Genomic DNA, 112,199 nt, shown 5'->3' with positions numbered 1-112,199 from the left:
GAGTCCCAGCTAGCTAGCAGCTTTCCTGAGTCCCAGCTAGCTAGCATCCTTCTGAAGCCCTCATCGGCGGTTCGGCCTCAGCTCGGAAGCCCTCATTGCCGTAGAAGCCCGGCTCAAAGCCCTCATTGCCTGTCCTGGACATGATCCCGGGGAGCCTCCCCAAGAAAATTTGGGGGCAGTACGCCTCCTCCAAAGGGGACCTGTGGAGGGCTTCGCTCACAATGTCCGCTGGACGCCATGGCCACTAGAGGGGTCTCTCCGCCATGGCCGGCCTGAGGGGGTCAGCTAGCTGCTGCCAGCACGTCCACCGCTCCCGCCCAGGTCTTGGGGACAGCCTGGAGTCCATCCGCATTCGCCCTGTCCCATTCCTGTCCCGGACTCTAGAGGCCCGCCCCCCCTGCCTGCTTGCCTCTAATGCCGTGGTCACTTCTTGTGGGAGGGGGTATGTCAGGTTTTGATTTAGTTGTGTCAGGTTTTCATGGACTTTCAGTTGGTGTTTCCCATTCACATTCCCCAGCACTCACTCCTCTCAGCCGTTCACTACTGATTACACGCACCTGCACTGCATTACGCTTCATCAGTTCACCACCTGCATCTCATCAGTGACCACCTTCTTAAGCAGCACAGGCACACTCACTCTTGGTCGAGTCTTACGTTTGTTCACGACACTCTGACTTGCTCTTGCATTCCTAGTTTATTCCAAGTACTTACTTACCTGTTGTTTAGCATTCTGTTGTCTGCTGCTGCTCTGAGCATTACCTCGTCTCCTGCCGGTATCCTGCCTGTTCATACTACTCCCTGTTGGATCTTTGTGAATAAAGCTCACTGCACTTACTCCAATCTGACTCCTGCTCCTTCCGTGCGTGACAGCACGAAGGAAACGGCTGCAAAACACTCAAATAACTGTGGATGGTGGTGAGACAGCTCCTGCAAAATCTTACAAAACAAAAGATTACATCTTTGGAAATACATTTGGCTTTCTCTTGTGAGGTATTTTAAGTTTGGCCTGTCATTGCACATATTACATAATATCATGTAAGTACAAAGTGATAAAAGCACATACATTTTTAACTTCAAAAACAGCACTGCACTACAAAGTTTAGGTTTAGTGTTGGTCCACAGAAGCTACAGCACACATCTAATTGTTGTGGAGCCATGGCTAAGTTTTGCTTTACCTGACTAGGTAGGGCAACATTATTAATAATTGAGAAGCAGTTAAAGCTGGAATCTGTAATATGTTTTAATTAACATAGTGTTAGTCATCTGTGGTAGTTTATGGTAAAACACTGCACCTGCTTATTCACCATAGGTGGAGATGTGTCTTCATACTCTTAACTGATCACACCCATCCTGGTTGACAATGGCACTTTTAGTCTGTTCACAATGGACCATAATTGTTGCAACGCATTTCACACCATGTCTGCATCGTCAAACATTGGAATCAACAACATATGCCACTTGTCCAATAACTGGCGGCTGCAGGCCGTCCATAAAGGCAGCACATCTGTTTGACGCGACAGTGACGTCAAGTGATTTCAACACTTTCTTGCAGCGGTTGCCACACAGCCTTGTCCATGCAATGCTGTGGAACCGGCTCCTCGGATTGCATAATCTCCGTGAGCACCATCTTGTACTGGTTCTGTTAGGTCTTTCCAGAGTACCCAGAGGCACCCTACAAACATTTATTGCACTTCCAGGTTAACAGCACCTTTGGTCTCCTATAAATAGCTTCATGCATTATCATAGTTAACAGGCACTTCCTTGAAGCTGTTCTTGTCCATAGATGCTGATGTGAAAAGCATATATTTTGTGTGTGTCTGTCTGTGGGTTTTACATATATTTGAACAGTGACAAGATTATTTTGTCTGACTTTGTCTAAAAGAAATAGCTAAAAATGATTTGATTTCAAATAAAGCCTTTTTTCATTTTCTGAAAAGATACAGTTTTGGAAATACAAGGTTTTCTCCCACCAGCGACGATATGTGACCCTAAAATGAGGCTTTGTTACTTTTTGAAAGAAGAAATATTCCATTCTTCCTCTCAAAAGTTATGTTCATAAAGAATAAAACACACCCTTGCCCAATTTCAATACAAGCATGGGGTTTTCTGCTACAGCATTACTTACTACTACAGTAGCTTATGGTGGCTAATGTTAGCTGTGGTAAGCAAAGCTGATATAGATGATGCTGTAGCTGACATTACTGAGGCAGTTCACTGACTTTATGATTCTACTCTACTGTTACAGTACATTATTATGGCTACATTTGACTACAATTAGGGCTATGATCGGGCCCAAAAAAATCTGTCCCGGCCCTACATGAACCTGCATCGTTTCTGTCTGAGCTTGACCCGAGGCCAAACCATCACAGTTATTTTGGTCCCAAGCCTGGATAAAAAGACGAGAATTTCCTCTGTAAAATAAATAAGATGTATTTTTTTTAATATTAACACATTTATTACAAGCTAAAGTATTTTCAGTGCACTAACAGTCATGACCGAAAGAACGAGATCCAGGGTACAAGCGGCCGAAATGGGTTTCCTCAGGAGGGTGGCTGGCGTCTCCCTTAGAGATAGGGTGAGAAGCTCAGTCATCCGTGAGGAGCTCGGAGTAGAGCCGCTGCTCCTTTGCGTCGAAAGGAGCCAGTTGAGGTGGTTCTGGCATCTGGTAAGGATGCCCCCTGGGCGCCTCCCTAGGGAGGTGTTCCAGGCACGTCCAGCTGGGAGGAGGCCTCGGGGAAGACCCAGGACTAGGTGGAGGGATTATATCTCCAACCTGGCCTGGGAACGCCTCGGGATCCCCCAGTCGGAGCTGGTTAATGTGGCTCGGGAAAGGGAAGTTTGGGGTCCCCTGCTGGAGCTGGTCCCCCCGCGACCCGACACCGGATAAGCGGACGAAGATGGATGGATGGATGGATAACAGACTTTGTGACACAATCTCCGACATGTGCCTTCTGGAATGTTCAGCGCAGCCCACAAACTGTCATATTAAATAGAGATTGTATAACATGTCTCCTCATTATTGAGAGGCGGGAGTCAGGATACATCATTCATGACATTACACAGGCCTTAAGGTCTGCATAAAGAAAAACACACACAAAAACCGGAAGTTTGCACGAACCTGACCTGATCCAAGCCCAAAGGTATTTTGAGAAATTACAGCATGGCCAAACACAGCAGTTGGGTGGGTCAGACCTTATTAGATTTGGACAGAGAATAAAAGCTGTAGCTAGAATGGCTGCTGTTCAGCAAAACGTTTAATAGTCTCACTTTCAGGAGCTAATCCAATAACACGCTCCATTATGCAGAAAAGCTTTGTGAGTATTTACACTGCAAGTGCTTGTTGAGCATTTACTGTTAGTGTTAAGTTGTCTTTTGTACTTTCAAGGAATGCCTGTATTGATTTTTTAAACAAATCACTTTGTTATGGACTGTGGGAAACTGTCCCTTCCCTTCCATCTTTCTCAGTCACACTTCAGTCAGAGTCTCTTCTGGAAAAGGCTTTGGTGTTCATGAAATGTATACTTATAAGTTTTAGTACTTTAGAAAGAGAGTTAATAAATGTGGCGGATAACCTTTCAGTGTATTTATTTTAATTTCTGACTTAAAGCACAATATGTAGGAATGTAGCGCATGCATTTTTTTCAGTATATAAGTTCTGCTGTTCCGCCCGTTCATTTTTTATTACTGCTTTATTTTCCCTGTATATGATAATACGTGTGCTATGGGCTTTAGTTGTCCTGACTACTGTATATGAAATGATAAGAGGGAGAAAAGCGGACATTGTACTGTTGTGTTGACTGAGGCTGGTCAGGTTACAGACTACTGTATCGGGGGTGAAAGGATCGTCCATTTGTTTGCATACAGTACAGTAAACAGTAAGTTCTGTCAGTAAGATAGGTTACATTATGAAAAAAAGCCCTTGCCCTTGCGCTGACGACCCATGTCAGCTACGCCTCCAACCCTGATTTCCTTCCTCAACGGAGGACTTTGCACTGCAGAGCTCAGTGTTCCTGTCAGCGGAGGTCGGGTATGTGTGTTTACTGTGATGATTAGGAATTATTAATGCGAACTGGCATGTCGTCTACCATTTCTGTGTTAGAACACGTGTGGGTCTGTGAGAGGTTTTGTTCATTTTTCCCATAACCACAGCCTATGGTTTATGAGGTTTGTGATGTGATTAGATGTTGAATTAGCTGTTGAAAGCAAACACAGGTTAGAAAGCTACCAAGAGTAGGAATGAATGACATGTGTGTGGCGCATGGAGTGTGTGTGTGTGTGTGTGTGTGTGTGTGTGTGTGTGTGTGTGTGTGTGTGTGTTTGTGTTTCCCTGCTGTTGCGCGTACTGTAGCTTTGCACTGGTCTTACGGTTTTTGGTCCTATCGATTTTTTGACTCTTCTTCCAGTCAGCCTGCTATTCTGTCTGCTTCCAGGAATGAGCCTATGTCTTTGCAGTTAAGGGTGTGTGTGTGTTCGCTTCGTTTGCTCTAGCCGTGGCCATCATCTCAGCTGCAGGCAACCGTCTCTCTATCAAACACACATAACACTCAGGATGGCAGGGGAGTGTTTTCCTGAGGGTCCAGACCTGGGAGACATGAGCGAGGAGGAACTGTGGGAACTGATCAACGACAACCGCCACCGGATCTCCTTGGGGGTGCGGCCGTGCATCTTGATCCCGTACCTGAGGCAGGCCAGGGTGCTTGCTGAGATGGACGAGGATGAGATCGTCTCCAGCCACAACCTCACCAACCGCAGCATGAGAACCAGTGAGATTTCTGACTTGGCTTTTTGCTTCTTGGATCTTAAACAATGTTAAAAGCCTGTCCGTGGGCTTATGGAGGATGTAGCGTGCCTCGTGGATTGTGCTCCGTCCTCTTTTACTGCACCTGATTGGTTTACACTGATTGTTGAGGGTATTGCCAAGACACAAAAGGAATTCCAGCCACACAATATTTATTAGTAAAACAAAAATTATGTTACGGTGCCTGACAGAGTTTAAGAGTGTATTGGCCTGCTTATTATATTTATTTTCTAATCTTGATTGTGGTTATTGTAGAGAACAATTGTTAGCTTGCTTTCTCTGAAGATAAATGAAAATGCTGTGCTTTTACTAGATACTAGATTAAGACATTCATAGAGGAATCACTTATTTTGAGATTGAGTCTGCTGATTCAAGGGTTAGGGTTGGAGTTTTAGACAACATTATGTTATCCTCTACCATTCCCAGGCTATATGCTGGACTTGCTGAGGACCCAGGGGAGGAATGGGGCTGTGGCTTTGCTGGAGAGCCTGATGATCCACTACCCAACCCTGTACACCCAAGTCACTGGACGCAAACCCAGCACTGAGCCTTCAAGATTCAGTGGTCAGTGGCTTTAAGTGCTCTTAATTTTAAGGGGATATTTGTTTTTGTTTACCTTGCTTTATGTCTGACTTGCGTTGCTCTCCTCGCAGGCCTGATAAAGTACTCGGAGCTGACAGAGTATCTGGTCAGAGCCGTGACGGGGATGCAGAAGGAGCTCCAGGAGGCGCGCTGCGAGGCTAGTAAAAAGAGTGCTCGCTGTGCCTCCCTGGAGTTGGAGGTTAGGCAGATAATGGACCTGGAGGAGAAGTCCAGAGGCCTTCAGACTGAAAACGAACGCATGCGGAGACACTTGTGTTCTTTGCAGCGTGACGTCACCAAGCTGAAGGATGAAAAGTGTGACGTGTATATGCGCTACACAGCAGCCATCGAAGAGAAATCAGCTGTAAACACGCGCCTCCATGACCTCAACCTGCAGGTCAGTGATCCTCTGATCTGACTGAAGTTTCTCACCTTAAAATAACTCATAAATGCAAAGAATGAGTTTCTCCTCCCTGAAACACAAGCTGTGATCTCAGTGGAAAGTCATAAAAAATGTAGGGTTAAAGAACTGAAATCTGAGCAGTGTAGCTTGATATAAATTCCGAAGCTTACTGTATGCCTCGGTAGCCACTGTTAACAGCCTGTGAAAACAGTTGTATATTGTCTTTTGGGTCTCTGGGGAGGCTTTGCATGAGAAAATTACTTGAATGGCTTGGGCTTGGAGAGTACGAGTTTTTAGCAGAAGGCCTAGGGTCCTATCAGTGCAGTGCAAAGCCCGACGCAAGTGTCTTTGCTAGTTTAAGACCGACGCAGTTGTCAATTTCCCGTCTAGCGCCTGCGTTGTTTAAATAGCAAATGCACCTGCGTCCATCTTTGCGCCCATGCTGGTCTTACAGGGAGGTGTGTCTAAAGTCATTTCTTTGTTATTTTAACAGCAAATTAGTAAAATGTGCCTAGGCTCGTGCACAGTGCACGCATACTATGCTTGTTACACACACAGGGAAGCGCAGCAGCACACACACATGCAAAAGATTACAAATAAAAATATTACGGTGCAAATCCGCCATCATAATAGCAATGCACCAAGGTCCAAACGCACCTGGCTTTTAAAGGGGAGATGAGACTCTGATTGGTTTATTGCAGTTTACGCCCAAAACACACCAATTATTAATGAACACACAAAGTACTACTCTTTTGAACCATGCGCCCGACGCACGGACCCTTTTTTCCGCCGTCAAACTAGCAAAAGTGGATTTGGACACACCCTAAAAGCACCTGCACCAGGCGCTTCACACCGTGCACTTAGATCGTTAAAATAGGGCCCCTAGAGTTACAAACTGGGATTGTGGAGTTTGTATCTGTCACAGGAATCACAATAATATAATACAAAAAATAATAAAGTTTATTTGTATAGCACCTTTAAAAACAAAAGTTTACAAAGTGCTTTGACAGAAGCACACACACACACACACACATGAGTACACATCATTGTAATCATTAAACTTGAAGATGGGACACCTTTAAAGGGCAGTAAAAACGACAATGAATAAATAAAATAAAATGAAATGAACAGATGATGGGATAAATAGACAATAAAAGAGACAACATCACATAAAAGCAAGTCTATAAAAATGAGTTTTAAGAAGTGATTTAAAAGAAGTCACTGATGCACAAAGCCTCTTCTCCTCTGGCATAACCCTTTAGTCATAGCTCGGTATGATGAGTGCCATAAAAGAGCAGAGACCCTTTTGATACACTTATCGCAGTTGATACTAAACATGGTAGCTGTGTGTTTCAGTCTTGGCTGAATCAATTATTTGATTAATCATTTTAAATTTATTTAAAATTTATTTATTAAACGATTAATTGAACAAAATCGATAGTGGAAATTAGAGCTGGGGGATATGAAGAAAATGAAACATCACGATGTACTTGACCAAATACATTGATGTCGATACTGCGTCAATATTTTAGGGTTGACTATTGGTGCTTTCACAAAATATTTACACAATGAGATGCGGATACAATGACTAAGAGGGTAAAGGCAAATAAGTTCAGAAAATCACATCACTTTACTGTAATGCAGCCTTTGAAACCAGGAAAAGACAACACTTGTGTCATATATTGCGATATCCAAAATTTAGGACGATATCTAGCCTCATATATTGATGTCGATATAATATTGATAAATCGCCCAGCCCTAGCGGAAATAGTCGTAGTTGCAGCCCCTTCAGCAGTGTTGTTCTTGTTTGGTGTCAGATATATCAGCTGCAGACTGAGCTGCAGAAGGCCCAAACGGAGAATGAGTTCCAGAAGAAATGCTCGCTCAGGTGTGCCTCCCCTGCTGACACTCCGCGACTGCAAGAAGAAGTCAGGAGTCTGCGCTGCCAGCTGGTGAAAGTGGAAAAACTGGACCCAGTGAGAATAATCATTTAATCATTCTGTGTTATCAGCTGGTTTATGTGGCGTACTGTACTATACTGTTGGCACATATTCAATCGTAAGACAGTGAAAGTAAAATAGCCGCTTGTGTCGTCATGTTTGTATCTCTGTTGCTGTGTACCTCTCTGGCAGGCCCGTGAGGACATCCTGGCCCAGGACCTGGCGGAGGCCATAGACAGCCAGGTGGAGCTCGCAGAGCAGCTCAGGTGTTACAGAGAGGAGAACGAACAGCTGCTCACAGACAAGCAAGGGGTGGGTGTGTGGGTGTTTAACTGTGGCATCATGGATCAGGAAATGTCATGCAAATACAGTAAAACATCTACTACACTGAAAAGAGCCATTTTGATTATGCAACTGCTACCATGACGTACACAAGCCTTTGGCCAGAGGAAAACTTCTAATTATAGCTATTTTCTGACTCATCATGGAATGGAATTTCCAAATCTCATTTTCCAGGCCTAGAAAAATCATGGAATTTTGTTGTGTTACTGTCATTACAGTGATCCTCCGTGGATAACCTTCCACGTATTTATTTTCTGTAGATATTGACGTAACCTAGGCCTATAATATGCGTCGACGCGTGATGTTTTGTTTACTATTGCGTGCGTTTCTTCATTTTCCGTCTCTCCCTCTGTGCATGCCAGCTAGTTGAAAATAGAGTTGGAATCTGGTATGTTTGAATAATGCCGGGTAAGTGTGCATTCATCATTTCATGGTTCTCTAATGGCCGATACAATTTGTATCGGTCAATAGAGAAGACATGAAATAGTTTAGAAATGTTGTCAATGAACATTTTTGGGAACCCTGTACTATATACACCATCATTATCTATTTCAGAGAACACAGAAGTTTCCGTGTGGCTTAGTAGCGTTGACTCGCTCATCATATCCTGTACACCTATAACATAGCCCTAAAACACTTGAGGCCACATTGGAGTAACGTGTGTCTATTTGCGTTCAGCTCTTGGATCAGAAGGAGTGCCTGAGCCTCCAGGTGCAGCAGCTGACCCTGGACTGTAAAATGCACCAGCAGAAGAGCACAGTGATTCAGAACCAGATGAAAGAGCTGAAGGCAGAGAGAGACCAAGTAAGGAACTTTTAACAACCTTGCCACTCAAATTGTCCTGTCTCCCGTAAAGATGAATTCACTTTTCCAAGCAGTATTTTCTGTTTTACATCATAGACTGTTTGAATAGAGCAAGTAGCAGCCGTGACGTTACTCATTGGCATACTAGTTTGGCAAAATGGCCTTTGCCGTCTTGGTTTTTTGAAACCGGATGTGATAACTTTTGATGACAGGGTGGAGCTGTGTAGGATGACGTGGACAAGCCAGTGTTATGGTTACAATGGGGCTACGCTAAGCTAAATGCTAAAGAGGGATAGTTGAACCCTTCTGAAGCGAGTCATCCAGTGGAGATTTACCGGTGGGCCGTGTACCTTCAGGTACTGATGCCATTCATCTGCGTGTATGGCAGTACACAGAAACCTTCCCTTAAGTTACCAGCTAAAGCTAGTGGAGGATAGCTAGCTTGGTTAGACTAGAGTTTTAGGCGACCAAAATGTTATAACTAACTTTGATGAAGTGACAACACACAGTGAGAGGGTCTAAGTTTAAGATGAAAACATGGACAACACCCAAAGAAGAGTTTTCAGCTATTTAAATAGTTCACTGATGCTGATGATATTTAATCCTTAGGTACTGAAATTGGGTATTGAATGACAAGGCATTTTTCGATACTTGATACTATAGAGGAAATTCAGTCGGTGCCTAAAAGTATTGAATTCGGTGCCCAGCCCTACTTGTTGTGGAGAGTATCAAATATCAACACCTCTCATTTAGATCTTACTGTCTGGAACGCCCTGTTGTGTGTGTGTGGGTGTGTAATTATTTATGTCTCTTTGAAATGGGACATGAATTAAGTTATCATTAACGGTCATTACTATTCTACAAATTGAGCATTATTAAAGTCAAAGTACAAAAATTTTTAAGCATACATAAATGTAGTGTTTAGCTATTACACCAGTCGATGCCATGCAGGAATGATTCATCTTAAAGGGTTTCTTACTTGTCTTCCAGTAGCTCTTTTAAACATCATTGGGCTTGAAATGAACAATCCAGCCACACCATAACAGCTGCCAGGTGGCCACATAGCTGCAAGCTGCTCCACTTGAGCTGTGCACAACACAAGACTATAATATGATAATAGTTGACAGATCCGGGGTATAAATAGTCAATCATGCATTTAGTTTATTTATTTATCCTTTATTTAGCCAGATATCAACCCGCCCACTCCGCTCTGCATCAGCCAACCTGCTTGCTGCCCCCCTCAGCGAAATCCCGACTGTTTGCTATCCTGGCTCCCAAATGGTGGAATGAGCTCCCCATTGACATCAGGATGGCCGAAAGCCTACGCAACTTCCTCCGAAGGCTAAAAACACACTTGAAACAAAAAAAAAAAAAAAAAAAAAAAAAAAAAAAAAAAAAAAAAAAAAAAAAAAAAAATAAATCTTGAAGCTGCACTTTCACATGGCTCTTTGTGTTTTGTTTTAGCAATGTACTTGCACTACTACTTGTTGTCTGAGTGCGACTTCAGGGTGGCGAAAGCACTTAGCTTCCTCGAAGGCTAAAAACATCTTGGATAAACATGAAGAAAAAATAAATAAATATATATATATATATATATATATATATATACGAGACGTCAGCATAAGCAGTTTCACAAAACAAAACAAACTATTTCACACGTTAGAAGATATACATCAAAGCAACACAATGGAAATAGTAAAGAAAAGAGGCATACGGGTCATACTGTACCAGCGGAATCCATAACACATTACACTTAAGTCAATAGATATGTTAAACAGCAACATGTTTTCTTCAGGGCAGTTTGTAAAAGACCTTTAAATGTGTTCAAAGATGGGAGGACTTCTAAGGAAATTATGTTTTGCAGCTTTTCTTCCATGCCAGGGGTGCATCAAAAGAAAAAGCAGTTTTTTCATGCTCTGAGTGCACTCTGGGACATTTAAAAAAGTCTGATTTGTAGATCTAGTAATGCTGGTATATAAAAGGATAAAAGGTTAGACATATAAGTAAGTAGTTCACCTACCAATGTCTTGGCAATAAATAGCAGCATGTGCATTTTTCTCCTCCGGTACAGAGAGGACCATTCAAAGATTCATATAAAATGCAATAGCGAGTGCTTAAGCCTGAATTTGTCACAAAATGTGATGCAGCGTGATATGCAGAATCCATTTTTTATAGTAGTTGCATCTACATGTGACTGAGGGGTTGGCATACCTTGTGTTTCATGCCTCTCGCTCTTTCATTAAAAAAATTAAAAAGCTGGCAGAAAATTCCAGTACTTCACAGGAAAATCTGACTTCCTAAATTTTAAAACAAGGCAACTGTCATTTGAATTCCCCGATGTTCTATTATATCCATCATGTTGTTGGATCAAATAATTAAGATATATTGTAGCTTTAAACACAAACACACCAAAAAGGCCCCTTGTCTTACAAGATATACTATCCTGCAATTTTGCTTCAAAATCTGATTGCATCATTAAGTGTAAGGTGTTTTTTTGTAACATGCATTATAAACAGTGAGGTAGGCATATGATTCAAACATGGGTGCTTCTCCAAGTGTCTGTCATGTGTTGTTCCTGAGTTGTTGTGTTCTATTTCAAAAAATAGAAAGCTACTAACCACAGATCCCACTTTGACAACATTCTCAACAATCCCTGACTCAGACAGGTGCATATCATCGGGTTTGAGTTACAGGTGGCGCGTGACGGGTTAGACCATTGTGCTTATTCTGATTTTGTGATTTCTACATGAGGCATGAACTCAGCCTGATTGTGTTGTGTTTGCTTGCATGAACAAAAAACAAGGTGTGTCCATTTTGAGTAAAATAGCTACGTAAAGTAAATTTGAACGATTCCCGTTCCTATAGGCGTACCTGTCCAGAGATGAGGCCCAGGCCATGATCGCCCGCATCCTGGCTGAGAAGGACACCCTGAGATGTCAGCTGGTGGAGCTCCAAGAGCAGGTCTTCAGCCTGCAGGCCAAACGCAGCGACAGAGGACAACGGCAAAGTTGTGATGTAATTTCTCACACAAGCACACATCAGCACACCCATAAACACAACACATACTGACATAATAATGCTAATCTCTGTGTCTTTGTCGAAGGAGACGGAGATGGACTGGGAGAGCCTGAGATCCAGCTGTGAAGAATCCCTACTATGCCCACTCAGAACCCCTACCAGGCGTTTACTCTGCCGCATGGACGCAATCAATCCCATGTCACTGAGTTCAGAGGTGAGTGTGTGTAAATGAATGAATGAATAATTTTAATTATTGTGTCATGCATAAAAAACAGCATGCTGAGCCCAAACGGGCTTACAAGACACCAAGACACACAGTACGTGCATGCGTGCGTGCTCAGCCACAATTACTTTATTAGGGCTGGGTATTGACATTTTTGAACACTGACCAATGACTGATCAAGTGTTTGATTTTCTATGTTTTTATTTAGTTAAAGTCCTTGTACAGCTGCTTGTGTTAAAGAATAAGGCTGACAATAGTCTATATTTTCAGTAATTGTCAACAAATACCATGAAGAGCAAAACTCCAGATGAATTGATCTTAGCAACAAGTATTTATACTTAAGTATATATTTTTTACCTACCTAATATAAATGTTTATAGTAGGAACCAATGGGTTTGAGGCTGCATGCCACAGGCAGGGTAAGGAAGGTATTGAGAGACGGACAAACACATCGTTGGCTTTGGACTATTTTTGGGATTTGTTGACAATAAGAAAAATATAGAATAAAGCCAGCCATATCCTTAAAAGCATTAAACAGTAATATTTTTTTAAAAGTTGGACATATTTAGCAAAATTAAAAAAATAGTTTTTCGTATTGAAAATTTGTTCAAATAATAGCCAGGCCTAGATTTGATTTCTGCTTTTAAAGTCCGTACATTTTTTTACTGATCATTTTTGCAAGATTTAAAGCAAAATCTTGATTATTGCAGTTTTCGCAGAGTAAATAATTAATATGTGTCTGTACATGTATGCCATGTGTATGTGTACAGTGTGAAGATTCTACGGCAAGTTTCCGATCCCGAAACCCAGAGCCCCCCAGTCCAGAGTCTTTCCGCAGAAGAGAGGAAGCTCTATACGCAGACAGCAGGTGTGTGTGTGTGTGTGTGTGTGTGTGTGTGTGTGTGTGTGTGTGTGTGTGTGTGTGTGTGTGTGTGTGTGTCACCTACAGTACCGACCTCACTGTGTGTTTGTGCTCATGCTTTTTTTGGAAAGTATATCATTAGTTCCAGCTTATAACGGAGTTGGCATTACACCCAGCAGGAAGGTGGACCTCTGCATTCCTTTCTGCTAACATGTCGACATCCAGTTTCAAGTGGATTATTCATTTACAGATAAGAGGAGCTTAACTAGGATCTAATGCTAACTAGAGATATTCAAAAAAGTGTGATTAAGACGAAAATACAAAAAACATGAAAGCTGCAAGAGAGCAGAGGGGGTTGGGAGCACAGTGAGAGCACGCTGTCAATAGACTCCATAGGTTTTTGTACAGACCCACATTCCTCCATTCCTGTATTCTGCTCAGAGGCATGTTTGTACTTTTGTATTATTATTATGTTCAGAGGGCTGACAAGAGATTTTGCTTTGTCATCATTAGCTTAAAATGTTAGGCTATACCTACCCAGTCTAATATAAAGTACTTGATAGTAATACTTGTGTAGAAGTACAAGTATCTTACTAGAAAATTATTTTTGTAGAAGTTAAAGTCACCTTTTAGAATATTACTTGAGTAAAAGTCTTAAAGTATCTGATATTTACTGTACTTAAGTACCAATAGTAGTTTTTTTCACATTATATGTACTTAATTATTAGAAGTAAAAGTAAAAAAAAACTTTTGTTATGACTTGTATTGTGGCTTGTGTGTGTGTGTGTGTGTGGGGGGGCAAATGCTTTCATTCCACCATAAGTTAGTATGCTTCCTCCGCCTCTCCGCCCATGCCTTTGGCACTTGGCAACAAACAAAAAAAGGCATTATGTCACCAACTGGAATGGAGCATGCCAAACTGCTTATTTCGTCATCTAACAAATTTCTTCTGACTTTATTTTGTAGCAACGAGTAACAAAGATGCTTAGGGGAAATGTATCAGAGTAAAAGTATACATTTTATTTAGGAAATGTAGTAGAGTAAAAGTTAAGCTTTCCAGAAATATAAATAATAAAGGAAAGTATACAAATGTGAAAATTCTACCTAAGTACAATAACAAAGTATTTGTTCTTCGTTACATTACAACACTATACCCACGAACCAGTCTGTGTGTTGTAATTATAGATGATTATCTCACACTTAGCATTAAAGTAAGCTTTTTATCGCAAGATTAACGTTCTTTTTGGCCTAGCAAACTTTGTAGTTTTTTTCACATGCTGTTGCAACAACTAGTAACGTTAGAAAAACTACAACACTAGCTAGACCGGAAACAAAACAGGCACGCCGCACACACTTTGTTTGGGCTTGCGAGCCGGCGAGAGTAGCAGGCTAACGTTAACTTTTGAGTGGATGGCGAGCGTGAGACACCGAAATGGATGCCAATGAGATTCTGAGTTTACTTTTAAAAAGTTGCCAAATGGTTCCATTGACAAGACCAAAGTGATCTGTGTGTTTTGTCGTTGTGAACTGAGCTATCATCGCAGCACATCCAGTCTGAAATACCACTTTGATGGCCAAGCACACAGCTGATGGCCACGCACACAGCTGATGGTCAGGCACACAGCTGATGGCCAAGCGCACACAGCTGATGGCCAGGCACACAGCTGATGGCCAAGCGCACACAGCTGATGGTCAGGCACACAGCTGATGGCCAAGCGCACACAGCTGATGCCAATTCTCCGCCCCCTTGTCAAAGCCAGGAGAAAAAAGCACAAAGCAAGCCGATCCACTTTTCCATGTTGATAAGAGCATTAAAATGAGAAAAGATAATGGGACAAAAAGAAATCAAAGGACATTTAGAATAGATAAAAATGTGTGAGTTAACTATGACATTAATGCGATTAATCGCGATTAAATATTTTAATCGTTTGACAGCACTACTATAAAGTAAATAACTCAGCATTATCAGTGTATGTGTACATGTTTGTATGTGCAAGAAAAGTGACCGAGACAAATCTTTTTTCTCATTTTCTCATCTTTTTCTCTCTTGCAGCTTGGACACAGTGGATACTGAATCTCTATTTGAAGACTTTGTGTTTATCCCCGATGGTATGTATAGAAAACATACAAACTTTCTTTGTTTAAGTAAATGTGTTTTTGGGTGGATGGTTTGGTGGTTTGGTGTCGTTTCACAGGACTTTAATTAGCCATTGTTCAATGTTGAACCTGTGCCAGGGCTGTAAAGTGACACAGTAACTCACACGCACATTATTTCCTGGGAAACATCCTTGATGCCAAATGATTAAACAGCCTCTCTTTTGTTTAGTGGGGAGTGAAGACAAGCAGACACCCAGGCTTTTCTCGTCTAAAGGCTCCAGCACTGATGGGTGAGGCAGTCCACTGGGCACAACATTGCTATTAATAAAGAGTTTCATATTAGTAAGCATTTTTGTGTAAAACAGATGCCAGTCTACCTGAATGCGTTCAATAGACTGTAAATTTAAGGCAGTGCATACAGTAGGTAGTAATAAATGATGGAAATAAAGTTAGTGGAGATAATAATAAATAATCAGCACTGGTTAATTTAACACAACATACCCACCTTTAGCCCATTTACTAACTTAGATTTAAAAGTGAGCTATACTGTGAGAGCTCTGGGCATATGTAGCAGAAAGTCTGGACTTTTTTCATGTTTTATGTCTCATCCAGCACACTGGGTTTTACATAAATGAAAAAATGTGTGAGTACTGACTCACATTTTAAAGAGTATTCCAAAAACATAGTTAAAATCCACTGTGCAGAGCCACTCACTACAAAAAATAAGGGGTGGGAATCACCAGAGGCCAATAATGCGATATCATACCAATACTTATGTCACAATACGATATTATTGCTTTTTTAAACATATTGCGATATCTTACAATTTATTACCTTTTTTCCAACTTCAAATGATGTACCCAAAGCAAAACTTTGTCAAAAGATTAATTTTGTTCTAGTGGACTGAAAAAGCAAATGATTATATCATTCTGGTACCAAAAAGTTACATTCTCATGTGCAGTTTGTATAGTAAAAGATCGATACTTGGCGTCTGTGTATCCATACAGTATTGCCACGAAAAATATTACTATACTAGGTTATATTGATTTCCCCCTCCCCGCCCATACTAAAAATGTACATACTACACTGGGTATGGCTGTATAAACTGTAGAGTATGAAAGGATTGGCTCTGTGCTCAGTGAAAAGTAAAATATTTCCTTTCCACAAAAGTTAACGATGATCCTTAAAATAATCTAAATGTTTGATGAAGCATTCTATCCTCATTGCTCTCTCACCAGCGTGTCAAGAACTTCTTACCCTCCCTTCCTGATGCGTTCGCGTCCGAAAGCGATTCGCGTCAATGGCCGCGTTCTAAGCATCTCCCTGCAGGGGGAGGCGCTGCTCAGTCAGCTGGCCGTGGTGGGAGGCAATAAGACCGGCGTATTTGTGCACCAGGTGACAGAAGGGACCCCTGCCCATACTGTTGGCATCAGCCGCGGGGCACAGATAGTGGAGGTGGGTTTAAGTGTGTTTCTGAACAATTCTAATCGTACTGCCTAAAGTGAAGGCGTTTCTCATAATAATGTTGCTCTGCAGGTCAGGTACGAGCAGAACCAGAAGGCTCTGAGGATGGTGCTGGAAGATTCCACTTTAGAGGAAGCTATGTGGGCTCTTGGCCAAGTCACAGGCCTCTGTCACCTCTCCCTCCGGCCAAGGCAAGATGGTATGTCCCACAGCACATGCACATAAAACACTTTTTGCCCTTGTAACCAAGATGGTATGACTCATCATAAATCATTTTCATACATTTTACTGAAGATGTTGCATCCCACTCTGAAACATATATCCATTCTTGAAGCCAAAGTAGTACTTTTTTATTATAACAATACTAATTCACAGTACACACAGTAGAGAAAATCAGGTTTTGTACACACACACATAACACACAAATGTATAAACACGTACAAACATGCAAGAGACTGTATTCTAACAAATCACAGTGACTGTATCTCAGCCTTAGTTGGAAATAAAGGCTTATGGCTTCAGCTGTTATAAGGAAGCAGATTGTTTCTCTTGAGATTAAAGCCATGTGGCCAGCTGCCACATGAGATAACTTATGTCACTGCTACTTGTTCAAATAGCAACAGGATATGATGTTGATCAAGCTGCTGTATTTATGAGGGTGTTTTTGTTTTGCATCGTTCAAAGAATTCAACATTCTTCGAGGTACACAAGACGAGCTACTGAGACAGAGTACAACGTGATAGCGTCATTTAATGTATCCATAGGGCATCACATAAAGACAGCACAAAACAGTGTAAAAAGCACAAAACCTTAAGTTCTTTTTTGAACTTGAAACCCAACTGTTAATGGGTTATCTCATGCTTTCATACGGACTGCAGATAAGTGATGTGTGCTGTGCCAAATCCATTTTGTCACTCAAGTTTGTTTGTTGTGTTTAATGGAATATTAAGCCCCTATATCAAGAGAGGATAGCATTGTTTGTCAGCCAGTTGCTTGGTTCAAACCACTACAGGAACATAAGAGGGGGTTTTAACTTTGGGCAGGTAGTTACAGCATGGTTAATGTTAAACCTTAAATGGACAGTGGAGCTTAAATGACCACACCTGAAATCACGGTGTACAGCAAGTGAAGACTATGTAAATAATGTATAAGAGACAAACATACATTGGCTTTAGTTGAAGTGTGTTCCTCTGCCTGTTCAGACTATGAGGCGCTGCTGCAGCAGCTGCAGAGCAGCGAGACAATATCTGGAGACTCCTTCTACGTACGTGTCAACATGTCTCTCTCTGCCGGCCCCAACGGAACCCTGGCCGTGTCCTGCAACGACATCCTTCATGTAACCAACACTCGGCCCGCTGGCACTGAGGACTCATGGCGCGCCAGCCAAGTTCACCCCTGCCAGCTACTGGACCTCCAGACTGGAAACGTACCCAACTATTACAGGTTGGTACACCGATGTGGAATATAGAAATGTGGGGTATACATACAGTAGGTAGGGAGTCAGAATCATCTGCATACTTGTGCAAGGAAAAGGTGAAAGGAAATCCCCACTCACAGTGCTTTAAACTGAAAATTTTAACCATTGTCTGACGGCACAGGGCACAGCGGCTTCTCATTCGAGCAATTGAAGACATGAGCTTTCAAACAAAGAAGTCTCGTAAGGTAAGAATAATCAGAAAATACTGCCACCCAGTGACTGCATCTGATATTTCACTGTGCTAACTCCTGGTTATATTTATCTCTCACAACAGGCTGGGCGTGTGGTGGACCAGAATAAGCAGAAGGCAGTGAGAATTGTCAGCACCGGACGTCATGGCAGGAACCCACTGTGGGTCAGTGTGGAGGAGGAAAATACCAAGAGCACAGAACCAGGTACAAATGCTTGCTCTTGTCTTGTGTAGACCTAGTCTATCTGTAAAGTGGCCTGAGATAACTTCTGTTGACGATTTGACACTATCAATAAAATTGAATTAAATTGAATAGCCGGCAGCTGCACAGTAACAAAGGCACTGTGTTGCTTCTTGAATCCGCTGTTTGATAAGCGTTTTGAATGTTTTTTGTATGAAAACTTACCTGTCTCACAGTGTATTTTATTTCCTATATAGGGGATACATCCGCACCCAAAAGTTGTCTTACCCTCATGCCCTACAGCCTGGTCACCCCCATCTTCCCACCCATCTGCAGGCCTGTCCTGCTGCTGCCCACCATCCTGGGACACAGCCTGAACAAGAAGCTGGCAGACTGGCAGGGCTTCCAGCTCTGTGAGCCTGGTAGGAAACACAGCGTCATCACATGTTGAAATTTCATAACTGTTTCCGCTGGAGCATATGCCACTGAAGACGCATGTTTAGATACGGAGAGGAGGGAAGCACCTTCCTGTGCTGACAGATAAGTCTGTTTGACTTGACATATCAAATGTTGGCTGTCGCTGCAAACCAGGAAGGAAATAAACTTTGTAAAATACATAGTAATAAAAAAATGATATAGGCTATAAAGACGACAAATGTTTGCCAGTGTTCCCTTCAGTGGTAGAGCCAAATGAAAGTTTAATGATCTCTGTGGGAAGATGTGATTCATTACAAGGATCGGTAGAAGAAAATGATCAATGTTCCAGGTATTGTACCAAATTAATTAAAGATAATGCAACTACTAAAGGTAAATATGGGTTTCCCCCAGTGTATTGTAAGCCCACCAGACCTTAGTTGACCCCTATCAAGCCTAGTCTCTGGTAATAATTTTTGAATGTTATCAAAGCTACAGTTGCATTGGGATGGCTTGAAAACGTACACGTAGTTATCATTTTAAATCTCCAGTTAGCTTTTAGTTTTCTTTCACTTGCTTGGCTTAACAACTTTTCTGGCAGAATCCCTGCGCATATCTTCATATAGAGTTTGAAGTATATTGATGAATATACATCATTTTTGACTTCACATATATCATCACCTCCCTTCTGCTCTACAGAGGTGCTGAGCACTAGCGAGCATGCAGCCCGGCTGCAGAGGTCCGAGATCCTGGAAGAGTCCGAGCAGGGAACAAACTGCTGCTACACCCTGCAGAGTGTCGAGAAAGTTATGAAGAAGGTCAGAACATACACAACTGATATTATATTAAAATACTTACATTGGAGGCTGGTAGCTCAAAAAGCAAAGAATGGGCCTCAGTAAATTGTGGTTTGAAAGAGAATGGAAAGGACACACAGTATGTGGCTCATATTTTCTTAATGCCTCTAGCAGTGGGGCTCTAGGGAAGACGTGTTAGATGGTTGGCTGTTTCACCACGTTAGACCAGACTGCAACCCATGAGCTTTACAAGTCTGCAGCATCCGACCCTTTACCCACAGTCGTCTACAATGTTTAGCTTTAATAAATCAGGCTGCTACAAAGTAACCACACACATCAGCCCGGCTTGTTATAACCCTCTATGCTGATGTTTATGTGGGAGACATCGGATTATTGGAGCTCATTAATCCTGTCCGTCACATCCTACTTTCAAAATCAAAGAAATAATTCAGCAGTGCAGGTTTTCTTCTTGAAATGTGTTGTGAAACAAAACGCTGCTGCGTCACATTTTAAGATATGATGTAACAATTTGCAACGTGATATACAGTAGAATTCTGACCAAAAAAAGTGTCAGATTGATTGAGGGATCATATAAACTATTTTTTTCCCTTATGTGTTTCTATCATCATTGCGCTTATTAACCATTAAAAAAAAGCACACCATCTGCAACAAGACCGACATACCATCTGCATCTGGTGCATGTGGTGCTGTGTTCACATCCTGAATGAATGAATGAATGCATATATTTTTTTCATGTGCTCCTAGAAAACTGCGCTAATGCTTATTTAAAAATAATCTTTCTTTAACCCATATTCCATTTATTCTCCTCCTCCTCCTCCTCCTCCAGGGGATTCACTGTGTGCTGCCGTTGGGGCTGGACTGCGTGCGGCGGCTGCACCGGGCCCAGATCTTCCCTATTATCATCTTCATCGGCCTGTCTGCGCGCAGTGCACGGAAACTTAAGTAAACCCTCCTTCTCCTTCTTCTTCATGCCAATGCTGACAGAGCTCAACTTATTATTTCTCTGCAATCACATTTAGGTAATCACTCTAGGCAAACTTGATGACCTCACTGATATCTGCCATAGTTTCCATGTTTCCATTTTGTCCTTTAATTGACTCCACGTAGAAGTCCCAAAATAGATACTGGACTACAATAGAGCTGTTTGGAGCAGTTTGTGAACAGTGTTTTCTGTTGGAGGTGGTAAGTCCCTTTGGGGGGGACTTTGGGCTTTTTCACTTGCATGTAATAACATGCACAAAAAGATATATATAACACAATAAAGGAAAGGAAAAAGCCAAAAAGCATAATATGAGCACTTTAAAGTAAAGGCTAAACAGTTCAAATGATTAGTTATAAGAACTGAATAAATGGTTGAAATTGTTAGCTAAAAGTACCGTTAGAGGAGAAATGGTCAAATATTCAGCTTCATTTTAAGTAATAGTAGCCTAGTAGGCTAGTATTAGTATGATTGCTGACAAAACTAACATAATATTCAATTGTATGAAAAACTTGGTTGGGAACCACTGCTCTACACCGTTATGATCAAAAGTCCAAAACCAAACCACCAACAAACAAACCAAAAAATAGATTAAAAAAAATAAATGATTTTGACCATATCTTCATTTATCTGGTTCATTTATACACTTCCAGGTCAAAGCTGCAGCGCCACAGCCAGTCGGAGGAGCGTCTGTTGGCTTGTTCGAAAAGCGAGGAGCCGCTGCTGGACAAGCTGCCCTGCCTGTACCACAGCGTGGCTCCGGACTCCTGGAGCGACCAGGCCTCCCTGCTCACCAGCCTGCGCTCCATCATCTGGGAGGAGCAGAAGAAGATCGTCTGGGTGGAGCACGACCAGTGGTGAGGCAGAGGAAAAAGAGAAAAGAATCTTAGCAAACAGAAAATATGAAAAAAAAAAAAAAGATTTCTCAAAGGGCTTTGTGTTAATATGATGTTGAGAATATATTTAGCTTTACAATAAATATTTTTGTAAACACAGGTATGTATCTATGATACTTATGAGTAACTGGGTGAAAGAAGGACTCTCATAAAGTGCTAGGACAGCTTAGACTTGAAAGGGGAGAATGACATGCAGCAGAGGGCCGCAGGTCGGAGTCGAACCGGCGGCTGCTGCATCGTGGATTAAACCTCTATATATGGGCGCCTGCTCTACCAGGTGAGCTAACCAGGTTCCCATCTACTGTACTTTTAAGTGTATAAAGCTGTATCATTATTCACTGTACCCAGAAACAGTTTCTGCTCTGTTGCCTCCCTTTTTGAGGTGTCCACTAAAAACCCAAAGATTTATCATTAAGACACACTGTAATAACTAGTATGCACTTTATCTCTACAATATGTTGTAGATCGTTTCCCACTATGGGGGATTTTCTTTAAATGTTCTGGATCTGTCATCTCTTGTGTTTAATTAGAATGTCTTTATTTGAATTAGTATGAGACGGGATTATTATTAGGAGAAAAAAAAAAAGATGAATTGTAACACACTGTAAATATCAGTCAACTTATCTATTCTTGTACAATAGTTTGCACCATTTTCAGAGGGAAACTCAACCGCAGGGCTTGTGATTATAATCGGTTGAAAGTCTTCATCATGACAGATCCTGTGTGGCGTGTTCATGACATGGATGTTACAGTTGTTGTTCCTTAAATGAGCTCCGCTCTTTGTCCTCATCTTTCTGTGGCGGATTATGTAATGGTTTGTTTTGTCTAATGATTGTTAATGATTAATGATTGTTCCAAATGTGTCTCACAGTACACATTAATAAAAAAAAAATATTTTGATCTTCATTAAAGTGTGAATTGAAGGAAAGTCTGAACATTTCCAGTTTTCATTTGAAGACAATTTCAGGACTTGAAAACCTGCCATCGTCTCTTGACTTAATATGGAAACAATACTAACCATGATGAAGGTTAGTATCAGCTATGTAAGGGATAATATAGAGCAAGCCTTTAGGTCAATGCAGGGGGACCTCCAAATTATTGTTAATTTCTGAAAGTTTTTTCAATGAATCCACTGAGCCACATGTAGGTTTTTAACATAAAAAAATGAATTATAAATCATGGCAACAATTATTAGGCTAATTCAAGTATTCCAAGCAAAAAGGCTACGTACAGTGCCTTGCGAAAGTATTCGGCCCCCTTGAACTTTTCGACCTTTTGCCACATTTCAGGCCTCAACCAAAGATATAAAACTGTAATTTTTTGTGAAGAATCAACAACAAGTGGGACACAATCATGAAGTGGAACGAAATTTATTGGATATTTCAAACCTTTTAAACAAATAAAAAACTGAAATATTGGGCGTGCAAAATTATTCAGCCCCCTTAAGTTAATACTTTGTAGCGGCACCTTTTGCTGCGATTACAGCTGTAAGTCGCTTGGGGTATGTCTCTATCAGTTTTGCACATCGAGAGACTGACATTTTTGCCCATTCCTCCTTGCAAAACAGCTCGAGCTCAGTGAGGTTGGATGGAGAGCGTTTGTGAACAGCAGTTTTCAGTTCTTTCCACAGATTCTCGATTGGATTCAGGTCTGGACTTTGACTTGGCCATTCTAACACCTGGATATGTTTATTTGTGAACCATTCCATTGTAGATTTTGCTTTATGTTTTGGATCATTGTCTTGTTGGAAGACAAATCTCCGTCCCAGTCTCAGGTCTTTTGCAGACTCCATCAGGTTTTCTTCCAGAATGGTCCTGTATTTGGCTCCATCCATCTTCCCATCAATTTTAACCATCTTCCCCTTTCTGTCCCTGCTGAACGAAAAGCAGGCCCAAACCATGATGCTGCCACCACCATGTTTGACAGTGGGGATGGTGTGTTCAGGGTGATGAGCTGTGTTGCTTTTACGCCAAACATAACGTTTTGCATTGTTGCCAAAAGTTTGTTTTTGGTTTCATCTGACCACAGCACCTTCTTCCACATGTTTGGTGTGTCTCCCAGGTGGCTCTTTGGCAAACTTTAAACGACACTTTTATGGATATCTTTAAGAAATGGCGTTCTTCTTGCCACTCTTCCATAAAGGCCAGATTTGTGCAGTATACGACTGATTGTTGTCCTATGGACAGAGTCTCCCACCTCAGCTGTAGATCTCTGCAGTTCATCCAGAGTGATCATGGGCCTCTTGGCTGCATCTCTGATCAGTCTTCTCATTGTATGAGCTGAAAGTTTAGAGGGATGGCCGGGTCTTCGTAGATTTGTAGTGGTCTGATACTCCTTCCATTTCAATATTATCGCTTGCACAGTGCTCCTTGGGATGTTTAAAGCTTGGGAAATCTTTTTGTATCCAAATCCGGCTTTAAACTTCTCGACAACAGTATCTCGGACCTGCCTGGTGTGTTCCTTGTTCTTCATGATGCTCTCTGCGCTTTACACGGACCTCTGAGACTATCACAGAGCAGGTGCATTTATACGGAGACTTGATTACACACAGCTGGATTCTATTTATCATCATTAGTCATTTAGGTCAACATTGGATCATTCAGAGATCCTCACTGAACTTCTGGAGAGAGTTTGCTGCACTGAAAGTAAAGGGGCTGAATAATTTTGCACGCCCACTTTTTCAGTTTTTTATTTGTTAAAAAAGTTTGAAATAGCCAATGAATTTTGTTCCACTTCATAATTGGGACCCACTTGTTGTTGATTCTTCACAAAAAATTACAGTTTTATATCTTTATGTTTGAGGCCTGAAATGTGGCAAAAGGTCGAAACGTTCAAGGGGGCCGAATACTTTCGCAAGGCACTGTATAAAGGCTTTGGGCTGCCCTACACTTTATTGTAGGCCCAGTTTAATATGCAACTTCATTTTATACAATATATGTAGTAGGGCAAGGCAGCTTTATTTATATAGCACATTTCAGCAACAGGGCAATTCAAAGTGCTTTACATAAAAACGTTTAAAATACAAGAATAAAAGTTACAGTGCAGTACAAAAAATGAAACAGTAAAGATCAGTTAAAAACAGTTAAAAATATAAAAGCAGATAAAATACAACAATTTCTCTTTATATGCTTATATCGATTTTCATACAGTTTCAACAATGCAACTTAAACGAAATTATTTAAAGAAAGGCAACATCAAGTGTTCAGCCTTGATTTAAATAAACTGAGAGTTGCAGTTATCTGGAAGTCTTTTCCAGATATGTGGAGCATAAAAACTGAACGCTGCTTCACCCCTGTTTAGTTCTGACTCTGGGGACAACAAGCAGACGTATCCCAGACGACCTGAGAGGTCTAGGTGGGTCATAGTTTACATTTAGTAGGGGTCCTTGGCTTAAAAAACGTTGAAGACTCCTGCTTTAGGCTGATTCGGACCATCACCCTGTCATGGTTGCGTCACCCTGTCGGGATTGTATTCGCTATAATGACCGCCTCGCTCTACATGTGATTGCAAAGCAAATCTGACGGCAACATGTATAAGACAACAACTGTTAATTCAACTTGATATACGGAGTTCATTGAACGAGTTTTCCTTAAATTCACTTAACATAACACAGTTGGTTTTATGATTTCCACAACTGATGAGGTACGTAAAAAAAAACACGCATACGCATGTTGTTGCATGTTTGGCAACATGCATACATTATCATTAAATGAAATCAGTAATGTGATGTGAGTTTGCATGCTTGTTTTAAAGAGAGGATGCCTGTAGAAATGTGCAACTTTTGTATAAATGATGTAGATTCATTAGAGAGCAGAGCCTGTTGGAATTCAAATGTTTGATTCAAGCTATAAGACAAGGTTAAGAGGATATGAGAACATGTGTGCCATGTTTACATTTGTGGTGACAAATGTGACGCCTGCTGGACCTAATAGGAAATGCCTCCAAAACATACAACAATCTAAGACAGTTGGTTTCTGATGAAAGACTTGTCTTTTGAAACCCTGTTTGATAATCCGATACATTTCAATAAGTAATTATATAGGACAGGCCTAAAGGCTCTAGGCTAGAACTAAATGTATTCCTCCACAATCTTCTTACTTGACTTTTCTATCATTAATGCTTCTTCTGCTAATGGGCATATTCAATTAACAGGGTTATCAGCTGTAAGAGGGAGCAAGATAGAACCGGAATATGCGTATGACGAAAAAAAGTGATTCAAAAAGTCATAGTATAGCAAATCGGAAAATTCATAGTATTCAATGTCGAAAAAATTTATTAAAAATCATAGTGTAGTATGTCAAAAGAAGTGATAGAAAAGTTAGTGTAGTATGTTGAAAAAAGTGACAAAAAAGTCATAGTACAGTATGTCCAAAAAAGGTCATAATTTAGGGTTAGGGTAGTAGCAAAGCACAGTATGTTGAAAAAAGTGATAGAAAGTAATTGTATAGTATGTCAAAAAAAGAGATAGTATTGTATGTTGAAAAAAGTGATAAAAAAGTCATAGTATAGTATGTCAAACATAGTCACAGTTTAGTATGTCAAAAAAGTGATAAAAAGTTGAATAAAGTGATAACATGTCATATTATAATATATCGAAAAAAGTCATAGTATAGTATCTCAAAAAAGTGAAAAAATCATGGTATAGTATGTCAAAAAAAGTAATAACAAAGTCATAGTATATTTTGTCGAAAAATAACAAAAAGTCATAGTATAGTATGACAAAAAAGTGATGAAAAGTCATAGTGTAGTACAACAACAAAAAAGTCATAGAAAGTCATATTTTTTATTATTTTACCAGAAATATTCCCATTGAGACGCAGAGTCACTTTTACAAGGGAGTCCTGGCCAAGATGGCAGCATAAAATATATATATATATATATATATATATATATAGTTTCAACATAAAAACAAACGTGGATGGAAATTTAAACTGCAAATGACATCAAACAATCAATGATCAAACAACAATCAAACACAGTATGGATTCAAGGAATGGCATACATAATGTAGTCTGTTTTCAGAGAAGATGAATTTGCATGCATGTATGAAATATCACTATAATCAAATGCTGATAAAAATGTCGCTTGTGAAAAGACTCCTTCCATTCCATTTCCATTTCATTTTCACTCGTTCAATTCACTTCGGGAATGTATGTGTTGATTGACCACTGTCTAGTTGTATTGTTATCTCTTTATCCCTTTAATGCAGCACACAAACATGAATGCAATGAATGCAAAGTAGAGAATCAAAATCACCTTGAAGGATAAGAAAATAAAATCCCACTGGTGTTCTCCCTGCTCTTATTCATCACTCCATATCACTGGACGTCTTCTGACCGAGACGGTTTGCTCACCAAACCCTCCCTCCACCTGAACCGTTTCACATCACCCTACACTTCCTACAGCTTGACTTAGTTTTTTTTCCTTGCACCAAAGAAAAAAAACAGCATTTGTTTGGTAAAAGAAACCAGACTTTAGTTTTTTTCCCAAGACACAGAATATACATCCTCTATAAATGTAGTTAAAGTGCTCATATTATGCTCATTTTCAGGTTCATAATTGTATTTAGAGGTTATATCAGAATAGGTTTACGTGGTTTAATTTTCAAAAAACACCATATATTTGTTGTACTGCACATTGCTGCAGCTCCTCTTTTCATCCTGTGTGTTGAGCTCTCTGTTTTAGCTACAGAGTGAGACATCTCACTTCTGTTCCATCTTTGTTGGGAGTCGACCATGCTCAGTAAGGACTACTAGCCAGTCAGAAGCAGAGTATGAAGGCGTGCCCCGACAGTACCTAGGTAAGGACTACTAGCCAGTCAGAAGCAGAGTATGAGGGCGGGCCCTGACAGTACCTAGGTAAGGACTACTAGCCAGTCAGAAGAGTATGAGTGCGTGCTATGCTAGCAGCTAGGCGAGCATTATAACGTGTGTTACAAAGTGACCCACGTTTGTCTCTGAAGTAAAGGCTGGACTACAATAGAGCTGTTTGGAGCAGTTTGTGAACAGTGTTTTCTGTTGGAGATGGTAAGTCCCTTTGGGGGGGACTTTGGGCTTTTTCACTTTGTAAACCTATTACATGCACAAAAAAAATATAACACAATAAAGGAAAGGGGAAAAGCCAAAAAGCATAATACGAGCACTTTAAAAGTATGGTAGCCCGTTCTGTCAGGTAGAAAATATCTATCAATGCCCTACTTCATCCATAAATGTAGTTAAAAGTATGGTAGCTCATTCCCTCAGGTAGGACATATCTATCAAAATGGACTACTTACTCTATAAATGTATTTTAAAGTAAGGTCGCTCATTATGTCAGCTTTGAAATATCTATCAGCATAGACTACTTACTCTATAAATGTAGTTAGTCTTAACTAGTCTCCTGGGATTTAAAAAAGCTAAAGAATCCTTCTAATCTGTTCCACTTCATTTACTGATTGAGAATTATTTTGTAGCTAAAAGAGCTGCCGTGATCATTAGCGGCCACAGGGGGGAGGCAGAGAGAAGAGAATGTGGGTTGGAGGGAGTGGTTGGGAGAGAGAAAACATGGTTCCCACTGAGAGAGGGAAGAGCACCAGGAGATGGGGGGACGCTGGTTGTCTTTAATCAGACTGTCCTGCTGTTTCATTGGCTGTTTACTAGCCCTTGATGTCCCTGCCTCTGTGTCCTGGCCAGCGGAAAACAAGACTAATCAATGCCCCCACACCCCCCACTACACCCCTTCTCTGCTTTTTTTTTTTTTTTGTATCTGGTGGCGATTATTGACTGGATCTGAAGGATTTTTTTTTTTAAACTTCCACTGAATCAATTTCCTCTCCTGGAAGATGTTTTTGGCTCCATCAGGGTCCAAAACCCTAAACCCTCCCCCCTGTTGCTGGGAAACCACTCCAGTGATTTGTGTGTTGTCAGAGTGCATTATAGACACTGACATGGAAAGAGAGGAAGAGAAATCTTGGCTGGAGAAAGGGGAAAGAAAGAGAGGCTGGAGTTCAAGAATAAAAATGATTACATTTTCACATCTACTCTGGCTCCCTTTTGCTGTACCGCATGCACGCACACACACACACACACACACACACACACACACACACACACACACACACACACACACACACACACACGTGGAGATGTTTTTAAGGAATAGCCTTGCTGCTTTAATTAAGTAAAGTAAATAGCTAAAGTCAGTGTATTCAAATCAAATACACTCCTTTTATCCCTCCCTCTGTCCTATGGACGCACACACACACACACACACACACACACAGCATACTGCACTGTAAGGCTTGATTAACATGCTTTGATACCAATGTCTCTCGCTCTCTCCCCTGACTGCATTGAGTTTCAGCTTTTGGGATGAAAGGAATGAAGAATGTGTTTGGCAGCAAAACTGTTGGAGAGAATATTTGATGTTTAATTGATAGAGGTTGGATGTCAGAGTAGAAAGCTTGTCATTTGCAATTACCCTAAATCACAGCGTGTGTGTGTGTGTGTGTGTGTGTGTGTGTGATGCGTCTGTGTGTGTGATGCGTCTGTGTGTGTGAGATTTACAGCCAGGAGACGTGTCTTAGTGCACTGTAACTGTGAACGATTTCATACTACGGTCAGAAACACCTTTCGCTGCCAAATTCCTCTCTCCTTGATGTGAGAGTAAAACTGTCACATTAATTAAAAACAATAGGGCTCTGCTGTACAGTGCATTGCTCATAACGGTGAAGATTATTCAAAAGTTGAAGAGGGGAAAACTGAATTTTGTAATGTGGATCTGCATTTTTTTTTACTAGTGCAGTATTATAAATCTGTATAATATCTGATGCCTTAATGCCAATAATATATTGTAATTATGTTGGCAATCTTTAGCTGTGAAAACAAATACTGTAACATTTTATTATGTTTGTATGCCAACGGTTGCCATATCCAGCAGACACAGAGCAACATTATGTTTCTGTCCAGTATTCACTCTCGTTTTAGCTCTGTTTTGGTCTCCACCAAAAATCGGGCTCTTTCTTTACCAGCTAGCTGCTTCCTTCTTTTTGTCAGTGGATGCGGGGCACATACTGAGCACGAGCTGGAAAACCTAAACAAGGATTTAAAGGAGGCTAAAAAGAACTAGTAGATCTTAGGGGGACTGCATAGTTGTTTATTAATTTTTTCACTACGAGAGACCTTTACACTAGGGCTGCAGCTATCAGTTATTTTAGTAATCGAGTTTTCTGATTATTTCATCAATTATTCGAGTAATCGGAAACTAAATTATAATGCTTAATTAAGGAGCAATAGGAAATATAGACAGGTCTCTTAAAATGAACTAACCCAAACCAGCTCGGTGTCATCACAGTGTAGGCAGTGTGTGAGCTTTCTTGAATTTTGTCATTGTTAAGGATGATATTCAAAATTGAAAACAACATAAATCTCTCTGTTGCGCTCCCCTTGCAGAGTGCTGACCCTCTGATGACCCAGTAGGGTGTGAAATGTGTCACATAGGAGTGGCTGCAAACCCACGCGTGAGTCCCTCCAGACAATCATCTGTCTCCCACACACACTCAGAGCTCACCTTGAGGGCAGCCCTACCTCTCTGTGTATATAGAAGCATGGATTATAGCTCTCACGGGAACTCTAAATAAACTTATTGCACAACTGAAGTATGAACAGCTAATCCAGCATCTATCATCAGACGTTTCTGTTTCAACCCTGAACACATGCTCGTAGCCTCACAGCACAACCCAGTGTTTTGCCTAAGCTCTCATTTTGTGACACGTTTACCTAGCCTGGTTACACCAGACTCTGGTACACTAGCCTGGTCCTACCAGACTCTGGTACATTACCCTGGTTCTACAGCTTGTAACATTAACTCTGATACATTACCTGGTTTATAGACTCTGTCACTAGTGGTCCTACCAGACTCTGGTACATTACCCTGGTCTCCAGACTTGGTAACCCTGGTACCATACTCTGGTACACTACTGGTCTACCAGACTCTGATACATTACCCTGGTTCTACCAGACTCTGGTACACTAGCCTGGTCCTACCAGACTCTGATACATTACCCTGGTTCTACCAGACTCTGGTACATTACCCTGGTTCTACCATACTCTGGTACACTAGCCTGGTCCTACCAGACTCTGGTACATTACCCTGGTTCTACCATACTCTGGTACACTAGCCTGGTCCTACCAGACTCTGATACATTACCCTGGTTCTACCATACTCTGGTACACTAGCCTGGTCCTACCAGACTCTGATACATTACCCTGGTTCTACCAGACTCTGATACATTACCCTGGTTCTACCAGACTCTGGTACACTAGCCTGGTCCTACCAGACTCTAGTACATTACCCTGGTTCTACCAGACTCTGGTACACTAGCCTGGTCCTACCAGACTCTGGTACATTACCCTGGTTCTACCATACTCTGGTACACTAGCCTGGTCCTACCAGACTCTGGTTCATTATCCTGGTTCTACCAGACTCTGGTCCATTAGCCTGGTCCTACCAGACTCTGGTCCATTAGCCTGGTCCTACCAGACTCTGGTACATTAGCCTGATCCTAACAGACTCTGGTCCATTAGCCTGGTCCTAACAGACTCTGGTCCATTATCCTGGTCCTACCAGACTCTGGTCCATTTCATGTGTACAGAGAGTCTGGCCACTCTCCATTGACAAGTGTTAACTTCCTTGAAGGCGGGTACTCTGTTGAAGTTTAAAACTATTGGATCTGCCCAGAGCCACTCTGGATCTGCCATAACCAATCGCTAACGTTTGCTCGTGACATTGACTTAGCATCGCTAGCGTTCACTTTAGCTAACTCTTTCACCGCTAACGGAGCAAGCTGGAAAATCAAACTGTTCCTGAACCCCGCGGGGAGGAGGGCCACAACATCATGGCCACCAACACAGCTCAGCAAAGATTCTTCTTGCTCGGCCTTTAACCTCTGGATATTCGGCAGCGTTGCCGCAACTGACCAAATGGCTTCGCTCCCTGCTTCGCTCCCTGCTTCGGCCCTGGCTCCTGCTTCGCTCGCATCTTGCTAGCCCACGTCCTCAACGTCATCGTTCTCAGCCACTCCCTCTGTTCTCTGATTGGACAGGTAAAGATTTGGATCATTGTTTATAATTCTCCTCCTGTCATCTTCATCACAGTAATATTTTTCTAGCAATCTTATGTGTGTTAGGAACCATTCACATATAGTATGTATAACATGTATCCGTCTCAGACACATGTAGTATAGTGGCGTCGAAGGACAAAACGCATACAAGAGTGAAAGCATAAACATGCTTGATAATTCAGGACCTTTTGCCCATAATGTATCATTTATGTAAACATAGCCACTGCCAGTGTTTGATGTTTAATATACTCCCATGGTAGCATTCATATCAGAATCAGTTTTATTGGCCAGGTGTACATACACAATGAATTTGAATTTGGTATGTGTTAACTCTCTATACATAGACAAATAGCAATATAGACACATACTGTACAATAGACAACAATATACATATAGGCACATATCAACATAATATACAAAAATACAAATATACAAATAAGACATAATATCAAGACAAGTACACATGGAGTGGGATGTAGAGTGCAGAAAGTAATAGTGTAAAGTAGTGTGCAAGATGGTGTGCATATCTTGCGCTCGATTGTGTTTTAAACCCCCAACTTCTCCAGGCAGCGCTGCCACCGTTGACTTCAAGGCACCTAACCCTGACCTTAACCCTAACCCGAACCCTAACCCTTGTGCCCGTGCCCCAGCGCCCAGGATAGGTGCTGTGTTTTAACCCAAACCTAACCATAACCATTGCCTAATCTTAGATGTTGGGGGCTTAAAATATACCGATAAACATATCTTGCAAGGTGCACAGATCCTCAACGAGAAACATGCACTTTGGATGATGTCTTGTGCCTAGTTTACACTACGCTACTTTGCCCCGAATGTTCTGCGCGCTGGCAGTTTTTGGTGCTCCCCGACAAAAGCCCCAGATCAGTGGCAAATCGGTGCTCTCTGTGTGAACTGTTCCGAGAGGCTCGCTGGTGCCTCGCAGACACATTCCAGATACAGTATCTGCTGCGATCTGGTGTTAATGCAACTATAGGCATAATATCCCATCAAGCAGTCAGGAATACATATTATAGCACATAAAGGATTATGCGGGACGTGCAGTTAATTATTTATTATTCATCTTCACCTTGGACCTGCCATGACAAGTCCATCAGCTTAGTCATTGTACTGCTTTGTTTGGAAGGAACACACATCTCATAAATCAAAAAGGAGATGTCAATAAAATAAAAGAGATAATGACAATTTTTTGCAAACTTTTCTGCACACATCTTTTATTCTGAATTTTATTCATGATCTGATCCTGTCTAAAAATCAAACCGGATGTATTGCAAATACAGGGAAATGCACAAGGATATTTAGAGTTTTCTGTCTGATATCCTCTCAGAATCAGAATTGGGTTGGTTTATTGCCAAGTAGGTGTTGTCTCGGTACTTTGTACAACAATAAACATTGTAAAATAAAATGAAAAGCAGGTAGTACAAACGACAAGAACATAAATATAGAATAGAAACACTTGAAGAATGTTTGAAAAAAATACTATTAAATATATGTTCAATGTCTACGTTTTAAAATGAAAGAGCTGTACAGTTTTTGTGCAATAATGCGCAACATATCGACTTGACTTATCGTGTATGTTTAGACAGACCCACACACACATACTTTCACTCCCTCATCCCCGTCCTCTCCCCCCCCCCATCACCCGCTCTTTTCTCCCCCTCTATTCTCTGACTGACAGTGCGGGTTGAGGCTGGCTGGAAGGCTGTGAGTGGGGCCATTTTGCCCATAGGTCAGAGGGAGTCAGATATACACAATGCCGGGGTCAGAGGCACTGCGGTGATGGCCCGACCACCTGGCAGTCCTACTCATCCAATAAACCACAGTTGGGAAAAGAAGAATTCAGGGAAAGAGAGAGCAAGGAGGAAAGAGGATTGAATTATGGCCAAAAATACATTTCAGTGTAAGTCTCTTCTAAATACGGGAACGAGAGAAGGGGTGCAGAAAGAAGAATGAAGGGTTCATAAAAAAATGTATGTAGCAGTAGGTGGCATATTGGAATAGAGACAGTTGAGAAGAAAGACCTGAAGGTGAGACTATGTAATTAAGACAGCCAAATACTCCTAAAGTTTAAAATTGCAGGGTCAACTGGTCATGTAACACCTGCAAAATGCATGGAATTTGAAAATGGCCATGTGCTTGGCTTAGAAAGGGTTATCAAGGCTGCTTTTGATGGACTAAAATCACAACAAATTTCATAGAGACATTAATGGAGTTTCATGGAGATGTTCAGGCTGTTTCATTTTTGTAGCTATTTAGTTTTTTATGGCATTTATGTAGATGGATATTTTTTTTCTTCATGCTGTTTACCACTTCAGCAGCACCCAGCAGGGACCACAGGAAGGTGAGTTATGTTAGAGTAGCCTGTTTTATTTTACAGAAGGCCCATGATTAAATGGTGTGTGTGTGTGTGTGTGTGTGTGTGTGTGTGTGTGTGTGTGTGTGTGTGTGTGTGTGTGTGTGTGTGTGTGTGTGTGTGTGTGTGTGCGCGCGCAGACTTGTGCATGAGTACAGGTGTGTCTTTGTTTGTGTGCACTTGCAGGCAGTAACTGTTCAGCTCAATTATCTTGAGCACTGTAATGCAGACGGATACGTTTTAATTTTTCAGAAAAGTCTTTATATATAAATACGAGACATGATGTCAATGATATGTTCAATAATCACATTTTGCAATTTACTGCACATCTCCACTGAGCCACTAGCGTGTCGGTCTTAAGCTTTCTCCAGTCTATAAACGTAACCTGGAATAACCAGCATTTATTAGCTGACCTACTGTCACCCCGACCAGAAGACAATCAATACCCTCTGATAATGATGTCACTTACTCACAGTAAACCACAGATAACAATGAGACTGGAGGGCTCCTGCTATTACCTCATTTCATGGGTTTTGTCTCAATGCAGGGACCAGCCGTTACGTGAACGCTCTCATGAACGTGGAGGGGAGGAACCTTTTAAAGACCAGCGTACAGCATGTGGCAGCATCTGATTGATAAATGTTGATAAATTCAATTATCTAAAAACAGCAAGTAGAGGCTTGATAGGATCCAAACTAAGGAGACAAACTAAGGCTGAATACTTTCGTACCGGATGTTTGATATTAAGTAAAAAATAATGTTACAGTTTTATCAGCCATGTTCTTTTTTTGCAATGTACATTTTTTCGCATGTAATATAATATATGTTTATTAATTTGTATTTTGAACAGTTACAGGGAGAATGAGTGGGATTTTTTTGATTGCAGTTTGTAAACACAACATTCAAAATTGGCCCCTCCTCCCCGAGGGTTACATGCTCGCCATCGGGGAGGAGGGGCCGCTTTGCTTTTTCGCCTCGCTGCATTTGCTTTTTATTTTATTTTTTTCATTTATTTTTTTCAGAGCTGTGTCCGCTATTTTCGTAGCTTTTTCTTGGATGCGTGCTTATGATCTGGTACCTGGTCACTACGTTTTTTTAATCAAGGTTGTGCCCATGAATTCAACTAAACAGATTCTTATTAGATATCAAAGCAAAAGGGCCATTTAGTTTAGAATCTTGACTATAGTAACGCTAATATTTGTGAAATGAATAGGCCCTATTAGTCTAGCTCCACATACAAACAATATATAATATAACCTCCACCTATCTATTTGCAGCTGTATGTGCTTGTATTTAAGACTGTCCAGACCTAGTCATGAAGAAATACAGCAGTGTGTGCAAGGGTGGTGTATATAGCATATGTGCGTGTGCAGGTCTATGCATGTGTGTGCATGTGCACGTCTTGTAAATTCATGCTGAGGTGAGGTCTGAGCCTAAGGTTGGTCCACGGTCGATCTGACAAGAAGCACAGGGAGTCAGAATCCGCCTCCAGCCAACTGCCCCTCACACACACACACACACACACACACACACACACACACACACACACACACACACACACACACACACACACACACACACACACACACACACACACACACATTCACCCTTGCTCCTTGGTTTACTACCTGCAGCCTCCATCCATCCCCTCCCCTCCCCTCTCCTCCCTCCAGGATGCGGGTACAGACAGTCAGGCTGAAGTGGATGTCGGGGGGAATTAGATGCTAGCAGACAATTTGATTTCTTCGTCTTCAAGGCCTCCTACTCCTCCTCCACAGACGGAGGAAGCACCGAGGGCTTGATGCTCACCGACTGTAGACAAGCAGGTCTGAGAGGAGAAGGAGACAGATAAAAACAGACAGAGAGAGAAGCAGATCAAGGTAAAGAGTGATAACGACAACAAAAGAACGGGAGCTGCAAGATAGTGGTAGTGGCAGTTTGAAACCTAAGAAATCAATTCATCAATCAATCAAAATTTATTTATACAGCGCTTTACAGCAACCAACAGGTCTCCAAAGTGGGACCAAGAATAAAACAACACACCATAAAAGGATTAAAACAGAGTACAGTGAAATCAGAAAAGGTTGCATAAGAACAGGAGGAAGAAAGGGAAAGTGGCACAGCGCTGCTATGTATTAAAAGCCATTCTAAATAAATAATAGTGCTGTCAAATGATTAAAATATTTAATCGCGATTAATCGCATTAATGTCATAGTTAACTCGCAATTAATCGCAATTAATCACACTTATCTATTCTAAATGTCCCTTGATTTCTTTTTGTCACATAGTTTTTTTCTCATTTTAATGCTCTTATAAACATAGAAAAGTGGATTGGCTTGCTTTGTGCTTTTGTCGCCTGGCTTTGACGAGGGGGGAGAATTGGCATCAGCTGTGTGCTGGGCCATCAGCTGTGTGCTCCGCCATCAAGTGGTATTTCAGACTGGACGTGCCGCGATGATAGCTCAGTTCACAACGACAAAACACACACAGATCACTCTGGTCTTGTCACTGGAACCATTTGGCAACTTTTTAAAAGTAAACTTTCCATTCAGAATTTTATTGGCATCCATTTCGGCGTCTCGCACTCGCCATCCACTCAAAACGTAACGTTAGCCTACTACTCTTTGGCCGGCTCGCGAGCCCAAACAAGTGTGTGCGGCGTGCCTGTTGTTTTGTTTCCGGTCTAGCTAGATCCGGTGTGGTGTTGTAGTTTTTCTAACGTTACTAGTTGTTACAACAGCATGTGAAAAAAACTACAAAGTTTGCTAGGCCAAAAAGAACGTTAATCTTGCGCTAAAAAAATTGATGCCGTTAAAGTGGGTTTGCGTTAACGCCGTTAATAACGCATTTAACTGACAGCGCTAACAAATAACTTTTCAGTTTAGATTTAAAAATAACTACTTGTTCCAAAGTCTTGGGGCAGCAACTGCAAAAACGCAATCACCCCACAGTTTGTACCTTAACCTTGGGACTTCTAAAAGACTTCGATATCTGTAGTGACTGTTCGCAAAGCTTTGCGAAGGGTTAAAATCTCGGCCAAATACGCTGGGGCTAGGACATTTAAGCCCATGAAGACAAACATTAAAATCTCAAAATCGATTCAAAAACGCACTGGGAGCCAACGGAGCGTGTAGAGAATGGCGGTAATGTGTGCACATCTGGAAGAAATGAAGAGGCAGGTAATTACGATTGACGTAATAAAGAAATAACAATGAAAAGAAGAAACCAGGGAGGAAAAAACTGAGCAGGGGAAAGGTTGAGTGTGTCAGTGGATGAGAAACAGAGGAAGACAATAGGAGAGGCCATCCAGCAACCACTTAATAGTCCACCCACTCACTGCTGTTCAAATGGGCAGATTGACGCCTATTAGCTCCTTTAAGAGCTCCTATAATGGACCGCAGTTTAGGTGGGTGGCAGGAAAAGGAGCCATCCTGTCCAAAGTAACTCAATTCCTCGGTTCTGTTCTCCTGTTTCATCCCCTTTCAGCACATCAGGGCGGTTAACAGATAGTGTGCTCTTACCTTGCTGTGATCATGTACACAGATAGATTTACTAACCCACAGAGGACTCTGGCAAGGTGGATTATGGCCAGAGTGGCCGACCTGGTCGTAACGTAATGTCAGTTTAAGTTGTGTGTGTGTCTGTGGGTCCTGTACATTATGTGCATTAAGAACATACTGTGTGTGTTTGTGCGCCATTGTGAAGGTCCATGTGTGTTTGTGTACAGTGAACACATGTCAAAGTGTGAAGAAAAATGCCGGTTGAGCTATAATATTATATTTGTGAACCTTGATAAGTGTACCTATACTGCCACCAGCCTATATTTAAATTATTGTAACGAGCACAAATCCTTAAGCCTCAGTCACTTGTGCAGTGCAGCCAAACATCATTAACACCCACAGAACTTTTAACTAGTTCTAAGTTGTAATTGCAATCCAAATCTTTTTCAATGAATTTAGGAGAAATGTGTTTAAAATGATGCACAACATTCCACGGGGAAAATAGTTTTCAAAGCCTGCACATTTTGTGTCACATGGAAAACGTATACATGCAATGCATTAAAAAAAATAAAACTAGTGGTCATACACTCATGCCCCTACATACTGTATACAACATCCCCCCAAAAATCCACTCAAATTAAAACGACAAACTAAGTTGTTTGTCCATGCCCTGTAGAACCATTTTCTGATCCGAAGCCTTTATCGGCAGGATCATTTGTTATGCCTCCCAAAACCATGACAAATCTCTGAAAAACTGAAAAATAATTAAAAATAATGATAATAATTTAGGGTTTGGTTGGTAACGGTTAGTTTGAGAGAATTTATTTGCTATAGCATGTGTACCGTATACACATTGCCAATGTAATGTTGAGGTAAAGATTTATATAATGTGTTTCAGAGGGCATAAAAGATGGCGTACATATCACCTTGTCATTGTCTTCCAAAGGGTGAGCATTAACTTGCTGATGGGGTCAGCCCAATGATCCCACAGCCCTATGTTCCCACATTTCTAGGAAATTTCAAAATTAGGTCTTTGTTCCTACATTTCCCTTCAATTTAAGGGTTAGGGTTAGGGGGTTAGGGGAAAAAAAATTCTTAGAAATGTGGGAACATAGGGCTGTGGGAACACAGGCACGCTCCCCTTGCTGATAAGAACTAGTAGACCCCTTCAAAGGTTTGCAAGCACCAGGCTTTGTTATACAGACTCTCTGTTAGTCAAAAGAGATTTCACCCTGACCAGTTGTCTGGGTGATGCTTTCCTCCATAGCGCCGTGTTGATAAAGAGTGTTCACATCAGCCAACCTGAGACTAAGGCCAGAGAGTTCATGTCTTTGTTGATCACCTCCAAAATATGTACTCATCGTAAGATTCAGGGAAAGATCAAGATTTCAATTAAAATGAGTACGTCATTAATGTTAGGGGACGTTTATGGCCATGGTTACAGTTATATAAACGTTGCCTGTTAGTAGGGAAAGGCGAAATAAGCAGCGGTGTCCAGTGTTAAAGTCCAACATGTTCATATTTGGCTCTAACATCACCCTAATGTCGTCACTAAACTTCGGTCATAATTAGGACGTCTGCTAGAGGGCTTTGTCACTTGAAACATGTTGGTTTCTGAGACTGTCCTGCTAGCGAGGACAGTCTTCTATCCCCATATACACATGCACACACACACAAATGTATGCACACATCTGTACATTTAGACAGTCCTTTAGGTGTTATAAGCCTGATACTCCAAGTGATAGCCACACTTTTATATGGAGCCTACATCAACATACTGTATTATTCACCTTCTACTGAATTAGTTCTGTATTTTACGGCCTCTTGAATACACAACATGAAATTAAAATATTTTCAAAGAGCAATCAAAACCTGAATTGACTTCCTTATCCAGTCTGCCAGTTATTAAAGTGCTCACATTATGCTCATTTTCAGGTTCATAATAGTATTTAGAGGTTGTACCAGAATAGGTTTATGTGGTTTAATTTTCAAAAAACACCATATATTTGTTGTACTGCTCATTGCTGCAGCTCCTCTTTTCACCCAGTGTGTTGAGCTCTCTGTTTTAGCTACAGAGTGAGACATCACACTTCTGTTCCATCTTTGTTGGGAGTCGCACATGCTCAGTAAGGACTACTAGCCAGTCAGAAGCAGAGTATGAGGGCGTTCCCTGACAGTACCTAGGTAAGGACTACTAGCCAGTCAGAAGCAGAGTATGAGGGCGGGCCCTGACAGTACCTAGGTAAGGACTACTAGCCAGTCAGAAGCAGAGTATGAGGGCGTGCTATGCTGGCAGCTAGGCGAGCATTATAACATGTGTTACAAAGTGACCAAGTTTGTCTCTGAAGTAAAGGCTGGACTATAATAGAGCTGTTTGGAGCAGTTTGTGAACAGTGTTTTCTGTTGGAGATGGTAAGTCCCTTTGGGGGGGGACTTTGGGCTTTTTCACTTTGTAAACCTATTACATGCACAAAAAAGACATATAACACAATAAAGGAAAGGGGAAAAGCCAAAAAGCGTAATATGAGCACTTTAAGATATACTGTATTTTGAAAGCCAAAGCAAGACACACCCTAAATAGGCTAAAATGCTATAAATGTACTGTATGTAGATTGAAAAAACATGAATGCAATATTATCAGTGACAAATATGCATACCTTGAAGAAAACTGACATTGAATGAGTACTGTATATATTGTGACCTGATAATATGTTGATATTTTACATTTTATCTTTGGCTGCGGTGTATGAATGTGCTGCACCATGCCAATCAAGCATTTGGAAATTGAAAATATAGCAAAGCACACAATATACACACAATCCACAAAACCCCAACACACTCCCACAATATGACACACATTCTGCACCCTGGAGCAACAACCCATGTTGTGTTCATTGGAACACTTTGGTTACATGTTGGCTTGCTTAGCGGTGTACAGTCATCGTTGTTTGTAAAGTATCCCCCCCCCAGCTGCAGGAGGTGCTGCTCCCTCAGCTGTACAGCTGCTGAGGTTGTCGGGCTCGTAGCGGGGGAGAAAACTGTAGATCTGCTCCAGTTGTGACCATAAACACCCACAGTAACTTGTTCACCACTGTTGATGCCCAGCAGCTATGCTTTGCATGTCTCCAGCACCTCCACCCCCCCCCAATCCCTCCCAACCCCCTCTCAGGTGTGGGTTGCCAGGTCCTCAGTCCCCCCCCCCCCCAGATACGGGTTGCCAGATCGTAGTAAGCCCATGCAGCGTGGAGGGGGTCTGAGGCGCTGGCTGTGGCCCGGTGCCATGCTGGGCCTGGTTATTATCTCCAGATGACATCAGCATGAGCAGCAGATGCCTTTTTGGCCACAGGGGCTGAACACACACACACACACACACACACACACACACAGAGAGAGAGAGAGAGAGAGAGAGAGAGAGAGAGAGAGAGAGACACAAAAAAAGAGACTCTGTCTGCATGCTGTTCTCGGCGGGATCGGGCTATTTATTACCTCCCCACTTATCAGGCCATCTCCCCCACTCAGCTGGGAAGCAGTGTCTGTTTCATTCCAAAATGACCATTTCTCCTGGTGATGATAATGTAATCATGCAAAGACATTCACACACACACATATATACGGAGATTAACCATTTAATAATAGTAATCGTTATCTATTTGCTGTGGCAGTGATGCTAACGTGAAAAAAAATGACATGATAATTAGCCTTGTGAATAATGATGATACTAATTAATAGTAACAATCAGTAATAACAATGAAAGAAAACAGGTTGAGGTCACTCTGGAATACTCTTTAGATGACAATCATCTCACAAACGGTAAATACATGAATAATGTGATTTACACTGAAGATACTGCAGTTAATGACGGGGATCAGGTTTGTTATGTAGGTCACCTGGTGTGTGTGTGTGTGTGTGTGTGTGTGTGTGTATCCTGCTGAAAGCTGCTGGTTTATTTATGCCTGTGTTTTCTTTGAGGGACAGGCTGAAGAGGCAGGAGATTAAACTCATGGAAGCAAATCAAAGCAGAGGCAGACGATTTAGATTAAAGCGCCCGCACCTCACCAGGTTTAGCAAGTGTGTAGACGTGTGTGTGCACGTATACATGAGCGTGTGTGTGTCTGTTAGCCTGTGTGAAGCAGCGGGCACAGCAGCCATTCCCTGTCTATCACCTCAGTTATTTTACAGTCCTCCTTCCCTGCAGCTTATTATATGCGCTCTATCCCTGCTCAGCTCCGACCAATTTAATGGAGGGGGAAAGACGGGCATCAGGAAATGATATTTCTAATCAGACAACAGCAAAGGGCCCCCTTTTATTAAAGTGGGGGTGCTCTCTCTTTCTGTCTCTCTCTGTCTGTGTTCAGACCGGTCTACAAGGCTGACGGTGTCACCATATGAAAGCACAGATTCCACACACACACACACACACACACACACACACACACACACACACACACACACACACACACACACACACACACACACACACACACACACACACACACACACACACACACACACACACTCCCTCTCTCTCTGACCAACCCTCATATTCATCCTGCTTTGCTCTTTTCTAGTGAAAATGAACACTTTTGTTGTTCTTTCTTTTATTGCTCCACACCGGTGTGTATTATACCTTTGAAAGAATATTGAATTCCCCAGAGTTCTCTGGGCCAAGCAATCGCAGCCTCATGAATGCAGCTGTGGATTTGTAAAGCAGTGGGGGCTGATGATCTCACGCACTATGGCAGTGCTCATGATAGAAACTGAATCTAATTCCATTTTTGATATGGTATTTGTTTTAATATTTTACTTTGTGGGTAAAATGCTGGACATTGAGGCTTTGTGAAGGCATGCTTGTAGTTTTCCCTACACATAATACAAACGAGTCCAAATCATTGAGTTGAAGTCACTTATTTTGTATTTTATGTCTCAACGTATGGTTGCTTTTGTCAGTTATTTTAGTCATGATTGGATGTAAAAAAAAAAAAAGGTGCTTTGTCCCTTTCCATTTTTTTGTGTTTACATAAACAACAAAACTAAGCTTTTGAGGCTGTTACTGATAACAAAGAGCTGCAGGGCCTTTTGGTTACAGGTTTTTTTTTGATTGCTTAAGCATTATGTTGAAAACAGGGACCGGTTTTTCAGAACGCTACACACAATTAGCACGACACACCCAATCAGCAGAACACCTCAGACCCTTGAATGAATGAATTAACTAATTCATAAAAAACATATTTTGTTACCATATGAAACATAAGACTTAATTCATATACACACTGATGTTGCTAACCTAAAACACTTTTAGCAATTCTACTTCTCAGTGAATAGAGTACTGTAAATTACAGGGTTTTTTTTCCAACTGCTTACATACAAAATCTTTTCATGTCACAGGATTTTTGAAACCTCTCACTCAAAGTGCAAAAAACTACACAGCAAATCTCCAAAACCAGAAGCTATTTCTCAGCCTTTCACTCAGTTTTCATTTGCATTAAACCCTTTTTTCAAAACATTACACACAATTCTCTACCTAAGACACAAAAAGCTAACAGGAAGTGACTTGCTTTCCTTTTTTCAAACACAACCAATCAAAATGCTACACCTATTTACCAGGGCACACACACACTCCTCACACGCGCAAACACATTATACTTAAGTGAAGACTAACCAATCACTTCTTTAGTATAGGCCTATACTGTACAGGGGTCAAAGGTCAGGTTACCTGTTTTGATGGATCCCAAAAATAGACAGAGAGCAAGGGGAGGAGGAGGAGGAGGAGGGAAGAAGAGAAAGGAGAGCCATCTCTGAGATAAGGGCCAAATGTAGATATAAGCCTATGAAAGACAAAAGAGCTTTAGATTTAGAACATTATTATTATTATTTTGATGCAAATACTTCATTTTGAGATGTGTTTAAGGTATTTTGAATGCAGTGTTTAATTGTGAAGGAGATGTGTGGCATTTAGCATTTTGTGTGTGCAGTTTTGGGAATTGTGTGTAGAGTTTTGAAAAAAGGAGACATAGTTTTGAAAACCTGTGTAAGCAGTTGGAAAAAACCGTAAGAGAACAGACATATACCACTACACAAGACCAATGCTGCAGACTGAGGAAAAAATTATGTATTTCTCTCCATATACGCAAATCTGTCAACATGTCAACATGGAGAATCACAACAAAACATGTCCCAGTTTCCATGCTACAGCTACTACAGTAGTGTGCATAACACTGTTAGCTCAGCATACAACAGACAAACATAAAATACTGTATCCAGTACAGGTTACAATTAGAGTAATAAAAAAATAAAAATAAAATCTGAAAATACAGTACAGAAAATACTAGACTTACCTGTTGCATTTTTATAGTGCTTACAGTGTTTTTTCCAATTGCTAACACACTAAAATGACACGCATAGCACAATTATTTAGTCTCCAAAACTCTAAACACATTTTCTGCTTTACACACATTTTGCAATTCAAAATGGCCCTTTTTAAATGCACTGAACACGGTTCTCTGCATAAGACACAACAATCTGACATAAAGTCACATGTAAACACTCATTCAAAATGACACTACATGAGCTAATTGGCCAATATATGTTCCACCTGGCCAATCACCTCAGTGGTTCATTGTTACCACTTCAATCAGGAAGTAAGCACTATGAAAAGACCACAGGTGAGCACCTTTTTTTTTCTATATATTTATTCTGCACATTTGTTTCTGCAATTTTCTTTTTCACTTTACCATTTATTGTGAGCATTTTTTTGTTCAGTCCAATGTAAATATATCTGCTGTGCATATGTTGCACTGCCTTGTTTGGTTTCAACAGCATGTGTGTGTGTGTGTGTGTGTGTGTGTGTGTGTGTGTGTGTGTGTGTGTGTGTGTGTGTGTGTGTGTGTGTGTGTGTGTGTGTGTGTGTGTGTGTGTGTGTGTGTGTGTGTGTGTGTATCTGCAAATATTGCTGTGCATGTGAACAATTTGAAGAATATTCTACAATTTGAACTATTTTCATATTATGGCAAAGCATACTAAAGATGAGAGTGCTTTTCATTATGCCTGACAGTGTGTAGTTGGTTAGACACAAATCTCTGTGTGCCATTTGGTGCAAAAGTTTGATTTTGATAATGCTAGATCTAGTTTTGGTTGCAGTGCAGAATATATGAGGTATTTTGCAGTTTGGGTGTGTGGTTTTGTGAATTGTGTTAAATATTTTGATAAAACCAGCCTAGTTTGCAAAATTGTGTTTTAGCAATTGGAAAAAAACTGTAAACCTGATTGGTGTGTCTACAATTAATTTAATCATGTGTTTGCGCACCTGATGGCTGTGTTTCACAGGCTGGCTCATAGGTGTGGTCATTTAACAGCCAGTGCTTTGGAATTACAAGGAAGTGACATCATGATTTACTTCTGTGTCTAATGTATACAAGTGTGTTTAGTGTTTTGCAAATCACTGTGTGTATTGTTTAGCAAAAAGTGTGAGGCTGACATTGTGCTGATAGTGGTGCACATCTGGGCCAATGTTTAGCTCCTTGAGTGTAAGGTTTTGATAAAAGTGTAATACTTTCGATTTCAGTGTGTAAGCAATCGGCAAAAACTGTAAATGTCTATAAAGTTGATCCTATCTGAAAGTGATTAAAATCATAACTCTTCTTCATTACCAGAAAGTGGATTTGCCAAATGAGAAACATTTCTTCTCAGGCCACTAAAGGCAGTCTTAGGCTTCAAGCAAAACTTCCTTAAACCGCTTAAGCTGTTGCTGCTTTGGGGAGAAAGGATTTAATCCAACAACAACGTTGTAATTAGCCTGCTAAGACAAGCCCTTCAAATACATCTTAAAATGTTTCTGCTAACCAAGCAACCTTCAAATGTGCCTAGCGCTGGATTCTACCTTCCCATAGTAGAATCCAAATCCATAGCTTTATCTGTTGTTCATTCTGATCTCATGAGACTAACTGGAGCTCCTCATTATTTTGTTGCTGTCATTTTTAGGCTTTTATTCCTGACACGACACGCTTTTAGACATGAAAGGGGGAATGACATGCAGCAAACGGGCTGTAGGACGGAACCGAACATGCGGTCGCTGGGTCAAGGACTGAGCCTCTGTATATGGCCGTGCGGTCTACCAGGAGCTCCTCATTTTTGAATCATTCTGTGCTGATTTGTGTCTGAGTAATTTCTCCTAAAGGTCCCCTATGAGCAATAAAGAGATGAATAAGTATACTTCTCTGTGTATATATATTACTCTGGTCTCTTTTTGGGAGTGTTGGTGTTTCAGCTCTGCCACGCCCCCTGTGAGTTGCGCAGGTTTGTATCATGTGGACGCGCCGACAGTTTTGTTGTCATTACTTAGAATTCCTCATGGGGGGCGACAGAAACTACACACTATAGCTTTAACACTCGAGTCTTAGCAATTGACTTATTGATGTTTTGTTCCTTTTTACTCAAAGTTTTGGGTAAACACTTTATGTCACTCCCTGAGTTACCCTAGACATAATGCAGCAAAGGGCCACAGGTCAAAGTTAAAGTGGGTTGCTGCTAACGGTAGCTTTCCACACAGCAAAATTTCGCTCTGCTCTAATTGAGGTTGAATAGAGACGAAATTCGCCCTGATTGGGCGAAATAAGAGCGAATTGCCGAGGCAAGCGAAACAAAGGTGACGAAAGTTTAACTTTATTCAAATGAGGACCACTCGAGAACCAATCAGGTCCACGTGTTTGTGTTTGGAGGCGGGAGTTAGAAAAAAAGTCTGACCAAGATGGCGGAGGTTATCAGAGCTGTAGCATGAACATTTGTATGTGATTAAAATGTTTCTACATGAACGTTGGTACTTGTATCAACACAAATTGTGATTTATATGACACAGGAACTTAGTCAGGGAACATACACCACTAAATAGACCACTGTAGATGTTAGTTTAAACACTCAAACTTTTCAGCTAGCCGACAGGTCAACCGCTAGCATGTTCGGACACTGCATTTCATTGTAAGCATAGCAAGGCAGCTAGGCTACATAGCCAGATTACAAGAGCATTTATGAGCTAACATTTTACCGATGGTTTGCTGCTGTGCATTTTTACCGCCCTAGCTACAATAGCAACGATAGCTTGCTAGCAAACTACCTGCTAGCTACCTATGCTACCTAGCTTCAACCCTCTCTGCAGCCGGTGTTCTTTTGTGGTCTTGCATGTTGTTTTCGCTATTTGGTCTCGACTAGTGCTCATTTTTGTCTAGGAGATGTAAATGTAAGATAAAGGCGATTTTTAGTTATTTTTTTTTCCCTTTTGTATGGATGGGTAGATATCACATAAGTCCTCTTTATTCCAAATTACTACAGACAATTCTTCATTAGTGGAGTCCGACTGCAGTCTCTGAAACAAAGCTCCAGTCCAGCCAGCACACCAGCAGTTTTTGTGACAGCTGACAAGGTCCAAAGGTTTCATTTTTAGTCCAGTCTCACAGTGATAGCCCTATGTTTGTTTAAAGCTAGTAATAAAACTGGGATTTCCATAGTGCATGTGTACTTTGCTCTTCTGACAGCGATGCTGATACACAGGGTAAGCTCTTCAGATGGACTGATGGCCTTGCCCTGATGCTGTAATCACACAGTAACACCCTGTTGTAAAAATGTCAGTATAAACCACAAGTCAGTTTCTTGAGGTATATGTGTGAGAATAGCCTTAATATCAAATGTAAACACTTAGCAATACAACATGTAAACATTTAGCAATAAAACAATGCTTTGAATATACAACAATGTTCCCAATCCAAACATATTTATCCTTGGCTGCCTCTTTTTTTTAATATATATTAATCTCTTTTTTTGTGGTGGTTATTAAAAGGTAAAAGGTAAATCAATAAGGAATAATGGCTTTAAACTTGACTCACCTCCTCTGTGCACTGAATGAAAAGAGTCAGTGTATGAGAGATTCTTTATGCAGTGTAGATGATATTTCAATGGCCATTTACAATAATATTCTATAGGTCAAAAGCCAGTTATCTTATGCTACTTGTAGAGTTATTTTCACCAGTAGATGTACCAGACGTGTGTGTGTGTGTGTGTGTGTGTGTGTGTGTGTGTGTGTGTGTGTGTGTGTGTGTGTGTGTGTGTGTGTGTGTGTGTGTGTGTGTGTGTGTGTGTGTGTGTGTGTGTGTGTGTGTGTGTGTGTGTGACAGACATGTATAAAGTACTAAAGACCCATACTTAAGTAAAAGTAGAAGTGCTCTATCAAAAAGTGACTTGAGTAGAAGTGCTCTTTAAGCACCACACTTAAGTGGAAGTACTATATATAATAAGTATTCAACTTTTTTTTGTACTTAAGTATTGCAAGTAGTTTATTTTAAAATGTACTACTCAAGTACTGAAAGTAAAAGTACAAGTATTGTGTTATGTAGAAAGCAGTCAAAAGTTTGAATATCATATTGTTTATATTATTTCAAATAGTTAGCCTAAAGGACACTCACAATTCCTCTGGCTGTAGCAGCAGTACAAGGAATGATTTGTAACATTTTTTATAATTGTAACTGTTGGGATTTTAACCCTGTGAATGCTGGATAAAGCTGCTCCAGGGCTCCTATCAGAGAGCACGAGTCACCAGGTGGAGTTTAACTTTTTACTTGGTATTAAGACCTGCATTACAGGCAGTCACAAGCTGTACATTGCTGGATATATGAAGGAAGTTTCTGAAATAAACCCAAAAAAGGTACATTAATGTCACAGCTGTTATAACTACTATTATCTGACATAACAGTGGGTTATTAATCACTCATTAACAAATACTGAAATAAAATGTACAATTATCACACTGTGCAAGTAAAATGAACATCAAGCCCCAAAAAACGTAGCACACACTAGCTAGTAACATGTGTGATGAACAGTGGAAAGTTAGAAAGCTAGCAAAATACAGATAAACTAGCAGCTTCACGTTAGAGTCCGGATCGGGCCGAATTTTCCTGTCCGAGCCCGGCCCGCGTCCGACAGAGCCGTGTCCGAACCCGGCCCGAGCCCGACAGGCATTAAGAAATTTATGTCCGAGCCCGACCCGAGCCCGACACAGTTAAAATCTCATTTTTTTCTCATACTAATGACACATGTAGGCTACGTTTTTGTGTGGAAAGCTTTTATTAAGCAACTGTAGGAAGGCATTCGGAAATGTCAACAGATGAGCGCATCAGCGCACACGGGGCAACAAGCGCACGTTAATAAGCTGTTAAAATGTTCAACGTGCCCGGCCCGTCGGGTACCGTTGGGACCTGTCAGGCTCAGTTTGGGTATTCATGCCTTACTTCACATCACAGGCTCAAACGGTTAACATTCAGTACTCATCGCAGAATGTAACAACTCAGGAATATCTTAATCTGCTGCAACAATAGCTAAATAGAAAGAGTACAAACTTACATCGTCTCTGACTTCTGAATTAGCGTACGTAACTAACGTAGCCCTAACTACACACACTGTGACCTCCCCAGTCTCCGTAGCGTGAGGAATTCACAACAGTAACGAGTAACGATGCAGCACATAAAAAATGTATCGGAGTTAAAGTATTAAACTCATCGAAAATATGTACTCGAGTAAAAGTGGAAGTAGGAGAAAAAAATAATACTCTAGTAGAGTAGGCCTACAGATACAGCCTTTTAGTACTTAAGTACAGTAGTGAAGTAGTTCTACTTCGTTACTATACATCTCTGGTATGTATGTATGTATGTTCACACACGTGCAGGAGCACACACAGTGTCTGGAGGCATAGATGCTTTCAGCCGTAGCTGAGAAGGCAGATGGTGTCTGAACAGTGGCGGACTAAGCAGTTGCTCTGGGTTGCATCAGTTGTGTATTTCCAACTCTGCGCCATATCATCCCAGTGGAGCTAAATACAACTTAAGTTCTAATTACAGGCCACTGGTGGAGTTGTCCCAGAGGTAATCAGTGGTTAGTATGGAAACAGAGAGGAAAAGGAAAGTGTCCCACAGGTAACAAAGCCTGCTTGTTTGGCTCTGGACCTTATTGACTTTTCCTGACTTTCCCTTTCCTTTTTTTTTTTTTTTATTTGCTTTAGTTACATCAGCTGCAATAAACAGTTCCTGCTTTACAGGATCTACTTATAACGTTTCTGTCTGTCTTTCTGTCAGTATGTTTTCATCCGGAGGCCCCTGTCTGTCCTGGAAGTTGACTGGTGGCCACAGGTGACGGCGCAGCTCTGGAAAACCGCCGGTATGTTGTCACACAAACTCAGACACCACCTCCAGGCTTGAGCTCAAGGTAAATATGAACGTCGCCAACACACACACACACACACACACACACACACACACACACACACACACACACACACACACACACAAAGTCACAAAGTCACGCGCAGTGGATCTGCTGACATGCCCGGTAAGATCATAATTTAAAGCTTCTGACGTGGGCGTTCACATGCACTGACACACACACACACACGTGTAGGTATGTGGAGACAAAGCAAACATGTCATACCAACTTATTACCACTCATCCCCACCCTGACCTATGACACACACACGGACACGCACACACACACAGAGGCAAAGCAGTTTATAGTCGCTGCTGAATACTTGGCCTGTCTCTTGGCGGTGTGTCACTCCATTTTAATCCCTCTGGTATTTCCACACAGCGGCCAGTCACAGTGCGATTCAGCCGGGATTCGCGAGACGCGTGGTTTTTTGCTTTTTTGTTTTCTAAGCCAACATTTATCCTCCATGCATGCGGTTGGGTTACTAATTTTACCGTGTAACATTGCTTTTGTAAGTCCACGTCTTCATTTTGAATTGATGATTGGATTGACTGGTTGTGGAAAATATAGAGGAGTAGGTGGAAGATTAGTGGCATCATAAGTAACAGCAGAATCTTATCTAAATACAAAATAAATAATTAAAAAAAAAACGAATTCTCAATGTGTGTCCGGCACAATAACGGAGTCAATTCCTTATGGCTCTTTAACCGTCTGTAATGAGACCAATGTGTGTTTGTGACACACGCATGAGCAGAAACCTCTGTACAGTTTTGTGTCCAGCTGTTTAACTCACACTGCCCCTCCAGCTATTTGTTGCATTTCATTACAACATTAAGCAGGTTTGAATGTTATAAAAGACAATGGCTGTGAGTCAATGGCCTTGCCTGCGTATCCACAGCTGAGGCGGCCATTTTAATAGGTATTGACTGCAGGTTTTAGCCACGTTCTCACACCACGCTTAAAAGCCCATGTTCCACTGATTAGCTAATTAAAACCTAGAGCGAGGGCGATCGATCCAGGGGAAGGGCAGTCAGGAGGCATCTGTCCCTCAGCTTGACATGGCCCTGGCACCCTCACCCCTCCCAACCCCCCAACACACACACACTCACCTCCTCAGTTAGGGCCTAAAAGCATTACCAAGGCCTTTTACACTTCACTAGATCTATATATTGGCTTTGAGTAGAAGTTATCACTTCTATTTTGAAAACATGTGATTGCCAATTGAGGAGGTGATATTTGTGTGTGTGTGTGTGTGTGTGTGTGTGTGTATTGTACGGAGGGCCACAACTCCAGCCTGTGTTCGATCGCTCTCCTGCCAGCCTCTCAGTAATGGCGAGTATTTTTATGCAGAGCTATCAGACACCTGATGGAGGCAGATTACAGGCTTGGTGGTGGACAGGTAGCTATAGAGGTGTCAGCCCTCACTTTTAAAGAATCAAGACTCTTTCCTTTTTCTTCCACCTCTACAGCTAATACCATGATACTGTATCACCACACTGGTGTGAGGGTAAGGGATAATACTAAATCAATACAGAGTGTTGTGTTAAAGGCAGGCTCAGAGAGATGGAAAATCACAGAAACAATTGGTGTCACACTGCGGGGGGCTTTTGGAAATGAGTCACTGCAGCAACACAGAATACAGACGAAGATTAGTGAGTCAACAGTAAAGTTAGATATGTGAAAGGTTTACAGTGACATTCTTAACACTAATTTAATTCAAAGAAAGAATATTAGTGTGTGTTTCCATGATGGTTTAAATAGACAATTTGGCCCAATCACGGACTGAATCGTTACAGATGTATACATATGTGCAAGTATTTTCTTATGATACTTATGACAATTAAATTTACATATGTAATTAGGGCTGAATATGTTATTTATTGATAATCATTTTTTTTTATGGAAATACATGCAAGCCTGTCAAGTTAGCTTTTAGTCCGTATTCAGTGAATTCTATAAGCCCGTGTTCTACCACCTTCTGTCTTGGGAAAAACTAAAAATACAAAATTCATCATTATAATGTGATCAGGAAGGTTTGCTGGATTGAACGTACTTAGAAACTTTTAATAATAAACCCTTTGGTAAACAAAGCCCTTCGGAGCGAGAACATAAACATAAAAATGAGTATGATGTAGATGTATCCGTTTGTTTGAGTCTTGCCTGCACAGCAGCATGAGATTAGCTGAGGTTGACGGACAGTGAATATTTCATTAGCACAGTTATGCAACTTAAACACACACACACAACACACACACACACACACACACCTGTGTGGAAAGTAGGTCATGTTAGTTCCATAATCACGATCTTTCATAATGAGACTTATCTAACCGCTGAGGTCTAGGTTTTATACAGCAAATAAAGTGTGTGTGTGTGTGTGTGTGTGTGTGTGTGTGTGTGTGTGTGTGTGTGTGTGTGTGTGTGTGTGTGTGTGTGTGTGTGTGTGTGTGTGTGTGTGTGGGTGTCTCTGCACATTCAAGCGTTTCTCCTTACATTGCATTGAAAAGTCATACTGCTGACCAACAGTTGAGCGAACAAAATGCTGTGTGTGTAGTATTAGTGCGGATGTGTTGATAAATTGATGCATCTATCCATACAGTGTGTATGTGTGTATAAAGACGGTGTGCGTTCGATGGCGTGGAGCCCACAGCGCCTTGCAGACTCACATTTTCTCCTCTGTATTCATTAGCCTAGCGCCCGTCTCTCCTGGGATGGAGGATTAGCCCGAGAACGGAAATTAATGCTTTCTGGGTAGACGGCGTTCTCTCTGCCTGCAGCAGGAGGTCCATTGTCTGGTTTGATATCCGCGCAGGGTACGGGACATCTGATCTGGCAGCCCTGACACACATGACACAGCCGTTAGCACAGGGGCACCGGAGAGCAAGCTGAACCCTGTTGACAGGAAGTGCTGCTGTTTCCATCTGGGGATCGGAGGAGCGAAATACGCTTGTGATTGACCTTACTTGGTATAAAAGTGGTGGACAGTAATGAAGACTCAATTGGCTTCCTGTTGACAAGTGGGGACATGTCAACAGGAAGTTGATTTATGCTCGTGGTGTGAATCATCAACTTGCTGGGAATTGATTTGACTTTGTAACAGGAGGAGGAGATTCAGCATTTAAGCCTTTATTGGCTAGCAAGTTAGAGAGTGAACAACAGGAAATAGAGTTTGACTTATAGAATGTGCAGGGAGGAGATTGATTAGCATTAAAAGCATGTGTGTGAGACAAGGCCGCTATGCTGAACCACTCTCGGACAGGAGGGAGAGTTGAAATTTGGATGCAATCAATGGCAGCGCACATAAATGCAAAGAGGTTTTCATAATGCATTAGCAGCGTCTTGTATTATTCTGCTTCATTATTGAAAATCAGGAAAGGTTTTTTTTTTTTTTCCCAACCAATCTTTAAAAATAAAAAAAATCTCTAGGACAAAATTACTCTCTGCAAATGGCAGCATTAAGCTTCAGAGGATAGAGCATTTCTCCCGCCACACTGCCCCCTTCCCCCTTCCCCTCTCTCTTCTGTCCACAAAATCCATCAAGGGAATTTAAGTAGCTGTTAATTACTTCCTCCGTCCCTATTGAAAAGAGAAAGAGAGCGGGAGAGGAATCGAGAGAGAGAGGGAGAAAGACTGAGACTTTAAAAGAGCTAAAGCGTCACTGCGGTGCAAATCCTCTCTGCCTAACAAAACCAAATCAATCTTTACCCCTCAGCCATCTACAAACCGCTCTACACTCACACATACACACACATGGGAAGATGATCCTGTAAATCTGTGGTCTCGAGGGGCTGTTTGAGTGCTACTCCAGGGTTTTAGTTATTGGGAGGGGGTGACAACGGGGGGGGGTTCGGGGATTGAAGGAAGAGCGTAAATATCCCCAAATTGCAGCTAAAATGTAACATTAGGATTGGTAAGCCCCACTTTCGCCCATAATCTTCCACAGCACTAAACACTGCACTAAATGACCTCTATTACAGAGACTGAACCCATTATGTCGATACGGGAGAGATTACCTGTGAAATGGAGGTGACTAGCTGCCTGCTCTGACAGACGTGGCCTCCAAAAAAGCCCAGGGCAAAATTGAATTTGGGGCCGGGCGTGGCGTGTGCCTGTGGGCTAGAATTAGAGGATGTAGTAGCGACCTCCGCTCGCTTGTTAGGAAGGAATGTGTGTATGTGGGAATGAGGGTTGATCACAGTGCAAATGGCAGAGATCAAAACCAGGGCGGTGCTGTGTGATTTAAGATCATGTGAGATCCTAAAAAGGTGAACCTGGAACTGCAGCGTGGGCAGGTGGTTAGTGAAGTCCTGTACTCTGAACGTCACATGTTGGAGTACAGCAACAGTCATCAGTCATGTTTCCATCAGCGGCCACGTGTCCTGATGGAAAACAGTTTTTGGATTCAATCTGCTAAATGCCAATAATATGTAAACAAACCCTGCAAAAAAGTATGTGGTCCTTTGTGACAATAGACTAAAATCCTATTGAAATGAGATTCAAGGATGTCAGCCCAGTCAGTGTAATTTATTGCTGTGAAATGAAAGTATATTGTGAGCGCCATTTTGTTTTTAAACTCAATCAATCGTCAATGTCAAGTTTACATACAGGAAGCGTATTTATCTCACTAACTGATTTAAAAGGAGTAGGTGGCTTAAATAGAGAGAACGATAACATAATAAAAGATGATAAAATTACAAATCGTCTAAAAATTTGTCTTACGCTGTGGCGATAGGCCTCGCTACAGCGCCTGCCTATTCCGGGATAGGAGGAAAAGACGCTCTGGCTTGTTTGTATTTCTTTAAACCAATCTGAACCTTCCTGGGTGGCGCTAAGCCCCGACAGCGGACATGGAGAGAGAAGTGAGGGACATCCGGCGCGTGATGTGAGCGAACACACCCTTTAAGAACACTTTGGTAATTTCAATGGCAGTGGACAATATGTCTGTCTATAGTCCACATCCTCACATGCTATTCCTTTTCTGTCTCTCTCTTCTCTGTGCCACACTTTTTTGTACCAAAAAGCCCAAATTATTTCATCGCACATGCTCGCTATCATGGTGGTGTTGACGCGTTTTTAGATTCATGCATATCTGTGTGAGGACCAAAAGAGTGTATATGTGTATGTGTGTGTGTGTGTGTGTGTGTGTTGTGTTTGATGCCATGGCAGACATCCCGCAGGGAGTAGATAGTGGTGGAGCTGGAGGGAGGACATTTTTAAGCACTTCAAAGTGCCTCATTCCACACAGCTGAGCTCAGGTGTGTGTGTGTGTGTGTGTGTGTGTGTGTGTGTGTGTGTGTGTGTGTGTGTGTGTGTGTGTGTGTGTGTGTGTGTGTGTGTGTGTGCGTGCGTGCGTGCGTGCGAGACTCTGTTTGTCTGTGTGCGTTCCCCCTGTTTAAACCTCCACGTTATTGTCAGTAGGCCTATCTGTCATAAACATGTAAATATGTTTGGATGTGTGCATACAGTACATGTGTGAGTCTCTACATCTTTGTGTGTGTGTGTGTGTGTGTGTGTGTGTGTGTGTGTGTGTGTGTGTGTGTGTGTGTGTGTGTGTGTGTGTGTGTGTGTGTGTGTGTGTGTGTGTGTGTCCGAAGCTGTTTCAAGTGTGTATTAAAAAAGAAGAAGCACACGTCTCACACAAGCAGAGTGAAAGAGCGAGGGAAAGTGGAGAAGGTGAAAAGACAGTGTGTCACAGTGACTGATGAGTTTCTGGTTTCAACCTCTGCCGCAGTGAGAGTGAAATCCACTTGCTATTGCTTTGCCTCCTCTTTCCCCGCAGGAGAAAATGGAAATAGCCAACATCGAACCAACGCAGTCAATAGCACTCTCCAGAAAAGGGCTGAGAGGGACGCTCTCTGCCACCGAGCGAGACCGATGGAGGGAGGAGTGGGCGATAGCCGGAGTACGTCAGATTTCATCTGCCCCGTGTGACACACAGCGCTCTGACAGCTCTGCTACACTCAATCTAGTCTCAAAACTATCTCTGTCGTGCTCACACACACACTTTGTCTCTCCTCTCGTTGTCCTCTCTTTCTGTCATGTGCACACTCTTCTGTCTCTCTGTCTTTCCCTCTCTTTCCAGTTCTCACTCTATCTTCATCAGTCTCTCACCCCCTCTGGGCTGCCATTTTGCAGCATATGGCTCTCCCACACAAACGCTCACACATGCACTGCCATATGCGTTTGCTCAAACACACACACCCTCACACACACTGTCCTCTCCTCTCTTCTCCTGTTTATTTGCTCATCTTTCTTCCCTGTGCGTCTTTATTAAAATAGCACCTAGCCAAGTCATTCGCATTTAAATGAGCTAATTATGAAACGGTAACAAGATGGAGAAGAGGGGTCATGAGAAGAATGGTGGTTTTTGAATCCGTCTGAAAATGTCATCTGTCTTTTGACACTGACCTTTTTGATTGGCTGAAATGGCTGTCAGTCAGGCATCCATAAGCTGTCATTCACTGTGAAATCTCATGTGTCCACACAGGATTTGATTTGATTTGTGCACTTTCTCTGCCCACTTGTGCCTCAAATAAAGTGGAACATTGAGCTACAGGCCCTGGTACAGTTTGGTCATCCAGGTGTTCCAGCAGAGGTGAAACACTGGTTGTGCTGGGCAGCTGTGAATGTGAGTAACCCCTGTGTGTGAGACATGGCAATTGTGTCAGGGCTAAAACATGCTGAAAGTAACATCTTGCACAGCGGGGTTGCCTGGCATGTTTGCTCACCAAGGAGCAGATGTGTGCATTTTATAATGTGAAACACATGTAATGCATATCACCCAGACAGTTAAACGCTGTGCCTGCACACGACCCATACTGACTACGTGTTGAGTCATTACTGATTTAATTAAGGTTAAAGGGGTAGGTAATTGTAATTGTGGTCTGTTTCTCGAATAAGAATATGATTATTAATGTATTTAATCCAGAAAAAGGAGGATTAATAGGGTGAGACCTTGAGAGATGACGTATGGAGCTCACACTTAAATTATACACTTTAACAAATTTAACAATAATAAATAAAGAGTTTAATAAGGGGCAGTAACTACAGCATATGTTTCTTAAAGCTAAGGACTTCATGTACCGGTGCAAGGGGAAGAAATCAAATGTACCTTTTAAACTAAATACTATTTACAATCTGTACAGCATACACCATCCTGAGGGTGAATTAGATTCAACGTTATTGTCATTGCCCAGTGTACAGGCACTGAGACAACAAAATGCAGTTTAGCATCTAATCAGAAGTGCAAAAATCAGTTAAGTGCAGAGTAAAGCACAACTACTATATGAACAGTAATATATAGAATAAATATAGAATGTAGAATAAACAGTAAGGGGAGGATATGAATGTGCTATACACACGCACACAGTATAACAGTATGAAACAAACATGTGCAGCAATTACAGTAGGCAGTGCAGGTATAATTAATTCTATAAAATAGTACAGGTGTGTGTACAAAGAAATGTTAATAAGAAATGATATCCAGAATTTACAGCTGGAGGTATGATATGAATACAGTGAATACACTTCTAAGACAGCTGTTTACACCAGGGAACTAGAGAATACAATGGCTGATCGTTATATAATGCAAATCATGGATCTACCTGCAGCTTCATATTGTGGGCAATTGAAGCTAACCTATCTCCCCGATTAGGCAATATTGTGAATAAAGTCTGCAATAAAGTGCAGGGAAAGCAACTGGATACTGCATATACAGTACACTGAACACAATTGAACCATGTGGACTAAATAATTTACCATGACAATAACGGTTAGTTTTTTTTAAACCATAATGTTTATTTGTGTCAATATACTCCTGTTACGCTGATGATGGCGTGATTTTTGTGGGAGCATTTCTTTCTGCACCTTATCTAAAAGCTTGCATCATAACCATATGCTCAACATCAAATTTTTTTGTCTGTTGTGGCACCAGATAAAAGCTCCAAGTTGGCTGATGTGCGGAGATCCCCCTTACATGAGGTAATATTGATATTGGTTCTCTAAACCTTATACAAAATCCTAAATCACAATAAGAGACTCCGAAAAACAAGCCTAGAAACGCAACAGGAAAAGATACAATCTAAAATTTGTTTTATTTTGCGTTAGACAGAAACTGCACAGTGTTCATAGTGCAGAGGAAATGTCACCTGTGTCTCTCCCACGCAGACACATACAGTACATACATACATAATCATTAGTTCTCCCTCTCTCTCTCTAATCAGTGGAAGCTCTGCCTCGTTCTTTCCTTCTGTAATTACATCCCACGTACCGCATCAGGCGGCAGATTGAATCCTAAGCGCCAGGCTAAGCAAGTTTCAAGGGGAGCAATGGTGAGCGAGACAGACCCTCTTTAATGAATTCTGTCCGTCTCTCGTCCCTGTCCTCTCTCTGTCACTGTGTGTGTGTGTGTGTGTGTGTGTGTGTGTGTGTGTGTGTGTGTGTGTGTGTGTGTGTGTGTGTGTGTGTGTGTGTGTGTGTGTGTGTGTGTGTGTGTGTGTGTGTGTGTGTGTGTGTGTGTGTGTGCGTGGGAGTGACAGAATGGGGCTCTTATATGAAGGCGTGATCAAACAAAAGCCCGACACCAAATGTACACAGACAGTGTGTTTGATCACAGCATCGTTGTGTGTGTGTGTGTTTTTATTACCTTTGACAAAAAAAAAATCCAGTTTGAATGTTTGGTTGTGTCCTGAATGAATGTGAGCAGCCGCTTTAATTAGCAGCAATTGTTGGAGGTATTTGTGGTTCATGAAATATGCTGACTAACGAGATGTTAATTAGTTCTTCACAGGCACTGGCACTGCCGGTGAAAGAGAAAGAGCTCCATTCATAATCAATAGGGCCTCGCTTACAATTCCTATGTATTGATCTGCCTGTGCTGCTAAATTAACACGTGTGTCTCTTTGTTTTCTTTTGTTTTTGCCTCCTCTGCTCCTCGGTGCTCCCCTGCTCCTTTCTCCTCTTCCGTGGGTTCGTGTGTTTGTGTCTGGGTGTGTGATCACAAGTATGGATAAGGCTACCAGGGGTTTGTGGGGGCATGTGTTCATGTTTATTTGCATTTACATGCACACTTGTGCATGCACATTTCATGTGTGTTTCCTTGTGTTTGTGCCAGGAGATGACATATTTGTGTGTGTGTGTGTGTGTGTGTGTGTGTGTGTGTGTGTGTGTGTGTTTCTTTGTATGAGTGTAGACAGTCATCTGTGGGCTAACCGCAAGGATCAATGCAACCTTTTTCTGTGTGTGTGTGTGTGTGTGTGTGTGTGTGTCTGCGTGTTTGTGTGTGTGTGAAGTGGGGGTCTCAGGCGCTCCTGCGGTGAGATTGCATTGACCGCTGTGTTATTGCTCTTTAATTATCAATTACAGCAACCCCCCCACCCCATCCCTGTAGAGTGGGGGGGTGGAGGCGTATGTGGAGGTGATAATGAATACAGAGCTGCCATTAGGACAGTAACCGGGCTCTCCGTCTGGGGCTGGGGAGCCAGCGAGGAGGCGGGGGGGGGAGCTGGCTGGTGTGCTAATGAAACAGGCTGCAGCTCAAGACAAAAGAAAAGCCACCATCCCTCGCTCTCCTTTCCACTTTTCCCATCTCTCCATCTCATCTTGATCCCCTCATCATCTTTTCTTTTTTCATCTCTCTCATGTATTTTCTCGCTCATTTTGCATCCCACACTTTCAAACAAGCACATTCGCAACAACTAGCCCTGTACACATAAGGTACACACAAACACGCACGCGCACACACACACACACACACACACACACACACACACACACACACACACACACACACACACACTTACATGGGGACCTGCGGTCTCACAGGAAAACAGTGTCTGTATTTACTGAGGCGGTCATCTTTGAAGCTGTCAGCTAATCCATTTGAAAGTGTGCCCATTATTTTACAGCACACCATTACTCTGAATATTTCACATCTTTTCTTTTGTGCTGTTCCTTTTTATGGCCACATTTTCACAGCTGTGTGTTAAAACAACTGGTGCAAACGTGGAAAAAAATATTCTGAATCTGAAACAAATAAATACTATATGATTTTAGAGTTAAATTGTGAAAACATCTATTAACCTGGGCTTAACGTATTGGCTCTGTGTGCTCGCCTGTTGGTTATTCCGGGTGCAGTAGTTTGGTGGATGTCCTGTTGATTTCTGCCAAAATTGAAGGTAGCTGTAAATGAGACTGTTGGGCAGTCAGTCCTTACACAGTCCTTCCAGGATACTCCAGCTTTTTAATTTCTTATTTATAATTTATAAAGAGCGACAGTTAAAGAAGTTGTGAAAGAACAGAACAGCAGTGGTCGGATGTTACAGTAATTTTCCAATCCTTGTTAAAAAGCTGCATGCTTTTATAAAAGATACATTTTTAGTGATGGAAAAAAAATCAGCTGTAATTGTTTGGAATATTTTTAGTGGAAATAGCTTCAGAGTGTATAATCCTACATGAAATAAAGATTTAAATGTGCTGCGTCTCAGGACATGCAGTCAATAAATCACTGTGCCTGCCTCCAGTGCCTATAAAGAGATGCCACACGACATCATGTCAGCAGCGCTCACATGTAAATAGCCTGTTTGTTTGGCTGACATGTAAATGCCATCATAGCAGAAGCGTAAAGCACAACGGGACAGAGAGTGAGGGGCTTCCCTTTGTCCTTTCACTGCATGACAGATGAGAGCTGCTCCTAAAATGCAGCCAGCAATCACATCCCATTTTTCCATTTTAGGAGATGAGACCCATTAAATGTCTCCCGGAGGGGAAATGTGAAAACTAAACAGAAAATAAGCGTGGCCTCTGCACCAGCATACAAGTAAATTACTGAATTAGAAAAAAGGCTAGAACAGCCACAGGGCAATGTGATGGCACATTTTCATGTAGAGGCACATTATCAGGGTGACACCATCCAAGAAGTAATGAGCAGACATGGAGAAGCTCTGCTAAATGTTTGTTTTGTCTATCTGCGCAAATTGAAATGCGGTGTAGGAAACGTGACGGCGTTTGTCACTTGCGCCGTCGACCTGAGCAGGCGCCGTGCCAAGCTGCTCCACCTGTTGTCAACGTGCTCAGAAACGGCGATACAGCGGCAGATAGAGAGTAGAGAGTGAACCTTGACCTCCAGTGTGGAAGCTCGTCAGACTAAACCATTGTCTAAAGACAGAAAAGGTTACTTATTTAGATTTGTGCTCGTGTATATCCAAGTCCTTGGGACTTGTTGTATTCACAGTTACAGTCTCTATAGGCTTCGCAGCTCCCACATTGTGAAGCACTAAATGACAAAGACATTCCCCAACGTCAGACTGAGAATAAATTATCTCTGTGGGTAAACTGGGTTAAGGTGCTTTTACCCTTCAATGTGTATTAACTGAATTCATTTCCAGTTATCTTTGTCGGTTTTATATTCAGAATAATAGTTCCTCCTGACAGAGTCAGCCACTTCCCCACAACCTCAGTCTTCATTCAGTGGACAAAAAAAAAAAAAAAAGGGTTCCCGTCCATGACTTTACATCTATTCATGCTTTTCTAACTGGAGATTTGCAAAAGGAAGGGATTAATGCATTTCCAGCTTTGTAGAGGTCAAGTTGATTTTTAGATTGAAGTCACTCAAGGATTCAAGATGAAGAGATAGAAAGCTTATTAAATTACATTACCCATGTGGCCTAAACCTTACAATTTCTTCTTTCTTCTTTTAGTTCAGGTTGCTTTTTCAGGTGTGTAAGTAGACTTGAACCTGTCCAAGTAATTTATTTTTGCAGCTGTAATAGAGCTATGGAACATTTGCATTGAATGGCTGCTGCGAAATGATTTTGCACACTTGTATAAAAGTCTTGAATGATTTGTTTCAGACATTTAATCATGTGAGGATTTATTAGGTATGCATCATGTCAGTTATGAATTAAACCAAAAAAATATGCAAGGTAGCACACCATATACATATCATTTAATATTTTAAGGACATTTTATTCTATGGTTAAAGTCCAATTACTAAAAAATATGTGACTGTGAATGAAGTGTAGGATATAGTTAAGTGGACTGTGTTGGCATAAGGAATCATCTGATCAGCAAATAACTTTTATTATTATTTCTTTTTCTGCTGCACCTTGTGGCAGACTTTTATAGGTTCATAACTGTGAGCGCGATACATTTCCCGCTGAGTCACTGGGACGTGGCAGCATTTGAGGTGTCAGTTGTACACTATTAATGCCATGTACAGAATGATCTCACAGTCTCAAAGAGCAGCGTTTGGCCTCTTATCAAACACAGTTAATGTGGAGAAGAAATGTCTTGTTAAATGTCAGGTAGGTTCTGACTCATGTCGTGCAGGAAAAGCAGGACTGCACTATGAGACTAATAAACAGATACATTATGTTTTGTGTCAAAGAGCTGTAAGATCATTCTCAAATTTCAAGGGACGAAGAAGAAACATGGGGGAAAATGGGACAATAATGCAGCACCTCATGCCATTTTTGGCTTCCTAATTTAGCTCGCAAAAATAGAAACTCTTCAGGCTATATAAAGGTCCTCTGGGCTTTCAGTCTGTGTGTTCTCTGAGAGCAGCAGGAGAGGATGCAGCCACGTTAAAGGGCACATGTTCTTGTCTAAAAGGAAACCTTTCAAACCCCATTAAACAAAGAGTAAGACACATCAGCATTTGTTTGGAAGGGGATCATATCCAGTATATGATGTTTTATTTAGGAGAATCTCTGAATTTGAAAGAAAGTGGTAATAAAAAAGACAAATGCAGGTGTGTGTGTGTGTGTGTGTGTGTGTGTGTGTGTGTGTGTGTGTGTGTGTGTGTGTGTGTGTGTGTGTGTGTGTGTGTGTGTGTGTGTGTGTGTGTGTGTGTGTGTGTGTGTGTGTGTGTTTTTCTGTCAGTGTGGAGTTCATTTCTTCTCACTGGCCCTTCCGTTCCCTCCTTTGAGACCCCCTGCTTCAAAAACACAAAACCATAACCACACTTAGACTCCAGAGGGAGTTCAAATTGCGTTATTGTGGTACTCTGACCACACGGAGGATGTTTGAGCTCTTGTCCCGGCACCTCCTAGATCCCCCGCCAAGGCCCAGACAGACAGACAGACAGACAGGCAGATAGGATGCCCAGAGGGAGAGGACAGCGGCGTCCAGCCAGCCACAGCCAGCTGTGCACAGGGAGGAAGGAGAGGTCGCCCTCCCTGTCCCCATCTGTCAGTATCTGTGCGTCTCCATCTCTGCTCCGCTGTCTGTGTCCCCTCTGTGTCTCTTCTCTATGCTGATTGATTAGCTGTTTACGTCTCTGTCTCCTACAACCACCCCACCACTCTCACATTGCTGCATCGTCTTCCTTTCCCTCCAGCATACCTCCCTCTTTCCCTCTATCCACCCCTCCTCTCTTTTCTCTCCTCCTCCTCCTCCCCTCTCACACGGGCAGACAAAAAAAACACCACCACCACCACCCCCCCTTATCTGAGAAAAATAGACTGGATGCTCATGCTTGCCAAAGTGCCTGCGGAAAGCCTGGCCGGGGCTTTCAGAGAGCTCTACGAGCAGTAATAGGCAGGCAGAGGAGGAAAAAAGCATGGCCCAATTTGATCCATGTGTCTTGTTTCAGGAAATTGCGTTTTAAAGGGCAGCAGGTCTTTTTTTTGCACTCAAGTGAAGGGCGAGAAAAAAACCTTTGCCTACACTTGTTTGTTTGGGAATACCCTGTGTGTCTCTGTACATGTGTGTTATTACAGTACATCCTCGTTTTTTTTTGTTTTTTTTTAAAGCCTATGAAAGGGCCAGTTTCAGACATTCGAAACGATAACATCGCCAGACATCTCCAATACCGAGGGGATGTCACATATACTCGGTGTACAGACACACAGTTCAGTATCTGCTCATCTCTGCCCTTAAGTCATTCTGTAAAACAGATATCTGTTGTTGTTTTTCAGATTATTGCCGTGGTCTTGTATTTTGCAGTTACACCGTCCCGTACTGTTCTTGTTTTTTTGTGTGCGCTGAGCCCCCCCGTAAGGCACGAGGAAAGAAAGAGATGAGGAAAAACAGATTAGCATGCAGCTAATTGTAACGGAAACAACATCTCCCTCACACCATTGTCTCGCCCCCTGTGCTTGTTTGGATGGCGCATAAAGACATAATTCCCCTAATGTGAGGTATTTGTAACGCTGGCTTTGTTGGCAGCGGGTCGGCTGGCATATCGCTCCACTCAGAGGAGCCTCTGCCAGCCTCACGCTATCCATCACCAGCATCGATGCCAGGCGGGCCTCAGCACACATGATCCTGCACCCAGGCACAGGTGGGTGTGTGTGTGTGTGTGTGTGTGTGTGTGCGTGTGCGTGTGCGTGTGTGCGTGCGTGCGTGCAGCTCTGTAACCCTCATCTCATTGTCACTGTAAACAGCACTCTTTTTGTCCTCCCACAAGCCACAGTGGTGTGTGTTTTTACTGGCCAGTAAGTGCTCATTACTGTTGCAACTTAAACCACTGATTTAGGATGTCATCTACACTTTTGTGCCTTCACGCATTCTTCAGTTTTCTTCAATATGTTTAGTAGCCTGACAGTAAAGTTTTCCGAGCTGCCTCGGCCCGTCACAACCCGACATTAAAGTGTATTCGGTGCAGTTTAGCAGCTATTTCAAACAAACCTTTATCAGCAACTTGTGCTTACAGTCTTACAGCCTGCATCAATAGCTAAACCAGTTCATTCCATAGTGAAGAAAACCCTCCTCACTCTCGTAAAACACTACAAAGGAGCGTATTGTGTCAGATCACACTGTGAATAACACTCAGACCTTTAATTTGAATTACCTCCGTCCTCTGAATGACCCATTCCAACCAGCGCTGAGCTCACGGACATTGTTCACATTTTTTTGGCACCCTCCGTCTGCCCCTCGCTCTGCAGAGTTCAGGAAGAGACGGGGTTAAGCCTGAAACACTTTTTTTTTGTCACTCAGCCGCTCTGAAAGCAGCCAAACAATTCTGAGGCTGCTGTTGGCTCTTTGTCTCCGTTAGATCGGCTTTTCGTCTCCTGAGATCTGCCGAGAATCAGAGAGAGATGCAGCTGTCAAGTGAGAGGACTTAAAAAAAATTAAAAAACACACACAAGAGCAATAATCACCATGAACGGGTTGCTGACAAGCGAACATGTTCATGTGCTCGTCCATGTATACGTTTCTTTTGTTTACCGTGTCAACATCAGCTTTACTTTCCCCTCCCGTCCTGCCCTGCCCACTGCTGTCTGCGCCATAAATGCCAGCAGTCAGGAATTCATCTAATTCACAGCGCCAGCCGCAGTATTTCCCATCCCCCTGTCAAAAGCAGTACCCAGCCGCATGCACCTCCTTGTTTACTCTGCTGCTTCATTCTTCCTCCTCGCCACACACATGCAGCCCTGACCACAGCGAAGACAAACAAGAATCTGTGTAGGAACACAGTGTACAAAATAGTAACACCACCTTTTAAATAATGAGCTGAACCTCCTTTAGAATAATGCTTGTATCAAGGATCCTTCTCTTTCTAGACAACAATGAGTTCAAATTAGCCTCCATAACCATCTCTCCTTTTGCGGACAATGGAAGGCCTTTATTTTGTACAGTCGAGTTTAAAGAAACAATAATTAAAGCAAGTACTGCATGTTCCCATGCAACTAAACTGCATTCTCCGTTACATTTTGAGGGAAACTTCCTCATACCAGCGACAGACGCACGTTGTGACACGGTCGCAGTTAGGGTTAGGGTTAGGGTTAACCCTGTGCCATGACAGTGTCATGTGTTATGTGTAGAAGTCAGTTATGTCATAAACGTTTGTGACTTGTTTATAATGTTTATGACACGTTCATGACAGTGTCATGTCACTCTTATGTAGATACCTTCAAGTCAAGTGTTACCAAACGTTGTGATTTGAAACACACTCATCGCGACCTCCTCCTCCCAAACGCAGACTTTGATTAGAAATGTATTTCTCATTTGTCTAAAAGACACGTAATCTGGGAGAAAATATGTTGTTTTCCCCAAAACATAATTGAGAATGCCCTTTAGTTTTATGGGAATATAATTTTTTAGGGACAGAGTTGCAACATTTCAGTTGGATTTCAGTTGAAGAAGCATTTTAATTGAATGTTTCACGCGGTGGCTCATGAGATGTGTTTCACAATTCTACGCGCTGTAAAACACGCCTAATAAAATGTTATCATTGTTAACATTCAAATTGCACAGTCATCAATCGAAAAAAAAAAAATCACAACTGTGATTTGACGTTTTTGTAAATGAACGTTGGATCGAGCGGTAACTGAAATGAAATTCTTTTTTAACCCAAAGGAAACGATATTTGATTTGATTGGACCAAAAGAAGGCGAACGATCAGCGTTAGCGTAGCCAGAGATGTCTCGTCTGAGCCTTCAATTCTGCCTTTTCCCCCAAAGGAAATTAACCGACTGATTCCTCCTGACAGACAGCTGTTCCTCCCACAGTGGGTCTTCTTCATAACCTGCACCTCCCCACGACACACACACACACACACACACACACACACACACACACACACACACACACACACACACACACACACACACACACACTCCATGTAGTTACTCCCTCCCAGGAGAATAAATCTGCAATCAACTGGGCCTATAAATAGCTGTGGCACACTTCACTGCTGCTGAGGCCCCCCTGCCCTTCCCAGAGAGCTGCAAACACACACACACACACACACACACACACACACACACACACACACACACACACACACACACACACACACACACACACACTCTGAGGCTCTCCACCCCTAATCCTTAGCAGGGCACCCAGCCTTTCTTTGCTACTCTGCGTTTCCTCCCGCTGACGTTATGTGCTAATATTTCTGCGAGCAAACACATTAACGGAGGCTAATTAAAGTAATTTGTCTCTCACATATCTGCACATTAGTTCTAATAGCTCTCAGGCAATTAAAAGCCCAAGCCACCAGCCATGTTAGCCATTCCATATGAATCACTGTGCTTAAACCCTTCGAGAGAGCCACTAACGCTACGCTAGGCTAACGCTAGTTATTGGTAGCCGGGGCTAATCACCTCATTAGTCAGCAGGCTTAATGAGATGTGTTATTTAAGTAGATACTGTATCAGGCAGAGGTGGGGGACCTGTTCCTCTGGAGCCAGCACACAACCCAGAGAAAAAAAGAGAGAGAGAGAGAGAGAGAGAGAGAGAGAGATTTTTATCATCATTAATCTCACACTGGCGCACACACTAATGATTTCACAGAAGAAGAAGAAAAATAACTACAGGAAAAAGGTTTAATAACGAACGCCTCCGCAGTGTGAAAGAAATCCATCTATATGTTGAAGCAACAAAAAAGCTCCACCAAGAGACAACGCTGACACAATAAAAGTGTTCATGCCACAGAGAGCAGTGCTTCTTCTGTGGTGATTTTGTAGTGGCGGCCCACCATGGCAAAATTTCTGTCACCACAGTATCAGAAATAGGGCTGTACAAAAAATGTAGTTGCGGTTGCCTTTGAAATTATCCTGCCGTCCAGTTTAACTCCACATCCTGTTGTGTTGATGGAGTTTATTGTCAAAACGTTTCGCTTTCTTCCGAGTCGACTATTAAACGAACAGCTCCACCAAAAACGTCCCCGCGGTGGGTCCGTTCTAAGTGTAGACCTGTTGTAGATGTTAAGTGCCCTATAGTTCCTCCAAAAATACAGTTCAATCACAACTGAAAATATGCCTCATTGTGTGTGAATAGAGGTGAATAAATATATTAGTTTGTGTTGCAGCGAAGTGTCCGTTCCGTTTCATAAGTAAAACATTTGGCAGGGGGGGGGTTGTTGTTCGGACAGACCTGCCCCCACTGCTAAAAATGTTTTTAAAGGAAACACTGGAAAGATAGAAACGTTAGTTGGATGCAAAAAGCAGACGTGACTGGTAGTCATAGAATATTTAATTTCCCATTTCAATGGATTTTATTCGATGGAATTAAAAATCATGATCAGTTTCCAGGCTGCGTCTTCTAAAGCTCCTCTCCCCACTCCTGAACGTCAGGCGCCTGGATCTGGTTTTGTAAAGCGGGCGGAGGGAATGCGACTGCTGAGATGTGAGATACCGTTTTTTACCCACTGGTCCAGACCGTCTCGAAGCTGTGTTTTCCTCTCGACAGGAGCGTGCCGGAGAGGGATTTCCACCGTTTAGGGACAATTCTGGGCTTTTATTAAGAAGCGGAAATCTAAATGACTTCAGTTATGGTGCTCCTCTCTCTTGGTTGACCTTTCCCTTTAAAGAGATTATGGAGAAATAGCCCCCATTTGTGTCTCTCATGTGTTTCCATTACATGCAAGTCACACAGCTAAGCATCTGAACTTTTTGAAAAATCAATACCTGGCAATCTTAGGATAACACATACTGTTGTTCTGAACGTAGTATTTCCAGAATCCTCAAAGACTCCTCGAACAATCTGAATGAAAACATGTTCAATCTGCGGCACACAAACAACAGTTTTTGTTATCACTTTCTCAACTCGCTTATCTGTCAGATCTGTCGGATAGTCGTAAATGACATATGCCTTTACCCAAATTGTACGACAAAAATTAAAAGTTTCATTATCCGTTATGTTCGTATTTTATACTTTGTATTGTCTTTCTCCTTTTTCCACCATCTTGATCTGCCTCCTCATTTCTGTGGATCCATGAATGAATGAATGAATGAATGAAAGTATTTTGGTCATCCATCCAGATGTAAAAGATCTACTGTGCTGCAACACTGGCAGGCAGTTTAGCTGGAACTGTCACACTAATGCAGGTCATATCAATAAACCAATTGAATTGAATTATTGTCTTGTAATTTTATCATGTGTTGGTGCGTTTACATAATGTTCCTAAGAATGCCTCTGAACTCAAATCCTGTCAAAGAGATCATAGAAGATAACTGAGGATATCTGCCGCATGCTAACACAGTGTCAGAGGATCTTTATAAGACAAAAGTTGGACCTAATATTTATATTTATAGTTAACTGCTTCTTTTACTTGCTTTTATATCTGGCATTTTTTGCTGATGCCTCTTGTTTTTGCACTATCCCTGCTGTGGGACTAATAAAGGCTATCTTATTGCATTGCATTTGTATCTTTCTATTATTGTACAAAAATGCGTTGAGTGTAAAATGTTACAATTTAGTTTTTTACTGTGCGTCGGTTGGAATATTGTTTTCATCCACACAGTTGCAAGAGACTGATGTTTCTGGGAATACTTTCAGAACAGTGATACATATTTTTACATAAAAGATTGCTTTACAGTATTTTTCAGAAAAATAGATGCTTAGTTCTGTGACTCAAATGTACTGCTACGACATGCGAGACCCCAGGTACCGCAGGTCTATTATTGGAGACTTGAGCACTGACTTACTATTTGCTTCTTTTCGCTCCAGAGTAATAAAGATCAAACAGAAATTAAAGGAAGACTCATGATTATGTCTCTAGAGATTAGGGTATTTGCATGCAAAAAAAAAAAAAAAAAACTTTAAAATAAACTAAAAGCTTATTATATTCTAAATGAGGTTTGGAAAGTACATCGTCAATTGTGAAGCAAATAAGTGGAAGAATTAATGTTAATAATTGCGTTGCCACTGAACAATGACTGTAAACACCATAAAAAGGTCCGACTGACTTATCGATGAACCTCGTCAATTATCACACCGCCATAGTTCAAATGAGGGCTTTTTAATTGATCAGTCAAGAAGACATAAAATGGCAAAGGTGATTGTTTATGTCTGCAGGTGCTTGTGTGTGTGTGTGTGTGTGTGTGTGTGTGTGTGTGTGTGTGTGTGTGTGTGTGTGTGTGTGTGTGTGTGTGTGTGTGTGTGTGTGCGCGCATGTGCGTGCGTGCGTGCGTGTGTGTTATGTGTGTGGTTACTGCGGTGCTGGCAGACCCCTGACCTTTCCATGTCCTGATAGCGTCCCCAGGGAGAGAGGGGTGGAGGGAGGGAGAGGCTGAGGAGCGGGGTGTGGGGGGAGAGTGAAAGGGGTAGGCTTTTGTTTTTCTGCTGGTTTTTTTTCTTCTATTGGAGGCCTAATGTCACCACAGCCTGAGCCATGATGGAGAAAACAAGCGCTTTTTTTTTTTTTATGAGTCCTTGAAAACATTAGCACTAAACACTTAGGACAGGGATGAAACTGAATTCTGATACATGTTTTTGAGACACAGTTCATGTGTCGTATGTATGCCACAAAGAAATGATGTCTTCAACCTTCTTTGTTCTTTTATTTGAGAATTTTGACTCAAAAGCTAGTTTTTCTGTCATGTTAACAGAGATGGACACTTCATGTGCACCTCCATGGTGAAAGCAGTCCGGTGTGTTGATATCAGATTTAATTGTCTGGGGCAAAGGCGAGTGTAAACTGCACGCCTCACAGACAATAAGTGCTTGTGTTACCAGGCTGCACAGTGTGTTAATGGAGAAGGGTAGGGTGTGTGTGTGGGGTGTGTGTTTCTGGTGCTTCCGACCCGGGAATCCCATCACCTCCTCCCTGCTTCTGCCCCCTCACTCCCCCATCAGGCGCCCACCATTCGCTCATCCATCACCATCGCCTCTCACTCTCCTCTCCCCTCCGTCTTCCATCACTCCACCCAGCCAATTTAGTCCCCGCTCATTTTTCTCTCCTCTGCAGAATGCCGTGCTTTTGTCCTCCATCCTAACCTCTCTTTCACTCCTTTTCCCTTACCCACTCTCTCCTCTCCGCCCGTGTCTGATCCCAATAATTTCAGCGGTCTGTTGTCGGCGACGGCGTTGAGTGACAGCTCACTGTGTGTACAGCGTTTTTCCTATCTGTGTGCATGCGCTCTGTTGTTTGGGCATTTGAAATACATGTCAAAATTGAGTTTGTGTTAATTTGTGCGTGTGTTTGTGTGTATCTAGATTCTGTTGGTAATTAAAACCAACGACGACCAAAAAAAACAAAAGCTACACCCAGGCTTTGCCATCTGTCTCCCCCCATGAACCTGATACTCCTGAACCACCTCTCTCTCTGTCTTTCTCCCTCTCTTCCTTTCTCAACACACACACACACACACACACCTATCACACACACGCCTAAACCTGCTGCTATATCCCGAATTAAAGAGCATTAGAGTGACTGCAGGGTACATCACTCTGGCCTCAACCTATCATGTTAGCAACATTCCTACTACAGAGACAGACAAACATTATACCCAACAAACCAACCCACACACACACACACACACACACACACATACATACAATCAACCCATCCACACACACACATCCTACCCCCCACCCAGTCCCCCGCGGTCCCCAGGCGCTCTTTGCCACTCATTAACCCTGTCACGTTTACGGTATGAATTAAATGATTCCAGTGATGCATCCCCACGCAGCGAGGGAGCCACAGCCAGACCTCGTCCCCCCTAAAGGCTGGAGCGACGGCCCAAGGCGCCACTCTGCCCCCTCATTATTACCAGCATGGTGGTCGCTAGCTGCCACCATGTTGTTTTAGCATGTACGCGTCCGTGTGTGTGTGTGTATCTAGTGTGTGCCTGTCATCGTCTGGATGTTTGATGTTTTAATGTCTGAATGGGGACAGCAGCATCAGAGAGGCTTGTTTGTGCTCCGAGCAGCGAAAGGTGATTGTGGTATTCCACTGTTAAGTTGTATTCATTCAAAGATCTGCCTCTTTGAAAAGATGCAAAATTTTAAAAACTGATCCAAATGATGGATTTTTTTTGTAAACCGAAACATGTATGCATTTATGCAGTTCAGGAAAGCTATATATTTGCAGGTTGAAACAGAATTGGGGATTTTAGAAATGATGCACTCACTGTACTTCTGTATAAAGTAGATGAAAAAAAACTGGGTGCTTAACGTGGGTGAACAGGCAAAAGAGAGAACGTTACCTTCAAAAACTCAGAAATACAGTACAGACAGAACATACCAACTTTTAAAATAATTAAAGCCCCCTATACCCAAATCAATGATTAGTTTGTTACTTGACTTGAATGTTTGACTTTCGCTGGGTTTAACACCAGAAGGCTGTTTTCACATGTATCTGCTAAAGGGGGGGGGGGAGTTCTACTGAGCTGACCTTAAGTCTCCGTTTAACGTGTGTACATACGAGCAGGATTTTGTGACATCTCAACTAATTTGGTTTTAGGTTCAGTATAAAACTCTGACAAGAAAATCGAAACCCCCAAGCACACATAAACTGAGAATGGAGGAGCCGTTAAAGTTTTGAAATGAAATATATTTTTTTATATTTTTCAGACAGCACAAAGGAATAGATGTACTTTTAAGATATTTTTTTTGTAACAAGGCAATTTAAAACTATATCAGACACATGATTATCCGAAGCAGAGTATTTTATATGTCTTAAAACATTTCAGAAGATCTTAATCAAACTTGCATTTTCCTTTCTAAGGAACGTAGTGAAGAAAAACTATAAAGTAAAAAAGTCTTTGTATGTGATGTGATATATTTGTTGCCTTTTCTTATGTGTTCTATGTCCTTGTAGGATTTGCTCATCAGGCTCTATTTCTGTAAACCTTTGTGATGTTTAATCTCGGCTGTTGCTGTAAAGGAATGACCGTAGTGTGACCTGAGTATTTTTTATAATTTCTAACTTTTCATATATTTCTTTCTCTAATAGAAATAGGCTATTTGTTTGTTAGATTTTTTTTTTTCTTGCTTGTTTGTTCTTCTTCTGATCAACCTGCCCAGGGAATGGAGATGAAAATGAACCTTTTGGCTGTGTATCATCACAGTTACATTACGCTGATGGTAATTAGTGTGCCCTGCCCTTAATAAGTGAAGCGCTGTGCATTGCTGTAGACACTGACGACATGCAGAGCGAAAACAGTACAGCAAAAACAGCAACAACTAAATGTAATATAAAATCTTGCCAAAAATTACCACTTGAAAAAGTAGTAGCCTATGTAAATAAGTCCTCTGTTTAACAATGATGAAACTTCTGTTAAGCAAAATGCATAAGACATCCTGGGCCTGTTTATCTCTTACAGTAATTGAGACTTAGACAGTACATTCCTCCTTGGACCTGAGAGCCAACTAAAATCTGTCAAAGTCTGACTGCAGGAACACACACAAATAGCTGTTAGAAACATGAAAATAACCTTGTCGTATAGCGTATCGTTGGCCCTTTTACAGCCAAGCTGCAATCAATACAAATAAAAACACCATTCACCCTCTTTATCATCTCTTTCCCTAACTGCTGTGGCGTGTGTGTGTGTTGTGTGTGTGTGTGTGTGTGTGTGTATTTGTGTGTGTTTCTGTGCATATGTGTAAGTGCAGTCAAACGTGACCCTCCGCCTCCTTAGTAAAGCAGCGCCTTGACACGTGTTCCGGTAATGGCGCTAATACACTCATAAATCCAAATAAGCCTCGCACTGTCAAATAAAAGCGAGGGAGAGAGGCTGTGTGTGTGTGTGTGTGTGTGTGTGTGTGTGTGTGTGTGTGTGTGTGTGTGTGTGTGTGTGTGTGTGTGTGTGTGTGTGTGTGTGTGTGTGTGTGTGTGTGTGTGTGTGTGTGTGTATAAAGTTTCAGGCTACCAACAGTCCAACAAGGCTTATCACCAGATTCACCATGTCCTGCTGCCGTCTGTTTACGGCTTTGAGCTAACACATGCACCTCCTTGATTTCGCTCTGATAAGACACTGCTGTGTGTGTGTGTTTGTGTGTTTGTGTGTGTGTTTTGTGTGTGTGTGTGTGTGTGTGTGTGTGTGTGTGTGTGTGTGTGTGTGTGTGTGTGTGTGTGTGTGTGTTTGTGAACATGAAGGACGTGTCAACTACACCCATTGAGACAGCTCAGTGCTGTTAACCTCAGTGTCCTCCTCATTAAGGCCCGTATCCGTGTTGCCATGGACGATATGAGAGGAGGCAGATAAAGCAGTAGGAGGGATTTGTATGGTAAAGCCTCCTTCTCTCTCCCACTTCTTCTTTTCCTCACTAAAAGCAGAGTGGCTCACACACACACACACACACACACACACCATCTCCCACTCTTTGCAGGGCTTGAATGCATAATCATGCTCTTTCGGACCTGTATTTCAAGTATATGAAGCACCCGTTTAGAAACAAACGGCTCAAAGCCTGCCGGGGCGAGATGGAAATAAGAGAGTGAGAGCAGAGGGGAGACTTGAGAAGGGGGATTTTTGGTGTAGGATGAGAACCGTCTGTCTTTAATATCCTTTCAGGAATTAAGACAAAAACAGATTTAGTTTCAGATTTATGAAATACCCATTCTCAAAACTGTACCATTGCTCTCACTGATACTTCTGCCAAGACCTTGAAGCTCGCTTCACTTAGCGAACATGTGAGCCCTCAACTAAAAACATGCAAATTATCAGACTTCGCAAGTGAGAGTTTTTTTACTTGTGATCAAACCGCATGACTGCTCCCTGTAAGATTTATTTAGAGGTTGAGATCCCTCAGCGTGTCTGTGATATATGGCTGTTTAGTGTGGTCTACTTCATTCAAATGGTTTACACATCATGATTCCCCTAACATTTTTTAGGTTTGCGGTCAAACCAATCGCTTCTCGAGGGAGTGTTGGCTGATTGTCTGGTGTTCATTTAACTCTGGCAGCAGGGCGGTTTCAGCTATCTCATGGTTTTCCGACAGGTGCAGTTTTATTTGTTCATGCCTTAATAAAAACATGAAGCCAGATACTGCAGATAGTTTCAGCATAGATTTTCCATGGTGGAAAATGTTAAGGCTGAAGATTTCTGTAAAGTCATCTCTCTTTCAGCAGAACAGCTGCTGCGGTGGTGTTTTTAGGAGTGTTTACTGGGAGCGACTAAACTCAGACAGAGTTCAAGTTGACACCTTTAAGATGCTTACACACCGACCAGACGGCCGACCGTCGGCAGAAAAGCCAGTCGGACTGATCAGTCTCCCCGAGTCGGTCCAAAAAGTTCCTCAGAACACACCGAAGAGACGAGACGTAATACGTCTCCATAACAGCAGGCGGCGCTAATCTGTATTGTTGCCCAAAAAAATGAAAACCGGCAGCTGATTGGACGATCACGCGTCACGTGGATCTGGTTTCTCTGGAAATTCAAAGACGGACTGTCATGGCAGCTTCAGAATACGATCTCATATTGTACTAAAATAGTTCACTGAAACATGTTTCTGAAAACATTTAAAGAGAGAAATAGGCCGTGAAGTTGCTGAATCTGTCTTCATTTCAGATCGACAAAGGTCAGTTTAAAAGATTTTCGTCAGATTTTGAGAGACTCTGGTCCCGCTCATTCCGCTCCTCGTTTCCGGGTTAGCACTCTACCAATCAGATGGGTCGTTTGAGTCAGACTGCCGGCAGTGCCCGCCCCGCCGATTATACATGTCAAATCGGCCAAAATGAAGGCCGACGGGTCCTCGGACACACCGAACAGACTCGAGTCACCGACCTCGCCAGACTGTCAGACGGCCGATTATCGGCTCTGTGTGTCCGGGCCTTTAGTCTGCCGGCTCTGGCAGATAATGCTCGAGACCGGTCTCGAGACCACTTTATGAATGTCTCGTCTCGGAATCGACCGCATTTTTACTCGGTCTAGTCTTGGTCTCAGATAAAGAGGACTTGGGATTTTATTTCAAGACCGGTCAAGACCACAACTGCAGCGAAACCCCTTAACTGCCTGTGCATTGTCTGATGTATGTGTTAACGTCATTACTGATTGGATGTAAAACTTCCTGCTTGAAATACAACCACTTACTAGAATCATTTCTAATTTTGAATTTTTTGAACCCCTTAACACACACTCCCAAGAAAGTGAATGTGGGAGACAGGAGTAGAAGCTCTGGCTGTCTTGGAGATGTCAGCCAAATTGTGAATGATGAAGAATCTTAATTTGTATTCTGTGGGTATTTTTATGGAATTGTGGATCTTTCAGATCAATTTCAGGAGTGCCTATGGTTAGCATTTTCCACATTTTATTGTGTCATAGTGTGATCTGGTCTGGTCTTGGTATTGACTCGGTCTAGCCCTGCCTTGCTCTTGCTCTTGCTCTTGCTCTTGCTCTTGCTCTTGCTCTTGCTCTTGCTCTTGCTCTGCCTTGGTCTTGGTCTTGGTCTTGGTCTTGGTCTTGGTCTTGGTCTTGACTCAGTCTCGCCCTGCCTTGGTCTTGGTCATGACTTAGGCTCGCCCTGCCTTGGTCTTGGTCTTGGTCTTGGTCTTTGTCTTGGTCTTGACTCAGTCTCGCCCTGCCTTGGTCTTGGTCTTGACTCAGTCTCGCCCTGCCTTGGTCTTGGTCTTGACTCGGTCTCGCCCTGCCTTGGTCTTGGTTTCGTTCTTGTTCTTGTCTCAACCCCTCAAAGTCTTGGACAGTGCTTGGAGCGGGTTAAAACATGGTGGAAGTTTGCAGTGTGACTGTGCGTCTGACTGTTTACTTTATGCAACAGCCTTTGGCAGCTCACTCTCTCCTCCAAAGCTCTCCTCCCAACTTTAATTATCACATACACACACACACACACACACACACACACACCCACACAGTAATGCATAATGTGCACACACACAAACATACACAGCACCCCAGAGAGTCCGGGGGAGCAAAGGGAACCAGGGAAGGAAAACAAAAATATTTCTCGGACTGAAAAGGGGACCCTGCTTCCAGTAAAGAGAAAAGAAGAGTGTTAAAGGTGGTGTGTGTGTGTGTGTGTGTGTGTGTGTGTGTGTGTGTGTGTGTGTGTGTGTGTGTGTGTGTGTGTGTGTGTGTGTGTGTGTGTGTGTGTGTGTGTTTGTGAGACCTGGAGGATGCAGTGACTCACCGCTCCTCTGAGTCATCACCAACCAGCGATGAAGGGATAAAGAGGAAAAGAGAAATACATGTGATAAAGAGGATGGAGGAATAGTGAAGTCAAACAGGACTCCCTTCACACATAAGTGTTATTTCGGAAAACACTGAAGTGTGTGAGATTGCGCGCAAGTAATTCCGCACTGACCATAATATGGAGGGTATGTTTATGTGTTTAAGTGTGATTTCCCACTGAGCAAGCACTATGTGTGAGTGTTTATTTGTGCAGTGCTAAAGTGAGAAGGAGGACTGTCCTTTAACCAGATGCCTCACTGTCACTGAGCACAGTGGTGTGTTTACATCAAGTCCAAAAGTCAGCTGCATTCATGTGAAAAAAAACATGCTGGTGCCTAACAATCAAAAGTTAAAGCTCCATATCGTCACTCTCAGGTAAAAACTTTGAATGTCCAAATCCTGTTTTTCAGGAAATGGGGAAAAAAAAGTGAATTTGAAAACATTTTATTGAGCTATTTACCTTCCAAAAACTGAGATGAAATGGTCATATCACTGCTTAAATATTAATAAAAACCCACAGACAGACATAAAGAGCGACCAATAGCATAAATTCATGAAATATGGAGATACAAGGTGCCCGACACCGACGATATTTACAATGGATCTATCGACTATGTGCGTTGTGTTGCTCATAGCAACTCTACGGAGCTTTGTGGCCTCTTTTAGCGCATTGTTTTGTTAACGGGCAAACTCCACTCTAATCAGCCTTGTTTCCTGCCACAGCAGGCAGTTTCTGTTTGTGTGCAAACATGCTATGATAAACCAACGCTGCAAGCACAGCACCAAACGGAAGACAAACTATGTTTGTAACTAGCTGGTGAACCGGGTGGAGCATTTTGTAGAGCCAGATGATAGGCACCAAAATAGAGTTAAAAGGAGGGGTGATATTGGACTCTGAAACAACAGTAGTTGTTTAGTTCAAGTTTCCCGGGAAGGAAAAATTTCCTGTGGGGGGTTTTTTTTTTTTGGGGGAAATTGGGGCGTGGGGGTTTTTTTTGGCCGGGCGGCGGTGTTGTCCCGGGCGGGGTGGTGTTCCCTGGAAAGGAATTGTGCCCGTGCCGCATTGTTTTCTGTGCGGGTTTTTTTCCCTCCGGTGGGTTGTTGTTGTGGGCCGTGGGGGGGGGGGGGGCAGTATGTCCCAGTGAGGCAGTATGTCCCAGTGAGGCAGTATGTCCCAGTGAGGCAGTATGTCCCAGTGAGGAAGTATGTCCCAGTGAGCAGTATGTCCCAGTGAGGCTGTATGTGCCAGTGAGGCAGTATGTCCCAGTGAGGCAGTATGTCCCAGTGAGGCAGTATGTCCCAGTGAGGCAGTATGTCCCAGTGAGGCAATATGTCCCAGTGAGGCAGTATGTCCCAGTGAGGCAGTATGTCCCAGTGAGTCAGTATGTCCCAGTGAGGCAATATGTCCCAGTGAGTCAGTATGTCCCAGTGAGGCAGTATGTCTTCCCAGTGAGGCAATATGTCCCAGTGAGGCAATATGTCCCAGTGAGTCAGTATGTCCCAGTGAGTCAGTATGTCCCAGTGAGTCAGTATGTCCCAGTGAGTCAGTATGTCCCAGTGAGGCAATTTGTCCCAGTGAGGCAATATGTCCCAGTGAGTCAGTATGTCCCAGTGAGGCAATATGTCCCAGTGAGGCAATATGTCCCAGTGAGTCAGTATGTCCCAGTGAGTCAGTATGTCAAAGTGAGACAGTGGGCCCTATCTTGCACTCAGCGCAATTGCCTTTGTACACCGACGCATGTATCATTCCTATTTTGCACCCCACGCACAGCGGACTTTTCCCTCCACAGACGCACGTCGGTAAATTAGGAATGTATTTGCGCTCCCGGGGACGGTTCAGCGAAAAGAGGAGGCGTGTTCCGGCGCAAGCGTTACGTGGTCCTATTCTGCAGTTTCAGAAAACAATTCGCTAGTCTAAAGTCAGTAGCGTGTTATTCAGATGCTATTTTAGGGGCGCATGCTTGGCCATAATGTAGCGTGTGCACAACGCGCATACACTTCTCTGATCTACAGCAGTTAACATTTTTGAAAACCATACATAATTACAAAGAAAAATATTACTGAAAATGCGCTTCGGGTGTTTGGATAGGTCAGGAGGCATTTTACAGTACAGTCCTCAAAAAGTCGCAGCATTCTTTGTGGCTTGTTGTGTTTTACACATTTCCATGAATCATGGATGTGTTGATGACATAAATGAGGAAATATTAGAGGACTTAAGGAGACGTGATGTTGAACTACGGCGGGATTGGACACTCCGGCGGGATCTGGTCCGGGAGTGGCAATGCGCGATGCGCTCCTGGAGCGGGTGGATGGCGATGGAGTGGGGGGAGGAGGAAGGGGCACAACAGGTGCAGGTGGTGCGTTTGGAGGCCCACGATCCATGGCTGCAGCAATCCTCTCCAGACTTGAGGAGATGCGCCCGAGAGGCCGCAGCAACATCGCCACCCGGACAAGACGGGCATTTATTACTTTGCCGCATCCCGGACAGCTCCCGCTGGCGTGCGCCAGGCAAATCCGCCATCATAATAGCAATCCGCCACGGAACAAGCGCGCCTGCTCTTAAAGGGAATGTCAGATTACGCTCTGATTGGTTATTTTCACGTTACGCCCAAACCACACCCAGCTACTTCAGAACAACCCATTTTAGATTTGCGTCGGGCGCAAGACTCATTTATCCCGCCGGTATCATAGCAACAGCACCCGAGATCCGCCCACAAAGCTACTTGCGTTTTGCGTTTCACACTTGCGTTTCAGATCGTTAAAATAGGGCCCAGTATGTCCCAGTGAGGCAATACGTGCCAGTGAGACAACTGTTGTCTACTGTTATTTAACTGAATTAGCTAACTGACAGAATTAACGTTAGTATGCTAATAACCCCTTTAAGAAGTAAATTATATTGTTGACAATATCAGAACTGACATTTCAAAATGCTGTCAAATAATCATGTAAACTGTGAAGTTTCACAAAAACCAGATTGGAGTTCCACTAACTCCTAATACACAGATTTCTAAATGAATATATTATATTATACTATACTATATCCAACCCTAAAACTGAAGCAGTTAAAATAGAATTTGGCCATTATTCTTTTTTATTATGTACACCTAGACGCACCCTAGTGGCAGCAAATTTATTTTGCAGCCAGGGTCAGTCTAGCAACTCTCCGTTGACTTGCGAGCTGGAAAAACCAAACTCTGGTCAGGCCAATCACATCGTGTATAGAGTCGGTGGGCGGGGCTTATGGCTGCTGCTGCTGAGAACAGCGGTCTTCTGGAAGACTTGGAGTTCAGCTTTTCTTTGAGAAAAGAACAAAGAACGGCACTGAAGTCATTCTTAAAAAAGGAAGATGTGTTCGGAGTTTTGCCGACCGGATACGGCAAAAGTTGAATCTATCAACTAGCTTCGCTACCTTCTTCGTTGCTCTGCCTGGTTGTAGCGCTATCCTATCGCGTGCAGAGGGAATTTGAAAGACAACTGTTTATCCCGCCCCTCGGATTGAGCCCTGTCAATGGAGAGTTCCCAGACCCAACATCTGGATGTGGGTCTGGCTTGTCAGGCTATACACCTGTGGTTTTCCTACTGTGACATGTCACAATGTCTTTTGTGAAAATTTACAAAGTAATAGGTCATATTGTGTTTCAGCTTGTTGCATCAGTGAATTTCACATGTGCCTAGCCTATATCATGGGAATTCATCATGTGTAAAAAGTCCAAAAAACCCGAAATGTTCCAATATGTGAATATTTCTTACGTGAAATTACATTCCATATGTGATAAATGATCAGTATCATCAATAAAGTATCGCATTAGGGTTTATTTGGGCGTGTTCAATAAACAACACACTGCTGTCTTCCTGTCTCCGAATTCCCACCACATCATGCACTTTTACACCTCCAATCAAGTATGTGCGGTCAGCAGATCTGTTCACAGCATCAGAATGAGGCGGGGTGCAGATAAAACTTTTAACACGGCAGAATGATTGCGATAAGGAGCCGCTGCACATGAGCTTTACATAACAGTGTTGACTCACCGTGGACTCCAACCAGTCATGTGGCTCCAGCTTTCTGGATGATGTGTTGGTCCAGCGAGAGAAGTAAACAAAGCAGAGAGGACGGAGGCAGGATGCATGTGAATCACACACATGGGCATACACACACACACACACACACATACACACACACACACACGCACACACACACACCTGTCCGATGTTTTCCCCAGCTGTGAGTACAGTCTGTGTCTCCTAGGGGCTCTGACAGAGACATTGAACACAACTCACACTCCTCTCCACCTCCCCCATCATGTCCACACACACACACACACACACACACACACAGTCAGATGCACACACAGATCAACACACTTTTCTCTGTGGTTTAGAGATGTCACGTCTGGCTGAGTTTGAAGTATATCTATGGGGCTATGATTATTATTCTGCACTACACACCGGCACAAACACAAACCACACACTCTTCTCTGGAGAGCCTCAGTAGAGCTGGGGACTCATCCAGTGTGAAGGCTGCCGTTGATGACTCTGCTCAGTGCGTTTTAACGTTGCCTCGGGCCAGTTTGATCCAGACCTGTGCTTACTCTCTGCTCGCTCCACTGAGCGTTCTACCTGCTACACACAAACACACACACGCACACACACACACACAAATAACAAGGACTCATGAGACAAGGAATATTTTGTCTATCATAGTTGGGGTGGGACTAAAAAAAGGACACAGATGGTTTACTGTACACCATCTGTATAACTGTTTGCTGTTCTGTTTCTGTTATATACAGTTTTTGTCGTTATTTTTATGTATAATTATGTCATTTTAATTGTAGAGATTCGTTGTTGCTAATTTGTAGTAGAAGCTGCTGAAAACTGCAGTCAAATTCCCTGTATGCAAAAGCACAGTTGGTCAATAAAATTGATTGTGATTCTGATAAAAGACATTAAGAGAATGTCCCCAGGACAAAGTGTCACGAGGTCCAGGACAATTTAGTCACCTCTCCCACCTACATGGTCATTACATAGACAAACAGCTTAAGCCTGTGTGTGTGTGTGTGTGTGTGTGTGTGTGTGTGTGTGTGTGTGTGTGTGTGTGTGTGTGTGTGTGTGTGTGACATTACTTAAGCACTATTGGCAAAAATGACACAGCACCTGCTGACAGTGACATATGTCACCAGAGGAATATATCTTTAAAAGGTCTGTGTTGCAATATCTTTGTCTGCTAACAGGTTTCTATACACTGGCCAACACTGTGGCAAAATCAAGCCATATTCCAGAAATACAACTACTGTTTGCATAGCAGGCATCTGTCCAACAGTCCAAAACCTAAAGTTCAGTCAGAGACATCGACCATTGACCACAGTTATACAGTTAGATCTGGCTCTTTGAGGGAGCTCTTAAAGAATCCAAGCAGCAGAGAGATTGGGGTAGTGTGGGGGGGGGGGGGGGGGGGGAGTTGCAGCAGCATTAGCATATCAGAGAAAAGGGCCGTCCACACCAAGAACGATAACTATAACGATAACTTATATAGTTTTAGAAATCGTTCCATCTCAAGTTGAGGGCGTAGTTCACACCACCATCACTTTCAGAGCGATTTGATGAACGATAAAAAACACAAAATCAATCTAAATTTAACACACAGTACGGCAGAGAGAGAGAGAGAGAGAGAGAGACACCTTGCGGAGAGCTGTGTTTTACACAGGTGGTCGGTGGCGTGGCTTTTCTAATCGCTGCGCGGCTGCGATCCTTCAGCTCTGTGTATTTTAAACATCAGTAGACTACTGTGAGTGAACCTTTGTTTTGGATGTTATTGTCTGTGTTTGTGTTCCGGTGCTCTGCACATGCAGATCTGATCTGATTCTCTTAATACATCCATAGATCATGATCTTCAGCACTCCGTCTGGGTTTGCGGTATATTCTTGGGTTTTCTCCGACCAAATATTTGGCGGTCCAATCAGCAAACAGAGGGAGTGGCTGAGAACGATGACGTTGAGGTGGTGGCCTGTGCTAGTTTGAGTTATAGTTCCGTAATGGCGGCGGAGAAAGATGCGGTCCATTGTGGCAACGCTGCCGAATATCCAGAAGTTAAAGGCCGAGCAAGAACAATCTTTGCTGAGTTGTGTTGGGGGCCATGATGTTGTGGCCCTCCTCCCCACGGGGTTCGGGAACAGTTAGATTTTCCAGCTTGCTAGTGGTGAAGGAGCTGGCTAAGGCTAACGCTAGCGATGCCAAGCCGATAGTTGTTGTCGTCTCCCCTCTTGTTAGCCTGGTCCTACCAGACAGTATGTAGGAGGGAGGAGCCAGGCTACCAGAGTGGCTCTGGGCAGATCCAATAGTTTTAAGCTTCAACAGAGTACCCGCCTTCAAGGGAGTTAACACTTGTCAATGGAGAGTGGCCAGACTCTCTGGACAAATGAAATGGACCAGAGTCTGGTAGGACCAGGATAATGGACCAGAGTCTGGTAGGATCAGGCTAGTGCTATACACCTTAATGAATATAACTGCATGTTAGCTGGTAGCAGTGTTGTGCCTGAACGCGTTCATTGAACGATAGTTCATGAACTCGTTCATATTTTGGGTGAACGTGAACTGAACGTACTGTATTACTGCCTGGTAATTCATTCTGGTGTCTGTGAACGGCACGCTCTCTCAGTTTAACTTCGTTCAACAGGGTGCCAGATTTCTATAGAGCCTTCCAGACGAAAACCCGGCTAAAACACACCGTAAACGGGCCTTAATATGTAGCGGAAAAAAAAACCCAATCTGGCAATACCAGCCACCAGTGTCACACCGCCGCATGCATCATCAAAACAAAAAGCAGCAAGGAGGCGTCGTATGATCATTTAAACAAGTTTTATGACGAGGTCGGTGAGGATGGGAAAAATCTGACATTTCTGTGCAAACTGCCCGCCGGCTTTCAAAAAGAAAATCCGCACTTCAGTCCCATCCACAGCAAACCTGAAACGGCACGCTGAACTGATTGGATATGAAGATGAAATCTGACGCATAGTTTCAGTGTTAAAACTGATAAAATAATTGCTGTCTGTTGTTCTATATGGGCTGTGGCAATAATTTTGAAAAATAATAGCTCGCGGCAACATATAGAAAAAAAGAACTATGAACTAGTTCATTTTTGGAACTGTGAACTTAGTTCAACATTTTGAAGTATGAACTATGAACTGAACTAGTTCATTTTAAAATTTGTGAACTGAACTTTGAACTAGTTCATGTAGAAAGTGAACTTTCCCAACACTGGCTGGTAGTCACACAGCCGATCAACGAGCCCGTGATTGTAAAGCATGAATGAAACAGCTCATTCCAGTTAGCCAATGCAAGCTCAGTCCTCACGTTTGAGAAACAAAGAAATAAAGTTGTGCTTAAATTGTTTACTTGAAGATCACAGGATACACGGGGTCACAGAGGCCCACAGCTCATTTCTGCACCAGGGCCTTCAAGCAGAATAACAGTTTAACATTTTGGGAAATACAGTGTTTGTTTGCTTTTTGATCAATCAGTAGCTGTGTGGCAATTAGCTTAGCTTAGCATAAAGACTGGAAGAAGGGGGAAACAGCTAGCCTGGCTTTACCCAGAGTTCAAAATGACACAGAGCATCAGTGTTGCTGTTTTTGGTGAACTGAACGTATCTGTTTGCAACTAATGAACGTGAGCGTCAGTTAGGGCCCCTGCACACTGTGAGCTTCCACACTGTCTGCGTGACACGCACGTCTCAGGCGCGGCTCGAAAACGCGTGCATGCTAGAAATAGGACCGACGCCTATTTTTCAAGGGACATGCAAGCGTGTTGGAAGCGTTTCCAGGCAAATAGAATAGGAAAAGATGTTTATATGTCATTTTGACACAAATACATTTAATTACAATTTGATGTTTGAAAATCTCTAGGTTTTGACATAAATGCAGATATAAATGTATAAATAAATGCTCTATAAATAAATGCTCTGTGTTTTACGGCACCCAGCATGCTGGTGTTTCAGTTTAACCAGTGACTGTGTTAACCGGCGACTTTCAGCCAAATGTGTCTGTAGTTGCTCGTACTAACTTACATAAATGGTTGGTGTAGATGATAAAAAAACAAATGAGTATGTATTTAAAAATGATTAAAGTAAAATGAAAGGCTTTTACAAGATCGCCTACATGTTTTTTTGTGTGTGTTTTCAACAGCTGCTGCCGTCACGGTGAGCAACCACTTTTATTTCGATAGCACCTTTCAAAACCCTAGGTTACAAAGTGCTTTAAAAGGGTTAAAAAAACAAAAGACGAGTACAACACAGACATTACCACAGAACTAGAGGCATCACTACTCAAAATAGAGCACAAAAAACATTTGGTGGAGATAGGTCCTCAGCTGAGACCTAAAACACCCAAAAGAGTTTGCTGACCTCAGTCATCAGTTACAACTTGTTAAACTGAAACACAGCAACTGGCAATTCAGACAATGTAGCTACCGGCACTGCTGAAGCTAGTTCATATAGATATTTGACAAGACATTTTATGAACAAATCAGTACAGATTCTGTTTGGGCAATGATTGAGGGCTGTTGATGGGCAGGAGGAAAGAACATTTAGGAGCAGCTCATTGAACAAAAAGGAAAAAGGGAAAAGGAAGAAATTAACGCAACTTCATACTTGTTCATTTTATGGGACTGTGAATTTAGTTTAAACTTTGAACTATCAATGTCAACATGTTTAGTGTGTGTGTGTGTGTGTGTGTGTGTGTGTGTGTGTGTGTGTGTGTGTGTGTGTGTGTGTGTGTGTGTGTGTGTGTGTGTGTGTGTGTGTCTGTGTGTGTGTGTGTGTGTGTGTGTGTGTGTGTGCCTGCGTGTGCCTGCGTGCATGTTTGGAAGGTGCGGTTGCTGAAAAGTAGAAAATAATTCAGAAAAGTGAAGGAGATGAGAACAACAGAGAAGATTGGAATGTGTTTAGATTGGCAGTTAACATACGGCACTAAATCTTATCTGTAACCGGTAACACCTCAGATGTGTGTGTGTGTGCGTGTGTGTGCGTGTGTGTGTGTGTGTGTGTAGAGGTTATCAGCTATCCAGAGTTTTACTGCCTGTGTTAAAGCGCGTCCACCAGAAAAATGTTTTGATCCGCTGCCACACATGGTTAAGCATTCACCATCTGACTCTGCTTCGTTTCACACAGCGGCCTGAGGGGAAAAAGACGGCGCAAGAGAAAGTCCAAGTTGTGGAAAAAGAGGTGTTGAACTGGTCAGGCATGCCTGCCCCCACCTCCCCGCTCTCTCTTACTTTGCCCCAGAGCTCCCTCAAGCAAATATACAGGATCGCTTTTCCCTTCCAGGTTTTTTCAACCTGCGTGGACATTTGCTTTCTTTCCACTTCTCCACTGTCTTTCTCTTTTTTTCTGTCCCCCCCACACCTCCCCATTCTCTGGCTTAACCCCTCTCTCTCTATCTCTATCTCTCTTTCTCTCTCTCTCTCTCTCAGTATATACACACTCCTGCAGCAATGGGAAATCCTTCAAAATCCATAATTCACGCTTCACTGCTCCTCTCTCGTCTCACCCCATTTCTCCCTCTGCAGGCCTCTGTGTGTGTGTGTGTGTGTGAGAGAGAGAGAGAGAGAGAGAGAGAGAGAGAGAGAGACCTGAATGTAGATGCAAACCCCTTGTGGAAAAATACTAACAAACATATGGTTACACACACACACACACACACACACATTTGTTCCACACATTTCCAAACACACGTATTATTTAGATGAACACACCACACATTACACTCTTGTGCAAATAGTTGTTGATTTTAATTATTCTGTAAGCAACGGATGGGGTGGGTGAGATATTTTAATTTTACTGTATGTAAATGAGAGAAAGATTCCCACTGACACATGCTGCACATGAGAAATAGTATATCAAAGAGAAAACCCACGGCACACACATTGAAATGCATGTAAAGTAGCGCCTAGTCTGTCCTAAGCTTCTGGGCGTGCAGGCCGTTTGGGAGAGATTCGGTACACTAAAAAGCTGGTTCAAAGTAAAAGCTTTGGCAGAACGTGTTTTTCTGTAATGCAGAGCAGAAGCCTAATTTGCTGTTTTTCATTATTTTTATTGTATATGTGAAAAATGAAAATTCCCCGCTGATGGCAGAAACACGCATGTTATTTTCAAATCTAACAGAATAGTTTACTTGCACGATGGTAAATCACTGTTAGATTTAGGTTACAAGCTGTCTCGCAGCCTTTACTCATAAGATATTAACGACCGTCCTCCCAGCAGACATTTGGACTTGTCAAAGCCAAGGCACATGACATGATAAATATCAGCCCTCTCGCAGTGCATGGACGGACTCTCTCTGTAAAGGATAATTCCGCTTTATTACAACTTGGGTCTTCATTTTTTTGGGTTTCGTCCCTCGTTCCAAAATTGGAATTATAACATATTAACCACAGGTTTTAAACAAACCACCAGGTTAGGCAAATGTATTTGGAATGATGGCAAATAGTCAAATGATTACCCAAATTATCTGATGTAATACATACATCACAGTTTACACACCATCTTCCTAGTAAAACATTTCCTTACTGTACTTACTGCAGATTTTTTTCTGCGGGGGTAATTACACACATTTTGGTTGTGGGTGCTTTTGATTTGACTTCAGAACTGTGTGCAACATGTCTGATCCTCTGACCAATCAGGTAAACACGGTGCAAATTGTGAGAGCATGTAGAATACGATGTGAGAAAAAAATCTCAACTTGTGTAAAAAAATATTCACACACACACGTGATCTGAATTTGAAGTCACACAAAGAAAAAAAAAAACACGTGAGCGCTTGTAAAAAAAATCAGAAAATGTTCACACGTGTTTTCTAAATGTGAAGTCAGAGAAAAAAAATATTCACAAATGTGTAGATTGATTATTAAACGAACCCAATCTATGACAGCTGCAAACTTGTAATGCAACATTTACTCGTATACTTTTTTTAAACTCATTTTCCATCACAACCACAACTCAGTGATTACAACCTCTCGAATCTGTCACTGCCACTTCACGGGTCACAAAGTGGCGAATCCGCGCGCCTCGACTTTTGCCACTTTTTCAGATCGCACGTGTGTGCAAATTTTAACATACAAGTTCAGATTTTTTTGTTCTGCAAGTTCTCACATCGTATTGTACAAGCGCTCCCATTTTGCACCATATTTACCTTCATGCTCATTTCCTGTCCTGTCAGACTTTATTGTGGCGATGTTGCTGTGTTCCCAAATTTCAGCTATGACTTAGTTGTGCGTGTTATAACTGATAGAAATGATGGCTCAAACTGTGAAATGTCAATATATAAAGTGTACTGTGTATTCACTCTTTTTGCATTATATATATATACTGTAGTATATTCATCTCACACATTCTCTTTCCATCAAACAACCTGAACACACACACACACACACACACACACACACACACACACACACACACACACAAACATACACCGTGATCCGTCTCATAAATCAGCAGGCTCTCTGAGAGGGCCGGAAACCCAAGGACAGCTCAGACACGTGGAGCAGACAGAGCCAAGACCTCCTGGTCCCACGCCACACTCTCTCCCTGTGTGTGTGTGTGTGTGTGTGTGTGTGTGTGTGTGTGTGTGTGTGTGTGTGTGTGTGTGTGTGTGTGTGTGTGTGTCTGTCTGTCTGTCTGTCCATATTTATGGCTGCCTCTGAAATTCCCGTGTGTGCTCTCACAAGCATGTGCACGTGTATCTGTGTCCGTTAGGTAAATGTGTGTGTGTGTGTGTGTGTGTGTGTGTGTGTGTGTGTGTGTGTGTGTGTGTGTGTGTGTGTGTGTGTGTGTGTGTGTGTGTGTGTGTGTGTGTGTGTGTGTGTGAGCTGCTGTCTCTAGCTGCCAGATTGGCCTCTTGTCTCTCTCTCTCTGGGCTGTGTGGACTTGCACAAGGCTTCTAAGTTCTGAATGTGCAGACGGCCCTCCCTCTATGGCCCCTCAGCCACTCTCTGCACCGTAACTTGGCTTTTGTACAGGCAGAGCATTCAGTCACCACTGTGTATAGGTGTGTGTGTGTGTGTGAGTGTGTGTGTGTGCATTAGTTTGTGTATGTCCGTCTTAGTATTTCAAGGTTAGACAAAATCTTTTTTTTAATCCCACAACAGGGAAATTCACAATGTTACAGCAGCAAGGGATAATGCAGAAAAGTACAAAAAATACAAGCTATATAAGATAGATTAACACAAAATATATATATATAAGTAAAGAGAATAAATAGTAAACAGTTGCATCTACAGCAGCGTTGTAGTCGAGTCACCAACTGTCGAGTCCAAGTCTAAGTATGAGTCACCAAAGAAGAGTCCGAGTCAAGTCATCTTTACCTTGGTGCAAGCTTGAGTCTGAGTCGAGTCACGAGTCCAGAGAATAGCGACTGGTGTCGGATTCGAGTTTGAGTCCAAACTCGAGGACTCCATCGCTGCCTATTATGACATAAAAGTAGTCCGAAACTTCATCCAACTTCATCATCCAACGTCTGATTTCATAAATCCTCCAGTCCAAGTCGTCAGTGCGCGAGTCCAAGTCGAGTCATGAGTCCGCACAATAGCAACTCGAGTCTGAGTCCAGGACTTGAGTACTCCATCACTGATCTACAGTAATGCACAGTTACAATATTATTGCACGGTTCATCAGTCCTGGGGTGTGTGTGTGTGTGTGTGTGTGTGTGTGTGTGTGTGTGTGTGTGTGTGTGTGTGTGTGTGTGTGTGTGTGTGTGTGTGTGCGTGTGTGTGTGCGTGCATGTGTGTGTGCGTGCATGCATGTGTGCGTGTGTGTGTCTTTCCTTAATAATAATAATAAATTGAATTTATATAGTGCTTTTCACGAACTCAAAGTCGCTTTTCCTTGACGTGCAGCAGCCTGTCGCTGACGGAGCTGCTCAGCGTCTTCAGAGTGTCCTTCATGGGGGATCATTTAGCCACCGTCCTCCTGTCTCCCACCACCTCCACGGAGTCAAGGGGGCATCCGAGAACAGAGCTGGCCTTCCTAATCAGCCCGTCAAGCCTTCTGTGCACTTGTGTCTTCACTCAGATGTCTATTCTCGTCATTCTCTCCACGTTCATGGCCGTTTTTATGTTCTTAGACAACACCAAACACTAAACTCGCCCTTAACGAGCTTTTGATCCCCAAATGAGCCTGACCCCCCCCCATTAATGGCCACCTGTTCTGTGCCTATGGGGAACGTGCTGTAGCCAAACACTGTGTTGTTTAACATGATTAACACACAACAATGCAGGGGGCGGAGGATGGAGTGCGCATCAAAAGGAAGCTATTGGCTTTTAATGATGTTTTTCAGCCTCTAACTGACTCCATACAGCCACACGGACTGGAGAGCATTGAAATGAAGCAGCAGCAGGAGAGCGTCCTGTTGTCTTGTGTGTGTCTGGATGAGCCCGTCAGTTATTTATGGGCTCTTTAGCACACTGGGAGGACAGGGAGGAGGGCTGGAGAGGTGAGCAGAGAGCGCTGGACGGCTCATTCAACAGAGTCGCTGCCAAAAAGCGAAGCAGCTTTTTTTTTTCCTCCATCTCCTTTTACAAAATTCCTTCTCATTCTTACCCACCCTCCTCCCTGTTATTTTTTTTTTCTGTTCTCTTTTCCATCTCTCACTCCTCCATACCTAATACCTTCCACAGATCTGAGGGATAATTCCACTTTTTTTCCCCCCCACTCCCTCAGCCTCTGAATCAAATCTAATTTCACTCAGGTCCACTCCTGCTAATTTGGGGATAATGCTTCAGTCCCGCTCCTCCACCTCTCGTATCTCTCTGCAGCTCTTTTACTCCGAATGAAATTCAAGTGTAATTGTAAAATATCTCCCACTGAATCAAATCTAATTTTTCTCACCATCTCTCACACTAATGTGTATTTAAAAAGGTCTAATGCTTTATTTTCTCTCGGGTGATCTCTCGGTGCTTCTGGTTCTCCATCCTTCTCCGTTTCAACAGCGAATGGTGGAATATTTGATATCATGTGATGAAGATAGGGACTCTTGGGGAAGGGAAATGTGCAGATCGTTACAGAATCCTTGTATTATATGAATATGATTTGAATTCCATTCATTATTTAATGCATTCTCTTAATTTCAGCTTTTTTTTTTGACTAAAATCTGAAGGAATTTTGCAACAAAAAAAAAAAAAACTTAAAATGCGAGCATCTCTGGCACTATGAGTTTTATTTTCCTCTCTTTCTTCTTCTCCCTTGTTCCCCGTCTCACTCCCTCTTTTTGTCTCCCTCACATTTTGTGTCTCACCCAGCCCACCCCTTTCTCCTCTCTCCCCCCACTCCCCATCCTCTCCTCCAGTGTGTAACCAAGGGTGCAAGATGTCTGGTCACAGAAAATGTTCCCACATATCAAAAGGCTCCTGGGTTCTGAGTGGAGGCAGCCAAGAGAAGGAAAAGGTCAAGTTGAATACAGTGTTGGAGGATAGAGGCATGGGAGCAGGCCTGTGAACAACGGTGATTAATACCAGCAGCAGAGAAAGGGCACTGGGAGAGGGAACTAATGCTGCACTGCTTTGTCCTTTATTTCCTCTTTGAAATATCCATCCATGGCGCTTCCCTATTGTCTAGCGATGTGTTAGAATCCACTTCATTTGTGTTAGATGTATGCTTTTGATGCTGCAGCACTGATAACCCTCACAGAAAGGTTGAATTAGTGTCAACAAGATGTCTGTATTGAGTAGCATAAAGAAACAACTATATTTTAAAGGATGCAATTTAAAATATTCCCTGTTGTCGACAAATCCCAGAAAAAGACCAAAACCAACAGTGTATAAGGATTTCCCTATCCTGCCCATTCATTCATTCATTCAATTATAGTGAAGACCTAAATCTTTAAAAATGGTTTTCAAATATATAGTTTCAAGAAATTACTGAGCCTGTAAAAATTACAGGCTCAGTAATTTCTTAAAACAGCTGGGCACTGTAGTTTTCTGCAAACGTTTCCCAAACAGGAATTATTAGTTCATTTGTTAGGGACTATTTCCAGTGGTGGATTAATACACATTTGGTGCATAGGTGAGTATTTACAGCATCAGGGCGGTGTATTGACTCCAAATAAAGTACTTGACTTTTTGCTAGAAGCTAATAATGTAGCTATGGCTGAACTCTGGCCTACTTTAGCATATCAAAATTAGCTCAGTAAGAACCTATGAACCACAATCCCAAACTGGCAGTTTGCACATCATGTCTTTTTTCAAATATTAGTTTTTCTAAAATTATACTAAAAAAAAATCCCAATATATCGCCATACGCACACCATCAAAATATATTGCAATCTATTGAATCGTGACCCATGTATCGTGATACATATCGTATCGCCAGATTGTTGCCAATACACAGCCCTACCATAAACAAAAAAAAAGATATATAATCAGCGGCACTCGACACACGTCAATAAGCTCAGCAGTTTTAGGGGCACATCGATATTGATGTAATCAGGAGGCTTATCTATGCAGCAGATTATAACATCTACTATACGTTCAATCAACCTTGTTCATGTTACAGGTTTATCAGTTAAAAACTATCCCATGCTGGTGCTTTATCCTTGTTTACAGTATTCATCCTTTAGCATATGCTTGTATGTAGCGGTTTTTCTTATGGCGTTAGCCCTCTCTTTTAATCCTGGAGTTTCGGGCGTTTTCCAGTGTTTACGTATTGTCCTGCAGCCACTTGTAATGTCAGCCATGATTACAGAAAACTCTTTACCTGATATGTTGTGTAATTGACATCAGTCACCTGTCACACGGATGTGTTTTTATCTTTTGGACAACTATGGAGCTCTATGGCACAGATGAATAATACATATCTGGCTTCAGCTACACAGACAGACAGGAGGCCCAATTCATTGTTGTTTTTTATGGGATTTGTTGACGAAAGAGATGGAATATCTCCAGTCGTAGCCTTTGAATTGACTATTGATGGAAAAATGGAACCAATTCTTTAAGGAGATTATAAGTGTTGTCTCCTTTTGCACTGAAAAAAAATCCATTTCTTGAAAACCAGTACAAAACTAACACGAGTGTAACCTCTTTCCATAAACAGCTCTCCAAAACCCTCTCAACAAGGTAGCCATTTACATTCAGATTCCTCGTGTCATTTCTCTCCTTGTCCCCTTCCATTCAGTCCTGTCTCCTCCCCACTCCACGTTGCACCCTAAAAAAAATGTAAAATTCAATCACAATAAGCAAATTTGCTCCCCCACAGGACATCATTGAGTGGCACGCAGCAACAGTGCAAGGTACTCCAATCAATGGCCTTGTTCCCTCAACACAGGCCCGGAGCTTGTAATTTGCATGACATTGGTCTCTCTCTCTCTCTCTCTCTCTCTTTCTCTCTCTCTCTCTCTCTCTCTCTCTCTCTCTCTCTCTCTCTCTCTCTCTCTCTCTCTCTCTCTCTCTCTCTCTCAAGCACAGCCACAAACACAATTTCATGCATATTATGATCACACACTTATTGCACTCCATAAAACAAAAGACAAGGATATTTAAACAGGCACAATGTAGGCACACGTGGACACACACACACACACACACAGTGAGATAGAAAAACTACAATAATAGCAGAGGCGGCTCTTCCTTGTGACACAAAGATGTGAAGTTTCCACTGAACATTAATCCAACTTACTGCAGCCCTCATGTGCTCTGGTTCCTGTCTGCTGCTGCTGCTGGTGGGTGGATAATAGACGTGTGTGTGTGTGTGTGTGTGTGTGTGTGTGTGTGTGTGTGTGTGTGTATCATCAGTTTGTTTATGAGTGCTGTGTAATTTACGGTTCACTAAACCCCTCCGCCCTCCAATCATAGCTCAGGCAGGTCTGTCAAGCTTTGGAGTTACAACGTGATAAAGTGGTGTGCATAGGGTTTATGTTTAGTATGCAAAGAGTTTGGAGGTTTTTTAGCCTTTCAGAATTAAAAAGCACAAGATCAAGGTGAGGTGTGCCCATTGCAGTATATCAGAGTATCAGCTCTGTCCTACCCACAACATGTTTGCCAAACTCGCTGTTTAATTACTCCACATCTTTAAAACCTTTTCTTTTGGAAAAGTTCCCGAATATAGCTTGGAAATACTACCAACGAAGAATACATTTAGGCCTAGTCTAACACACGTACACACAGGTATTTTAGACTTTTGTCCACATGCAAACTGCATTTTAGGTCACAGAAAATGGAAGATGGGTGAAGATGTTCATAAGCTCCATTTTCAGTGTTACCGTGTAGACAGGGAAAACTGAGTTTTGGGCTTGTAACGTCAGGGTGTGCGCTGTTATCTCCTTTGTGAGGCGTCACAAATGAGGTACCAGAATAGTGCTGGTTCTAACTGCTAACAGGACTTTACATGTTTACACACAAATGCCACCATATTGAGGAACAGAGAGACGTCAGAATGTGCTATGGAGTGATCGATGTGCCATTGCAGCATTTTATTTTTAGGCTTCTGATTGGCCAACATGGCTTTAGGGTTATGATTATATATCGCAGCCTGTTGGTTCGGCAGGTTCTTGACAACGCTTCAATTGTGTTATTGCATTTTTATTTGGACAGGGAGATGAATGTCACTGCACAATCGTTTCCTATTGGTCGCCAGGCTGAGGTGGGTGTGGCTTACCTGCGTCACAGACATAACGTGAGGTACAAGGTAATGGAGCCTTTTATACCTTGTCGTGTTTCTTTAGAAATCAACAATGGACAAATAGAGTCTTTAAACGCTTCAGATGTAAAGTTGTTCGCTGTCAAAGTGACGTCAAAATGAACGGCAGTCAGTGGAATGCTAACGGGAGGTGATCGTTTGGTAGCATCAAAATGGCGCCATAGGAGGTTAGAGTTCTGAAGCGAAGCTTACCCCCCTTGCATACGTGCCATGCCAGAAAGGAAAGCTTGACAGGCATAGCAACAGTAACTAAGGGAGGCGGGACCTAGTAAACATTACTGATACTGTACACAACACACACACACACACACACACACACACACACACACACACACACACACTGCTGGGTTCCTCCTCTGTCTAGCAGGTGAAGGGCAGAGAAAGGGTTTGTGTGCATGAGGCAGCTAAGTGACTCAATGCGATCGACTCGCTCACCGTGGCAACCTTCAGAATTCCACTACCTCCCCGCGAGTCTGGCAGACTATCTGTTCACCCTCCCTTGCCTCTTCCTCCCTTCCTTTCCTCCCTTCCTCCCTCCTCCCTCTCTCCCATCCCCCACTCCAGCAGCTCCGGGGAAGCGGTGACGTGGGAGCTCCCTGCTCTGAGAACAGAGAGAGAAAGAGGCATGGAAAGAAAGCCTGGGAGAGAGAGAGAGAGAGAGAGAGAGAGAGAGAGAGGAGCAGGGAAGAAAAAAGATAAGGATCCTCCCTCTCCCAGCACTCGCTGACAATGACACTGGGAGAGTCATTTCGAAGCAATGAGCCAGAAAACGTGGAGCCGCTACTGCCATTCATCCTCCTAAGCACGACACTCAGTCATCACCACGCCAAAATCACATTCATCTCTGAGAGAATGGCTCTGGCTTAATAACATGTATGGCAGAACACTCATATTATAAAAACAGCCAATATTGAATGCACTGACTTATATTCATGAAAACAAAAATAGAAAAGTGGATTGGGATTGTGTGATACTGGCGGTGCAGCTCTCTCCTGCTCCATTTACACTGAAATTGATTTAAAAGAATAATTTGTGCATTTGTAAAACCATGATATAATAAAAAAGATAATAAATAGTAGTAGTAATATGCCGTGCATATCTGATTGATTGTTTTATTGATCACCACATGGTGCCCAGGGTTCAGCAGGACACTACAAAAACCCCGACCAAGATGATCACATACCAAATTAAGCACAGGATCAAAAAAATCCAAAAGAAGACATTTTGAAATATTCAACGTACACGACAGAGATGTACTCTTTCTTAGCAGACAACCAAAAGAAATCAAATTATTTAATTGCATTTTTTTTAATATTGGACTCCCAAGGTTACATAGGAAAAAGTACAAAAAATAAATAAATCCTCATAAACCAATCATTTTAAGCTGCTGCTAAACCCCTTTCTCTGTACACGTATGACTGTGTCTCCACCCAGGATAATAACAACATCATCACATATGCCGATGATACGACCATCGTTGGCCTTATCAAAGAATAGGAGTCACCATACAGGGAGTTGGTTCTATATATATATACAGTACAGGCCAAAGGTTTGGACACACCTTCTCATTCAATGTGTTTCTTTATTTTTATGACTATTTACATTGTAGATTCTCACTGAAGGCATCAAAACTATGAATGAACACATATGGAATTATGTACTTAACAAAAAAGTGTGAAATAACTGAAAACATGTCTTTTTTTGATAGCGCTGCAAACCCTTGGTGTTCTCTCAATGAGCTTCATGAGGTAGTCACCTGAAATGGTTTTCACTTCACAGGTGTGCTTTGTCAGGGTTAATTAGTGGATTTTTTCCCCCTTATTAATAAAAAAAGCAAAGGGTGGCTACTTTGAAGAATCTAAAATATAAGACATGTTTTCAGTAATTTCACACTTTTTTGTTAAGTACATAAATCCATATGTGTTCATTCATAGTTTTGATGCCTTCAGTGAGAATCTACAATGTAAATAGTCATGAAAATAAAAAGGTAACGCATTGAATGAGAAGGTTTGTCCAAACTTTTGGCCTGTACTGTGTATATATATATATATATATATATGTTTTTGTGTCCCTGTGAAACTTCATCTTCTGTGGCTGCCAAGAACAGTGAGATTTCCCGAAAAAATTTTGACACGCCCATTTTACCGAGGATGCATTGTATGGGATCTTGTAGGAACCACCATACAGCTCCGAGGATCGGGTCTCTGGTAAGTACAGAGACAAGACCGGGTCTAAGGGGAGGACAAAGACCTGGTCCTTAACATAGACAAAACAAAAGAACTGATTCTGGACAGGAGGTAGCCCCTTGTGCAGCCTCTTAACATCAAGGGAACCGAAGTGCAGCGTGCTGACAGCTATAACTTCCTTGGCCTTTACATCTCTGCAGACCTGAGCTGGGCCAAAAACACTGAAAAAAAGCACAGGAGCGGTTGTACTGAACGGTTGAACGCTGAAGAAGGCCAGACTTCTCACTTCTCTTCGCACTTTCACAGCAGCTTCTTTCCAGCCGCTGTCAGACTTGCACAGGACATTAAAGTGGGAAGGCCATATCACACCCACACCTGCAATAATAGCTGTGGAAAAAAATAATAATTCAGTGTGCAATAACACTGTTTCTGGTGCACTTTTGCAATTTGATTTATCTTACAGCGGTTTTGTCTTTTACATTGTTCTTCTACTTTATATATTTTTTATATCTATATAGTTTCATTTTTTATTTTTTTTAGAGCTGACTCAAAGAAAATCCCAATTTACCTGTACGCCCAGTACCTGTGCAAAAAAATGGCAATCAACATCGATTCTATTCTATTCTGACTACATGCACGGCAGTTAAGTGTCACATCACTTATCCCTCTCCAAGTAGGACATCTTGTAATTGCCTGAATTGAATATTCATGTTCCAGCTACCAGCCCTACTCCACTTTCTCGTGCTCTCTACAAATAATCAAAAATACCATTTCATTTCCCCAGTCAGCCCCGGGTCATGTGCTGACGATGAGATGGAAAACACAGCGTGTCGTTAAGCTGCCAGCTAATCAGTGTTGGCTAGTAATCCCCCCCCCTTTCCGTCATGTCTTCCAAACGGCCCCTTCCCTCCCTCCCTCACTCCACCACTTCCACTTCTGCTGCTGCTGCTGCTGTAGTCGGCCTGAGAGATGGATGGCACAGTCCTAATCACCCCCTGCAGTGCTCTGTCAGCATGGCTGCAGGCCGCTCTTAACATTTACACCACATGATCACACACGCACACACACAATAAACACAAGCCAATAAGTGCGAAAATCTACTCTCACTCCTCTCCCTCTCTCTTTTCTCATCCTTCAGCTTCCCTCCCTCCCAGCCTCCCTGTGCCGTGCCCAAGGCCCGGCACACACCACCACTCCTCTCGCTGTCACCTTGGATGGATGCAGTGGGATGCGGCTATGTCCTGAGGGCTCAGGGAGGTTGTCCTCCTCCGCCTCCCTCTCTCCCTCCGCCTCCTCACACAGCGCCTTCCTGCCTGTTATCTCCAGGCGAGGAGTCTCATCAGCCTGCACAGTAGCTCTGGCTTCCAGCCTTCTCACCACCACAGGAGCCAGGAGGGAGGCCGCTCCTATATATCAGCAGACTCTCATGTGGACGACTTCAAGGCCCCTCTCAGGCAAGCTTTCAGTCAAGCCTACATTGAGGCACACGCACACAAAACAAACAAACAAACACACACACACACACACACACACACAAACAGTGGTTTGCATTCATTTTAAGAGTGTAAGAAGTGTAGATTTTAGTGTGACACTCAGATCGTTCCAGAGCAGCTACAATGGAAACATGTTCCGGTATCTGAAATATGAACAAGTGTCAGTCCCTCTGAATCAAAGACTAGGGCTCATTCTACATTTTAACTCTTTAACCTTAAACAGTCACGCAGGGGGGAAATCGGTCGTGAAAGAGGCAGAGAAACCAGATCCTCCCTAAGAGCAGCCTCAGTAGACCAGGGTCTCTATTTATCGAAAAGCTAAAAGTGAAATTTTGAACTGAAGTGAAAGACCCAAGTCAAACCTTCCTGAAGATCTCTGGTGGTACCTCCTAAAGACAGGACGCCCCTGTGGAGGATGACTGGAGTGGCGTGTAGGACATCCCATAGAACAACTCTGGGAACGCTAAATCAGTGCAAGGGCAAGGACCCTGGACACGAAACGGAGCAAACTCGGTCCACTGAGGAAGAGTGGGAGATTAGGTTGAAGGTATTAGGTACGAAGTACACGCGGTGGTACACTGGTAAGAGCAAATGAGGTTCAACCATGTATCAGCTAATTTAAATAGCTCACCTCACTGTAATGTGTGAACAGTTAACTTCATTTAATATTTTATGTGGTATTTTCTTTTGCAGGGTGCAAATGTTCCACCAAAACAAATTCCTTCCTGAGACTATTTTGCAGAGCCACCGTCCCTGTGTCCGGAGCTCAGCGCCGACCCAACACGATTGTGATTGGTTTAAAGAAATGCAAACAACCCAGACTGTTGTTTTTCTCTTATCCTAGAATCTATGTGTGGTGTAACCAGTACACTGTAACTTACTCCACAGCGCTGTGGAGTAAGGTCTGGCAATGCGAGGCTACCTGCGGGCAAACTTTTAGATGCACAACATTTCTTGCGAATAAACAAGTTTAGCCCAAACATTCAACTGCTAATAAATAGGAATGTAAAATTGAATAACTGAACCACAGTTTTTCTTAAAATATATTGTGAATTTCAGTCTCTCATTTTATGCAGCTGCGTGGGTCCAGGAAGCCTGCAGGCACATATAGTCTCATATATATATATATATATATATATATATATATATATACTTTTCATATTTATTTCCATGAACTATTTTCAGCAGCAGTCATCATGCGTATTCTTGTTCTTAAGATACCTGAAACTCTCTGATCTTTGCCAGCCAGTATCTCTCTGAAGCAGCTCCCTTTTTAAAGTCCTCCTGCTGTTCACTGAGCTCGTTTTAGCAGCTCCTCTCTTCTTTCGAAGAAGGGCTCCTTTTCTGACGGAGGGCTCCTTTTTGAAAACCTCCTCTGGCGGCCAGCTGCTGTCTGAAGCGCCTCCTCTCCGCAGACAGCTCTCTCTGGAAGCTCCTCTCCACAGTGTCACATTCGGATGTCCACTCGTCCTTTTTTCCGGTTCAGAGTTCCACCTTCTGGCTCAGAAGGGCCAGGTCCTGATGGTGGGCTTTTGTGTGGGGCTCCTAGCAGGTTCCCACCCTCTTGAAGTCCTTCTCTTTCACTTTCAGCTGTCCCTGAAAGTGGCTCACCTCCTTCTGCCGCCTGTCCTCCATCCCCTGCTGCCAATAATGGCTTTTAAAACCAACTGTTGAGTTTCTCAAATTCTTCAATCCAAACACCTTGATCCTTGTGAGGGTGAATATTTTTCAGCATCAGTTGTTTGATGGCCATGTCCTCAATGGCTTTCCTTACAGGCCTGTTAAAAGAATAAGGAATTCCTGTTATGGATCATGAAAAGTGTTTCATTTTGATGGGTTAGTAACACATAAAAGGAAATAAATAATATGATCAGGATCCTGAGAGAAAATAGATGCACACCATATGGGGGGGGGGGGGTCTTATTTTAGGAATTAGAATGTTATTTTCTTTCATTTCTGTCTGAATTCAGGTTTGTGTCTGGAATATATTATTAGATCATACCAGTTTTTAGTTGACTTATTTACTTACTCACAAAAACAATTCAATCTAACCGGGAATGAATGAAATTAAATACTGAAAAACTGCAATGAGTTAAGTCAAAGTTAAGAGACCCTCCCCCTTTTTCTGACCCCCTCAAATCAATTCAGTCCATTGTCCATTTCAGTAACAAAATGAACTTAAATGTAAAGCACATATGGATTTAAATGGCTATTTTTAAGCAGCTGTAAATGCCGTTTTATGGTGGTTTTTTTGTGTCTTTACAATGATGGGAGAAGGCCAGGACTTGTGGGAAACTGTGTGTCAGCATAAAAGGCATGTCTTTAGTTTTTTATAGGCTCTCCTTCAGCATGACATTCACATAATTCCAGTTTGCTCAGCTTTAAATCAATTGGCCGTCTGGTTATGACATATTATAGCTCCGTTTTGCTTCGCACCTCTCCGCGTGACTTCCTCGTGTGCCTTCATTTTCCCCAGATCTCTGCCAGTCAAATGAACCCCCTGCCTGTTCTACCTACTGTATGCACACGCGTGCCTCTGTCTGTACGGTGCATGCACATGACTGCTCCCCTCTTGACCTGTTGACCTGACCGTTAATGAAACCATGTGCCCGCTCCAAAGCAGCCTCGGCTCTGCTGCTGTCTCTGTCTCACCTCCAGCCTCCCCCGCCAGCAACACACATGTCGCCTACAGCGCTCCCTGCCAGACACACAGTCATATTCCCATGGGCACCGTTGGCAACGGAGGTGCAGCAGACAAAGATGCTGCTGCACAGAAATACAACTCCTATAGGGCGCCTGGGTAGCTAATCTTGTTGAAAAAAATGGCCTGCCCTAAACATCAGCCTAACTAACGCCAGCCTAAAATGCCCAAAGAATATCCTAAAGAAAGAAAAAAACTCCCAGGAGCCATTTAGTGGCCAGTAAGCATGAATTTATGGTTCAACTATGACTCAAGCAGGAAAGGAGAGGCACTGCTAACTGCAGATTGACAGTGTGTGTGTGTGTGTGTGTGTGTGTGCGCGCGCGCGTGCGTGCGTGTGTGCGCACTGTGTATAAGAGAGGCTTAACCCACGTCACTATCAACGCAGGATCCATTATGTACTTTTCAGCTGTGAGTCACCGAGCACAGCGGTCACTGCTCCAGCACTCATGACTGGTACCTGCCTCTGATGCTGACACACACACACACACACACACATACACTAAAACACACTAAAACACACATCTCCATCAATGACACGTCTAGATAAGAGTCTGAGTCACTGTGATGCACATCTTCCCCTCTCTCTCTCTCTTTTGCCGTGTGTGTCTGAATGCACAGGAGACGCAAACAGCTCGCGTCGTGAACAGGAGCACCGTTGACGTAAGCAGGAGGACTCTTTAGAAAAACCTTGAGCAAAACCTCCCACGAGACTCATTTCACCCATGAGTCATGTGCACCTATTAACTCGGTACGTCGTGTCAGATTAAATATAACTTCAATATCAGGATTGCGTCTTGAATCTCTAATTGCATGCTGGTGATTTATGTGCAGCTCTCGCTTTGTGCATATCTCAAGCCTTTTGAATTGCACTCAAAGGAGGGGATAACGAGTGTGACTTCATGAATCCCAAAGAATTGACTCTTGTCTCCTCGGCAGGTTAAAAACTTTTGTCACACGCCAGCACACGTTGGGAAATCCGATTCTTTTGAGGCAGCTCCGGAGATTAGATTTCCCTTTTGTGGCTGCTACAAAGACGAAACCCCCTGAAGAAGTGAGATGGGAGAGGTGTGCGTTCATTTGGCACAGCGCTGCTGTTTCCAATCAGTCTAAAGGACATCGTGTCTAGCGTCCAGTTTGAAAACAATGGACACTGTGTTACATTTTGAATACCTAAAAGCATATACTAACACGACATACAAAGATCCAGCCCAGAAGTCATCCAATCAATATGAAAAAAATTACTGAAATGTGAGTGATCAATATTCCCATTGTCAGACATGTTTTATATAAGTCACTAGGGGTGGGAATCACCAGAGGCCTCACGATACCTATGTCACGATACGATATTATTGCGATTTTAAACATATTGCAATATTCTGCGATATATTGCAATGTAATACCTTTTTTCCAATTTCAAATTTTTCCCAATTTCAAATTATGTCCCAAAAGGACAATTTTGTCAACATCTGTTTTATCTAAAAAGATACATTTCTCTGTTTGTTCATCTCACTTCAATTGTATTGCTGCAAAATGGGATTGACACATATATCATAAAAGATCGATACTTGGCATCTGTGTATCGATACAGTATTGCCACGGAAAATATCGCGATACTATGCTGTATCGATTTTTTCCCCCACCCCTATTATAGTCACATAATTAAGTTTTGTGCCATCAATCATTTTACAAAATGGCATGTCATATCAAATGGTGAATGTCTCTGAGTCAAAGAAATGAATACAAATGTGTGAAACTTGACTAGACTTGACTTCTTTTTTTAAATGACAATTCAAAATATATCAAAAATATAATAGAAAGTATGTTGTTGCGTGTCATTGGGCATTTTTAAGTGGGTATATGGAAATCCTGGAGCTTTCTTAGTGGGTATACCTGCGTATCACGTAGACTACACCACTGAGTTTACAACATTATGAATCCAGTTCTCCTTTTTTTTCCCCCAATCACTATGCATTACTGTTACCAAAACCAATAACATGACATCATACGTGCAGACTGAGGTGCACTGAAACCCGCAGTGGTGACTCACTTGTTTGATCTTTGTAACAGAAAGCTAAGCAGCTGAGAACATACTGTAGATATTGTTTTTATACCTATGGCTGAGAATATAACATCAGCGACTGGAGTGATGACAGTTTGGACCACAGCTGCACCTTTGCACTGTTCTGTCATATTTTCAAGAGCTTTAGATTCGAAAAGGGTTCATTAAAAACAAACATGGCCAGGTCCATTTTTTCAGAGCTGATAGGGGAGTGTCGTCCAGCCGATGTTAAAATTTGAAAATGTCAAAGTATGGAATGATTTGGTTTACATAACAGCGTTCCATTATGCTTTCTTTTACAGCAGGTGCTCATCTTATCTTTCAGGATTATTAAATGCCACTTCAGTGCATTCAGTTCTTAATGAATTACAACGGTCATAAGATTTGTATTCATGCTTAAGACAAAGTGACTCTCCTCTCCACTTCTTTCTCCTCAAGTTCAAAGATTCTTGCTGATTTAGGTTTACATTTCTGTGCTCCTTATGAGGAAATGCACGCCGTCATTATTCCCATCCTTCCCACTGCACTTTGTTCTTCGTGACACCTTGTCTCCCTTCCATCCTCTCCTGTTTTTCCTCTGCTGTCACTTGATCTGCTGTGACGCAGACAGAGCGTCATTTTTTTTCCTACGTGGAAATGTCATCTTAATCAGATGCCCTCACTCGCAGGGGTGGGAGCAGTGGCGTCATCCGACCCATGGGTCCAAGTATATATTTGTCCATAAACATCAGCTTCCAGGTTCGCCAGCTGTTGCTCCTCCTCGCTGTATTTGCAGCAACAACAAACAAAAAAAATCCCCTTTTACAGCCCTTCACTAACACTGAGCATTTTCAGTTCTTGGTATCAAATCTGAAACTGTGTTGTGAGTTTCTGTCAGGCACAACACATTTACTGTAATATATGCCCTGTGTCAATACTTGAATTTTGCCTTGGGGATCAATAAAGTATCTATCTATCTATCTATCTATCTATCTATCGATCTATCGATCTATCTTATCTAATATGATGCTCTGAACACAATTGTCTGAAATAATCCTGTGACAGACATTTTGAAAAAATTTTAAGAAAGAAAAACCTCTCCATTTTGCTTCCTGTTTCACTCCTCACAGTGATGTCATTAACATTTTTCATCCCTTCAGTCACTGTTTAAAATAATCCCTTTTCTGTTCCCTTGATGACAAAAATAATATTTAATATAGCAATCATGTGCTTTAGATGAGTTTGTTTGTGTAGAGGAGAAACTGAACATCACTGTCTTATCTAACTGAAGTCTAAAAGGTTGCAGGTGTGGCGTTAGGTTGACATTTAAAACTGAGCAAACGAGGATGCTAACAATTAAGAGCTACAGCTGAACAAGTAATGGGCTAAATGATTTATTTTCCATTTGTAACGCCCTTATCTTAATAGGTTTGATATATTAATGCCAGGATATATAGTCTAATGTAAAAACGGTTCCAGTTAAATTCCCTCCATTCAGAACAAGCTCCTTCCTCTTTCATTTCTTGTGAATTTCTCTTTCACCTCTTTTACTGTAGGGAAGTGATCACCTTCAGCGAGTCCTTTCGTGAAACGGGCAAAAGACCATTTTCATATCCACAAATTAAAGAATTAAGAGTCAGAAAGGGATCGTCATATTTTCCTGAGAAATTGGCACCTATGAACTTCCATTTTAATTGATGATCTAGGGTTGAGATACGTCTGCGGTTTTACATCGGAATTGTTTATCAGTGTTCTCAGAAGACACCAGACCAGTTTGTTCGCCTCTGCCGCGTTCTTTGGAATTTTGTTGGCTTTTTTTTTTTTTTTTTTTTTTTTAATAGCCTAGTTTCCCTAAACTATGCTCCATTTGGCATCGAAATATCATGAAATGAATGGTGCTTTAAACAGCTTTGGAGCTGAATGGGTTTATCCTTGAACGCATCCAGCTGCAGTGTGGACTGTGCGCGAGACTCCGCCGGTGCTGCTCGGGTCAAGGTTCTGTGCGCGCGGTACCATTAATAACGCACGCACGTGCGGGATCACATTCCGTCCGACTCTGGAGCACGTGCAGTGTTTCAAAAGCTCTTTGACATTTAGACCAAACTGTCGCGTGAGCGCTGTGTATATATCAACCTTTTGGCGTCGTCGGCCATCGTTCCACTGCTTATAGATATGATATCTGATTAGCCTAAATACAGTAGCCTATATGTGATCAATAGGCTACTGTTATCTGTTCTCTGGGTGTGGAACCATCATGTCGTGGCTCGGCCGCCGGGGTGACAGGGGAGCAGCAGGTGACATGTGGACGGCTGAGTGGACGGACGTCTGATAACAGCTTCCTATAGCTTTAATAAGGCTGTAGAATTTCTTGAGAGTTTTCATTCCATCGACCCATTTAGCTTCTAATTGACCACAGTGTTCCTTTGGCTCGTCCTTAATTTGGGAACGACGCAGCTGAATTAGCAGACTCTGTATGCGTGTAGGCTCGTGCGCGCGCCGAAGCTGCTGCTGCGCGAGCCCCGCAAAGAGAAATGGATGTTTGGACAGCCGTCGTGCTTAGGAACGGCTACTTAAAGCAAAATAGGCGAATGGGAACGTGCTGTGGTCGTCGATTCCGTGTGATATCTCACCGCCGATTAGCACTCCCTGCCTTATAAGGAAAGACAGTCGTGCCTTCCTGCAATAGGCCGAGCGCTGCAGCCTGCGGGAAGCCTGCACTTTAACCCTCTCGCTGCTGAATTTTATTTGGTCCGACCGCATGAAACAATGCAACGAAGGCTTTATTTGACAATTTAAGATTTTTATTTTGAAAGCAATTCATCGAAAATGTATCCCCGTTGTACATATAAGTCTAATGAATGACAAAAAACAGCTGGATATAGCAGCCAGTGGCAGTAAGCAGGTGGATATGTGATTTGTAACCCTCTCTTTGTCCAACTAGAATTGTAACCTTCACTTAGCCTACAGGTGAAAACCTTGGGCTCTGTCATTTCCAATCAAAACTGCCAGAGGGGTGTGTGTGTGTGTGTGTGTGTGTGTGTGTGTGTGTGTGTGTGTGTGTGTGTGTGTGTGTGTGTGTGTGTGTGTGTGTGTGTGTGTGTGTCCACGTCAGGCCTTTAGCTGGTTCGTAGCCTACCGTGAGTCACGTCTGCACGCACTTCGTGCCAAGTGATAACGGAACCGGCTGGTGCCTGTCATGCCGGGATCTCCGCAGTCAGAAATAACCCCGCTGGAGTTAAAACCGGCGGGGTGAGAGCCCCCGGCGGACAGGGGATGCTGACCTACATTGGCTGCCACACAACCAGGGGGCTACCACTTAACACTGCGGGGTGGGGGAAAAAAAAATCCCGCAGAAAATCCCCGCGACACGGTGCCATGTGAAATGCCATGTCTTTGTGTGACCCTGACTCAGAGAGGATATGGAAAATCTATTCATTGTAATGCGCATAACAGCAGCCGGGCTCTCCCTGCAAATTAACTTTACACGAGCAATGATTCATGGAGCGTTATCATCCCACAGAGGCGGCTCAGTCCCGCACTAGCGGCGTCTGTTCCCCCAGGACTCCCCAGGACTGATAGACGAGGCCTTGTTAATATGGCGGCGGGGACGAAGCAGTGTCCAACAGGCTCTGGCCTTGACGTTGGTTGGGCCTACCGTGAGTTTTCAGGTAGAATAATTCGTTCTCTGATATTTATTGTCTTATAATTACAAGTGAACCCAGCTGTAGGCCTATCATGTGCCCAGCGCATAAATAGCCTACATTTTGGATAGCTCTGTAGGTGGTAGGCTATATTGTGGCTAGCTCCAGATAGAAAAGAAGGCTAACCATAACGACCCCAGCCTGATAATACAGAATAAAGCAGAAGGCCTCGACAGGCTGCAACGTTGGAGTTAGTGAGCAGCACTTTGAGGCCACCGCGGTTTAGGATAACCCGCTCTCTTCTTCCATAGCACCCTCTTGCAGTTGGATCTCGCTTCACATCCAGCGACACAAGAGGCACGCATGTTGCGTTCAGGGTCTCATCTAAGCTCGTACTTTGGAGAACCACATTCAGTTTTTTTTTTTTGTGCAAATGTGCTTGCCTTTGATTGATTATAAAGAATGTAACGTATGATCATTATCTGTGTGCGGATTCCTGTGCCATGGAAGTATACGTGTAGCTTTTATTTTGAACCAAACACAACATTAGCTATGCTAACACATTGACGCACCTTCTCAGCCAGAGAGGGTAGACCCTGTGAAATCTGCTGGAACAAAAAACAAACGTCACATTCTTTCAAACCTACAAGTCTGGGTAGCCTGTAACAATTGTGTTTTCTGCATAGCAAAGAATAAAGTATGAATGTTTAATTTATGCAGAAACTGACTAAAGGTGAAATAAGGAGTGGTTCCCAAACTTTTTCATGTCAAGGACTCCTAAACACAGATTGGACCACGGACCCCCATTGGATAAGATTTGCTTTTAGATGTTTGATTACAGAAAGTGTATTAAAAAAAAGCCATGTCCAAAATAGTCATACATTCTGGCATTGTGTTACTTATGGATGGAATTATAGTGAAAATAAGCATCCCCATTTTTGCTGGGGACCCCCAGGAACTCCCTCAAGGACCTCTGGGGGTCCCTGGACCCCACTTTGGGAACCACTGAAATAATGAGTTCAATTACAAAGAAAGTGTTAATTTATTGGTCTACAAAAAAAAAGGACATTAATAGAATTCACTCGTGTAGGCTGTAACCGGTTGTTGCTATGGTTTCCATGCTCCTCACTTATTCCCACACCTTAATGTTTTCATAGAAACGTCTGTCTTTTTCCATCTTTTCCCACAGTATAACTATAGAGTTACATATTGTTAATATGCCACCAAAGTCGTGATTACACTTTTTTCCGATAGCGCCTGAAAGCAGCAGGGGGAACAACCCCCCATCCCCCCTCCCCTCCCCCGCCCCTGTCACCTCCTCCTCGGCTGACGTCACGCCAACGGCTATTTGCATGAAGTGTTTTCTCGCTGCAGTTTGAGCCCGTCTGCAGAGCGAGTCTCTCCGAGGGGAAAGCGAGGGAAGAGGCGCAGTGAAAATAGGAGGAGGAGGAGGGGGGCTCTTGCGTTTCACATCAGAGGAGCAGCAGGAAGCGAGGATAAGGTGTCGGATAGCAACAACAAGAAAGAAGCAGAGGAGGAAAAAACACAAGAGCCGCTACTCTTGTATCGGAAAATGGAGCTACCCGCCGCGGGAGAGCACGTCTTTGCGGTGGAGAGCATCGAGAAGAAGCGCAGCAGAAAGGTTTGTCACGAGAGCACCGAAGGACATTTTTTAACACACCGTGCACATGGAAACGAGGGCCGTTTCTCTTTGCTTTAACCTTCACCTTGTTACCGAACCACATGTTTTTTTTGTAATTTGTAAATGTGACGGTGCGATGCAGAGTGCATTTTGCTGCGTGAAGTAACGTTGCGCTGATGATCCCGTTTCTCTCCGTTCACAGGGGAGGTCGGAGTACTTGGTCAAGTGGCGAGGATGGTCCCCAAAGTAAGTCCGCCCTCTTTTGTTTTATTTTTTATTTTTGAAATTTTTAACACGTAACACTACTCATAATGATAACATTCAAAAAATAAGTGTGTCCATCAGTGCGAGCGTGGGCGCGCATATGGGCGGTTGCGCGTTCTTGCTTTGGGCGCTCGACGCTTTGGCCCTCGATGATGGATGTGGTTTTACAATGTATGCAATCCCCAGTGTGCCAATTAAAGGAAGACAGGTCTATAATTGAACCCTGTGTTTAAGAAATGCCCATATATCTACAGTTGAGTGGAGGCTAGGCCATTGTATCTCCCCCACCCCCATCACCACCACCCCGACAGCCGCGCGTAAAAGTTACTCATGATTTATTACACGTGCATCCACAGGGAGCGCAAGTGTCTCAGCATGTTGTTTACACATGTACATGCCTACAAATATCAGCTGTGGGAGGATTTATAAGGCCAGGGTCGTTTTGGGGACAAAAATAACTATCTATCTATTTTCTATCGTCAGCCACTGTGTTCTCGCTGCTCACTCTGTGCTCTCTGAATAGATACAACACGTGGGAACCAGAGGAAAACATCCTGGACCCAAGACTGCTTGATGCTTTCCAAGACAGGTGAGTTTAGTTGGATAAACCAACCTCACACGTGTCAAGACTCACAATGTCAATCACACAGTAACACAAACCGGTTTATAGTCCCAGTTTCCTACATTTCCAGTTTCTTCACACGGTCTGTTACTCATCCACATTTTTAAAGTAGGAACTTTGTATGTTTGTAGTTGGGAACTGTGCTGCCTGGTCACTCTATATGGATAATCCCATGTTGATAATAAACTAGCTAGCCTACACAATGTGCAGAAACTCAGCAGCTGGGGGTGAGGGGAGGGGGGGATTAGGATTAACACTGCTGTCATCAGAGGGTCAGGTTAGGGTTAATCTCAGGTCAGGGTTACCAGAGCAAACTGTGACACTCTGTTGCGTCTACTTTCTGTCACCTGATAGTTGTTTGAGTGTCAGCATCAGGTTATGCCTAAGTGCTCCCTGCTGTCCCACCATCCAGTCACCAGATGCACCTGTGTCATCTCCCATAGGACATGGCAACCCATTGCATTACCCAGAAACTAATTATTATTGATAATGCTAAATTGGCAAATTGGTTATTTTTTCAGACTTTACTCATGTGCACCATTATGTAAGTAGATACTGAAACTTCAGACGCCCTGCAGAAATGCTTGAAGACATGCAAAACACTTTGCTTTCAATAGTAATGGATGTCTGAGGTTTCTTTTTCACACAAAAAAAGTTAGTTACAACTGATAAAACGACTACCTACTTCTTCTCCCTCATTGAAACATCCAAAAAACTATGACTATATGAACATTGTTCATTTCAAAAGTTCAATATATGAGACACAATATGTCTCCTACTTGACTAAAAAGTTCACGGTCTTCAAGTTTACAAATGACCCTATTTGTAAATTGCACATTGCACCATTATTGGCTATTAAACCAGTTGTGTCACAACTGTGTGATGTCACAAATTCCGCTCATATGTCCACATCTTCAACTCAGATTGAATTCATAGATAGATAGATAGATAGATAGATAGATAGATAGATAGATAGATAGATAGATAGATAGATGGACTTTATGAATCCCAAACTGGGGAATTACTGTGTAACAGCAGCAAGTTACAAAAACATACAGTACAAACATACAGAAAATACAAGAAATAAGTTAAGATAGCAGAACAACTACTCAAAACATATACTTAGAGCAATGAAAACAATGTACACATATATACAAGTGTAGAATACAAATACACAACCTAAAAGAAATATTCTACAAATATATTACGGTGAACAGAGAAACATTCTCCCTTCAGCAGTTCTTCTAGTGTAGTAACATTAAGCCAAACACATTTTTAGAGTGGCGGGGGGGGGGGCTTTAAATTATGGTGCACGTCTTAATCTGATCATGATGTAGTGAAAAGGCAAGAGGAAATGGAGACTGTGTGAACTCGTGGGGAACTAAATAGCAGCTTAGTTGTTATAAATCAGAGGTGCATGCGCCGTCTCAATGTCTAACTGGAGCAACTTCCTCATGTTCTCTATTAGTAAAAGGACAATGTGTCCATGGTCTTCAAAGTGGGCTGCTATGGTAAAATGAGCCGCTTGGCTAATTGCTAAATAGACTGTTGAGTGACCGACCACCAGCCAGCGCCACATGAAGGACAGTGTAAGTGGATTTCTTTTGATGCACGGCCTGTTAAACTGTCCCTGGCTTTTCTCCTCGCCTCCCTCACCTTTTGCTTGCAGCAACCTTTTTGGGCGCAGGTCACACGTTAAAGCAAACCACCGACGTCACTCTGTGTCTGTTTTTGCAATTACCTCTCTCTCTCTTTTTTTTTTTTTTTTTTTTTTTTAAAGAGGAGAGATTTTATTGAAACTAATTGCGCGTCTCTCCGGGGAGCCAAATCGTCTGAATTCCAGGCTATGAAAATACACCGAGTCGTCATTGTAATTAGATGTGAGGGAGGAGGGTGGGGGAGGGGACTGACATCACTCCTGTCTGCGGTATTGAGTTACTGCCTCGGAGAGACTCGCATGGAGACGGAGGAAAGCAAAGGGAAGTCAGAGAGGGGCTGGTCTTTATCTTCTCCTGCGGATACAGACATTACACGGGCTATTAGTGTCATTTAGGGTGGAAGAAGCCTCATTTGAAGCCACGGTTGAGCTTAAGTGTAATGAGGTAACAAACATAAAGAAGGGTACTGTGACAAGGTAAATGCATAACAATGATGGGTGGGGGGATGCTCCTTTAATGCATGCTGGATGAATTTCACTTTGCATCAGGAGTGTAACTGCAACCTGTACCATGGACTCAGTGTTTCCTGATTGAGCCTGAGGAGGACACCCGTGACGTTGTGTTGCCATGCAACAGCAACTCATCTCTGCTAGATGCTTTCACTGATTGGCTGCTGTTTTCCTCTCCCACAGGGAACGCCAAGAGCAGCTGATGGGATATCGCAAGAGAGGACCCAAGCCCAAGCACCTCCTGGTTCAGGTGAGAAAATACTGACACCGAACACTGACGTCAATAATGTTAACGATGAATCGCAGCTATGCTTAAGATCCGTTTTCTTGCACAATTCCCTCTCAAATCCCAGGAGGCAATATAGACAAAGTGTTGTCATTTTCAGCCTTAACAGTAACCTTTTAAAGATATATAGTTAAACACGGTGCTCCGAGCTATCTGAAGTCTCTGCTGTGATTATTTCCTGTCCCGTGTTGCTTTGCAAGCGCTTTGATAAACCAAATCTAGCGTTACAAACAGCGACATGTCACCTGCCGGTCTGACCGACTTCTGGTCTGGGTGGTGTCAGTTTCTTTAGTATGTGGCCCAACAGGTAAATGAGCTCTCCATTAGTGAATGTGTTGACATAAATAGCATCAAACATGCATTTTAGATGAATGAGATGGGAGGATAGCCAGTTCTTCCTTGTTCCTGTTTGCTTATTACCGTTAAATTGTATGTACGGGAGTTTTCTACCCGGAAGTTCGTGCAAACAAACATTGTCACTGGGTCTATAGCTTTAAAAGCTCCTCCAGAGCCACAGATGTCATTATACAACTGTTTTCACAGTATTGCCTCCTGCCATGATGAGATAACTTGATCTTCATGTGTAAAATCAGTGTAAGGACCCTTTAACATAGTTGTTGGGAGTGCTAGAATATGTAATTCTAGATCTAGTTCTTTTTTAGGGACCAGTTCCCTGACCTAACAGTGGCAGCTAACTGCCTGTGACTCGTACGTTAAGCGCATCAATCAGCGATCCAAAAGGCCGGGGGAACCCCTCAGAGGAGCCTTTTTGTTCCTCCCAGGAGGGTGTTGGTGGTAACACATGGGCTAAAGTCAGCGACGGGACACAACAGTGACATTCCTCGGAGCTGAGGTCACAGCCACAGGAGACGCTTTGAAATGGCACTGTGATGGCCAGGCCGGTGGCTGAAGGAGCTGTACGGGAGCTGTGGGAGGCCTGTGTGAACATCGAGCGAGGCCCCTGAAATAAGAGCCCCGCACACATTC

At 42.5% G+C, this 112,199-nt stretch overlaps 2 protein-coding genes and 1 long non-coding RNA gene across 5 annotated transcripts in view; all 3 read left to right on the top strand.

Annotated features, from left to right (window-relative positions):
- The first annotated feature begins 3,996 nt into the window (after window positions 1–3,996).
- card14 (caspase recruitment domain family, member 14) lies at window positions 3,997–22,398 on the top strand. 3 transcript variants are annotated; one of them, XM_039794104.1, is made up of 21 exons: window positions 3,997–4,027; window positions 4,489–4,763; window positions 5,225–5,362; window positions 5,452–5,777; window positions 7,601–7,759; window positions 7,916–8,035; window positions 8,744–8,869; window positions 11,735–11,884; window positions 11,973–12,101; window positions 12,881–12,978; window positions 15,026–15,081; window positions 15,299–15,359; window positions 16,308–16,524; window positions 16,606–16,732; window positions 17,736–17,976; window positions 18,132–18,195; window positions 18,285–18,405; window positions 18,639–18,803; window positions 19,495–19,613; window positions 20,440–20,555; window positions 21,246–22,398. In XM_039794104.1, the coding sequence occupies exons 2-21, from the start codon at window positions 4,550–4,552 to the stop codon at window positions 21,451–21,453; spliced, it is 2,955 nt and encodes a 984-aa protein (XP_039650038.1). In that variant the 5' UTR covers window positions 3,997–4,027; window positions 4,489–4,549; the 3' UTR covers window positions 21,454–22,398. The 3 variants fall into 3 exon arrangements, with proteins under 3 accessions (XP_039650038.1, XP_039650890.1, XP_039643768.1); XM_039794956.1 differs by lacking the exon at window positions 3,997–4,027 and adding an exon at window positions 4,196–4,212; XM_039787834.1 differs by lacking the exon at window positions 3,997–4,027 and having other exon boundaries at window positions 4,416–4,763.
- A 26,940-nt stretch (window positions 22,399–49,338) lies between these two features.
- LOC120563051 lies at window positions 49,339–98,401 on the top strand. The gene is made up of 3 exons (XR_005639906.1): window positions 49,339–49,406; window positions 49,566–49,695; window positions 97,494–98,401. It is a non-coding gene; the product is annotated as an uncharacterized LOC120563051 (long non-coding RNA).
- Window positions 98,402–107,592: 9,191 nt separating this feature from the next.
- The window catches only part of LOC120563042 (E3 SUMO-protein ligase CBX4-like), a 7,910-nt gene continuing 3,303 nt past the window's right edge, over window positions 107,593–112,199 (top strand). Inside the window, exons 1-4 of the mRNA XM_039807048.1 lie at window positions 107,593–107,873; window positions 108,076–108,119; window positions 108,661–108,726; window positions 111,110–111,176. Of these exons, the coding sequence (XP_039662982.1) occupies window positions 107,805–107,873; window positions 108,076–108,119; window positions 108,661–108,726; window positions 111,110–111,176 (246 nt within the window). The 5' untranslated portion in view covers window positions 107,593–107,804. The remainder of the gene's footprint in view (window positions 107,874–108,075; window positions 108,120–108,660; window positions 108,727–111,109; window positions 111,177–112,199) is intronic.

This window comes from Perca fluviatilis, chromosome 1 (assembly GCF_010015445.1).
Source record: "Perca fluviatilis chromosome 1, GENO_Pfluv_1.0, whole genome shotgun sequence".
Taxonomy (NCBI): domain Eukaryota; kingdom Metazoa; phylum Chordata; class Actinopteri; order Perciformes; family Percidae; genus Perca; species Perca fluviatilis.
This window is presented reverse-complemented; position numbering and strand designations above follow the sequence as displayed.

Bases quoted from the DNA above. Each gene is read 5' to 3' on its own strand.
- card14 (XM_039794104.1), top strand. From the start codon at position 4,550: ATGGCAGGGGAGTGTTTTCCTGAGGGTCCAGACCTGGGAGACATGAGC. The intron at 8,036-8,743 runs GTGGGTGTGTGG...ATTTGCGTTCAG, and splicing joins TGCTCACAGACAAGCAAGGG to CTCTTGGATCAGAAGGAGTG. The intron at 12,102-12,880 runs GTGAGTGTGTGT...GTATGTGTACAG, and splicing joins CCATGTCACTGAGTTCAGAG to TGTGAAGATTCTACGGCAAG.